This window comes from Schistocerca gregaria, chromosome 3 (assembly GCF_023897955.1).
Source record: "Schistocerca gregaria isolate iqSchGreg1 chromosome 3, iqSchGreg1.2, whole genome shotgun sequence".
In the NCBI taxonomy this organism is placed as follows: Eukaryota; Metazoa; Arthropoda; class Insecta; order Orthoptera; family Acrididae; genus Schistocerca; species Schistocerca gregaria.
Window position 1 is genome coordinate 222126705 of NC_064922.1, and position 144179 is coordinate 222270883.

Here is a 144179-nt window from a genome sequence, read left to right on the forward strand (position 1 = left end):
GACTAACAATGAATGGAGTGTCCTCAAATCCACTTCATGGAGTTCGTCTACGTTTGTGGTAAGTGTCCTGAGTCTGGAAAGTGGAACAGGTGAAGAGCTGTCTGCTGTGCTGTCATACTACGCCAGCATATGTCGCAGCAGGAACCTGACACTATCTGCTGTCCTTAGACTAGGCAATGCTCGTCACTGTACAGAATTTTGTTGAGCCCAATCTACATAGGTAGGAATGATCATCAAAATAAAATACGAGAAATCAGAGCTCGAACCGAAAGGTTTAGGTGTTCGTTTTTCCCGCGCGCTGTTAGGGAGTGGAATGGTTGAGAGATAGCATAATTGTGATACGATGAACCCTCTGCCAAGCACTTAAATGTGAATTGCAGAGTAGTCATGTAGATATAGATGTAGAACATCACATCCTTGAAGGCGTGACCGACGTAATTGCTTCCTCTTGACTGTAAGGTACCATGCAGACTGGAAAGCAGTGGCAAGGTAAGGAGCGCACAGCGATCGCCAGACGTTATGCAAGTCGACGTGGGGAAGCTTCCCTCAACCACATTCGGTGACCTGTTCACTTTCGTGGACATCAAGAGCGTTGGCAATATATCAGTACGGATAAAGTTCAGAGAAAAGAAAGGCGGAAGTACAAGAAGGGCGGCGGAACATCCGAAGGGCAAATAGGGGCGGAGACAGTGGGGTTAATTTACTCCAGCAACAGGCTGGTAAAGAACTTGGGGCAACAGTGCCACAGCTCCAGTTGAGACCTGACAAGAAATGCTATCCCTCTCTCAGGAACATGATACAGGCTTAAACTGACCCCACACCGCAGAATGGTGAGGGTGTCCTACCTCATCTTCAACAGAAAGCTATGGCAGATGTATGGACCCAGTGCCGTTAGGATGCCGCGGACCATGCATAGCGAAATGGGGATTGTCCGTCCCGTGCGTGGGATAAACATTTACATACGAGGATCACTCCAAAAGAAATGTACACTTTTTTTTAAATCCATTTTTGATTCTACATGTTTGAAAGTTTTACAGTGTGTAGATACATCCTTTAGGAACAACATTTTCATTTCTCCACATAATTTCCATCCCTCTCAACTGCCTTACGCCATCTTGGGACCAGCACCTGTATACCCGCACGGTAAAGTTCTGGACCAAGCTGTTGGAGCCACTGTTTGGCAGCGTGCACAAGAGAGTCATCATCTTCAAACCTTGCTCCACGAAGAGAGCCGTTCAGTTTCCCAAAGAGTTTATAGTGACATGGAGCCAGGCCAAGGCTGTAAGGCGGGTTTTCAGAGTTGTCCATCCCAGTTCTGTAATCGCTTCCACAATTTTTTGAATGACATGTGGCCGTGCATTGTTGTGCAACAGCAAAACATCCTGTTTTTGCCGATGTGGTAGAACACGACTCAGTCGAGCTTGAAGTTTCCTCAGTGTCGTCAAGTATGCATCAGAATTTATGGTGGTTCTACTTGAGATGATGTCCACAAGCAAGAGTCCTTCGGAATGGAAAAACACCGTAGCCATAACTTTTCCGGCAGAAGGTGTGGTTTTCATTTTTTTTTCTTCGGTGAATTTGCATGATGCCACTCCATTGACTGCCTCTCTGGTGAAAAATGATGGAGCCCTCTTTCATCACCTGTCACAATTCTTCCAAGAAATTCGTCTCCCCCATTCTCGTACGGCACCAAAAGTTCGCTGCATACAGTTTTTATTGTTTCCTTGTGAGACACTGTCACCTGGCACAAAACTTTTTTAACGCCAACACTTTCAGTATTCTGCAAACACTTCCTTCCCCTATCACAAGGTAACGTGACAATTCGTCCACTGCAGTCACCAATTAGTTAACTCTCGGCACATTGTCCGGAGTGTGTGCAGTACGAGGCCTGTCGCTGCGAGGACAATCCTCAATATTGCCATGCCCGCTTTCATCACGTAACCTGCTTGCCCACCGACTAAGTGTACTGCGATCGACAGCAGCATCTCCATACACCTTTTTTAAACTTCTTGTGGATGTTTCCCACTGTCTCGTTTTCACAGCACAGGAATTCTATGACAGCACGTTGCTTCTGAGGAACGTCAAGTGTAGCAGCCATCTTGAAGACTTGCTGTGACGGCGCCACCCACAGGAACAGGTTGAACTAAGTTTGAAAACAAGCGGGGAGGATTTATCTACACCCTGTACAGCTTTCAGGCATGTAGAATGAAAACGCTATTTTTACAAAAATAGTGTGAATTTCTTTTGGAGTGACCCTTGTATTTTGTCCGTGTCAGAAGATCGAGGACATGTATACGTTCATCTACTAGCCCAGAACGTAACTGATTCAGAGTCGCCGGCAGCTCAAGCATATCATGCACCGCAGATCGATCATGAAATTGACTTATAAGCATCGGATACTATCAGCTATATGCTACGGCGCAGCACTCTCCGCCGGAACCTACGTACCTATAGCCTTAGCACTTGATTTGCCGACGTTGAGGCAGTCTCGTAATTTAGAGGTTGTGTCTTTGATTAGTAATTGCAACGCCTTGGGTCCCGGTTAAGATTCAAGCCACTGCTTAAATTTCGATTAATAAACAGAACTGGCGGCCGAGGACTTCCAGCGTAAGAAATCAAATGGCGGAAGAATCAGCAGTGTTTAACGGTATGAGGATGCAGAAGGCTGTGGAAAGCACTGCATTAGGCACACATAACGTCTATCCACAGGACATGTGGCCTGTAATTGAAAAAGAATCATGACTATATTTTCCTTAGAGATTCCGGAATAGTCTCCCATTCGGATGTACTGGAGCGGACTGCCAAAGGAGAGGTGACAATGTGAAAAAGATTCAATAATCAACGAAAGGATAAAACTCTAAGAGTCAGGGCGTGGAATGTCAGAAGCTTGAACATGGTAAAGAAGCTAGAAAATCGGGCAAGGAAAATACAAAGGCTTAGTCTAGATATAGTTTGGATTAGTGAAGTGAAATGGAAAGAAGACAACGACTTCTGGTCAAATGACTTTAGGATAATACCCACAGCAGCAGAGAAAGGTATAAAACGAGTAAGATTCGTTACGAGTAGCATGGTAGGGCAAAGAGTGTGTTACCGTGAACAGTTACATTTTTTTTTTCTTATCGGAACACTGTCAACGATGCTTCGTATATACATGGCGACGTCACAAGCTGAAGGAGATAGATAAAGTGAATGAGGATACTGAAAGGGTAATACAACAAATTAAGGGGGATGAAAATCTAATAGTGATGAGGGACTGGAATGCAGTTGTACGGGAACGAGTGGAAGAGAAGGTTACAGGAGAATATGGGCTTGAGACAAGATATCGGAGACGAGAGAGACTAATTGAGTTCTGTAATAAATGTCGGTTGGTAATAGCGAATACTCTGCCCAAGAATCACTAGAGGAGGAGGTACACTTCGAAACAACGGGGTGACATAGGAAGATTTCCGTTACATTAAATCATGGTCAGACAGAGATTCATAAATCATACACTGGATTGTAAGGGGTACCAAGGAGCTGATACAGATTGAAATCACAGTGTAGTAGTGGTGAAGAGTAAGTTGAAGTTTCATAGATCAGTCAGGAAGAATTAATACGATGACAAGTGGGACATAGAAGTACTAACGAATGATTATGTACGCTTGAAGTTTTCTAAGGCTATAAATACACCAATAAGAAATAGATCAGTAGCCAGTACAGTTGAAGAGCAATGGACGTCTCTAAAAAGAGCAATCACAAAAGCTGGAAAGAAAAACATAGGTACAAAGAAGATAACTATGAAGAAACCATGGGTAAAAGAAATAATACTTCAGCTGATCGACGAATGAAGGAAGTACAACACTGACATACAGGAATACAAAAATACAATTCGCTTCCGAATGAAATAAATAGAATGTGGCTGTGAAAAATGTGAAGTCGAAAAAGAAATGATTATCAGAAGGACTGACTCAGCATGGAGGAAAGTCAAGACAACCTTCGGAGAAATTTAAGGAAAGGTGGTAACAGTTTGAGTGCAACGGAAATTATACTGCTAAATCTAGAGGAGAGTGTGGATAGGTAGAAGAAGCAGACTGAAGTTCTCTGTGATGGAGAAGAGGTGTCTCATGTGACAAAAGAAAAAAAAAAAAAAACAGGAGTTGATTTATAAGATACAGGTAACCCAGTATTAGAATCAGAATATAATAGAGATTTGGAAGTCCTAATGTCAAATAAGACGGATGGGATAGATAACATTGCATTAGAATATCTCAGATCTTTGGAGAAAGTGGCCACAAAACGACGACTATTCACGCTGGTGTGTAGAATGTACGAGTCTAGAGACATTTCCTTTCGGAAATATATCATCCACACAATTTTGAAGGCTGCAAGATCTGACAATTGTACAATCCAAAATACCGACAAGAATAATTCAGAGAAGAATGGAAAGGGAAACTGAGGATGTGTTAGACGATGATCAGTTTGTCTCTATGGAAGGTAAAGGAATCAAAGAGGCAATTCTCAAGATGGGACTGATAATGGAAGCAAGACTAAAGAAAAGTCACCACTCGTTAATGGGATTTATCGACCTGGAAAAAGCATTTGGTAATTTAAAAAGGTGCAAGGTGTTCGATATTAAGAGAAAAATATGGGTAACCCATCGGGAGAGGAGAAAATAGTAAGAGTGAGCGACCAAGAACAAAGTACTCTGATTGAAAAGTGTGTAAGACAGGGATTCACTCTTACAATCCTACTGTTCAATCTATACATTTGAAGAAGCAATGGAGGAAATAAAAGGAAAGTTCAGGAGTGGAATTAAAATTGAATGTGACAGAATATAAATAATGCGATTCGCTTACGACCTTGCTATCCTCGATCCCGCGTCCGGCCATCCTGATTTGGTTTTCCGTGATTTCCCTAAATCGCTTCAGGCAAATGCCGGGATGGTTCCTTAGAAAAGGCACGGCCGATTTCTTTCCCCATCCTTTCCTAATCCGAGCTTGTGCTCCATTTGTAATGACCTCGTTGTCGACGGGACGTTAAACGGTAATCTCCTCCTCCTCCTTGCTATCCTGAGTGAAAGTGATGAAGAATTACGTGATATTCTGAATAGAATTAACTGTCTAATGAGAACAGAAAATGGACTGAGAGTGAATCTACGAAAGACGAATGTAATGAAGCAGAAATGAGAAGAGCGATAAACGCAACACCTTGACTGATAGTCACGAGGTAGATAAAGTTAAGGAATTCTACTGGCTAGACAGCGAAACAACCCTTTGTGGACATAGGAAGGAGGTCTTCAAAAGCAGAGTACCACTGGCTGCTAGTATCAAACATGGGGCCTTAATATGAGAAAGAAACTTATGAACATGTACGTTTCGAATAGAGCATTGTATGATAGTGATATGTGGACTGTACACAATCAGGAACAGAAGAAAAACGAAGCATTTGAGTTGTGATGCTACAGACGAAAGTTGAAAATGAATTGATAAGATAAGGAATGAATAGGTTCTGCGTGGAATCGGAGAGGAAATGAATATGTGGAGAAAGGGGAGCTGTAGAAGGCAAAAACTCTAGAGGAAGACAGAGATTGGAATACAGGGAACGTAAATTGCTAGTTGATACTCTGGGATGATCTCAGCACCGTTTCAAACAATGAGGACCAGGTCGTCGGCGTAACGAATACAGTCGAATGCATGGCAACAGAGAGATATCCCAGGCTGGCCTTGACGGAAGTCACAAAACAACGTTTTCATGGCGAAAATATACAGCCATGCAGAGAGGGGGCAGCCTTGATGCACCGGACGACGAATCAAGATGGGTGGAATTTACGGCCATTGTATAGTACGGGGACGTCGCTGCGCAAAGGAGACGCATTCACCGTCGATGGTAGTATCAGGAAATTCCATAATGAAGATCATCGCTTCCATTTAGTCTTGGTCGACCTGATCGAACGCATGGCTTAAGTCAAGAGCGGGTGATAGTTCAGGGAAATGACGACCCTGAGCAAAAGCGATTGTGTCTGGATAGCGAAAGACAGCAACGGCAATGTTATTGGCCCCTTCAGAAACTATTCGATCGGAAAAGACAAGTACTGGGCGTCCGTTTAAACCGTGCAGCCAACAACCGATTAAACATCATGTTATCACTGTTAAGCAATGTGAAGCGCTATAACCGTAAATCCGTGATTAATTTCAAGGTTTGCGAATGGCAATAGAACGCCGTCTGGGATGTGCACAAATCCACAGTAGGCGACGTACGGACCCGACAAATTTGCACCCACACCAGCGCCAGTAGCGAATGATGTGTTCGATAAAACACCTGTGGGAGTGTGTCAGGGCCTGGCCTGCACAATGGTCCTCGTCCTCCGTGACGTCAGTAGGCAGGCCCATAGCTACATCACCGACAACCAAGCCACAGGAGTGTCAGGAGGCCGGCTGATGGTGGTGTGGAAAGTAAAGCGCAATTTAATGTTGTATGGAGGGCAGATCATGTATCGCGTTGGGTATCTAAGCGCCACCCATCATGAGTTGTACGAACATTAATCCAAATCCTCCGTCTTCAAGCACTTCGACGGACGCTCATGCGCTAACTCGTCGTGTGTGAACATGATGACTATAGCGTCTGGGAGGTGAGGTTGAGGAAAGCGAGTGTTCTGCGACTTGACAAGATTCAGCGTCGACAGACGCTCTTGCCAAAAAGGCATCACAGGATGTTCCCGGACAATGGTGAAGTAGATATCATGGATAAGTCACAGCGACCTCGCTTAACCAATCGAGCCCTTGAGGAGTTTACGCTTTGCGTATAGAACTCACCATGACGGGGCAGACTGAAATAGGCTGTCGATACAGGCTGTCCACGTGGTATCGATGAGCTGTCGCCCCTACACTACAGGCAGCTCGAAAAATATATGTTACTGGGCGTAACTTATAATTTGCTACGTCGCGTTAAGGACAAGAATGTTGTGTTGCATTCAACAGGTCGCTAAACGCGTCTGCTTCTCACACTCACCCAAACGAAACGACGTATTGAACAACTCTGGACAGAGCATGCGACTGATGAGCATGTGCAGACATGTCACAGCAACCGATTGGTGCATCGAAATGACATTTCCAGTATTCTATGTGTTCGGCAGTACGCCTGTTCATTAACAAGGCGAATGCCCCGTCAGTCTAATGAATATTTTTTGGATCAATTTTATTTTGCCCATTCGATAGACACTGTGCAGCATAGTTTTCGAAACCCCTTAACTATCTCCCATCGAGAAGCATAGGTTCGATATTCGGCTCAGAGGTGCCTATTAACACTACTCTGTAATGGTGCAAATACGTGCAGGCCGGTGATGTGACCCTCTGCTTCGAACTGCAAGGTGTCGACCTATGCGGAAGAAACGCCTGAGCTCAGAAGATCATGTGAGGTATAAGGTGGCTTACTTACTATACATTGGCACCACATTTCACCATAACTCGGTTCAAAGTCACCATGGACGTCTCACAAGGTTGGAAGGTCCTTGCACCCCGTTATACATATCACTCCTTTTGACGCCTCTGCGGCTGAGGTCAGAATCGTCCCTCACAGAGTTGAAATCTCTCTGGTTCCTTTCGTGTGGCCGAGCAGAACATTTCAGACACACAGCCGCTCAGAATCGACATAGAAATGCGTCAGATGATGGCGAAAACGTCGTTAACGAGACTTTTCACCGATGATTCCTAGAAAGCACTTCGATGAGCAGCAGGACGGCGCTGTCAACCACACTTGACTCTACTGACGATTCAACTCTTCCCTAAGGAGAAGGGCAGACACATACTGCGTATATCATTGAGAAGATAAAATCGCTTTAGTTTTAGGATTTTTAAGCAAGGCTGGATTCACAGGTTTTTAGCTGCATTATCAGTTGCCATAAAATCGAGTCATATACTGATCAAAAACTATGGGAGCTGGATCATCCCATTCTCTTTTCTCACCAGAACATGACTTTGTTTTGTTGAACCTGCTGATGTAGCTAAAAGGCCGCGAAGTCAGTAGTATTTATGAATAAATTAAGTACAGCTGAAGCGGAAAGCAAAACGAGGATAATGGATTGTAGTTCAATTAAGTAGGGTGATGCTGAGGCAATTACATTAGGAAATGAGACGCTTAAAGTAGCAAAGGATATTTGCTACTTGAGGGGGGGGGGGGGGGGGAATAACTTAAGATGGTCGAAGTAAAGAGGATATAAAATGTAGACTGGCAATGGCAAGCTAAGCGTTTCTGAAGAAGAGAAATTTGTTAAAATTGAGTATAGCTTTAAGTGTCAGGAAGTCGTTTCCAAAAGTATTTGTATGGATTGTAGCCGTGTATGGAAGTGAAACATGGACGATAAATAGCCTGGACAAGAAGAGAATATAAGCTTTCGAAATGTCGTGCTACAGATGAATGTTGAAGATCAGATGGGCAATGCACATAACTAATGAGGAGGTATTAAATAGAATTGGGGAGAAGAAGAGTTTGTGGCACAACTTGAGAAGAAGAAGGGACCGGTTGGTAGGACATGTTCTGAGGCATCAAGGGATCACATACACTCCTGGAAATTGAAATAAAAACACCGTGAATTCATTGTCCCAGGAAGAGGAAACTCTATTGACACATTCCTGGGGTCAGATACATCACATGATCACACTGACAGAACCACAGGCACATAGTCAAAGGCAACTGAGCATGCAGAATGTACAGTGTAAACCCACCTTTCGCAGTAATGCAGGCTGCTATTCTCCCATGGAGACGATCGTAGAGATGCTGGATGTAGTCCTGTGGAACGGCTTGCCATGCCATTTCCACCTGGCGCTTCAGTTGGACCAGCGTTCGTGCTGGACGTGCAAACCGCTTGAGACGACGCTTCATCCAGTCCCAAACATGCTCAATGGGGGACAGATCCGGAGATCTTGCTGGCCAGGGTAGTTGACTTACACCTTCTAGAGCACGTTGGGTGGCACGGGATACATGCGGACGTGCATTGTCCTGTTGGAACAGCAAGTTCCCTTGCCGGTCTAGGAATGGTAGAACGAGGGGTTCGATGACGGTTTGGATGTACCGTGCACTATTCAGTGTCCCCTCGACGATCACCAGAGGTGTACGGAGAGTGTAGGAGATCGCTCCACACACCATGATGCCGGGTGTTGGCCCTGTGTGCCTCGGTCGTATGCAGTCCTGATTGTTGCGCTCACCTGCACGGCGCCAAACACGCATACGACCATCATTGGCACCAAGGCAGAAGCGACTCTCATCGCTGAAGACGACACGTCTCCATTCGTCCCTCCATTCACGCCTGTCGCGACACCACTGGAGGGGGGCTGCACGATGTTGGGCGTGAACGGAAGACGGCCTAACGTTGTACGGGACCGTAGCCCAGCTCCATGGAGACGGTTGCGGATGCTCCTCGCCGATACCCCAGAAGCAACAGTGTCCCTAATTTGCTGGGAAGTGGCGGTGCGGTCCCCTACGGCACTGCGTAGGATCCTACGGTCTTGGCGTGCATCTGTGCGTCGCTGCGGTCCGGTCCCAGGTCGACGGGCACGTGCACCTTCCGCCGACCACTGGCGACAACATCGATGTACTGTGGAGACCTCACGCCCCACGTGTTGAGCAATTCGGCGGTACGTCCACCCGGCCTCCCGCATGCACACTTACGTCCTCGCTCAAAGTCTGTCAACTGCACATACGGTTCACGTCCACGCTGTCGCGGCATGCTACCAGTGTTAAAGACTGCGATGGAGCTCCGTATGCCACGGCAATCTGGCTGACACTGACGGCGGCGGTGCACAAATGCTGCGCAGCTAGCGCCATGCGACGGCCAACACCGCGGTTCCTGGTGTGTCCGCTGTGCCGTGCGTGTAATCATTGCTTGTACGGCCCTCTCGCGCTGTCCGGAGCAAGTATGGTGGGTCTGACACACCGGTATCAATGTGTTCTTTTTTCCATTTCCAGGAGTGTATTTATCACTGGAGGGCAGCGTGGAGGGTAGAAATCGTAGAGAGAGACAAAGAGATGAATACACTAAGCAGATTCAGAAGGATATAGGTTGCAGTAATTACTGGGAGATGAAGAAGCTTGCACAGGGTAGAGTTGCATGGATAGCTGCATCAGACAAGTCTCGGTACTGAAGACCACAACAACAACTATCCCTAAGGCTGCCGCAGGCCACCAATCTCACACCTTTTCAGTGCAAGGCGACTTCAGTCTTTCTCTCATGTACAGCGTAGAATCACAAGGTACCCATCAAAACCATTCAATTAAATTTCAACGCGATTTCAGCCCTTCTGTTTCGCACCCTCTTACGACTTGCCCTCGGCGGGGGGGGGGGGGGGGGGGGGGGGGCGGGGGGGGCGGTAGCGGGCTTGTAATATTGATAAATGCGTGAACGAAACGGCAAAAGTTCACTGTAAGACCATCCACTTTGGCAACACCCTTGGTGTCACGTAGTCACCTTTCTTTAGCGCCTTACTAGAGCAGAGAAAATAAGTGACGAGTGTGCTTGGCAGGCAAACAGGCGTGCGAACTACGCTACTGCTCTTGGGCCGGCTGGCAAGCCTATGGAACCCTGGACGGCGAGGGGGGGGGGGGGGGGGCGGTTGTCGAAGGGGTTTCCTCTGCATATGAGTCTAGGAGATTGTCACGTTATTTATCCATTCAATTACATTTTTAAAGGGTTCACTAAAGGCGGGCGGGTGGTACCGAGGCTGTTGCCGAACTCCGTGGTGGGGTGAAAGGGGTCATGAGGGTACCTTAGTCATTTTATTCATGCATGTTTCAGTGTCGCTCCCTTCCATGATCACGCTACAGGAAGGCGTGAAATAGGAGGGCCGAAATAAGAATCTCTGGTGCTCGAATCGCGTACATATTTTGTTGAATGTTTTCGAACGGCCCCTAGTTATCCCGCGCTATATACAAAAGCAAATATTGCGGTAGCATTGCACTCCAAACGGGTGCGGTCACGTTTAATGAGATTGCTGGCTCACGATGTCCTTCTAGAACAGTTGAACTGCCCGGTAGCTGTCAGTGGTGCCTACGTTTATGAAGAACGTCGTCCTGTTGGTCACTGCACTACTAACTGCAGCGAAATGCGCGGGACCAACGTCACAACGAAAGCAGTGTTGTCATTAACGCCCTGCTTTTCGACTCCTTGTCCCCATTTAAGTTATGAGTGGTTTCGCCTTCGAAATGTTTTCATCCGCCACCCATAAGAGCACCACGTGATTTTAACGGTGAACTTTCCGGTTCTGACCCCCATCGCTGAGGCGTCAAAAGAAGACGTTAAATGTGGGTAAGAGTGATTGCGAAGACCTTCCAGTCTTGTGCCACATCGACGGTGGCGTTCAGCAGTGCTGTGAAATGTGGTGCCAACGAGACATCATCACCCCAACCTTGTACCTCACATGATTCGGAACTATGACATTTTTTTTCGCATGTGTCGAGATCTTGCTGTATGAAGCGTCGCCGCCCCTCAGGGTGACGTTAGAGGACAACAAGCTTTGCACTTTTACAGAGGAATGTTGTAGTCACCTTTGAGCCAACTTTCAAACTAAAGGGGATTTAGAACGTAAAATAATTTTATTCACATTTTCGAATATTTATCTCATTATAAATTTTGTAATTTTCCAAATATATGTATATATATCGCTTATAAACTCACATGGGAAGTATTTTATGTTATTTTTTTTAATTTAAACTACACCGGTTGAAAATATTAAAATTTTTACGTGCTTTACTTCAAGATCTAAAAGAATAGGCAATTTTTTATTTAGAAGAGGAATGGGCACCCGGTTAAGGAACTTGAAACAAAGTTTGAGAAACAAGAAACTTTCAGATGGTAAAACCATAAGAGGCAGGCTGACAGACAAAATGATTGATGAACTACAGCAGTGTTATGGGATAGCCATTAGAAATAATACGGAGGATTTGTTGAAAATGAAGCAGGACGTATGGGCTACCTACTTCCAGACTGTCAACTGATGGAAAGCCAGTACATCACCTTTGCCCTCCTGGACCTGATTCATGATGCTATTACCGAAATGCCCAGTACTCAAATTGTGCCCGAACTCTTACGGGAATTGGCAAAAAGCACCGAGTAATTAGTATAATGGGCAGGGTCACTATGAATATAGTGCGGGACAATAAGTGGGGAATGTGGGTCTTACGAGAGGCGTGCCAGAGATAAGTCCCTGCAGTCGCACTATCCTCTTTGTCCTCTGTGGCTCAGATGGATAAAGCGTCTGCCATGTAAGCAGTAGATCCCGGGATCGAGTTTCGGTCGCGGCACACATTTTCAACGGCCCTCGTTGACCTATATCAACGCCTGTATACAGCTAGGGGTTTTCATATCATTGTAGTTGTTATGTTTGCCTACAGTGTTCTTGTGTATTCCTTGAGTGTATAACGACTATGTAGATACTTCTTGTGGGACAGTCTAAGCAGTAGGTGTAAGTGGACGATGGGATTCACCAGTGTAGGATAGGCCGACGTGTTCTGGGTGTATTGGTGAGTGTAGGGAGAACGCAGTTCGATCTTGTACGCTGTTTGCTGCAAGACATCTCAATAGACGTCGACCATTTCGGCAGTTGGTGTTGTTGTTGTTGTTGTGGTCTTCAGTCCTGAGACTGGATTGATGCATCTCTCCATGCTACTCTATCCTGTGCAAGTTTCTGCATCTCCCAGAACCTACTACACCCTACATCTTCTCAATCTGCTTAGTGTATTCATCTCTTGGTCTCCCTCTACGATTTTTACCCTCCAGGCTACCCTTAGGTACTAAATTGGTGATCACTTGATGCTTCAGAATATGTCCTACAAACCGATCGCTTCTTCTAGTCAAGTTGTGCCACAAACTCATTTTCTTCCCAATTCTATTCAATACCTCCTCATTAGTTACATGATTTACCCATCTAATCTTCAGCATTCATCTGTAGCACCACATTTCGAAAGCTTCTATTCTCATCTTGTCTAAACTATTTATCGTCCATATTTCACTTCCATACATGGCTACTCTCCATACAAATACTTTCAGAAACGGCTTCCTGACACTTAAATCTATACTCGATGTTAACAAATTTCTCTTCTTGAGAAACGCTTTCCTTGCCATTGCCAGTCTACATTTTATTTCCACTCTACTTCGACCATCATCAGTTATTTTGCTCCCCAAATAGCAAAACTCCTTTACCACTTTAAGTGTCTCATTTTCTAATCTAATTCCCTCAGCAAAACCAGACTTAATTCGACTACATTCCATTATCCTAGTTTTTCTTTTGTTCATGTTCATCTTATATCATCCTTTCAAGACACTCTGCATTCTGTTCAACTGCCCTTCCAAGTCCTTTGCTGTCTCTGACAGAATTACAAGTCATCGGCGAACCTCAAAGTTTTTATTTCTTCTCCATAAGTTTTAATTCCTGCTCCGAATTTTTCTTTTGTTTCCTCACCTATCAATCCATTCCGTGAAAATTGCACATCAATACACTTTTCATTTCCGCAATATTACCGGTGGAAGTTTTAGATAATTCACGCAGTATTAATTGTTCTAGTTATTCATCACAATATTTTTTAAATTCGTAATTACTTTTGATTCGTCCTGAGCGTCTTCAGACGTCATTAGTTTGTTAGTCTAATATGTAAGAACGGTACGGTCACAAAAATTATCCAAATATACGTCTTCGTATGAATGTAAATGTTAAGTGCATGATGCACTGTTTTTATATATATGATGACTATAAGAAGAAACCCATTAATCTCGCTTAGTCTGGAATTTTATATCTGTACAACAAAGCTTACTTTGTGTCCACTACTGTGATCATACATCTTTTACATGTATCGAATCCATATCATTAATAAAGAACATATTCAGATCTTAGTATGATTTTTATGAATCGAAATGAATTACAGAGTACATCTAAAAGAATTGTTGTGGTCTGTAATCCTTTTGGATCAATTGGAGATTTAGCTATGAGTGCGTCGCAGCTCGTGAGCTGAAACTCTAACACGAAATAGTTTTCAACAATTGAGACACTCCACTATAAAGAAAGTCCGATCCTTTAATTCGTGGTTCGATCGAACGCTATGAAACATAGCTGAAGCATTGATTTTTCACGATTTTCGGAACTGCTTATTAACGTACATTTTACCAATTAAGACAATTCGTCAAAGAAGGGAAACGTATGGAATAAAATTTGTAGGCGAAATTCAGTGTTTGACTACAGTAACTAATTTAAATGAACGTATGTTACAGTAATTATGTAGATATGAAGACACTTGTACGGGTTATACCTGTGTAGAGCTCCATGAAACCACTAAAACAAATGGCTCTGAGCACTATGGGACTTAACTTCTGAGGTCATCAGTCCCCTAGAACTTAGAACTACTTAAACCCAACTAACCTAAGGGCATGACACACATCCATGCCCGAGGCAGGATTCGAACCTGCAACCGTAACGACGAAATCTTTCTTCGGAAATTCTTTTTTTCCATTTTTTTTACCTTATTCCTTTTCTTTAATGGATCGGCATATTGATTGTTATTTTACTTGGCAGTGTCAGTGAAAGGGGGTGAAAAAATGCTTATCATACAACAAACCTTCCCCGCTCCTCAGGGATGGAATTTGTGCACCCAGTCCGCCTGCTTGTAGTGGATTCTAATACGAAAGAGCACGAATGATTTCTAAATATTTGAGAATCGTGTAGCTGAAACGGTCTACAAACAATCCAGGCAGGCATGAGTATTGGCGCTCGTGTAATTCTAGGCTCATATTTTCTGCTGTGGCCGGCTCGCTTTCCCAAATCCCGGAGGCGGCGTGCTAAAACACGCGGGCGAGTTAACAACAAGACTGCAATAACGAATGAAATTGGAGTAATGTTTAGATTAGTTAATGGAAAGGAAGCGATGTTGGGCGTATGTAGAGCCTACGTTTGGGTGGATGTATGAGGAACCAAACTCCTATCGTCACAAAATCGAATCCAGTGGCGTATCCAATGTCCGACAGCAATGAATTCGTGGCCGGCTGCTGTGGTCGAGCGGTTCTAGGTGCTACAGTCTGGAGCCGCGCGACCGCTCCGGTCGCAGGTTCGAATCCTACCTCGGGCATGGATGTGTGTGATGTCCTTAGGTTAGTTAGGTTCAAGTAGTTCTAAGTTCTAGGGGACTGATGACCTCAGAAGTTAAGTTCCATAGCGCTCAGAGCCATTTGAACCATTTTTCAATGAATTCCTGGCGTCTCTTGGTATAGTTACAGAAACGTAAGACGTTAAATGGAAATATTAAAACCTACTCTTTTGTCTTGGGTCTAGTCAGAGAATTGCTTTGTGCAATACTTTGCACGGGTCAGCCACTATTACCCCGAAGTTAGTCATTGTCAGTGCATGTCTGTACTATTGGTGCACAAAAAATATTAATCCATGGAATCGTAGCAGGGGCCAAAACAAAATGTTGGAACCCTTCTCCTTTTCATCAATGTGCTGCGCGAATTGTCTTGGCCTCTCTAGAGATGTGCTACGGTACTAAGGTGCGGTAATTTCAGTGTATAATATGACACCTAAAGTGTGAAGAAACTTTATTATTTCTGCTAGGTCAGAACCCAAAGCTGCTCGAGTGATCATTTTCGTAATTTTGTATTAGAAACGGAAACAAAAAAGGAACTGTGTTTGTGGTGCAACATAGAATTAATTTCATTTTCTTTTATTCGTTATTCACCTTTAATTGTGAAACAGTTGTATTAGGAAATGTGCATAATGTACAAATGTACAGTTACAGCTTCTTCGCGTTGCTACAACACCATTTTGTAAACGTCTCTATGCAGCGCCTGTCTATAGCATTACAGACGACTATTGTTTCCGCTAACAGACTTTTGCGCTTCGCAATTCAAACCTGTCAAAAGCGCTACCAGGTTTCAAGGATTTTCTTAAGTTGACTACACTGTAGGAGTGTCTGCGTAGTAAGAAGCACTCGTAAATCTATTAAAACTTCATGCATGATGCGGCATTTTTTCACGCATCTCATGGTTTATGACATATCTCTTGAACTATGTGCCGCATCATGAGGTATCTAAGTAGGCACATTCAATGGCACATAGGAAGACCATATTTGAACGTCATACATGATTTGGTAGTTTTCATACATCGCCCAGTTTATGACGCGCACTAAGGTATGTAAGTTTCTTAACCCAACAGCGGGTGTTACCTGACAGTAAGTGATATATGTGCCAAATTTAGTTCAAATCCACCTAGTGGTTTAGGGAGAGATGCGGAAAACACATTCGTACACATACTAATCAGCCAGAACAATATGACCACGAACCTACTATGGATGTGATCCTGTCCAGGCGATTGCAGCCTCACATGGTGAGGCGTAAATGCTAGTCAAACAAACGAAAAATGCTTGTTGCATCAGTCCTTGTGTAGAATGGGGAAAGCGCGCGATCTATCAGAGTTTGGCCTAAGGGGAATATTGATGCCGCGGTGAGTTAGCGCGAGCATTTGGGAAACTGCGCGACCTGTAGGGGGTCCGATGAGTGCTGTGGTGAATGGCTTCTACAAGTGACTAAACCGAACTTAAGCTTCTGGGCATCATAGGGTCCCTTATTATGGAAGTCGGACAAAAAGATTCCAGTGTGTATCAATTCCTAATGGACCGAACTACCGAGGTCATCGGTCACTAAACTTAGTCACTAGTTGAATTAACGCTAAGAAAAACACACATACACACGTGCCCGAGAGAGGACTCCAAACTCCGGCGGGAGAGGCCGCGCAATCCATGACATGGCGCCTCTACCCGCTCGGCCACTCCGCGCGGCCCAGACGTTGGACGTTGTCGGCTGGGCAGACAGGTAAAACTGGACAAGAGGCGAACTGTGACGGAACTAAGATCGGGCTTTACTGCAGGGGAGAGTGCAAGTATGCCCGAACACTTCTACCGATCGATGGGTCTCCGCAGTCGACGATCTAAGCAAGTGCCAATTAATACCACAACGTCAGCAACTATTACTAAAATGGACACGCGACCATCGGTACTGGACGTTACGCAGTGACAGAGCATTGCATGGTCTGATGAATCCCGATAAATTCACATCATGTCGGTGGGAGGGCGTGAACCCGTCCTCTTCCGGAGGAACTGCTCCGTGACTCCTGTATTGCGGGATAAAGACAAGCTATCGGCTGCTCGATTATGCTCCAGGGAACATTTACGAGGGAATTCATACGTCCAGCGGAACTCGTGCAAGGTACAGACAAAGTTTCTAATGAGTAAAGTCATTTATAATGGAATGCCACCACACTAAAACATGTTTGAAATCGCCCTTAAGTAATTTGGTAGTCGTGATTTTGTAGATAAGGTTATTTACTCCAAATGCCTCGAGCAAAGTCACAAAACACAAATTAAGCTGCAGTGTAGTAAGGTAACCAAAGGGTTATGTAAGAAAAAATATAAACAATAACTTGTATTATCGGCTTTTGAGGCACAATAGTGTGTGTTCAGGAGCATCTGTCTGTGAGGTGGGTGAATATTTGTTATTACTTGGAACATCCAACTGTGAGGCGGCGTGACTCTGGAATGGAAGCAAACTTTTTGGGTAAATCAAATCCACGAATCACGTGACCTTCGCTGCACTACAAATACCAAATGAGACTTTCTCGAGCCTGCTGGAAACGTCGGACAATTTTTTGGCGCCTCTAGTTTAACAAACGTAAACCGTATTCGCCTTTCAGACGGATGTTCCACCTAAGTGTTAAATAATACAAAAGAGGTTTGTATTTTCCTTTAAACATCTTTTTCTCCATTGTTAAGAATCCAATATAGTTGATCATTTAATATTTTCAGAGTGGGGTCCCATTTGAAGTAGGAGCACGCTGTCACTTACACTGTGGCACCAAGCGCTCGCTATCCCATAGCGCGGCTTCGCCAGAACGTGGCGCGTCACAAGTAATGGCCTCCCTCATTTGGATGCCCTGACCGTGGGCGCGCAGGCAGGTGTGTGGGTGGGCGCCAGGCGCCCGTCACGTTACTTGCACACCACCCACGCAGCCCCGCGTTATAACGTAGCCAGCGGCTGTTTCAGCACCTGGCCCCGCACACAGGTCGGTAATTATGTTCCGCCGGGAGAAATGCAGCGGCCAGCCGCTGCAGCAGACTGCGCGGCCTCTGTAGGGCCCGTGTTCCAGGCCTACTCTTGTTTGCACGCTGGACGCTGTGAGCCGTCTGCTAATGGCTACGGCAAAGAAACAGCACTGCGCTATTCACGGTTTCTGTGCCACACGGCCTTTTGAACTGCTGTGTGACGTGACGTCACGTGGCGGCAGGCCTCACTCCGGGCCGGCTGTTCTTTGTGTCACAAATAAAACAAGTGGAGCAGCACCTGAAATGTTATTCGTATCCTGAAACCTGGGTAGTGTACATGCCCTTATCCAAATAAAGGAACTCCCAAATGCAAAGTGCAGCGGATTTTGTTCACCATGAAGATATAGGTCGTGTTACTCCGATTTGTACTCAAATTCGGTTAGCCATGACGATATAGTCAATTGGTCAATACTTACAGTAAAAACCGACTTGTGTGTGTATGTGTGTTGTATGTATGTACACAGATAAGCTAGACCATTATGACCACCTACCTAACAGTATGTTCACCTTTGGCACGGATAAGAACGTCGTATGGAATCAATGAAGCCTTGGTCGGTACTTGGAGGGTGCCGGCACAGCATCTGCACTCGCAGGTCTCAAAATTCTCGTAGATTCCGGGGAGTGGAAGATGAGCTCTGGTCCTACGTCCAGTCACATACCAGTTGTGTTCGATCGGCTTCAGTTCTGGCGTGTTGCGGGTGGGGAGGGGCAGCACATCAATTGGTATTCGCCACTGTGTATCTCGAACCACTCACCTTATGACATGGCACAATATCTTGTTGAAAACTGCCACTGCCGTCAACCAGCGTTTGATACTCCTAGGCCGTCATGGCACTTAACACGAGTTCCGCTGGGCCTATGAATTCCCACGTAATTGACCACTAGAACATAATGGAGCAGCCGCTAGCTTGTCTTTGGCCCGCGATACAGGAGTCATGGAGCAGTTCCTCTGGAAGATGGCGGATTCACTCCCTCCCATCATCAGACCATGCAATGTTCTGCCACTGCGTCAACGTCCAGTACCGATGGTGGCGTGTCCATTTCAATAGTAGTTGCCGACGTCGTGGAATTAACGTTCGCACTTGCTTGGGTCGTCGACTGCGGAAGCCTATCCATCTGTTCGAGTGTTCGGACAAATTTGTACTCTCCCCCGCATTAATGTCTGATCTTAGTTCCGCCACAGTTCACCTCATCTTTAGTTTTACCTGTCTGCCGAGCCTACGTACTTTACACACTGTCAATTTCCATTTCGTTTATTATGGCTCATTCACTTTACCACTGTTTCTTGGCTGTTTGCTAGTTTGTGAAGATAAGGAACCATGAGGGTTGCCCAGGAAGTGATGGACGGATTTTCCTTCAACAATTCTTTATTGAACATAATGAGAATGAAACACACGAAACAACGTTGCTTTAACCTCAAACCCTACTCTTCCACCTAATCTCCGTCCCGTTCCATGACCTTCCTCCAGCGCGAAACAGGAGCGTGAATGCCCTGTCATTGTCCTGGTGGCGGAACCAGTGCTTCACTGTGTGAATCATATCCTCATCGTCCTCAAAAAGTCTTCCACAAATGGCATCCTTTAATGGCCCCAAGAAGTGGAAGTCCGATTGGGCTAGGTCAGGTGTGTATGGTGTGACAGCCGTGTATGGTCCCCACGACCGCTGCAGATCCTGGAGGTCCACCGAATAGCCTTCCGATGACCTCACCCTCCGTGCTCAGCGAGCAATTGTACTTCTGTAGACAGCAGATACTCTATAGAATTTTCACAAGCGCTTGTGAATATTCCCCACAGTTTCTTTCTCTGCAGCGAGAAATTCAGTGACGTTGGTTGTAACGTACCTCACCTACAGACGCCATCTTGAAACAAACCTGCAGCTACACTATCTTGGCGCGCTCGCTCAGGAGACTTCAAATAAAGCGTACCTAATATATGACGTCTTCGCGGATTGTCAGCCGAGTAGCATCGTCGTCTCGTAGCACCATTTCGATGGAATACGTCTCCATCATCCTCACGCGAAGTGTCGGAATATCCATCGAAACGGTGCTACGAGAAGGTGATGATACTCGGCTGACAACGCGTTAAACTTCTTATATGAATTTAGCCGAGAAAGCCTGCACTCGCATAAAAGTATACCTAATGTTTCGAATTGGTAACATTGTTTTCGGCGGAGAAAAAAATGTTGCATTGCTTTCTAGAAGACCCTCGTATTTTCTTTACAACTCTTATCACTAAATACATTCAGTAAGTCCAGACATATACAGGGTGAGTCACCTAACATTACCGCTGGATATATTTCGTAAACCACATCAAATACTGACGAATCGATTCCACAGACCGAACGTGAGGAGAGGGGTTAGTGTAATTGGTTAATAAATAACCATAATAATAAATAACCATAAAAAATGCACGGAAGTATGTTCTTTAACACAAACCTACGTTTTTTAAAATGGAACCACGTTAGTTTTGTTAGCACATCTGAACATATAAACAAATACGTAATCAGTACCGTTTGTTGCATTGTAAAATGTTAGTTACATCCGGAGATATTGTAACCTAAAGTTGAAGCTTGAGTACCACTCCTCCGCTGTTCGATCGTGTGTATCGGAGAGCACCGAATTACGTAGGGATCCAAAGGGAACGGTGATGGACCTTAGGTACAGAAGAGACTGGAACAGCACATTACGTCCACATGCTAACACCTTTTTATTGGTCTTTTCCACTGACGCACGTGTACATTACCATGGGGGGGGGGGGGGGTTAGGTACACACGGGGTTTCCGTTTTCAATTACGGAGTGGAATAGAGTGTATCCCGGCATGTCAGGCCGATAGATGTTCAATGTCGTGGCCATCATTTGTTGCACACAATTGCAATCTCAGGCGTAATGAATGTCGGACACGCCGAAGTACATCTGGTGTAATTTAGCCGCAGGCTGCCACAATACGTTGTTTCATATCCTCTTGGGTTGTAGGCACATCACGGTACACATTCTCCTTCAACGTACCCCACAGAAAGAAGACCAGAGGTGTAAGATCAGGAGAACGGGCTGGCCAATTTATGCGTCCTCCACGTCCTATGAAACGCCCGTCGAACATCCTCTCAAGGGTCAGCCTAGTGTTAATTGTGGAATGTGCAATTGCACCATCATGCTGATACCACATACGTCGACGCGTTTCCAGTGGGACATTTTCTAGCAACGTTGGCAGATCATTCTGTAGAAACGCGATGTATGTTGCAGCTGTTTGGGCCCCAGCAATGAAGTGAGGACCAATGAAGTGGTCGCCAATGTTTCCGCACCATACATTTACAGTCCACGGTCGCTGTCGCTCTACCTGTCTGGGCCAGCGAGGATTTTCCACGGACCACTAATGCATGTTCCGTAGATTCACTGTCCCGTGGTTTGTGAACCCCGCTTCATTGGTAAATAGGTAGAACTGCAACGCATTCGCTGTTAATGCGCAATGACAGAATTGCACTCGATGATTAAAGTCATCACCATGTAATTGCTGATGTAGCGACACATGAAACGGGTGAAAGCGGTGACGATGCAGTATGCGCATGCCACTACCTTGACTCCGTCCACCGGCTCTCGTAATGTCCCGTGTACTCATGTGTGGGTTCATGGCAACAGCAGCTAACACTCCAACAGCACCCGCTTCTCCTCTGACGGGCCTGTTACGGACCCGTTTGCGTGCTACGACCATACTTGTTGCATACAGTTGGCAGTTGATGTTTTGCAATGTGCGGCACGTTGGATGCTCTCTGTCCGGGTACCGTTCTGCATACATACTGCAGGCTTCAGCTGCATTTCGTCGACACTCGCCATAGATGAGTATCATCTCCGCCTTTTCAGAGTTCGAATACACCATGGTCACAGTTCCTACAACACTAATCACAGACGTCTGGTAACACGGTGTACTACAGTTTGTCTGCGTGCGGAGACGAATGCAGAACAACAATAGCAGCAAGCGTTACATTGCGGACACTGCGACAGCTAGAACAAATCACAACAGTGCACTACAGCCACACTCGTAAACACTGTCGTCATCGTAAACATGCTGCTCTCCTACCGTGGCCCGTGTTTGTTACATCATGCAACTGAAATCGGAGGTTTCAAGCATCAACTCTAGGTTACAATATCTCCGGATGTAATTAACATTTAACAATGCAACAAACGGCACTGATTCCGTATTTGTTTATATGTTCAGATGTGCTAACAAGACTAACGTGGTTCCATAAAAAAACGTAGGTTTGTGTTAAGAAACATATTTCCGTGCGTTTTTGTATGGTGTGTATTAATCAGTTACACTAGCCCCTCTCCTCACGTTTAGTCTGTGGAATCGGTTCTTCAGCATTTGATGTGGTTTACGAAATATATCCAGCGGTAACGTTAGGTGACTCACCCTGTATAGGTCCCTAACTTAGACGGTTTGTTTAGAATACATTGGCTACAGAAAAACCTTAACAAGTGTACAACAGAAGCAGATGAATTGTGCAAATTCTGAAGGACATGTTTTCAGAAGATTCTGACACCAAAAGTGACATCACTGATTCCTACAGGGTGACAATTATTAAACCATATTTAAAATAAAACTAAATCAGTTACAAACTACGACGTGCACACACTTTATTCAACACGTAAACATCACAAAAGATTTTAATATTTAGGTTATGACGTGTTCGATATACCTGCCATCATTGGCGATGATGTGGCGCAGAAGAATAGCGATATTCTGCCTGACCCCTCTGAAGTATCGGAACATCGATGCTGTCGATTATCTTATGAATGGTTGTTTTCAGCTCAGCAATGGTTTTGGTATTTTTAAAGAAAATCTTGACTTTAATATAGCCTCACAAAAGAGTCGCACGTGTTCAGATCCGAAGCATATGGCGGCCAATCAAGATATAATCCCAGTGGCTTAAGGCTCACCAGTCAATAAACAGGGAAATTCGATTGGCAAAAGAAAAACAAATGACGAAAGAAGCACCTAAAACATGCAGGTATAAATAACTAAAATGTGTCATTTACAAACGAAAAAAGATCGAGAGCTTTAATAAAGACTACTCGGTGACAATAAAATTTAGTTATAACGCAATACTTCCTGGAGGGCTAATACAAGAGCTGCCCATATGCGCTTTTCCAAAGGGAGGATCGGGAGAACTGCTTTCCTGCTCCCCGCCTCACCCCTTCCTCAATGACAGCGTTGCGCTTAGCGAGGGAAACTGCCACAATCACAACGCCACGGGACCAGGCGCAGACGTGAGGTGCGTTACCATTGCGTTGCGTCGCAGTTTGGTGGTCACACCTGAACCTGTCAGGTTAGAAAAACGCTCGCTGGCTTGGGCCGCGCCTCATCCCAAATGCCATTCTCAATCGACAACTAACCTGTCTGTGCCGAGAGTGCCTAAATCATAACATACTTAATCGACACACGTCTGTCTACGCTCTATCAAATTCTATTTCAGATCATCATCTAGTTCCGCGTTTCTTTTTATAATATTGCTTTCATCTTAAACGTAAACCCATTCTATACACTCTTCTCACCTTTCGGTTTTCCCTTCCTTGCTCCGAAATGGCATACTACCTTAGTCCTAAACATTCGTAGAGCTTTCACCTTTCCTCGAAAGTCTTTTTAATTTTCTGTAAATGGCATCTATCTATTACATTGTTTTTTATTTTCAACGTTCTTGCATTTGACCTCTAGCCATTTCTGTTTAGCCGATTTGTGCTTTTTGTAAATCTCATCTTTTAGACTATGTGTTTCCTTTTGCGCGCCTTATCAACAGTACTTATATTTTCTCCATTCGTCATTTTATGTCTCGTGTGTTATCCAAGGATTTCTGACAGGCCATGTCTTTCTGCCTACTTGTTCTCCTAGTACCACCAATATTTCACCTTTCAAAACTACCTACTCGTTTTTACTGTATTCCTATTCCCCCTTTCTCTAAACCCTTGCCTAATGCGCCCTCTGGAATTCTCTACCACCTCTAGTTCTCGGTTTTTAACCAGCTACCATATCCTATATTTTCTATTTTGCTGTAACCAGCATCAAAACCGATGTAGGGAATAGTGAACATACGGTATTCGTAGCGAGATTGAATAGTATAACCCCCAAATCCTCAAAAAATAAGCGAAAAAATACCTATTCAGAAAAGAAGATAAACATCCACTTGACGCCTTCCTGAGAGACAATCTCCACTCATTCCCCATTAATAATATAAGTGTAGACCAGATGTGGCTTATAAATTTAAAGAAATAGTATAGGCAGTAATTGAGAGGTTTATATTAAATAAACTAACAAACGACGGAGCTGATCCTCCTTGGTACACAAAACGGGTTAGAACACTGTTGCAGAAACGACGAAACGAACATGCCAAATTTAAACAGACGCAAAACCCCCAAGATTGGCGATCATTTACAGAAGCTCGAAATTTAGAGTGGAGTTCAATGCGAGACGCCTGTAACAGTTTCCTCAACGAAACTTTGTCTCGAAACCTGGCAGAAAAATCCAAACAGATTCTGATCGTATGTGAACTATGTTAGCGGCAAGAAACAATCAATGCCTTCTCTGCGCGATAACAATGGAGATACAATCGAAGACAGTGCTGCTGAAGCAGATTTACCGAACACAGCCTTCCGAAATGCCTTCACAAAAGAAGCCGAAGTAAATATTCCAGAATTCGAATCTAGAACAGCTGCCAAAATGAGAAACGTAGAAGTAAATATCCTTGGAGTAGTGAAGCAACTCAAATCACTTAATAAAGCCAAGCCTTCTGGTCCAGACGGTATACCAGTTAGGTTCCTTTCGGAGTATGCTGATGCATTACCTCCATACTTAACAATCATATACAACCGTTCGCTCGACGAAAGATCCGTATCCAATGACCGGAAAGTTGCACAGGTTACACAAATATTCAATAAAGGTAGTAGGAGTCATCCACTAAGATACAGGCCCATATCGTTAACGTCGAAATACAGCAAGATTTTGAAACAGATATTGTGTTCGAATATTATGAATTACCCCAAAGGAAACGGTATATTGACACGCAGTCAGCATGGGTTTAGGAAACATCGTTCCTGTGAAACACAACTAGCTCTTTATTCACGTAAAGTGCTGAGTGCTATTGACAAGGGATTTCAGATCGATTCCGTATTCCTGGATTTCCCGAAGGCTTTTGACACTGTACCACACAAGCGGCTCGTAGTAAAATTGCGTGCTTATGGAATATCGTCTCAGTTATGTGACTGGATTTGCGATTTCCTGTCAGAGAGGTCACAGATCGTAGTAATTGAAGGAAAGTTATCGAGTAAAACAGAAGTGATTTCTGGAGTTCCCCAAGGTAGTGTTATAGGCCCTTTGCTGTTCCTTATCTATATAAACTATTTGGGAGACAATCCGAGCAGCTTTCTTCGGTTGTTTGCAGATGACGCTGTCGTTTATCGACTAATACAGTCATCAGAAGATCAAAACAAACTGCAAAACGATTTTAAAAAACTATCTGAATGGTGAAAAAAGTGGCAATTGACTCTAAATAACGAAAAGTGTGAGGTCATACACATGAGTGATAAAAAGGAACTCGTTAAACTTCGGTTACACGATAAATCAGTCTAATCTAAATGCCGTAAATTCAATTAATACTTGGGTATTACAATTACGAACGACTTAAATAGGAAAGAACACATGGAAAATGTTGTGGGGAAGGCTAACCAAAGCCAGCGTTTTATTGGTAGGACACATAGAAAATGTAACAGACCTATTAAGGAGACTGCCTACACTACGCTTGTCCGTCCTCTTTTAGAATACTGCTGCGCAGTGTTGGATCCTTACCAGGTAGGACTGGCGGGGTCATCGAAAAAGTCCAAAGACAGGCAGCACGTTTTGTATTATCGTGAAATATGGGAGAGAGTGTCACAGAAATGATACAGGATTTGGCGGGAAATAACTAAAAGAAAGGCGTTTTTCGTTGCGACGGAATCTTCTCACGAGATTCCAATCACCAATTTTCTCCTCCGAATACTAAAATACTTTGTTGACACCGACCTACATAGGGCGGAGCACTCACCACGATAAAATAAGGGAAATCAGAGTTCGTACGGAAAGATATATGTATTCATTCCTTCCTCGCGCTATACGAGAGGAGAATTGTGAAGGTGATTGGATGAACCCTCTGCGAGGCACTTAAATGTGGTTTGCGGAGTATTCATTTAGATGTAGATGTATCTACCCTTGGAAATGCCCCACACTCTAAAATATGGTTCCAAAAAGTTAGGCATATCATCATGTAATGTATCTTAAACGTTACAGCATCTCTAGGTCACTTCCAAGTGTGCAGCTTTCTTACACCTCTCTTACCAAGCGCTAGAGATGGTTAACCGAGCAACAGTCGAACTATCCTACACGGTAGTCCTTAAGGAAGGGCTCGTGTCTATTCTTGTCGCAGTCAGCCTTGTGTACGATGTGTCCCTTTTGCGAATGGTTCACCCTTTCATAAAGTCGAAGGATGGTGATAAGCTGTGCGCGTTTGCCCTCTATACATGCTAAGGAACGATCTCCACTTAAAATTTGCAGTAACATTAGACACACACAATAGCCACCCCATACATTGTTATTTGTAACGAATATACTGAGAATTCGTCCCGTATAACAATGAAAGGTTAATCAAAATAAATTATCCAGTTTTGTAACATTTGACAGTGATTTTAGTTGTTGTAACACTTTCAGCTTCCGTTAGGATATCCCCAGTACGACAGCTACAGGAACTCTACTCGAAGTGACACCCCGTACGTTTGGAATATAAAGTAATTTGGGAAAATGCCACTGTGTGGTGGATTTAGAAATGTCAAACGTAGAGGAGGAAAACCGAGAATTGATAGAGAAGACTGAAGGAGCCGGGGCTACATAGTATATCTACTTCGTACATCTCACGCTACGCGAAGGACGTAGATGCTAGGGAAGTCGGGGGAGAAAATCCAGGCAGCCATTTCAGAATGGAGAGAAAAACCAAGAACACGTAAAACAATTTGTATAGATAATACTTTCATTTGTCTTAAGACAAGTCAGGCATAAATGAATGAAAATGTCAAAGAGTACATGCAAGTGGTCTGTATAATTATCTGAAATATCGAACCCCAATAGAGATAAAATCGAAATAAATTCATAATATTAGTGATGGGTAACCTTCAGCCATGCAATGAATGGGGGATGAAATTGAAACCAAACAATTGCCGAAATAAGTTCTTAAAATTACGCAACCGTTCAGAAAAGCTCAGTCAGATATAGTGATCAAATGATTCAGACGCAAGGCCCTGGCCCCGAAAAGTTTGCGATTCTGAGTTTCATTTATTACTCTTAAGAGATATAGTTTCTCTCAAACGTGTTACACTAATTACGCAAAGAAGAATACAGTTACTGCAAATGGAAACATTACGCACCGTGCGTTTTATGAAGAAATGGGAAGATGCAAAGATCGCAGATCAACCGATACCGTTATCGCTTTTATGGTACGTGCATAAACATTTTGGAACGAAATGTTAAATTGTGTTTCGAATCGTCCATAGGACACCTATAACCACTTTCCAAATTTTTATTCAACCTGCTTCGACAGATTCAGTTGAGGCTTACTTGGAGAATAAAACACACTCCTGGAAATCGAAATAAGAACACCGTGAATTCATTGTCCCAGGAAGGGGAAACTTTATTGACACATTCCTGGGGTCAGATACATCACATGATCACACTGACAGAACAACAGGCACATAGACACAGGCAACAGAGCATGCACAATGTCGGCAATAGTACAGTGTATACCCACCTTTCACAACAATGCAGGCTGCGATTCTCCCATGGAGACGATCGTACAGATGCTGGATGTAGTTCTGTGGAACGGCTTGCCATGCCATTTCCACCTGGCGCCTCAGTTGGACAAGCGTTCATGCTGGACGTGAAGACCGCGTGAGACGACGCTTCATCCAGTCCCAAACATGCTCAATGGGGGACAGATCCGGAGATCTTTCTCGTCAGGGTAGTTGACTTACTCCTTCTAGAGCACGTTGGGTGGCACGGGATACATGCGGACGTGCATTGTCCTGTTGGAACAGCAAGTTCCCTTGCCGGTCTAGGAATGGTAGAACGATGGGTTCGATGACGGTTTGGATGTACCGTGCACTATTCAGTGTCTCCTCGACGATCACCAGAGGTGTACGGCCACTGTAGAAGATCGCTCCCCACACCATGATGCCGGGTGTAGGCCCTGTGTGCCTCGGTCGTATGCAGTCCTGATTGTGGCGCTCACCTGCATGGCGCCAAACACGCATACGACCATCATTGGCACCAAGGCAGAAGCGACTCTCATCGCTGAAGACGACACGTCTGCATTCGTCCCTCCATTCACGCCTGTCGCGACACCACTGGAGGAGGGCTGCACGGTGTTGGGGCGTGAGCGGAAGAAGGCCTAACGGTGTGCGGGACAGTAGCCCAGCTTCATGGAGACGGTTGCGAATGGTCCTCGCCGATACCCCAGGAGCAACAGTGTCCCTAATTTGTTGGGAAGTGGCGGTGCGTTCCCCTACGGCACTGCGTAGGATCCTACGGTCTTGGCGTGCATCCGTGCGTCGCTGCGGTCCGGTCCCAGGTCGACGGGCACGTGCAGCTTCCGCCGACTACTGGCGACAACATCGATGTACTGTGGAGACCTCACGCCCCACGTGTTGAGCAATTCGGCGGTACGTCCACCCGGCCTCCCGCATGCCCACTATACGCCCTCGCTCAAAGTCCGTCAACTGCACAAACGGCTCACGTCCACGCTGTCGCGGCATGCTACCAGTGTTAAAGACTGCGATGCAGCTCCGTATGCCACGGCAAACTGGCTGACACTGACGGCGGCGGTGCACAAATGCTGCGCAGCTAGCGCCATTCGACGGCCAACACCGCGGTTCCTGGTGTGTCCGCTGTTCCGTGCGTGTGATCATTGCTTGTATAGACCTCTCGCAGTGTCCGGAGCAAGTATGGTGGGTCTGACACACCGGTGTCAATGTGCTCTTTTTTCCATATCCAGGAGTGTATTTTTTCGGTGGCAAAGGAGGTGGAGTGGAAGTGTCTAACAATGCTTTTATGTTTCGCCCTTTCGGCAAGCTATCTGGCTCCCAATACACTCCCTTATCGGAAAAGGAAAGCAGTTGGTTTCAAGTTACACAGGGAATTGGATATCAGCACAGGTTTTTATGGTTCTCAAAAATATACGGTGCTACTTCGTTGTCGGGTTAGGTAATAATGCTCACTCTGTGGGAGTCAATTCTTCAGAATTTCTGTGGTTGCATACCAGTGACGAAACGTGGTATATGTTTTGAGGAAGGTCTCGATATTTTATTGATAATCCTTACTGATCGCTGCCTGTGTCATAAATGGCAGCGCTGTGATAAAGTGGAACTTGTCGGTATTACAACGATTTTAGGGGCTGCCCTTGTTCAGTCGGTAGCTCGGCTAACTTAAACGCAAGAGGAACAGGTTCTAACACGGTTCCAGGTATACTTGGATGGACCCACAGGCCACACGTGTCCAAGGCACGTGTCCGAGGTAGGCTGTGTCTAAAATGAGTACCGGGAACGATCATGCGAACAAAGCGGCACACTGACCCCGTGTCCACCGCACAAAGGCCTATGTAAAATGCTCTGGCCGTTAAGGGCTGTCGTGCCAGTGGGTTTGGGATATAAGGGTAAGTACCTTCAATGAATACTCTCAACTTATGTAATCGTAACATTATTTGATTCTTTCAGTATTGAATAACTAGTCTGCTTTTCAACTTTTAATTCAGTAACAAAATGGCTGTTTCATCTTCAATTATCTAGTATTTTATGATGTTCAAATGTATGTGAAATCTTATGGGACTTAGCTACTAAGGTCATCAGTCCCTAAGCTTACACACTACTTAACCTAAATTATCCTAAGGACGAACAGTCACACCCATGCCCGAGGGAGGACTCACCTCCGCCGGGACCTGCGGCACAGTCCATGACTGCAGCGACTTAGAGCGCTCGGCCAATCCCGCGCGGCAGTTTTTTACACTTTAAACAACTTACATGTACTGTCATTGCAAGACACAATGAAATTATGAGCACATACCTATAAGAAACTACCAAATTAATACAAATTAAATTGAAAAAATCTTCATAAATAATAATTTTTAGTTTACTGTATAAAGAACTGTCCAAGGAGTTTGTTGCAAACAGAATCTACAAAATTACTCCCTTTATGCACCGAATATTGTCAATAATGAAAATATTATTATTAACAACAACACTAACGAAGTCTTGACCTTCAATATAAAACATCTTCCTTCTTACTGCATTTTCGCTTACCGAGTTTGCTTGAAACTTTCCTAATATAAATATTTTCAGTCATTCCTATATAAACATGCTAGATTTCCCACACATTCAATGTGTCTTTGGCCGTTCTTGACCGATAAAAATTTTTAAGCTGTATAAGTGTAGAAATGATTGCTGAGAGGTACAAGAATAATGATTATATTTAAAATCATCTGTAAAATTTTAACTTGTCTTTATCAAATTCCGTCCCATAGAACTGCAGAATACGATCAGCATCAGTTTGACTGATAGGAAAAACTTCATGTTTTGAGGTTAGGTCCAAAACCTGCGTTACAAAACCTGCGACTTAGCAAATCCACAGCCACATCAATTACTTCGACAAATTTTTGTCTGTACATTTTCCGCGGCTTTCCATCTGGAAAGAAATGGAACCCAGTGTAGTGGCAATAAGGTATGCAAACGAACGACTGATGTGGATGGATCTGACAGTGTCTACCAAGAAAATTAGGATTGTGTCAGTATATTCGCATTGTGAAGGGTCAGATCAAGATAAGATAGACAGTTTCTATGACGCACTCAGTGATGTAGTTGTTAAAGGACAAGGACAGTGTTCTGCTCATGGGTGATTTTAATGCCAGGATTGGAAATCGAACAGAGGTTATGGGTAAATTTGGATAGGGTATGGATGCCAACAGGAACGGGATACAACTCTGGGATTTCTGTGCCAGTATGGGCTTAGAAATCACAAACTCCTTTTTTAAACATAATAACATTCACCGGTATACTTAGGAAGGCAGGGGAACCAGATCTGTCATTGACTGTATAATAACAGATCAGGAATTCAGGAAAGTTGTGAGGGACACATGTGTATTCGGGGCATTCTTTGATGACCCTGAACACTATTTACTCTGCAGTGAAATTGGTATTGTGAGGCAGAAACTGCAGGAGGTCAGGTCCATACGTAGGAGGATAACAGTGGAGCAACTTCAGGATAAGTAAGTCAGCCACAAGTACATAACAGTGGTCTCAGGAAGGTACCAGTTAGTTGAATGTAGTCAATTACAGCCATTGGAAAAGAATGGACAAGGCACAGGGACACAGTACTAGAAGTGGCTAAAGAATGTCTTGGAACAGTGGTGTGTAAAGGCAGGATGAAGCAAACAGCTAGGTCGAATGACACAATCAAGGCAACCTGTAAAAAGAAAAAAAAGACGTATCAAAAATGGCTACATACTAGAACTCAGGTAGACTGATAAAGTTATGTTGAAGAAAGAAACAAAACCGAACAGATAATTGCAGCATCCAAGAAGAAATCTTGGTAAGACTTTGGAAACAGGTTGGAGACTTTGGGTCAAGCTGCTGGAAAACCATTCTGGAGTATAATTAGCAGTCTTCGAAAGTGAGGTAAGAAGGAAATAACAAGAATTTTGGACAGGTCAAGAAAACTGAAGGTGAATCTTGTTGATGCCTTGGGCAGATGGAGGAAATATTTTGAAGAGTTGCTCAGTGTAGGTGAAAATACTATCAGTAATGTTTCAGATTTAGTTGTACAATGGGATAGGAATGAGGATGGAAATTGAATCACATTTGAGGAAGTGGACAAAATGGTCAATAGATTGCGGTGATATAAAGCGGCTGGGGTAGACGAAATTAAGTCGGAACTCATCAAATACAGTGGAATGTCAGGTCTTAAATGGCTACACAGGATAATTGAAATGGCGTGGGAGGCGGGAAAAGTTCCATCAGACTGGACGAAAGCAGTAATCATACCAACCTTATAACATAGAAACAGAAAAGATTGTAACAACTATAGAGTTATCTCTTTAATCAGCGTTGTGGGTAAAATTTTCTCAGGTATTGTTGAAAGGAAAGTGCGCGTATTAGTTGAGGACAAATTGGATGAAAATCAGTGTGGGTTTCGGCCTCTTAGAGGTTGTCATGACCAGATCTTTAGCTTACGGCAAATAATGGAGAAGTGTTACGAGTGGAACAGGGAATTGTATCTTTGCTTTATAGATCTAGAAAAGGCATATGACCGTGTTCCTAGGAGCAAGTTACTGTCTGTTATACGAGGTGGAATAGGAGGCAAACTTCTGAAAGCAATTAAAGGTCTTTACATAGATAGTCAGGCAGCAGTTAGACTGACGGTAAATTGAGTTCATGGTCCAGAGTAGTTTCAGGGGTAAGATAAGGCTGCAACCTGTCTCCACTGTTGTTCATATTATTTATAGATCATATGTTGAAAACAGTAGACTGGCTGGGTGAGATTAAGATATGTGAACACAAAATAAGCAGTCTCGCACATGCAGATGACTTACTTGTGATGGCAGATTCGATTGAAAGTTTGCGAAGTAATAATTCAGAGCCGGCCGAAGTGGCCGTGCGGTTCTAGGCGCTACAGTCTGGAACCGAGCGACCACTACGGTCGCAGTTTCGAATCTTGCCTCGGGCATGGATGTGTATGATGTCCTTAGGTTAGTTAGGTTTAATTAGTTCTAAGTACTAGGCGACTAATGACCTCAGAAGTTAAGTCGCATAGTGCTCAGAGCCATTTGAACCATTAATATTCCTGAGCTAGACCAGAAATGTAAGGACTATGGTATGAAGATTAGGATCTCTAAAACGAAATTAATGTCAGTGGGAAAGAGATGTAAATAGATTAAGTGCCAAACAGGAGGAACGACGTTAGAACAGGTTAACGTTTGAAGTACTTTTGATGCATATTCTCACAGGATGGCAACAGAGCGAAAGAACTGCAAGCGAGGTGTAGCAAAGCTAATTCAGTGAGCGCTCAGCTACGGTCTACTCTCTTCTGGAAGAATGAAATCAGTACCAAGACTAAGTTATCTGTGCACCGTTCAATCTTTACACCAACTTTGTTGTATGGGAGCGAAGGCTGGATGGATTCAGGTTACCTTATCAATAAGGTTGAGGTTACGGATATGAAAGTAGCTAGGATCATTGCAGGTTCTAGTAGATGGGAACAATGGCAGGAGGGTGCCCACAATGAGGAAGTCAAAGAAAAACTGGGAATGAACTCTACAGATGTAGCAGTCAGAGCGAACAGGCTTAGATGGTGGGGTAATGTTACACGCATGGGAGATGCATGGTTACCCAAAAAACTCATGGGTTCAGCAGTAGAGGGTAGGAGGAGTGGGGGTAGACCAAGGAGAAGGTACCTGGTTTCGGTTAAGAATGATTTTGAAGTAATAGGCTTAACATCTGAAGAGGCGTCAATGGTAGCACTGAACAGGGGATCATGGAGGAATTTTATAAGGGGGACTATGCTCCAGACTGAACGCTGAAAGGCATAATCAGTCTTAAATGATGATGATGATTATTATTTTCGGCGGCATGAGAATCACTGCCTCCGATATAGCGTAATGACATGTTCCTTTCCCTAGACAAAACTAATTCCTTAATGTTCCGTTCCTCCGTTTTCCTCGTGTTTCATTCCGCGGCTAAAACATTGTGTACTTTTGGGAAGATAAAGTTGCAAAGTCTCCAGCAAAGTTTTGATTTCTTGTTTTGAAAATAATTACTGCTGAAAAGAAGAGAGACGTTTTTCAGTCCTACCAAAAAATGAAGTTAACATTCCCAGGAGAATAAGAATAAGTTCATGTAGTTTGGAAAAATATCGTCTAGCTTTCCCACCGACGTCACTTATTACTTGTGATGGTAAACATGGCTCTGAGCACTATGGGACTTAACTTCTGAGGTCATCAGTTCCCTAGAACTTAGAACTACTTAAAGCTAACTAACATAAGGACATCACACAGATCCATGCCCGAGGCAGGATTCGATCCTTTGACCGTAGCGGTCGCATGATTCCTGACCGAAGCGCCTAGAACTGTTCCGCTCTTTCTTCTGACAGATATTCAGTAAGTGTCAAGATAAGTCATAATTACTTTTCAACGATTTTAGTGATAATGCACTCAAACACTACCAAGTGGAACATAATGGTCGCAAAGTCAGCCTGGGAATGGGCTTTCCACCACCCTCTTGATTGACTTCTTGTGGCGATTGTAACGCTGCTAGCCTCTTAGGCGAAAAACATTCTAATCATATAAATTCACTATTAATTACTAGAAAGTCTTGCACATAATTAACATCTTGCACTACATCTTTCACTACAAAATTCAAATTACGAAGCACACAGTTAACAAATATAGCTCTCGCCTCCAACTGAGTAATGCTACTTCGTAATGTTAATGAATGTCGTGTCGTCATAACACTGACCACGACATTATTTTACGTCAAGAGATCATGGTCGACTTCAATGTCCTACAACCTGCTGAAATTACTTTCTAGAATCCCACAGCAACAGTTTCCAACACTTTGCGAAAAAATCTGAAATATATTTATATTTACTCCTTCGCTTATACTCCTAAGTGTCCCCTACAATGAGAGAAAAATATTATGTCGTCTTAATATAGTTCACAATATATTACTGTAAAACACTGCATTGTATAGAGATAATTTTATTCAATATATGGTGAGAAACTCACGTTAGCAGCTAAGAGTTCAACTAAGGAGCATCTTCTCCTCTGAGTATCAGCGATTGGCGTATACTTGATGCTTCAAAGGTGTGACCCGGAATTTCTATTTTTTTTAAAATTGGAGAGACTATTTTCTTGAAAACCGTCTTGCATATCTTTTTATATCTTCTAAATAATGAGTTATGAGATGACACATTGGCTCTTTGTTTCGTAGTTACTACAGAAATCGTGAACTATACATATTTTGTGAACCCTGAAGCGTTTAGTTGCCTTTTGTCACAGTCAAAATCCATTTCGAAAAGATGTATCCATTCTGCGGAAGTAGCACTTACCGATGGAAGCACTGTACTGGAATCAAAACGATTTTTTCACACACTACAGAATTCTTTGGTCAAATCTTTGTAGCAATCAATCCGAGGAAATGTCTATTTTCCATCCTTCTTGGTACTATCTGTCTGTCTATTTTTTGACACTCATTGATAATGTAATACAGAAACTGGCAGAAGACGCTTTGTTGGTTTCCTTATTTTTTGACGGAACATGCTTTTCACCACCTTCACTGTCAGCAACGTCAACATGTGAATGTGATGAGTGTAATGAATGTCCATAGCGAACAGTTAACTTACAGTTGGCATTCGAAAATACCTAAAGAAGCAGCACTCAATTTTACGTTGCAAATCTCCAAACACATCAGTCAATCGAGCCATGGTAGAAAACTGCCAAAGTTCTTGCCCGTCGAATAGCTTTTACTCCACACATCCTGTCAGTAGAATGTCTTCTTTATAGTCTATTAACTATTACCATGATAGCACCTCTTCTTTCTGAAAATAAGAATTTCCAAATGTGTAATCCAAGGGCTGCTCTCAGGCAGGTTTGTACTCTCCGAGAGTACTCTAGGAATTGTTTACACTACTGGCGGCTTTCCTCGTGAGTACCTTCCGTAAGTATTTGAAAGTCATGTCAAATCAGATGTCGAAGGGTCCACATAAAGCAGGGCAAGAGTGTGAGAACTAGGAGATCTCCCTCGATTCCAGTTTTGTGTCGTAGTTCTGTGCGTGAAGGAAGAGGTGGCGCTGGAAGAGCATCGAGCTGCAACTGCACTTTTAATAAAGTTAGTGGCAAAGACGAAACGTGAATGACTGGTTTCGTGTTTGATAGGAGAGCGTATTAGGTAGAGGGATGATTTTAGAGCATGGAAAATCTTGCTGTAAAGCTTGTGTTGGAGCATCCACAACAAAATCGATATTTTATGAGAATGATAGCGAAGGAGATGGAAGAAATACTATTTGTAAATGGATCTAAAATCTTGATGCTATCGTGCACAAATGAATTAATGATAAATTGAGCCTAGTTGTGACACCAATATATATAGAGCCAGCTACATTCATTTTATTTAATACCTGATGAAATAATGAGTACGATGAATTAACATTAAACCAGTTTCATCTTGCCAATCACAGACGTTCAAAAGCTGAATAGGACGGATGTACGATAAATGAAGGATTTCAGGACATCTACATTTATACTCCGCAAGCCTCCCAACGGTGTGTGGCGGAGGGTTATTGGAACGTTTTTACTCGTATTCACTTAAGGAGTCTCTTGCAAATTTCTATAGGTCTGTTCTTCGACACCCAATATAAAAATACGCACAATAAAATTATAAAAGCAGCTCTATTATGTGAAGTTAAAAGCCCATGTTCTGAGTTCCAAAACGATTACTTTCAAATGTAACTCCAATTGTCCCTCTGCATCAGTTAATCTAGGTTATAAAGCTGCTTTGTCTCATTCCTCGAGTTACAGATATCCCGGTATATGTTTTTTCTGTGAAGATGTTAACAACTGTAACCATTTCAGCCAACAAAATCCATAAAGCTGGCCTCTCCTCGTACAAACTAACTAAATGCATAACTTCTTCCTGAGCCCATTTCCCAGAAGTTTTCTCCGTTACCTTTTTCGGCAACATATCGTTGACATTTACTCACAGAGGCTATCCATCGGGCTGGATGTCTCATCTGTACCGCCGCAACAATTGCGGTACTTGTTTATAGCATGGCACTTTGCTGTGGCGCTGTGTGTAGTGCGCTATTATGTTGTTTATATTTTCGTATAAATATGGGATCAATTGCCTTCAGAGACTTATTTTTATTTTAGTTTGTTAGTAACATGATAAGTTTATATGTTATTTGCTGCAAAGCATTGTTCGAATATGGAACTTTCGAAATGGGGTGACTGTTTGTTGATTTAGGAGGTAAAATGGGCATTTCTTCGTTCAGAAACGTGCCACGGCCATTAATCATGACTCAAAATAAGTAGTTTCGTGGGTAGGCTGATGTAATGTTCGATTGAGTACGTCAAAATATATTACCAGGCTGTGACGTTGTATAAATCTTGGGTGCAATATGTCCTCTCGCCACAGGGACGCAATATGGACTCTCCCCACACCCGCTTCGGAATACTCCCAGCTTTCCCAACAAAGCGAGTGTAGAGTTTTTCTTCTGAGTACCACGGCGAGCAGTTCTCTACAGATGGCAGCAGCTGTGTACGTGACACAAGAGGTCTGAACTCGCAGAACCTGGCTATGTGACAGCTTCCAGTGCTCTCGCTCGGACACTGCCGGCGAGCTGACTCTCGGCGTTGTTTACGCGGCTTTTTCTTTCTTTTTTATCCATCAGTCTTGTGCCTGGTTCGATGTAGCCTTCCGCCAATTCCTCTCCTGTGCCAGTCTCTTTATCCCAGAGTAGCATTTGCAATCAACATCTTCAATTATCTGTTGGATGTATTCCAAACCCTGTTTCCCTCTACCACTCCCTCTCTTTTGATGTTTTAAGTTATTTTCCGATCCTCAACCTTCTCCTTGTCACTGTTTACCATATGTCCTTTCCTCGCCTACTCTGTGGAATATCTCCTCATTGCACATCTTACCCTCCACCTAATTTTCAACATTCGTCTGTAGCACCACATCTCAAATGTTTCGATTCCCATCTGTTTTCCCACAGTCCATGCTCACTGCCATACAATATTGTGATCCAAACATACATTCTCAGTTCTTCACTGAAATCTTACATGATTGTAACCTACATAGGAAGAAGAAAAATCAACCTACAATCGACTTTTCATTTATTCGTTATTGGTGCTCAGTATCAGCAAACTGTAATTTTAGAGTAGCTGTTGACGAATTGAGTGGCTATAGTGCAGTGTATCACTAGTAAGGAAACGTGAAAAAAAGCTGAAAAGGTGCTGTGCAATTCACAACACACTTCCGTAGTTATTGCGGGGTCTGCCTGTGACCTGAAGAGAGGCAGGAAATTAAGGGGGAAGTGCGTTTCCTGGTTGCATTTGGACAGACACATTTGAAACATTAGTTTCATCTTTTTTTTCCATCCTTGAGTTTTAATTGGTTATTATTTTTTGCTAGTGGCAATTGAGAAACTTTTTATTTTCCTTTTACTCCCACTGTAAATCTTGTGGGTCAGGCGTACCTACAAGATTATTTGTGGGTGCTCGAGCAGCGGAGCATCTACGTTGTTGGCGTGCGTGCAAAGCCGTAGTCTGATAGAATTTGTGGTGCATCTGCAAGGAGTGGATAACAGAGACTTCGAGTGCCGGCAAAACGGTTCCTGCCACATCTCACTCTTGCTGACTCTTAATCTTCCACCAGAAAGAGGTGTTCATTACACGATGATGTATCAGTTCGCAGGCGATAGGTGCCAAATTCTACTTTCGATTTTTTTTATAATGGCTTAACGTCGAAGTTAATTCTTAGGTCCGTACACTAAGTATGAACGACTCGGAACTGTCTACCAAATGATGCGCCTTCTGAATTAGAGTTTTCGCCTGGAAGTACAGTACGTTTGCGAATTTAGGATTATATTATTCACTTTTGGCCCAAGTGGATAAGTTTCTGTTTATGCTCTGAATACCCTGTATAATATCATTGCGGTTCGTAACATGCGGTGTGACTCCTCTAGCTCAGTTGTCTCCTGTTCTACATTCTATTAGCAGAAGAGCCTGTGCCTTTCAGAATATCATGGCTGTCGGATCTCACATCAGATCTTCGTCAATGCGTTTTTGATTCTGGCCTGCACACTGGTATTCTGATCGGTTGTAACCACTAAAACTTTTTTCCGTCCGCGCCTCCCCATTCCTGCTATCCAACCAAAGTAGTGTTGTTTTAGTGATATTCTTGACAGATTCTACGAGCAGGATGTAATTAAATTATATACTACCTGAACGCAGCATTATTCGAGTAGTAAATAGATCATCCTGATGAATGTCACTTCTTAAATAAACTGAAACATTGGTTTAAAAACTATATGCAATTTGCTGTCACATATTCGGAAATATTTTATTGCAGATGACAACGATCCTCGAAACCAAGATTTACACAAATGGTTGAACTTTTAACTACGCGCTGTGTCGAGAGTTATATGAAATAGGCTGTTGGTATGAATCAAGAAAAGATAGTAACCCCCCAATACTTCTCGAGACAATTTGTATCATCCTGTACAGTAATATGTTTAATCATTAGAGAAACGTTTCCTGTACCAGATGAGGTGTGATTCTATAGTTATCTTGAAGGAAGCAGGCGAACGTTAGCATTCCTTAGTTACGACTAATTAGGTTGACTCTCTCTCAGCAGGTAACTTCCCGCTTGTAGCCATTCAATCTGTAACTCAGAGACCGCGGAGGCAGAAGGTAATTATCCGTTTCTGGAACGACAAACTTGTACAGAGAACGACGAGGAACTGCTCGAAGCTCTATCCCACAGCAGTCCAAGCCCCTTAATCTGGAATTAATTAATGTGGTCGCTAACACGTTGGAGTACTAACTGATTTTCTCTGTCACACGACAGGAATTTCTCCATGAATTCATCTTAAGAAGCAATTTCTTCTACAGTTGTGGTTATATCTAGCTAATCTGCAAAATTACGTTATCATGTAAAACACATTGAGTCATGTGTAATACATAAGAGTCTAAACGTGAAGCATAATTTTAGAAAATGGCATATTAACATTACCTTTATGTGGCTAGAAGTGGAAACCTGATATGCTCCAAAGAGAAATTGTCGATCACGATAGTTTTTGTGGTCTACGTGTTATGATGTGGGGAGGCATTATGTTGCATGGGTGTAGTGACCACCAAAAGTGTGAACACTTAACGCTCACTATTCACGCTTTTGAGACTATGTACTCCTTCGCCATGCGCATGTTTTTAGTCAATGTATGGCCACATCCGACAGTGCAGTTGAAGAACGAGAGGGTACTTGGCGAATGAACTAGCCGGCGTTTCCCCCGACTGCGATCCCATCCAGTACGTATAGGATGCGTTGGGGGAATGTATTGCTGCGTGAGCACGTGGCACAACACGCATTTCCGTCAGTGATGATCACGCACTCTTCCAGCAATAATATCCCGCCTTTTGCATTGTCCAGATATATAAATAAATTGGCTTCATTGTACAGCACATCGGAAAAAAGTGCGTGAGAGGGTGGCTAATATGTGCATGTGATGATACCCTTCCTTCGAAAAGTTCTCTCCTTCATACTTACTCTGTTTTACCACAGATGACACGTCGCTGATCTCATTTGTACTATGATTGCTGTATTCGTGGGGTGCCTGTTTGCTTCCACTGTCTTGAGTGGAATTCTTAGGTCTTAATTAATGTTCACAACCCTGCAAGTTTCTATAGCTGTTCTCCCCATCACAGAAAACAGCACGCATGTCAAAAATCCTTTATCTTGAGGCTGTGATAAACTCTTAACGAGGAACTGATATTTTATAAACAATGAAGTTTCCAATCAGTTTGTCTGTACGGGATGCCAGACTGGGGCTAAGCCTTGTCGCCGTAATAGCCTTTCTTCCAGGAGTGTTGGTTATGCAAGGTTCGCAGGACAACTTCTGTGAAGTTTGGAAGTAAAGCTGTAAGGTACTGGCAGAAGTAAAGCTGTGAGGACGGGGCTTGAGTTGTGCTTGGGTAGCTCAGCGTGTTCGGTCTCAGGGCCGATTTTCCTCTGTAATAAAAAAACTGGATAAAGAAATCAATGATCAACTTAAACGGATGTCATGTGACGTCGCCCCCCCCCCTCCCAAAAAAAGGTGGTAGAGCACCTGCCCACGGTAGCCATAGGGCAGGAGCTCGAGTCTCGGTCCGGCACTTAGTTTAATATCAGCACACACTCCACTGCAGAATGATGAATCTCATTGTGAAACCTGAGTTTCCTTATAGAGACTCACAACTGACACCTAGCACGACAGACATGTCTGTCCTCCCTCACATCGTACCATCTAAATATTGCAGCTGGTACATTTGGCCCACCGCCGGCCGCAGTGGTCGTGCGGTTATAGGCGCTGCAGTCCAGAACTGCGGGACTGCTACGGTTGCAGGTTCGAATCCTGCCTCGGGCATGGATGTGTGTGATGTCCTTAGGTTAGTTAGGTTTAAGTAGTTCTAAGTTCTAGGGGACTGGTGACCTCAGAAGTTAAGTCCCAAAGTGCTCAGAGCCATTTTTACTATTTTTGAGCACTTCGCCCACTATCCAAATTATGCGCGATCCCAAAATCACCGACGTCTTCCGCCTGCTTTTTCGTTTAGCAATTGTTTATTATTCTGGTGGTTATTAATACACTACTAGCCATTAAAATTGCTACACCAAGAAGAAACACAGATGATAAACAGGTACTCATTGGACAAGTATATTATACTAGAACTGACATGTGATTACATTTTAACGCAATTTGGGTGCATAGATCCTGAGAAATCAGTACGCAAAACAACCACATCTGGCCATAGTAAAGACCTTGATACGCCTGGGCATTGAGTCAAACAGAGCCTGGATGGCGTGTACAGTGACCACTGGTATAGATATGTTAGACATTTCAGGATTTAAGCTAGGCTCCTACTTCTGCGGAGTAGATATGGAGGGAGGAGGAGTTGCCACATTTATTAAAAACTGCCATAAATTCAAGAACATTGGCATTAATAAATTCTGTTTAGATCAGCATCTATAAGCATGTGCAACAGATCCTATATAATACTAACTATCTACCAAGCTCCTGCCGGAAATTATAATCTCTTCATAAATCATCCAGAAGCTCTTTTGGGTTATTTAACGGTAAGAAACAAAGAAATTTTGATTGCTGGTGACTTTAATACATCTTTTCTAATTCAATCTTCCAGTAAACATTTATTGCAGTTAGTAATGTTGTCTTTCAATCTGACTCACACTGTAAACTTTCCAACTAGGATCACTAAATCCTCAAGAACAGCCATTGATAACATTTTTATAGACAAATCAAACGGACAAAATCATATCATAAAACCCGTAATAAATGGACTATCAGATCCTGACATGCAGCTCCTTGTTTTACATGTAAATTCTAAGCAGATTATCAACACCGCTAAATCTGAATATGGGAGAGTATTCAATCAACCAAAAATTGAGTGTTTTAGAAAACTGCTCAAAGATATGAACTGGAAAGATGTTTATAGTGCTCATGACATGAATGAAAAATATAAGACATTCATGAACAATATCAGTACCATGTTTGAAAACTGTTTTCCTCTAAAAGTTACTCAAATTAAACAGAAGTCTATGATAAAACCATGGATCACACAAGGAATAAAGATTTCCTGTAAGACAAAAAGGAAAATGTGTCTGTCGACCAAGAGTAGCTCCAATGCTGATGATTTAGCTAAATACAAGGAATACTGTAAAATATTAAAAAAGTAATTCAGGCATCTAAACAAATACACTATGGGAAGAAGATAGCATTGTCAGGGAACAAAATAAAAACAATATGGGATATAGTGAAAGAGGAGACTGGTAAAACCACAAAGGAAAAGGAGCAAATAGCACTAAGGGTAGATGACACATTAGTAACCGATGGGCATAGTGTGGCAAATATACTTAACAAGTACTTTATATCCATTACTGATAGAATGGGATTGTCAGGATCAGTAAATAATGTCCTTGAATATCTGAAATTAGCCTTTACAAATACCTTTAGGAAACTGAATATGTCACTCACATCACCAAAAGAAGTAACTTCCATAATAAAATCTTTAAAAACAAAGCATTCTAGTGGTTACAATGAAATATCAAGAAAGTTAATTAAGGCATGTTCTTGTGAGTTTAGTACAATTCTAAGTTACTTATGTAACCAGTCAATTATAACTGGGACATTTCCTGACTGGCTGAAATATGCAGATGTTAAGCCTCTATTCAACAAAGGGGATAAAGAGATGCCATCAAACTACAGACCGATTTCACTTTTGCCAGCATTCTCAAAAATTTTAGAAAAAGTAATCTACGGGCAGCTTCTCAACCATCTGACCACAAATAACATATTATCAAGAACACAGTTTGGATTTCTGAAGGGTTCTGATATCGAAAAGGCTATTTACACCTACAGTGAAAATGTATTAATTCATTAAATATCAAGTTACAAACAGGAGGTATTTTCTGTGATTTGTCAAAGGCATTCGATTGTGTAAACCACAACATCCTTTAAAATAAATTAGAATTCTATGATGTCACAGGCAATGCTGCAAAATGGTTCAAGTCATACCTCGTTGACAGGAAAAGAAGGGTGTCAGTGCAAGGGACTAATTAATTAAGTCATCAGTCAACATCAGAATGGGAAGGAATTACATGTGGTGTTCCACAAGGATCCATCTTAGGGCCATTGATTTTTCTTGTGTACATTAATGATCTCTCATCAGTTACACTGCCAGAAGCAGAGTTCGTTTTGTTTTCAGATGACGCAAGTATTCCAATAAATAGTATGTCGAGTGTAGTTCTAGAAAGATCTGCTAATGATATTTTCATGGATATTAATAAATGGTTTAAAGCCAACTCACTGACATTAAACTTCGAAAAGACTCACTATATGCAATTCAGAACCTGTAAAAGCTTTCCACCCAGCATATGCATAAATTATGAAGAAGAGCAGATAGAAGAGGTTGACAGTCTTAAATTCCTATGATTACAACTTGATAATAAATTCAGTTGGGAGGAGCACACCACAGAACTGCACAAACGCCATAACAAATCTGTATTTGCAATTCGGGTGTTAGCAGACATAGGCGACATAAAAGTGAAAAAGCTTGCATACTTTGCCTACTTTCATTCCATAATGTCATATGGTATAATATTTTGTGGTAATTCTTCAAGTCAATCAAAAGTTTTCAGAGTCCAAATCGTGTAATAAATATTATTTTTGGAGTAAACTCACGGACGTCTTGTAAAAACCTCTTCAAAGAACTGGGTATACTAACTACAGTCTCTCAGTATATTTACTCCTTAATGAAATTTGTCCTAACTAATATATCTCTTTTTCCAAAAAACAGCTCAGTTCATACATACAATACCAGGAACAAAAATGAACTGCACAAGGACTTAAAAGGACTTACTTTAGTTCGAAAAGGGGCCCACTACTCAGGAACACTCATCTTCAATAATTTGCCAGCAAAGATAAAAAAATTAGTTACAAATACAGATCACTTTAAAAGGAGCCTGAAAGATTTACTAGTAGCCAACTCCTTCTACCCCATTGACGAATTTTTTAATAGAAAAAAATGATGTGTTGTATATACACTATTAGTATTGTTATTACACCTTACAAAATAAAAAAATAAAAAATAAAAAAAGGTGACATGTTCCACATCCACAAGGACCTCCTCAACACGGATCTATGGAACGGAAACTAATCTAATCTAATCTAATCTAGGTACAGCTGCCCATGCAGCTTCAAAACGACACCACAGTTCATCAAGACTAGTAACTGGCGTATTGTGACGAGCCAGCTGCTCAGCCACCATTGACCAGACGTTTACAGTTGATGAGAGATCTGGAGAATGTGCTGGCCAGGGCAACAGTCGAATGTTTTCTGTGTCCAGAAAGGCCTGTAACAGCATCTTTCCTTTCTTCCTCTATCCAACATATGTAGAAGTTTCTCCATCTCGCCGCATAGACGTACTTAGACTTCCTAGGTTTTCTGGGCTTAATAGTGGTGCTCTGCGTACTAGAGTCATTAGTGTGCAATTGGTTTATAATTAAGCTTCTGAAACTATGCTCTCTCTAATTATATATAATTAGATGTGCATGCATGGATTTATCTCTTGCAACCTGATTATCACCGCTCTTTTAGATGCAATGTCTAACATTTCGGTATTTTAATGCAGATCATCTTATTTCTCATATTGTTTGCATTGTCTAGTCATAGGAAGTGAAATATGTATTGGCTTTAGGTTCAAAATCATACTCTTTTAATGACAATTTACTATCTTGTTACACTGTGTTGTAATTAATCATACTCTGTAAGTGATATGTTTACAAATGTGCCTGACTTCAGTACCTATAATTAGTAAATATGTAACAAGTACAGTCAAAACTCAATCTGTAGATCACAGAGTGAATTAAACCACATTACGTCGCAACGTTAGCTTAGTGAAACAGAGCGTAGAAACTAATTAAGATCGGATAGTACCAGTACATATTATTATCCTGGTTCAGTGCTACAGGTGTGTCTGCACGATTAAATATACCTGATATGAGATAGTGGTAGTTGTATAGATTTGGGTTTCAGCATAAACACACATTGGTCCCTGAATATCTTATTCAAGGGCTGTTGGCATAGTTCCAAATTATGCACACATGATTAAGAAAGTTAAAAAAAGTTGAACTTGAAAATATCTCAGAATAATAAATACAATCAGTAAAAGAAATAGATTGTGTTATCATTTCTCAATTATTTACTCTGGCTTCCATTCCAATAATATCCTCCATATAATTTATTTCAATTACATAACGTGTTTAGAGATAGAGGTTAGTTCAGGCTAGATAAAAGTCACTCTCAAGTAAATAATCTCATGTCTTTGTGTCATGCTGTAACCCTGCCGCTCTTTGGTAATATAGACAGTATATAATTGATGGAAAGCTATGCAGTAAACATGAACTTTTATCTGATAATGACTGTACGCTTAAGGAACGTAGGTGATGCTAAATTTAACTCTCGTATGAGTAACCCAGTCGAGGAGTGCACTTTCATAGAATATTGAAAATGAGAAACACCAGTAAGAAATAAACTACGATAAATTAGTCCTTTATTGTGATACCTTAGTTTCTCCTTGACTATTTGCGGGAATGCAGCCGGGTGACGTCGTCGACATCCGCCCAAATTTCGAGAGGAGCACACCATGTAGTTTGCAAGGCATTACAGGTGTAAACACTGGTAACATCAAACAAACAAAAGATGCAGAATTTAAAAGAAAAAAAGTATAATCTCTGTATATAAGGTTAGTTAATTCTCAGCCACAGTTGTGGCATGTCATATGCTGGTCAGGCAATCAGGACTATGGATGACAGGTGTACTGACCATAAACAGCACACATGCTTACAACGGCCAAGCATAACATTGTCTTGGCGCGGGTCACACTATGGAATATATTAACATGGTGATTCTGGCATTGGCATCCACTTCTAGCCACTGGGATAGTGTTATGACTAAAGAAGGTTCTGCATGGAATCCTGTTGACTCCCTTGTAAAAAATCAGAGGGACAATGTTAATGCTATCTCATCTGTTGATTATTAATTTCGCTGTCAATAACTTCATATGATGCAGTTACACATTGAAAATGGCAGACTGTGTTCCTGTCGAAATAGTGGCAGTTGTCGACGACATCGTTTGGATGCATTCTCGTAGTTATTAGTTCTTTTTTGTTACTATTTTTCATCAAAGTATAAATTTACATATTAGGTTGTTACATTTCGGTTATTTACTATCATTTCAGTGATATGAAGAATACACTTAAATTCACAGCATCAACAAATTACAAAAAAGAAATTGTGTATCACTGACATTTCAACGATCAGCAATTGAAGACAGCATACCCTGGCAGCAAGAGGATTATCTTATGACTGTTGTTAGCTGCATACTATGTTTTTATACGAGTAAGCTTTCAAAGTGGGTAGGCCCACAGTGATCCTTTTCAAATGGCTGTATGCACTATGCAACTTAACTTCTGAGGTCATCAGTCGCCTAGAACTTAGAACTAATTAAACCTAACTAACCTAAGGACTTTACATACATCCATGCCCGAGGCAGGATTCTGATTTCTAGGGGTTGATGGCCTGAGATGTTCAGTCCCATAGTGCTCAGAGACATTTGAACCATTTATTAGTTAGAAAATTTTCTTATTGCGAGGCATTTAATGTTATGTACGATTTAAACCTACAAAATTCTGCAAAGGACAACTAATGCTGCTAATCTCCGGGCCATGATTCATCGTGTTAATGTTTGTACGGCAATACTAATGAAAAAATTGCTAGAAATCTAGGTTAACATGATTCTTCAAGAATAGTGTGACGTTCAGATCGTCTCCAGACTGACGCATTGTTAAACTTACAGAAATAAAAATTTGCCTTTTTGATCATTTGCATGTATTTTCATGCACAGTGTCATTATGCCACAGCATAAAGGTGTTACCTTTTCAGTTACCGAGAAACTGTGAAAATTAAATAGAAACTTATCACTGCAAAGTTAGTCACATTTACAATGTGTTTTTATCAGTCGTGTGCAGAAAAGCAAACAACAACAGCGTAAACAGATTTTGTTCAAGGCATCAAATATGAACTGAATACTGTAAATGCGTAAATGTAACGAAAATATTTGAGGAAGCCTTCTACTCATATGAAAACTGATTTCTGTGGAACTACACCAAACTTTTTCTTCGTGTTAACTGTTTTACATACTGTGAGTGTAAGAGCAACAGTGTAACGAATGAGGAAGCCAGACTCTTCTACAGTAATGTCATGGTAAATGTAGTTATTATACATGTGTTAATGTTACGACATAATGCACACAAACAGAATAAAATCACACATTCTTTCTGTCTTACTCGCTTCCGTAAGCAGTACAATATTAATTTTGGTGCCTATGTGATGATTGAAACAAGGAGTTACAAATAAAGATAATATTTTAACGAAGCAGAAATGAAATTATACGTTGATAAATAAACCCAAAACATTTCAGACATGCACAGATGAGAGATGATGTTCCTACCACAAATGTGTTATAGTACTGCTGCAGTGATGATACGAATGCTTTAAGTGGAGATACACTCAACTCCAGCTATGGGCAGAGCTGTACTCTTTTATCACGTAACATTGAGTGCTGGAACTAATGTATAATAAAAATGATGTAGACTAGAAGAACGGTAACAGGAACTGGACACATCGAGCATTTTCCTCGTAGTAGTTTCCAGCTGGATGAACCACGCATTCAGGTATGCTGTGCACATTCATTACAGGGGACAGTCTCTTAGAGATGGTTCCAAACTCCCTTGCGTATTCTGCGCTAGTTCATTCATATGGTGCACCAACACCTGAGTCTTACATTTTGCATGCATCGTGAAAGTCACAATGACCTGCTACTCCACAGCTCACTCCTCTGGAGCGTCGTTTGTTTCACAGTACGAGTAAAACTCGGAGAGAGCGCCAGATTGACACAAAATACATGTTAAGTACTGCGAGACGAGTCCATCAGTCCGCTGGTAGCAGCGTCACTGTTTCTTCAGTTTGCTGGGCCTGCAGATGAGTGCCAGCAGTCGGCGCGTCAGCTTGTAGAGGACAAACATGACCGCCGCCGCTGCCGCGACGACGAAGCCGATGACGTCGAGCAGCAGCAGCTGCCACCAGTGGAGGTCGAGGGCCGCGGGCTGCAGGTGCGGGGCGCCTCTGTGGCGGATCACGTACTCCACCCACCACAGCGCGTTGTCCAGTGACGTCGACTGGTGCTCCCGGTAGATGGCGGAAAAGCGCTTCATGTTCTCGCGGTAGCTGCAACAGGAAATGGAAATTGTACACAGGCAAGTTCTCCAGACATATGCACACCAATCCACACGTGTTGAATAGATGTATGTATGTATGGATGAATGTTCCACATGCCCTCCTAGACCACTGGACCTATAACAGCCGAGCATGGTGTATGCAACACTTACTATGTGGAAACAATTGCTACCTATGAAAGCTGGCACAACAACAAAATCAACGAGAAAAATACCTGAAACAAGGAGTGATTAAAATTTCACTGACCACGCTAGATGCCGCTGCTGCTGGTTATTTCAGATAATGCCAGAGTGTACAAGCGTCACTCATCGCGGCAGGGCAGCATACTTCATTTCCCTGCAGTCTCAACTTTTATGGTGTAATAATAACCATAGTACTCAGTATCTATAATTTCTTGACGAAGCTTGTTTGGCACTTGAGATAATTTTGGCCTTAGTAGCCTTCATACCTAGCTCCAAGAGTCTCTCCTCAGAGCAGTACGAGTAGCTGCATTATGCACATGACATAAACAATGGTGTGAGGAACCTTTTCTTGGGAAAGATCAACAGTATTGTGGAGTATCAGTATGACTGATATACAGAGAGGCTGCTAACATTCTTTCATCAATATTATACACTACTGGCCATTAAAATTGCTACACCATGAAGATTATTTGCTACGGACGCGAAATTGAACCGACAGGAAGAAGATGCTGTGATATGCTAATGATTAGCATTTCAGAGCATTCACACAAGGTTGGCGCCAGTGGTGACACCTACAACGTGCGGACATGAGGAAAGTTTCCAGCCGATTTGTCATACACAGACAGAAGTTGTCCGGCGTTGCCTGGTGCAACGTTGTTGTGATGCCTCGTGTAAGGAGGAGGAATTCGTTCCATCACGGTTCCGTCGGATTGTAGCCTATCGTGATTGCGGTCTATCGTATCCCGACATTGCTGCTCTTGTTGGTAGAGATCGAATGACTGTCAGCAGAATATGGAATCATTGGGTTCAGGAGGGTAATACGGAACACCGTGCTGGATCCCTACGGCCTGTATCACTAGCAGTTGAGATGACAGGCATCTTATCCGCATGCCTGTAACGGATCGTGCAGACACGTCTCGATCCCTGAGTCAACAGATGGGGACGTTTGCAAGACAACAACCATCTGCACGAACAGTTGAACGACTTTTGGAGCAACATGGACTATCAGTTCGAAGAGCACGGCTGAGGTTACCCTTGACGCTGCATCACAGACAGGAGCGTCTGCAGTGGTATACTCAACGACGAACCTTGGTGCACGGATGGCAAAACGTCATTTTTTGGATGAATCCAGTTTCTGTTTACAGCATCATGATGGTCACATCCGTGTTTAGCGACATCGCGGTGATCTCACATTGGAAGCATGTATTCGTCAAGGCCATATTGGCGTGTCCCCAGGCGTGAAGGCGTGGGGTGCCATTGGTTACACGTCTCGGTCACCTCTTGTTCACATTGACGGCACTTCGAACAGTGGACGTTACATTTCAGATGTGTTACCACCCGTGGCCCTACCCTTCATTCGATCCCTGCCAAACACTACATTTTAGCAGGATAATGCACGACCGCATGTTGCAGGTCCTGTACGGACCTTTCTGGATACAGAAAATGTTCAACTGCTGCCCTTGCCAGCATATTCTCCAGGTTTCTCACCAATTGACAACATCTGGTCAATGGTGGCCGAGCAACTGGCTCGTCACAATACGCCAGTCACTACTCTTGATGAACTGTGGTATCGTGTTGAAGCAGCAAGGGCAGCTCTACCTGTACACGACATCCAAGCTCTGTTTGACTCAATGCCCAGGCGTATCAAGGCCGTAATTACGGCCAGAGGTGGTTGTTCTGGTGACTGATTTCGCAGGATCTATGCACCCAAATTGCGTTAAAATCTAATCACGTGTCAGTCATAGTATAATATATTTGTCCAATGAATACCAGTACATCAAGTGGATTTCTTCTTGGTGTAGCAATTTTAATGGCCAGTAGTGTACATATGACACTGAATGTATCTACAACGTAATATTATGAGACATATGACGTTGTAAATAATGCGAAACGTAAAAAATTGTCCAATCATGCGCAATTGGTACGTTTAAAGTTTTTACCTGTTTGCAACAAATTTCGCAGTCAGTATCCCCATATGCCCAAGTATATAACTATGAAGTTCTGTGATTATAGGACAAAACGTCTCGGAGCTATGACGGGCAAATTTTCAACTGTGTGAAAACAAAACTACAGTTCGTAATTCGCTACAGAGAAAGGTGAAATATGTGTACAAATACGTGGGAAATGTATGAATTACAAAGCCAGTGGTAGAAAACTCCTCAACCAAACTTGGTACGCATACTATTTCTTATCTGTAAAAAATATCGTTGGGCTTAAAGCCAGCATACCACCTCTCTGGGTGATAACGTAGAGAGAAATGGTGGAAGGAAGAGATGGATAGAGAGAGAGTGAAAAAAGACATAGATGTGAACAAGAAGAACAAGAAGAGTGAGGGGGAGGCGGAAATGGACAGATGAAGCGAAGATGAGGAGGTATACGAAAAGAAGGGTAGGAGGATGTGGACAGAGGATTGAAATAGGAGGATATGAAGAGAGATGGGGAGAATGAGATGGAAGGAGTAAGCGAAGAAGAGATGGACATAGAGTGATGCTAGGACTAAATGGATAAAGGGAGAAAGAGATGGAGAGAGATGTGGTTGAGGAGGTAAAGAGAGTGAGGATGAGGCAGAAGAGACAGGAGGAGATGGGAAAGAAGGAGACAGAAGGAGCAGATTAACCGAAGGAGAATGGCCAGGCAGAGGGGATATGAGCAGATGGTCATAGAGAGGGTTAGCGGCAGATGAACAGAAAGAGGCTGAAGAGTCGTTGGACAGAGGGCAGAAGGAGTGGCAGGAGTAGATAAAGAGAGGGTGGTGGAAAAGGTGTACAGAGGAAATGTGTAACGAACGAACAGATTTTGAAGTAATACATAAATTTTGTCAAAATGCAAAAACACAATGAAGCACAAAATAAAATAGTCTTGATGTTTGAATTTTACCACTTTATAACGATGGTAGACAAGAAACAATGTAATAATAATGCAACACTACTTGGGGAATACATACAATAATACAGCTTGATCGAGAACACTAGCACCTAAAATATACTGAAGCAAAATCCGACATTCAAAAGTACATCGAACAACAATTAAGAAGAAGGCAAATATCAGGAACATAATATACCAGTCCAAGTTGTACTCCACTGTTTTCAATAAATGAGAACCACAACAAAACAACTAGAAATATGCCTGAAAGAAGGAGAAGTTAAAATTCCACTGAACTCTCTAGATGTCGCTGCTGCGTGTCATTTCACATAATGCCAGAATGTAGAAATACCACTCGTCGCTGTACGGCAACATACTTCGTTTCTACGTAGTGTGAACATGTATGGTGTAATGATGTCCGTAGTTTTGACGAGGCCTGTACGGCTCTTGCGATAATTCTGGCCTCAGTAGCCATCATGTATAGCTTCAAGATTCCTTCCTTATAGCAGTAGGGCTAGCTGCATTATGCACATGACGTTACCAGTGGTGTGAGGCAATAATAGCATATGGTACCTTTTTCGTGGTAAAGATTACTAGGATTGTGGATGACTGATATGTAGGAAGGCTGCGCGTCAAAATACTAACTTTCTTTCGTCAACATTTTAATAACTGTGCATTAAACTTGTTAAACATTATGGAATAGGTGGCTGTGAATAGCAATCTACCACCAGGTTATTTTGATAGTGATAATGACATGTGAAGCTAAAAATAAAAACTAAACGAGAAGGCAGATAAACTCTTCGCATGTCTACAGAACTCTGCCTAGACTAGGCTCCCAAGCGAAGTACTGGCACTGCCTTACAAATGTGTGTCTGACGCTGCTATAGATCATTTTTTTTCAAATTCAGTAAAGTATTATTTACATCGGGGGTGGGAGACATAGTTGACAAATGTCTGGTGCCGTTTGTCAAATCTTAATTTTTTACAGGAATATTGAGTCTAGAACACTCTAGGAATCCGCAACATGTAATGAGTTAGATGGGTCACAAGATAAAATTTGTAAATATATCTGTAACTTGTAACTTGTTTAAAAGCAGTGAATAATGTTTGTAACTTGCAGTTATCAATTCCTTCTGCAATATATACAAGTCACATCCCCAAAAAATGAACCAATCTGTTATTTACGTAACATGAGTTCGCGTCAACCGTTTATTACAGTCTTAAGACAACGGATCTAGAACCTACTTGCTGCTGTCTGCGTAGGAGACATCTTCAGAAGACGTATGGCTTTCAAAATTAACTGAACTCTAGGCATTTAACTCAGTGCAGGGGAAGCAACTAGGCGCCTCACATGTTACGCATTTCCTGAACAAATGGGATTACTGACAAGTAAGTTGTGGTAACACCAAAGAGTTTGATAATATGATTTATTAATTCAATTAAACATATTAATTTTATGCCGAACTATGTAATGAGCAGGATAATGCACGACCATATGTTGCCGGTCCCGTGCGTACAAAACGACACAAATTATGTAGCAGATTGCATTTAGTCAGGAATAAAATTGTTGCGATGTATGTTTAGAATGCTCTTTGATTATGTATTTTTTTTTTTTTTTTTGTAATTCGGAAGCATTTTATGTGAAGCTACTTCTGTATGGCTATTTTTGGATCTGATGATAGTCGTTGCTAATCGAAATTCGTAACCTAATTGATAAACATTTGTGGTTCGTAACTGTCATAATCTAACAGATAAACATTAATGGTTGCTAACTGAGCTTACAATGAAATAAATAAGTCCTGGGTCACTGGAGAAATTATGGTGACTATTTTCTTTCAAATCGGTCATTTAGAAGAAGAATACACAGCTGGTCATTAATATTGCACATCCAGGAGGGATAGATAATTACGATGTAAGAGGGAACTGGACAGGACAGCTATCGAAAAGATTCTGAAGATGAGAATCTTAGGGTAACAAGTGGTGCAGCATTATGTTGTTGAAATATGATGTATCGGAGACTTGGAAGATTGTGTACCGAAATGTAAAGGCTGCTGTCCACATTGGTGCCTATCGAAATCTGAGTTGACAATGTTGGATACCCCTGACACCTAACATCACGTACTGCACGTGTTTGACGACAACTAATGTACTCTGACAACATCCATTCTGCCCGGAAGCTCGACAGGCAGTTGCAGGGACTGGTCAAAAAATAGGGAAACATAAAGACAAATGAACGCTCGAACATAAAATCAGACGCTAGCTTAGCCTGCGGGTTTGTCGCACCTGTGCAGTCTCCTCAATACGTTACTAGGGTCAGTCGGGGTCACAGAAGTATTCTGAAAGTGGTGTGTGTAACATGGGCAACTTGTTAGTGCTCTTATGGTTGGTGCTACCAAGCTTAAGTGTTTGGCTTCTCAAGTGCCACAGCCTCGGAAGTTTATACACCACGAGGGGAACGGCGAAAACATCGTCCAGAAAGCCACAACGTGGACGAAAGTTCGTTTTGAGTGAGCATCGCAGATGGTCGGTAAAGAGGAGGGAGGAAACTAAGATAGCTGTAAAGGTCAGTGCAGAGCTGAAGGTGTCACTAGTGAGCTATGTCAGTACCAAAATAACACGAATGGAGCTCAATAAGCAGGGAACTGTACGGCGAGCAGGAATTGTAAGACCACTATTAGTAACAAAAATGCCTGTAAAAGGAAAACTTGGTGCTGAAGTTATAAAACCGAGACTGTGGAGCAGTAGACGAATGTCATTTAGTTGGGTGAGTCTTGCGTGCAGGCATCCGTGGCCTCCATGATTACTCTGCAAGGTCACATTACAGCCCAGGACTGAGTGAAGATTTCGGCTGATCAGGTGCATCCTGTGTTCCTCAGTCATGATGGTGCGTTCCAAAACGACAGGGTTTCGTAAACACAACTCGCATAGTCCTAGACCGGTTTTGTAAGCATGAGGACGAGTTGTAGGATCATGCCTTGGCTACACATTCACTAGATCTCAATATTATTGAGACTTTGTGGTCCTCTTGGAAGAGAAGATTGAGGAATCGCTGTACACCTCCATAGCTGTTACCTGAACTTACAACTATTTTACAGGAAGTGTTGTATACGATTCCTTGGGTTTACAAGGAATCGGTATTTGATCTGTATTTAACTATCCCAAGCCGCCTTGAATGTGTTTCCAAAGTCAACAGTTTTCCTACACCTTATCATGCACGGTAATGTGTTGCGATTTTTTATGTTTCCATATTTTTATCCACACCCCGTACGGCCATCATGCTTCAACGCGCAAAACCTTTATTCATATGTGTTCAATGTTGTGTGCGCGCCTTCTTGTGCTGACGCGTAAGGAAAGCCGATACTACACTCCTGGAAATGGAAAAAAGAACACATTGACACCGGTGTGTCAGACCCACCATACTTGCTCCGGACACTGCGAGAGGGCTGTACAAGCAATGATCACACGCACGGGACAGCGGACACACCAGGAACCGCGGTGTTGGCCGTCGAATGGCGCTAGCAGCGCAGCATTTGTGCACCGCCGCCGTCAGTGTCAGCCAGTTTGCCGTGGCATACGGATCTCCATCGCAGTCTTTAACACTGGTAGCATGCCGCGACAGCGTGGACGTGAACCGTATGTGCAGTTGACGGACTTTGAGCGAGGGCGTATAGTGGGCATGCGGATGCCGGGTGAACGTACCGCCGAATTGCTCAACACGTGGGGCGTGAGGTCTCCACAGTACATCGATGTTGTCGCCAGTGGTCGGCGGAAGGTGCACGTGCCCGTCGACCTGAGACCGGACCGCAGCGACGCACGGATGCACGCCAAGACCGTAGGATCCTACGCAGTGCCGTAGGGGACCGCACCGCCACTTCCCAGCAATTAGGGACACTGTTGCTCCTGGGGTATCGGCGAGGACCATTCGCAACCGTCTCCATGAAGCTGGGCTACGGTCCCGCACACCGTTAGGCCGTCTTCCGCTCACGCCCCAACATCGTGCAGCCCGCCTCCAGTGGTGTCGCGACAGGCGTGAATGGAGGGAGGAATGGAGACGTGTCGTCTTCAGCGATGAGAGTCGCTTCTGCCTTGGTGCCAATGATGGTCGTATGCGTGTTTGGCGCCGTGCAGATGAGCGCCACAATCAGAACTGCATACGACCGAGGCACACAGGGCCAACACCCGGCATCATGGTGTCGGGAGCGATCTCCTACACTGGCCGTACACCTCTGGTGATCGTCGAGGGGACACTGAATAGTGCACGGTACATCCAAACCGTCATCGAACCCATCGTTCTACCATTCCTAGACTGGCAAGGGAACTTGCTGTTCCAATAGGACAATGCACGTCCGCATGTATCCCGTGCCACCCAACGTGCTCTAGGAGTAAGTCAACTACCCTGGCCAGCAAGATCTCCGGATCTGTCCCCCATTGAGCATGTTTGGGACTGGATGAAGCGTCGTCTCACGCGGTCTGCACGTCCAGCACGAACGCTGGTCCAACTGAGGCGCCAGGTGGAAATGGCATTGCAAGCCGTTCCACTGGACTACATCCAGCATCTCTACGATTGTCTGCATGGGAGAATAGCAGCCTGCATTGCTGCGAAAGGTGGATATGCACTGTACTAGTGCTGACAACGTGCATGCTCTGTTGCCTGTGTCTATGTGCCTGTGGTTCTGTCAGTGTGATCATGTGATGTATCTGACCCCAGGAATGTGTCAATAAAGTTTCCCCTTCCTGGGACAATGAATTCACGGTGTTCTTATTTCAATTTCCAGGAGTGTATTTGTTCTGACCAACGTGTGAGAGACCTCATCACAATGTCCATGTTTGTACTTAAGTTCTAGTAAAAGAGCCAATTTCCCAATTCAGATTGCGTAACGTGAGCGTGTGTTTCTGCACGATCGATCGCACGTCTTTCCTCTCAGGTGCTACGCGCGTTGGGTTGCTGAGATCCTGCGTAGTGTGAATGAGCAAAACTAAGGACATGTTGATGTCTGTGGTATCTGTGAATGACACCTTTCGATGACTGCAATTTTTAGCTGCTGTCTGTTACGGTTAAAAATCACATTTTATTAACTCACGACTTCTGTCCCTCTGCATTCCATCATCGGTAAAACGCGATTGCGGTAATCTATTAGCTTAGTTGTTTACACCGTCGTTAGTCACAAATAATAACTACTGCATATCGTTTAATACGGCCTAATTAACAATGGTTTCACATTTACGTGACAGTAATAGGGTCATGAACAATGCGAGCAGCAATATCGCAAATTTATGAAACACACTGCTAATGACGATCCTGTCATTATCAAATACCATCATGTACCACTACGCTTTTCTTGATCCTACGCGACGTTCTTCTCACAATCATATCCGAGTACTGACTGAGATATGTATTACGTATGATAAACATGTCCCAATGTGCGATATGACCACGTCTTCAATCTAAATGCGACAAATTCCACAGATGGCAACCCCTTTGTCTCGCCTTTCATAAGGCCAATAAACGTCTTTTTCTGTTGAACACTACTATAAAGATTATTGGCCACATATGAATACGTGTCAGTGGAATTGGCCTGGCCAATCATTACTTCATATGGATCACAGAAATTCATCCAATAAACGAAGCTACCTGTATCCATTTAAAATAACTAGTAACTCAGAATCAGTGAAATAGGCTTCCGCAAACTCATAATGAAATCGGCACATGTGGGCTTAGGACACATCTCACATGTACATAGCCACATAGATAGACTTCATGAACTGTAATGTGACCTTCGTTATCTGTATGGCAACAATGTTCTTTTCATGATTGTGTTCCATTTGAAATTTTTCTTGACGATACACTTCCTTATGACATAACACCCGTTCCATTTCGTTCTCACACGACTTTCGTAGTGTTAACTCAAATTCTATATTGTCTTGTTGAAAATTGCATTATTATAAAATTGAAAAACCTGGTGATTGCTTGAACGTATAGTGTGGGTGATTCTAGTCAGCTTTGTCCCTAAGATGAGACACTGTTAGAGGCCACAATAGTTAAGAATATAGCATTGTCATCAATTTGGGGATATAGCCTCCTCATGCAACTACTTGCTTTGGACATAGCGCCAAATGGCTGTGTACATCATGCAAACTAATAGTGTATTTGCGTTCTGCTTCCACAACATACCGTACACCAGAATTAGCCCCAAACTACTTTTTCAACTAATCCGACGTATTCTTCAGACAGTCATCGAACCTCGCCATTCGCAGCCATTGGCAGATCAATAGTTCGATGTTGACTTTCGTTTCCTGGAGCATAGCGACCCAAGACAATCAAGGCGCTGTGTAACAAAAGGCAGGATTTAGGGTATATGACATGCATACACTCCAACAGTTCTCAAAAACATCAGCAAGTAACCGCTCTTCTCTGTCAAGTTAAAGATCGGAATACTCCCCAAAATTAAGATGTTGAACTCCATGCATGCTTATACTCTGCACGCAATATGCATTGCCTGTAAGATTACTGGTGAATGCAGCTATGTCAGATAGTCTGGTTTCCTCGAGTTTTTCCAAGCAGTCCTGTCACCTGTATGGGAAAACCCACTTCCTCGTACGACCTGAAACTTGGCGTCCTGATGCAGTGTTTCAGCAAGTTTATGGAGTGGTGTTTGCGTAAAACGAAGCGAGTCTAGGAAGTGGAGGGTAATTCTTGGGGTCACTCGTTTAGAGAATTAAATATATTTTTCTACACTTTCAGGCAGGACATCAACCTCATCATCCCCCACAACAAATTCAGCCAAGAGTTCAACAAGAAAGTGAGATACATACCCACTGAAATTGTGAAAGGAAACGAATATGTGTCGTGGTATGCCATACTTCAGGTTACATGCGTTGTGAGCAGGACCACAGAACTTTCAAATATTAAAGTCAACCGCACTATTATACAGATCATCAGTCTCCCGCTACTTGTACTTCAGAACATTGCTGCTGTGAAGCTTATCAACCTCCCATGAAAATTTTTCGAGCTCAGTGAACAGCCAAACCACTGGATTATCTGCGACAAATGCTTTGTGATGATTAAGGCTAGAATCATACGTACAGACAATCTGGTACACATGCACACATGGTACATAATTTTCTGTAAACTACGTGAGGCTATAGCGTCGCCATCACAAGGTGTCGCAGGAGCAAGGAGGCACCAATGTCAGTAAACACTACAAAGGAGACCGAATCCAATGGTCATAAACTTTCAGAACCTGTTTCCCTCTGTCGGCATGACAATGCCTACCAGTTTCTTCGTTCAACAATTCACAAGATGGTTTGCTAATATCTCGCTTTAGACCGGTTAATTCAGAATAATGAAGACGTCTCTAAATTTCGTTTGTAGCATTACTGTTATCTGATTTGCACTCCTTCAGAGCAAAAACATGAGCGGTTATCTGAGTACTCTGAGCCTAAAATTTAGGAATGTCCAGGACCTTAATGGAGAACTCGATACCATCAAAGTTAAGGAACTTCAAGAACGTCAATATCTCTGCCTTGTCAAGTAATACGCTGCGGTTCTTTCTTGTAATTCCTCTCGCAATCGAGAATTGACCATATAAAACAAAACTCATCTTTTTACATTTTGAACACTAATACATGCCAGCTTACAGACTATCTCCTCAGGAATTGGGATATAGCTCGACCAAACATTTATCGAACCAAAGACATGTGTCTGGATGTCGAGATGTAGTATTTAGCCTAGTGCTTTACCTGAGCTTCTATCTTCTGTCTACGAAACCTTGGCCTCTGTAGCACTCTAGGTGAATTCATGACACCACTTAATGATTGAGGTACTCCGAATACCTTGCCATTTTCCCCAAAATATACGCAATACCAGTCTTTTCAACGTCAGAGTTCTCTTTGGGCGGGATGCATGAGATAACAACGTAGCACAGTGCTACACTTTATGGAAGAGTACCGCAGTTTTATAGAGCTCTGTTTGCAGAACAGAGAGGTGCGCTTTAAGAACACTACTTGAATATCTGTGGCCTTCTACTGGATTCTGTATGTGAGGAAATGGGATGCTCCTCAAATGCATCCTCAGTCACCTCATAGTTTAACTGCACCATTGAGTTATTGATCCGGAGTCTTTCACTAGTAAGATATAAAAAAAAGCTGCTGCTAGCCATAAGATCAATGTTACTACTACTGCTACACGATGATGACTGAATCTTTCCAGTCGACAAAGCTAGCTGCGAGGAAGAGCAAGGAGGTACGTCACGGTGAGCTCACTTTGCATTGCACATTGGTTTGGACAAGAAGAAGGAAATGCTGTTTCAGGCCCAAAACAACACCCAGGATGTAGGGATGGCTACCATGTGAAAATATCCTAAAAGTATTGTGTTAACACATCGATTTCATAGGTACATTCTTCAAAATTCGGTTTAACTACGAAATCTGAACTCATACTGTGAAATAAAGCATGCACTTACATGGCAAGTCCTGCTCTGACAGCCTCATACGTTTGCTGTCACTGCCACTGATGCTCTTTGATGTCCATGTACGTTTCATTACGAAGCTTCCACAGATATCGGTGACAAGCATACAAGAAAATGTAACCACAGACTGATGGTTAAAACACACACACATACACACGGCTGCAACCACAGATTAGACCAACTAATAATGAGTGTGGATGGGGTAGGAGTTACACATGTTCTATCTGTGCCCGCTAATTTGGCGGGATCCTGTAGGAATGCTTATAAAGGGGAAAAAGCGAGGCCTGAATTTGGTAAGGAACCAATAGGATTGCTTCTACTTGGGGAGAAACAAGGTCTGCAGGTTCAGACAAGTCATGATTTTTCATTTGACAGTTGATGTCACATGTCTGAAGCCCACACATGCTCTTGACATTCAGATATCTACAGAACCATATATAAGCATTCATGCCTTGTCTTATACATGCACACGTGGTTCTTCATGACACTCACACGAAAGGCCTGAAGATTTCACGACTGGAACGTCCAAACTGGTTGCCTAATAATACAATATGAATCTAATGACCGTTGATATGATATTATTATATTATGTCATTTATTTTTGATATCGTTCATGACTGTCGTCATACAGAACAGAGGCGGGAAGACAGGAAACATGTTGCTAAGCAGCCAGTGTTTATAGGAACGTCTTTGACCCATATGTCAAAAAGCAGATGTCTCATATCAAAACAAGCTGCGACTATTGCAAATTGCCAGGGACGTTTTGGATGGGGCTACATTGTTCACAGTATCAGGTGTCGCAGTGCAGTTTCGGAATGTCCTCTAAGTTTCTCCTAACAATATCTGGTGGCACAGGAAAATTTTCCAACAGGATACAACATCTGTTCTTTAAATAAAGAAAAAGAAACACCCGATGTCCTTCCACACTGGCAGCTCAGACTGATCATTTCTCTCCAATTCCCAAATGTGTAAGGGGGAAGGGAATGGAGGGTGAAGAATGATGACAGGAGGGGGAGGGGGGGCGTGTGGAGGGGAAATCCCAAAACATTGTCTGCTGATCTCATCAGTGTGATGCTGCTACATCTTTTGACATCATATTGAATAATGGGAACACTGAACGCTGTATTCATATCCAACTGGTGCCCTTATTAATCCAGGTGCACATGCTGTTCACAACCCTCACACTCCATTGTGTTATTTGCTTTAAATGTAGTTCTGATTTCATTGGTATAGTCCATTTACTGGTGTGCTATACGTTTTCATGATTACAAAGTGTTCGTGTCATTCGTACACCCAGCAAAAGGAGCTGTTGTGTACATAGTTCCGCGTAGTCAGCGCGTACACAACATTCCCACTAGAGCGCGCCCCACTAAGCACAACAGCTCAGGCACAGCACTCGTCCGTCTCTGCAATACGAGATGGCGCTGTCATAGACACGGACCATATTCTGCTTCCGCCGATCAGCGTATTAATATGTAATGCAGCCAACGAGATTGCTGCTAATGCAGAACCTTTTCTCCTCTCGGATCACACTCGCACAGTGATACATGAACGCACGAGGTATTATAAAGGGTGTACAGACCTCCGATTAGTCATTCTGGATTACTCTGTACCAGTCTGTATGAGTCTGCATTTTCCTGCACTATCCTGTACCAGTCTGCGTTTGTCTGTACCAGTCTATAGTCAAGTGTCAGTCTGCGCCTAATACGATTACCATATTCCTGTACATAGCCATGAAGAAAAATGTATAGACACTTTTGTCAAGTATCAGAGATATATGTGAGAATAAGATTAACGTACCAGTACCAAAGGAACTTCAGATTGTAAATGGCATCCAGAACCAAGTTAAGTAATTTTTATTCTTGTTATTATTTTCATACATGTGTGTGGAAATTAATCAAGTTCTGTTTAAAGTCGGTCACCGTCAATCTGCTACTCTAAGTGTGCAAGTGGCATTTCTATTGTCTGACCTAACGGCAGAAGATAAACACGCCACGATAAGACCACGAGACATATTGTTGACATTCGCCTACTTCGTTAGAGCGACAAGTCAAGCAATGTGATGGTGTGTGTACAGAAGATCTTACAGTACACACACCACAGGAGCCAATAATTTATATCAGAAAAGAGAAAGTTCCGTCATGGAATGTTCTTTGTGGCTTACCTTGGATTTTCCAAAACTGTCCTCACTGCTTCTAAGGTAGACTCTTTGGTAATAAGCTTAAAATCCAGTTTCACTCCAATTCCTGCACTGACCATTTTGGCCACATTGTACCCCTGGTCACCAAAAAAAGGTATTCCGATGAGAGGTACGCCGTAATATGATGCCTCATTGAAGCTCTGAAGTCCTCCCTGAGTGATAAAAAGTCGAATTCTTGGGTGAGCTGGAACAGAAGAGTGACCGAACATGTTCTTGGTGTAGCATACACATAAACATAGCTTAAGATTGCTACAATGTACAAATAACGTGCGTAATAATCAGTGTAGATCTGGAAGTAGTAACCACAATACAGAGTATTTTAAATGTATGGCAGTTTTGATACGTATGTCATTGATATGATTGAATCCATTAACCTTGACATGGTTAACGAGTAAGAACTGCTTGCTTTTACCAGACAGAACTGTAGAGTTGTGCACATTATTACGAGTAGGATGAACACGGGGATACACAAACGTAACAGCATTTCTGACTATTATGCCCACATTCAAGATATCCTTCCCAGATGAGGACGAAACGTTGTCTTTCAGAATGATATTCTTCTGACCAGTGCACAGTAACATTAAAAGCTTATGTTCTGCAAAGATGAACAACGTGTGACGGTACGTCACATAAATATTGACATTTTTATTGGTTGTAAACCGTAGTTAACGTATTTTACAAATATAATTTGTACAAATGATACAGTTGATGTTATTGAAACAACTGATATGCAGCAATAATTAAAGAGTAACATCTTTATTTAGAAGATGTCTATGAAAATAGAAAAGGATCGAAAAGAGACGCGACCGTACGACCGAGGAGGAAGGAGGTACTTTCATACACACACTGGTTTGTTTCACGTTACGGAAGGCGGCCATTGAGAGGCTACACATATTTACGTTATTCTGTATTCTGCTAAAATAAACTAATTATTGTTATCAAAAAAAGAATGTCTTTGTAATAGTTGACACCTCAAATGCTCGCAGTGGCTAACTATTTTTAATAAGCATTTTTTCGGTAATTTGTGCTTCAAGAAGCTCATCTTCCGATGCAGCTTCTGGTCGACCATTACGCGCCGAAGTATTAATTTATTTTTCAGTGTTAACAGTAACTGTAAATGCGAGTGATTTCGTTGTAAGAACATTTTTGTATTGCAACAGATAACTAATTTACGTTAAAGCTCTTTTTTTTTAAAAAAAAAAAAACATTATACAGATTCCATGAGTTCAGTAAGTTTTATCTTGGCCGCTCCACGACAACAATCGAAATTCTCGCGCGCCTGGTTTTGCAACCAATAAATAGAAACTCACAAAATTACATTCAATTCAGTTGACGGCAACTATATTTTAGTCATCACGTTCAAAATCTAAAGTTGGTACATGAATAACAGCGGCCCTTCAAGAACCCGTTTCATCTTTACTTATGCTCGTAAGTAAAAGTGATAAGAAAAGACAATATCCTTGAGAGAAAGAACCATGCTCAAAAAAAAAAAAAAAATCACGTGATGAATTGAATTAGGAGGGAAGTGACCGACTACATGGCCATTCGAGATGGCGCAAAAACCTAGACTGGTACAAGATGAACAGCAAATTGGACATAGGAACTGGTAAGCGGTCGTTTCTAAAGAAAGTATTACCACTACGAGTGAAATGGGTAGGAGAAAACACGAGTTCCAGCATCTAAATCGGCGCTCAGGTACTTAATTCTAAAGTCATCTCAGTTTCGGTCAAATGCTTCTACGTAATGCACCATGTCGCCCGATAATGTATCCATTCATGCTCAAAGAAATGGATTTAATCGACTGTCTCCCTGCAACATATTGCAAGCTTGCGAAACCAGTTAAAATAGCAACCAAACAAATGATCATTCTTCAGTGAGGCAATCCATACCAAGTTGTTGTTGTTGTTGTCGTTGTTGTCTTCAGTCCTGAGACTGGTTTGATGCAGCTCTCCAAGCTACTCTATCCTGTGCAAGCTTCTTCATCTCCCCGTACTTACTGCAGGAACATGCTTCTGAATCTGCTTAGTGAATTCTTCTCTTGGTCTTCCTCTAGGATTTTTACCCTCCACGATTCCCTCCTGTCCTAAATTGGTGATCCCTTGGTGCCTCAGAACATGTCCCACCAACCGATCCCTTCTTCTAGTCAAACTGTGCCACAAACTTCTCTTCCTCCAATTCTATTCAATATCTCCTCATAGTTATGTGATCTACCCCTCTTATCTTCAGCATTCTTCTGTAGCACCACATTTCGAAAGCTTCTGTTCTCCTCATTAGCTATGTGATCTACCCATCATATCTTCAGCATTCTTCTGTAACACCACATTTCGAAAGCTTCTATTCTCTTCTTGTCTAAACTACTTATCGTCCATGTTTCACTTCCACACATTGTTAAACTCCATACAAATACTTTCAGATACGACTTCCTGACACTTAAATCTATACTCGATGTTAACAAATTTCTCTTCCTTAGAAACGCTTTCCTTGCAATTGCCAGTCTACATTTTATATCCTCTCTACTTCGACCATCATCAGTTATTTTGCTCCCAAAGTAGCAAAACTCCTTTACTACTTTAAGTGTCTCATTTCCTAATCTAATTCCCTCAGCATCACCCGACTTCATTCGACTACATTCCATTATCCTCGTTTTGCTTTTATTGATGTTCATCTTATATCCTCCTCTCAAGACACTATCCATTCCGTTCAACTGCTCTTCCAAGTCCTTTGCTGTCTCTGACAGAATTACAATGTCATCGGCGAACCTCAAAGTTTTTATTTCGTATCCATGGACTTTAATACCTACTCAGAATTTTTCTTTTGTTTCCTTTACTGCTTGCTCAATATACAGATTATATAACATTGGGGAGAGGCTACAACCCTGTCTCACTCACTTCCCAACCACTGCTTCCCTTTCATGTCCCTCGACTCTTATAACTGCCATCTTGTTTCTGTACTAATTGTAAATAGCCTTTCGCTCCCTTTATTTTACCCCTGCCACCTTTAGAATGTGAAAGAGAGTATTCCAGTCAACACTGTCAAAAACTTTCACTAAGTCTACAAATGCTAGAAACGAACGTTTGCCTTTCCTTGGTTTTTCTTCTAAGATAAGTCGTAGGGTCAGTATCGCCTCAGGTGTTCCATTATTTCTACGGCATCCAAACTCATCTTCCCCGAGGTGGGCTTCTACAAGTTTTTCCATTCCTTTGTAAAGAATTCGGGTTAGTAGTTTGCAGCGGTGACTTATTAAACAGATAGTTCGGTAATTTTCACATCTTTTAACACATCCTTTTTTTGTGATTGGAATTATTACATTGTTCAAATGGCTCTGAGCACTACGGGACTTAACATCTATGGTCATTAGTCCCCTAGAACGTAGAAACTTAAGGACATCACAGAAAACCCAGTCATCACGAGGCAGAGAAAATGATTATGTTCTTCTTGAAGTCTGAGTGGACTTCGTCTGTCTCATACATCTTCCTCACCAAATGGCAGAGTTTTGTCAGGACTGGCTCTCCTAAGGCAGTCAGTAGTTCTAATGGAATGTTGTCTACTCCCAGGGCCTTGTTTCGGCTCAAGTCTTTCAGTGCTGTGTAAAACTCTTCACGCAGTATCGGAGCTCTTATTTCATCTTCATCTACATCGTCTTCCATTTCCATAACGTTGTCCTGAAGTACATCGCCCTTGTATAGACCCTCTATATACTCCTTCCACCTTTCTGCTTTCCCTTCTTTGCTTAGAACTGGGTTTCCATCTGAGCTCTTGATATTCATATAAGTGGTTCTCTTTTCTCCAAAGGTCCTGTAGGCAGTATCTATCTTACCCCTAGTGAGATAAGCCTCTACATCCTTACATTTGTCCTCTAGCCATCTCTGGTTAGCCATTTTGCACTTCCTTGCCGTAGTTTAAGGACATTGAAGTCGCTGACGTGGAATCAAACAGAAGGACTGACATAGGGTGTAAATTTTAATTTGAGAAACCAGAATAACTAAAGAAAGCTTCACACGAAAATATGTTAGAACACAAAGTTAAATGTTTCCGAGAGGGACATCTGCTGGTGCTAAACTGGTGGCCACCATCCCACCCCCTTGTGTAAAATTTCATATGGGAGCCCCCAGTTTTTATTGCATAATCAGATTGTACATAGTAAACTACGTATAATCTGTCTTGAGCACTTGTTTTGATTCTTGGTAGTTGGCGCTGTATTTCAATAAAATCCATGTTCTCATTTCTGCGTGTAAAATGGTTACGGACAAATAAAAAATGCTTATTTATATCGTAACTATTGATTCACTTAAACTACAACTCTCTCTCTCTCTCTCTCTCTCTCTCTCTCTCTCTCTCTCCATACAGTAGGGTTTCAGAGAGAGGATTTGGAGTTTCACCAATGGTCACACGGATATTAATATTTATATTAAAAAATTAGGTTCTTGAATCAGTTAGCTGTTTAATTAATGAGTTCACTCGTTAGTAAGTAGGATATTTGGTTGGGTACTTAGCTCGTCAGATGATTTGTTTGATAATTAAAAGCCTCATGACCACGAAACAAGCAAAACTTAAACGAATTTGCGGCAAAAATTAATATCTGGGTCAACATTCGTAAAACTCTAATTCCTCTCTCTCAGACCCCACTCTATGGGATGAGAGATAGACTTTTAGATTTAGTGAATCAAAATTTACGAAGTAAATAAGTATTTTTTATCTATCTACGTCATTTTCCACGAAAAAATGAGAACATGGATTTTCTTGAATTACAGTACCAACTACCATGAATGAAAAGAAATGTGTAATACAAAATGTACGTAGTTTTTTTGTATAGTTCGATTCCGCAATAAAAAATGGGGTCCCATTTTACATTTTAAAGTAGCCTCCCAGCCCACCCCCAGAGGCCTAAGGTGCCGCGCTAATCTTAGCACCAGCAGATGTCCCCCTCGAAAATAATTGACTTTTGATTCCACACATTTTTTCGTGTGAACCTTAATTTTGGAGTTATTCTTGTTTGTCAAATTAAAATTTACACCCTGTATAATGCCAATGAGTCATACGGAATTATTATAGTTACGTATATAAATGAGTAAGTTTGCACGGAACCCTCAGAGGAGTCATCATATCCGCACCTGTCCGGCTTTTTATTTTAAATCTGGCCGCTCGAGAAAGATTTTAATTGAGAGGTGTCGATGGAGATGCCAATACGGGAAATAGGACTGAAGCCACAGTATTATGTTTAACTGTAACGGCCACGTTAAGCTAATCGGCGCGGTAACATGCAGAAGCGGGCCACAATGTGCAGCGATAGTGTTAATCGCACAAGGTGCGGTGGAGTGAATCCGTGACGTTTGGAAAGGAGGAGAGAGGAACTGTCAGAACCGAAGGACCTCGCCATTTTGTTGGCCATTCACAATTTTGGCTTCATTGTGATGCATGCCAGATGGTATAACTTCGTCGATAATGCCCTTGAACCGTGAATAATGTGGGCTCTCTCATTTTTCTTCTTCATTGTGCTCTAATTTTAGACAAATGTCGCTCTGATCGAAGTGAAATATATTACATCACGAGAGCCTTGTTGCAATGTTACCAAAATAATACTCTAGTATTTCTCTGCGTGCTGATTAAAATTGCATCCTTTTACGAGCTTATTTTCTATGCAGAAAAGGGCTTTTGCTGAAAATGAAGAGTGGTGTCAGTAGAGGTTTGTAATTGGTTATGTCAGTTCAGACGAACCGAACATGATATCATCTGCTTCCTCTTCTCGAGATGTCAATGGAACAAATAATGCGCTCACTTTACATAGGGTCACATAAAGTTCTTGTGAAAAGTTAGTCTAGGCTTGGTCAGAATGAGATGAGTTATACACTTGTCTCAACTGATTTTAATATTATCTGTCGTATTAAAATTGTTATTTCTTACTTAGCTGTAATGTAAAAAAGCACTATATGTGTGAAACCTTGGCCCCATGTAAGAGAAGAACTTATGGACCTAATGAGATCAGGTTAAATAAATAAATAAAATAAATGACAGGAAAGCACCCAACATATAACGTGCTGTGGGACGAATGTGGTTGGAAGCTGAGGCAACGGTATTACTCCCACTGTGCTGGGGCCTCTTTCGATTGGAGCTGCACTATTGTACCATTGTGTATAGCAAATTCTGAAATATATGGCTATGTCCTGAACAAAACTGATCCTGAACAAAACTGACACCTGCAGACCCGTACTATTATAGTTGGTCCGGGCACTATGTATTCCATCCCGAGAAATATGTTGCTGATGAATGCCTTTCAAAATTCCTATGTATTTATTAACCTAGAAATTTATATTTTGAAGATAAGCTAAATCAACATACTAACTTCTTCAGGGATTCAGTACGTTCAGATAAATGTTCAGCGTCAGGGACACACAATAGAGAAAATAAAAACTTCAGTTAGTCTTCAGCTACCGTCAGGTAGAATGCATCATTCGGCACAGACTTGGGTACAATATTCTCTGTTACAAACCATCTATACAGTATCAAGAAAAGCACTTATCAACTTCTCCAGCGATGAACTAAATACATTATGTGATCAAAAATATCAGTACACCTGGTTCTAAATTATTTACCTGTTCGTGGCGCCCTCTATCGGTAATGCTGGAATTCAATATGGTGTTGTCCTTCATGACAGCTTCCATTCTCACAGCGATATGTTCCATCAGGTGCTGATAGGTTTCTTGGGGAATGGCAGCCCATTCTTCACCTAATGCTGCACTCAGGAGAGGTATCGATGTAAGTCGGTAAGGCCTGGCATGAAGTCTGCTTTCCGAAACGTCCCAAAAGTGTTCCGCTGGATTCAGGTCAGGACTCTGTGCACGCCAGTCCTTTACAGGGATTATTTTGTCGTGTAACCACTCCGACACAGGCCGTGCGTTATGAACAGGTGCTCGATCGTGTTCAAATATGCAATCGCCATCACCGAATTGCTCTTCAACAGTGGGAAGCAAGAAGGTGCTTAAAACACCGATGTAGGCCTGTGTTGTGATAGCACAACAGGGGTGCAAGCCCCCTCAACGAAAAACACGACCACACCATAATACCACCGCCTTTAAACTTGACTGTTGTCATTACACACACTGGCAGATGACGTTCACCGGTCGTTCGGCATATTCACACACTGCCATCGGATCACCCCATTGTCTACCGTGATTCGACACTCCACACAACGTTTTTCCACTGTTCAACCGTCCGATGTTTACTCCAAGCGAGTTGTCGTTTGACATTTACCGGCGTGATTTGTGGTTTACCAGCAGCCGCTCGTATGAGCAACCACTCGACCATGAAATCCACGTTTTCTCACCTCCCGCCTGTCATAGTAGTTGCAGTGGATCCTGATGCAGTTTGGAATTCCTCAGTGATGGCCTGGAAAGATGTCTGCCTATTACACATTACGAACGTCTTGAACTGTCGGCGGTCTCTGTCAGTCAACAGACGAGGTCGGGCTGAACGCTTTTGTGCTGCACGTGGTCATTCTCGTTTCCACTTCACTGTCACATGGGTAACAGTGGATCTAGGGATGATTAGGAGTGTGGAAATCTTACGTACAGACGCATGACCCAAGTGACAACCAATCACTTGACCACGATCGAAGTTCTTGAGTTACCCGGAGCGCCCCATTCTCCTCTCTCACGATGTCTGATGACTACTGAGGTCTGTGATATAGGCTACCTGTCAGTAGGTGGCACCACAATGCACCTAATATGAAGAACGTATGTTTCCGGGGTGTCCGGATACTTTTGATCACATAGAGTATTATTTACATTTTTGTCCGAGTGCCAGACAATGCGACATGTATTGACATCAGTCGATTCAAGGAACTGGATGTGCATGCTTCTCTACCACTAAAGAATCTGCAGCCGTGAACCATCTTCCCCCTAGAACCAGCTGATCTACGGTTCAGTTTTTAGCAGTAAGTGTGACATACATATATACTCTGCATAGTTTCAAAATAATATTCTGATAACGATAGATTCCTGAATCGATCATGAAAAAAGTTATAACAACTGTGCTGTAACCAGAAAACTAAGTATTGTCCCTAGGATTTACAGAAATTGATTTATCGCGTACCTTACATTACGTATGACTGTAACAACCCACGATAAAAAGTTATTCTAGAATGACAGAAAGAGTATACCAGTTAGGACAGAGTAGTATCACTGATGGAATACCTTTCTTCGTACCTCAACTTTCTACAGACTTCGTAACATTTGTGACCGATTCTGGGAAACCTCACATATGACGTGAGAACACAACTATGGAAGAACTGAAACATTCATTTCCAAAATAACATCGTATTCCATGTCGGAACCTTCAAGATGACATAACACATCAATCATAAGAATGCGAAATGCTCATGGGTGTTATCCCGATCATGTCCACAGAATGAAAGTTTTAACCTCTGCGTAGCGCGTAGATCATCCCTCTGACCAGGCAGATCTATATCACCTACTGCCTGGTAATTCCCATTGAGCCAGACATCAGACCAAACTCAGAATTTTCCTATGCTAAAGCGTCACAAACTACCTGACAGCTGTAAATTTACGTCCACATTGAATGCTAATTTCAAGAGACGCACATTCATCCCCATATTCTAAGATGTGAAGACACCGAGCTACAGCTATCGTAATACACTACTGACTACACAGGTCCACAACAGGTGGCTGATACCCGATAAAGAACCATCTCCATTCATTTCATGTATGGTTATTTTTGTACAGTATTAGTTTCTTGTGGGATTAGTTATCTGTTTCCAATGATGCAACCCTGAAATCTTACTCCACAGATATATTATTACCAATTATAAACCCCGTCAGCATAGTAATACGAAAATTTCTTTTTTTAGAGTGATAAAATAAAATACAACAGGTGTCTCGAAAATTCGCTATTATCATTAGAAATGTATATGTATTTGTCAATAGTTGGGCAGCCAGAGATCAAAAAAATACAATACATATAAATCGTTGCCACGGGAGCGTTTCAGCAAAACTTTTGATTGCCTTACTTTTTTCTGTTAGTTTCCTTTCCCCTACATTTCTTGTATCTAAGGCAGGTCCGTTAGATAGAGGAATTGGACGAGTGAGGGTGTGACAGTTGGATAGACCCGCTCACTATCACGTTCTCAGTGAGGTTTTGTTCTAATTGTAAGAAAGTTCAAGCCTGAACTAATAAAAGTACCACATCCAGTCTGTGGTCATCTCTGTTAAATGAAAACACAGAAAACGCTTTATAAACCTGCAAATGAGAAGATGGCGCACAGTGAACCTCTCCCTTTCGCGCCACTGGCCCCTCATCTCACTTCGACTACATCTTCACCACAGCGTTCGTACTCTACATTGACTCGATATAACAGCCTATAATGGCGGATGGATTGGTATCTAGGATAAATTTCGGCTCTCGGCAAATGGATTCCAAGTTTAAACTCATATTACATTTATTATTCTGTTTATCGCCAAGTTGGCGATAAACAGAATCAGCGAGTTTCTTTTCGCATATGAATACTGCGTGTAGCGAGTGGCGCCCACAGTACACTAGCTCATGACTTTACTATGCTCCTATTGATTTTGACATGTGAGCATGTGACGGGGAAAGGAAATTTCCTTAACTGTTGAGTACCGGAATGATACCTTTTATTCAATTCTGCATTATTTCCCTTTCATATAAATTCCCTTAAAATTATCGTGGGGAGTACTCATCAACTGTAACTAACTCGATCTGGGTAGGGAGAGCAGGTATTGATAGAAAAGGTGCAAAATCATTCACTCGACTCGTGGTGGACAGTCGGTTGCCTCCTTCCATAGGTACAAAAATTAGCACATCAAACTGAAAGTATCCTCATCTTGACTTACCCCATCCACACACAAGTATTTCACCATTGGAAGCAATCAAAGCCGTCGTTAGTATCATTTCCTGCACCTCAGTCCCTGCTGGGTTAACCAAAAGACAATTTTTACATTTCCCACTAGCCATATGCTTACCTAGACTGAATAAACTTCACACGATGAGAAGCTGATCAAATTTAACAAGCGCACATTTCATATCTCAACCACTCAATAGGAAGGGTATAGCACTATGTGATGTTCTTATGCATTAATAAGTTCACACGCTGAAATTTTTTTTTATTTTAATTAGTTCCGACATACGCTCTTGCGTATTACAAACACACTAAAGAACAATTTGGTTCATCAACAGCCCTGCCATGCTTCGTGGGTTGAGGAGACAATGACCATACAGCTTACTAACCATTAATAACTTTGTTGAGCAGCTTTATATTTTCACAGGAAAGCATTTCAGATTAATAAGTACAAACGCGATACCTTTCATGGTAGTGGATTAAGCACGAGATGGATTTTCACTGTGGGTTCCACTTGGGGACAAACCGTTCCTTACTTTCCGAACAGCCCTTGTAGATATCTCAACTTTCAATCACTACCTGCAGAAGAACAGCCTAATTCAATATTCTACTTAATTATTTCAGACCTCTCATTACGAAGAAATTTACGGCACCTACTCTAACTGTAACCATATAGTTCCACAGGAATCATATTGTGGTACTCTCTGCCTTTTTCACATCTTTGCCCGATCTTCTCTATTATCCTAGAAAGACAGAAACTCACGTTGGGAACTTCCTGGGATTCCTCACGAAGATTCTACGAAAAATGACTATTTACAAGGAGACGACTCTTACCATGCCATCCTTCAGTCATGCAAACTGATCAGGAATTAGCTAATGAATGAACCAAATTAGAACACTAAAGGAAATGTGAAGGAAGCTCGTCAGTAAACAATGTGAAGGGAGATCGTCAGTAATTAAGGTAAAATAATTCCTGCCATAAGTCACTGGTACTTATGTTTCGAAGCATATAAGAAACGAATGAAATAACTTCATGAGTTTCGGATCGTGTAAGTGTTGATCAAAGTGGAACGTTCCTGGAATTCTTGGGTTGGGAGTCAAACACAGCAAGCCCGGAGAACCTGTACATGTACCTTTCGGGATCTGATAGAGGTCGAATTGTTGGCATGAGAGGCATTGGAGTATCACGTCGAGAGTTTGCGTAGACAGACTGCCGTAATGCAGTGACTGTGAACTGAGCGCTGAGATGATGGGCAAGAGTTAGGTAAACATAGTAGTCATGTTTTCTTACACATACACAACTCCACGACAACATCTTGAAATTTTTCGACTGGCTATAACGAGTATAGAGATGATAACAGTTAAAATCCGGCGTACGTAACACGCTGAATATCACCACGGAGCGTCGGAAACGTATTACTAGAAGCAGGTTGCGATACCGAATTGCCATGCGTCACTTGCCTTGACGCAGTAGCACAGACAATGGAAACATGCGTGTTGTAGAGCAAGAATCGTCTCTCACAGCGAGTGGTATTCTATGGTGTTAAGTGATTACTATCGCTTGTGTCTGACGCAGCCACATTAACACCAGCTGACGTGTAGACGTCCGTGTGGATGATAATATTAAGCAACGGTCCTCCAGACACATAAAAATGGTGTGGAGGTGTTTTGGATATAGCAAAAGGAGTAGCCTGATAATTGCTGGAAGGAGGTTGGGTAACCGCCTGTTTGTAGCAGTCATGGTACCCTTCATGGCATATTTCATCAAAGTAACGTCTGGCTTTAGGAATGGTAAAGGCACGAGAAAGAATAGAAGAGTGTGTTCGTATCCCTGTGAGCTACACATTATACAGATATTGATGATGCACTTCGTTTCCGAAAGGAATGAAAGTTTAATACCTATAAGGTGATGAACGTCTCTACTAAAGTTGATAATTATACGACTGGTGCTTCATAATGAACCACTTCTCACTTCTGTTAGTGTACTATGATCGATTTCATTTCTCCTCCTAATTACACTGGATGTGGTCGCGGACACCAAACCCAGTTCGATTGCCATCTGGACCATTCGTGCTCATTTATATGCTTATTTATAGCTGCAATAACAAATTAAGAAAGATTTAAATTTGAATGACTTACCCAATACCTCTTCTTGTGGGAGCCACTTTGAAATCATTACGTTGCTTGGTTTTCCTGGCAGAGTATCATCTTCAAATTTCCAAAGGACCCTCTGAGGCAGTTCCGAAAAAGCCGCCATCAAGGCTTCACGTGTGACTTCAGGAAGGGTGTTGCTCTTTACGTTGGAACCGAGACTGAAGTATATGAATCCATGTTTCGCTCCATCCAGGAAAGATTGTATATCCTGTAAAACCAGTCACACCATTACTCCTCAATTTAGTCATTATACAATCGCAAAGGAATGAAGTTCGTGTAGGTACGTACCTTCGGTAGCGGGTTTTGTGCTCCTTTGATATGAAGTCCTGTCATCTGTATCACATTAGGTTGCATAGGCAGCGGATAGCCAGAACAGAAATGACTGTTTGCGAGTAAAAGGCTAAGGTTGTATTGCATTATGCCTGTGCTAGGACAATCATTTCCGAAATGAGCTCTCATTACTTCGTCTTGAGATGCTACTAATGATACGGTTATTATTCTAATGTCATCCAGTACATGATACGCATTGGTAACTCTTTCCCAAAATGTCATGTGATCCGTGTAGCTATCCCCAATATCCGGGAAGTATGCGGGATTAATAGGATTGCCCATCATTTGATGGAGCTGTGGGTATAGCTCTGCTGACCAGAAGCCTACCACTGGTGGGTGTCCCAGTTTATGAACAAGGCCGAAGTAACACATGTATATGAACATTTCCATTATCACCAGATCAAATTCCCGTTGAAACCTACAACAGAATAAAAAAATCAAAGTGCCAATGCTATTATTATAAAGTTTTATCAGTAATAAACATGGTATTCCGAAAAGTAATGTGTACCTTAAGTACCAGAAATCAGAGGTCAACACAAACGCAGTTGGTCAGATCAATATGAAACACCATTTGTGTAAACTCCATTTACGAAAAAGTTTCTAATCTTCAAAAGATGAAAGTTAAGCCTCTATTCCAGGCGGCACATGGAATTAGTGGCCAAGGAAAGTCAATTACAGTATCATCAACTACTGATGTAATCTTTATTACATTTCCCTTCATTGAGTTTTATGCACCTTGGTCTGGTATGCCGATGCCTCACAGGTGACCTTTGGAATCGGCGAAAGACAGACAAGACCAACCAAGTCATACTCGCAGAAACTTCAGTACATCGTTTTAGAGAACATCGATCACTCAGCACTTTTTATGACATTGAAATTTTAAAGTTTGTGGTAGTTTCATTGATGGGCGTATGTAACAAGGGAAATGAGGATGGTGATATCGTGAGAGGAAAATACCTGCCGAAGCATAACGTTGAGAGAACAGGAAATCTAAACCGTGTCCCCGAGGTTTCTAATTTTACAAAAAAACTGAAATTGGTACACCTCCCTAACATCGCTAGGGGCCCCGCGAGCACGCAGAAGTGCCGCAACACAACGTGGCATGAATTCGACTAATGTCTGAATAAGTTCTGGAGAGAACTGACACCATGAATCCTGCAGGGTTATCCATAAATCCCTAAGAGTACGAGGGAGATCTCTACCGAACAGCACGCTGCAAGACATCGCACATATGCTCAATAATGTCCATTTCTGGTGGCCAGTGGAAGTGTTTAAAGAAAGTGTTCCTGGAGCCGCTTTGTAGCAATTCTGGGCGTGTGGGATGTCGCATTGTCCTGCTGGAATTGGACAAGTTCGTCGGAATGAACGATAGACATGACTGGATTAAGGTGATCAGACAGGAGTCTTACGTACGTCTTACCTGTCAGAAGCGTATGCAGACGTATCAAGGGTCCTATATCACTTCAACTGCACACGCCCCACTCCATTACAGGGCCTCCACCACCTTGAACAGTACCTTGCCGACATGGAGGGGCCATGCATTGATGAGGTTGACTCTGTAGCCGTACGCATACATCCGCTCGCTATAATTTGTAACAGTCTCGTCTGACCAGTCAACATGTTTCCAAAAGTCCAATGTCGGTGTCGCCAAGCCCAGGTGAGGTGTAAAGATTTGTGTCGTGCAGTTATCAAGGATACACAAGTGGGCCTTCGACTCCGAAAGCCCATATCGCTGATGTTTCGTTGAATGGTTCGTACCCTGACGCTTGTTGACTGCACAGCACTGAAATCTGCCACAATCTGCGGAAGGATTGCACTTCTGTCAAGTTGAAGGACTCTCTTCAGTCGTCGTGGCTACCGTTCTTGCAGCATCTGTTTCCGGCCGCAGCAACGTCGGAGATTTGGTGTTTTACCGGATTCCTGATATTCACGGTACATTCGTGAAATGGTCGCATGAGGATATCTCACTTCATCATTACCTCGGAGATGCTGTGTCCCATCGCTCGTGCGCCGAGTTTAGCATCACGTTCGAACTCACACAAATCCTGATAATCTGCCGTTGTAGCAGCAGTAACCGATCTAACAACTGCGCCAGACACTTGTTGTCTCATACAGGCGCTGCCGATTGCAGCGCCGTATTCTGCCTCTTTACATTTCTCCGTATTTGAATACACAGGCTCAGATCAGTTTCTTTGCCACTGCAGTGTATATTACGTGTATTTCATAGCTCTATGTACGGTATTACTACACACATCAAGATTACGTCTGTAACTGAGCTGCGAACGCATATACATGATGTGCCGGGAACCCTGGTTCAGTTCCGAGCGCTACCAAGGATTTCTTCTGGAAGGAAAACATGAACGGGGTGCACTCAGCCTCGTGATGCCGATTGAGGGTCTCTGTTTTGGATCATCAGTCTTCTGACAGGTTTGCTACACCCCAGCACCACTTTACCACGTGAACCACTCTCTTCATCTCATAATCACATTTGCATCAAAGTCTTCAATTATTAGTTTTATATAATCCAATTGCTGTCTTCCTCCACAGATTTTACCCTCTTCAGCTCCCAATAGTACCCTGAAGTTTTTCTCTGTTGTCTTAAGGCATATCCCATCATCCGGTCCCTTCTTCTTGTCAGCGTTCTTCATATGTTCATTCTCTTTCCATTCTGGAGAAACTCCTCCTATTTATCACTCTACTTAATTTTCTGCATACTTCACAGCACCACATCTCAAACGCTTTGATCCTCTTCATTACTGGTTTTCCCATCCGTGATTCACTTTCGACATTTCTGTACTCCACATGTGCGTACTCTGAAATTTCTTCCCCAAGTGAAGGCCGATTTTTGATACTAGTAAACTTCTTTTGGTCAGGAATGCTATCATCGACTATGCAGGTTTTTTTTTATGTCGTTGTGACTTACGCCATGTGTTGTTCTTCTCACAAGGTAGCAGTGTCCCTTAACTTCGTCGGCTTCGTGTTCCTCATTTTTGATGTTAAGTTTGAAACTGAACTCTGTTCTGCAGTTCCACATACCTCACGTCTTTTTCTGACTTAACCCTCAAGCTATATTCAGTATTCATTATACTGTCCAATCCGTTCAACACGTCTTGTCATTCCTCTTCACATCCACTGGGATTAGCAATGTCACCAACGAATTTATCATTGACAACTTTTGAATCCTTTCCGAACCTGTCATTTATTACCGTTCCTGCGTTTTCGATGCACAGATTAAACAGAAGAAGAAGGCTGCATCCCTGTCCAACACAGTTCTTCATCCGAGTACTTCTCTCTTGGTTATCCATTTTTATTGTTCCCTCTTGTTTGTTATACGTACTGTATATTAGCCATTTTCCCAATACATCTTCTAAGAAGAGAAATATCTGCAGCATTTAACATTTTTGAATGCTTATCCTAAGTCAGCAAGTCTTGTGGATGCGTCTTAATTTTTCTTACGCAATGTTATCATAACCATGTACAGCGTCATACTTGCCTATCTATTGCCACTAATTATTGCTGCCAATAATTTCGATGTATGACCTGTCAAGCTGATTCTACGACAGGCTTCGCACTCTTTACCCTCACTCTCTTTGCGACCGTAAATGATATTTACCCGTAAGTCGGACGGTATATTTCCAGTCACAAAGAATGTACAAATCAACTTGAACAGTCGCTTAGCTTCCTCTTCCTCGAGTAATTTTAAAAATACAGAAGGGATGTTCTTTTTAATTTTTGCTGGAGCTCAAGTCTTCCAAGCAGTAATAGTGGACTTTCTTTGCTTCAAAATGACCGAAAGACCTTATGACAAAAAATGATACTAATTCTTCTTTGAAATTTTTGGACTTTTTTCAAAATCAGAGTTCTCATTAGATACTAAAATATTTTAATATAAAGAAATTTGGGCAAGTCTCTTAAGTAAAAACAATAGACTTAATGTTATCACCTCATAAGTACAAATGGCAGTTATAAGAGTCGAGGGACATGAAAGGGAAGCAGTGGTTGGGAAGGGAGTGAGACAGGGTTGTAGCCTATCCCCGATGTTATTCAATCTGTTTCCAGTAAAGGAAACAAAAGAAAAAATCGGAGTAGGTATTAAAATCCAGGGAGAAGAAATAAAAACTTTGAGGTTTGCCGATGACATTGTAATTCTGTCAGAGACAGCAAAGAACTTGGAAGAGCAGTTGAACGGAATGGATAGTGTCTTGAAAGGAGGATATAAGATGAACATCAACAAAAGCAAAACGAGGATAATGGAATGTAGTCGAATTAAGTCGGGTGATGCTGAGGGTATTAGATTAGGAAATGAGACACTTAAAGTAGTAAAGGAGTTTTGCTATTTGGGGAGCAAAATAACTGATGATGGTCGAAGTAGAGAGGATATAAAATGTAGACTGGCAATGGCAAGGAAAGCGTTTCTCAAAAAGAGAAATTTGTAAACATCGAGTATAGATTTAAGTGTCAGGAAGACATTTCTGAAAGTAATTCTATGGAGTGTAGTCATGTATGGAAGTGAAACATGGACGATAAATAGTTTGGACAAGAAGAGTATAGAATCTTTCGGAATATGGTGTTACAGAGGAATGCTGAAGGTTAGATGGGTAGCTCAGGTAACAAATGAGGAGGTTTTGAATAGGATTGGGGAGAAGAGAAGTTTGTGGCACAACTTGACTAGAAGAAGGGATCGGCTGGTAGGACATGTTTTGAGGCATCAAGGGATCACAAATTTAGCATTGGAGGGCAGCGTGGAGGGTAAAAATCGTAGAGGGAGACCAAGAGATGAATACACTAAGCAGATTCAGAAGGATGTAGGTTGCAGTGGGTACTGGGAGATGAAGAGGCTTGCAGAGGTTACAGTAGCATGGAGAGCTGCATCAAACCAGTCTCAGGACTGAAAACACAACAACAACAAGTATAAACTTTCAAGTAAAACGATTTGTACGAATGCTTTGTATTTACGACTGTTTCTGAGATTATGGTCTTCTTCCATAACATGTTGTACACCATCATATGTACTCCCATTTCGGTCATCATTGCAAAATATGCGAACTGGACAATAATCCAAGCGTAACTGTGGTTCTTTGTTTCAGAAAAGTATTTAGCGTCTCCCCATATCCATTCACAGAAATTTTTCTACGACTTGGCAAGATTCGAAACTGCCATTTTTGACATAACTAAATCGATGAATATGAATACATGTCGCGCCACAAAAACTAAATTTATATAAGTACACAAAACTTTTTGGTGGTCAAAAGATTGAAAATTTATTACTTAGCTACCTGAATGGAAAGCATATTTCAGCAGTACATGCGAAATAAGTCCTTCATGTTATTAAAACGAACATGGTTGCCACTGGAATAGTGAAAGTCCGGTTGTTCAGCCGATCTGTTGTTTACGTTTTCTGCACAATATTTAGACAGTCAACGCAGCCTCCTTCTTCAGGCACTGCGAGATTTGTTATCGTGTTTGCTCGCTGCCTCATCCAGCCAGACAGTGAGCTATTATTGGGTTCACGGCGCTATTTATAGCCGAGTTCGATTGCCGTCGTCCACTGCGCTCTCTGATGCTCTTTCGTTTTTCGGAGCACGCACCGATACTGCAGGAAACGCCAATTCCCTCTCTGTATTCTAACTCTCTTGGATGAGATCTTCGGCGACATTTTAATAAATTATGTTTCGTACCCTAGTTTTATTTCCATTGAAATCTCCATCCACGTTTATTAGATTTTCTGATGTCTTTATTTCGATAGACTCCTCAGTTAGGCTATCCAAAAAAGTTGTTGTTTGCACCACGATACTGGTCTCGTCGTGCTTCATTTCATCACTATATTGGAGACAGTGCTCGGAGACAGCTGGCTTGCTTTGTTGTTATATTCGTGTGTGCCGCTGGTATTCTTGGCCTCTCTCCTCCAGCCGGCCGACGTGGCCGAGCTGTTCTCAGCGCTTCAGTCTGGAACCGCACGACCGCGACGGTCGCAGCGTCGAATCCTGCCTCGGGTATGGATGTGAGTGATGTCCTTAGTTAGGTTTTCGCAGACTCAGATCGTCTTTAACGTTACAAGTAATACTTCTTGCCGTAGTAGGAAGATATACTGGATGTCACGTTTCGGTACCAGTCTACCGATATTTTCAGAGTGTTGGGCCAACATAAGGCAGACATGAGACTGTGGCTACTCTTTCTCGGTCTCAGTCTCAACCTATTTCTCAAATGTTCTTGATTTTAAATGCATCCCCTGTTCATTTTGATTCTCTGAGTACCCATTGCGTCATAAAACGGTCGTACGTGTCATAATTATAGGGCGAGAACTTCCTTGTCTGAAAGTGTTCGGTCTCTATGGACCAGAGCCCTTAGCACCGATTTTCTTTGTGTCTGATGTTGATGGCTCGAGGGGTGAAGATAAAAATTACTGTGTGTTAATGTTCATTATAATCTGTGACCTTGGGATTCATCCCGTCAGCTCCTGACTAACACATCGAGGAATGATATAGGGTTATCTGTTTCAGATTTCACCGTGAATCGATGCAAAGAATTGAAATGTTGAAGTAAGTCTTGAAACCATTCCACCCGACGTCGCCACATCATAATGGTGTCGTGAAATACCGATGGAAACAAAAGGTCTCAACTGCACTCATTCTAGTGTCTCCGCTTCAAAACGTTCCACCCAAAAGATTCGCCACGACAGGCGATAACCCACCATAGGTTTGTTCTTAATATTTTCCGTCAAACCAAAAAAATTCTGTGAAGAAATCGTCGAACTTTCTGCGATGTGTTTCGAGGAATCAGAAAGTGTAATTCTCCTAAAGATTGGATTACTTTCGCACCCTGGAGCCGCAATTAACTGAGGCGGAGTTGCGAATGGGACGTTCGTACTTCCCCATATACTCACTGAGAATGGGTTTCAGGTATATTGACGTCTACATATAGGTGCGTCAATGTTATTAACTACAAGTCTTACTGGAATTGTATCCTTGCGTCATCGTCATCTGTGTGTATCAAACATAAAGCCTAGTCCATGGTAAATATACGACAGTGAATGTGGCAAATCGAGCGTAGCGTTGATCAAATTGGCTGATAAAATCAACTTCCAGCACCCTAGGACAGCACTGTCCAGTTTGTCACTTTACTATGCAACATGCCATCTTGGAAAGCAGAATTCGTAGCTCTGTGACTGTGTGTTGTGCTGTGATGACTTTCAGAAGTTCCCTATCTTGGAGAACACATCACCCCCCCCCCCCCCCTCCCATCCTCTTCTAGCGCGAAAATAGAATTTTCCTTTTACTAATGATGAGCTTGGGATTAAGTATAGACGTCCACGCCTACAGTGCAGCATCGCTGTGTTCTTCCGTTCGCATTATAATACGTAACTCCTTTGTGTAAAACTGAAATCAATATCAGTAAACTATCATGTGTTTCCTAGTCCACAGACAGATGAGAACTACTGTCATGATTGCAATGCCGTCAAGCAGCTCTTGTGAGAGTCGGTAATGGATGGCTGGCACTTAGGTAGCTGCCATGCTTATGATGTTTTGAGGACTGGCGACGGAAGTTGTGCACCTAGGTGCTCCCAAACCGACTCCTTTCTGCGGCACAGTGAGGGCTGAACGAGGGAGAGTTCATTATTGTGGAACTGTTCTGTAAAAGTTCGCATCAACCTTCAGTGCAGAAAAGTACCTAAACCACTACCGTTCCAAGGAATCGGAATAATTCCCGTGAATAGAGTGACTAACAAGTAAACGCAAGACATAGTGACTATTAAAATTATTTTCAATTGTATTATTTCTCAACGCAGTTTAGTGGATTCGGAAACAATTATTGTTAGAAATTCTAGAGATTTGGTATATACCCAGATTCTAGGAGCGAGCTAGTTCCTCTTTCCGTCCCCTCCACTTGACAAATCTAGGAGCAAGCTAGTTCCTCTTTCCGTCCTCTCCACTTGACAAAAAATGGCTCCGAGCACTATGGGACTTAACATCTGAGGTGATCAGTCCCCTAGAATTACTTAAACGTAATTAACCTAAGGGCATCACACACATCAATGCCCGAGGCAGGATTCGAACCTGCGACCGTAGAGGTCGCGCGGTTCCAGACTGTAGCGCCTAGAACCACTCGGCCACCCCGGCTGGCCTTCCACTTAACAGACACCAAGAGTCTGCCTGGAGTAAATCTTTATGTGTTACTGCAGTCACTTTAGTCCTAGTAATCTTTGCGATCATTCTTCCTTGTCCAGTTCTTCATCTAGAATTCGTGTATGCAGATTAGCCAGTGTACTACGAGGGCTGTTCAATAAAGAATGATCATATTCTTTTCTGTGGTCATAATTTCTCGCGCTAATATTTAATCATATGATATTTTGTTGGCTTGATGTGCAACGAACACGCCGTAGTAGTTTAAATGTTAGGACTCCTGGTTCCTTCCTATGAGAGGCAGGCAAGTTTCAGCATCGCCTACTGCTCCAGTGGAGGAGGTAACAAAGCTTCAGCTGAGGTCTATACAATGTTGCAGAAGACCTATGGAAAGTCTGTTCTTCCCTACAGCACAGCTCTAAGGTGGTTTAAAATGTTCAAAGAGGAGAGACAATCAATTTAGGGGACCCAGTGGTCCAGTTGCTGCTCTTATGGAAGAAAACCTCAACACTGCTGCTGTCACTGTGAGAGAGGATCGAAGAATTACCTTAAGATTACTTTCTGATATGCTGAATATTTCATTGGATGCCACCCACAATTTCGTGCCAGGAAACTTACACATGATAAGTGTTTGTGCACGATGGGTACAACGACTGTTGATTCCCTAGCAAAAGGACATTCGCGTGCAGGTCTGCATGCAGTTACATTTGATGTGATAGGAAGATCCGGAGTTTCATTCAAATGCAATTACTGCTGATGAAACTTGGCTACACCATTTTGATCCTGAGAGCAAATAGCAAAGCTCAGTGTGGAAATCTCCTTCATCACCAACCCCCAAAAGAGCAAAAGTGCTTGCTTCTGCGGGGAAAGTTACGGCCACCTCATTCTTTGATATTCATGGAATGATTTATAACCATGTTGTACCTGGACACACATCGATATCTGGACAATATTACAGGGATGTCCTGAAAACATTGAAAGTCCATATTAGGTAAAAGGGGCCACATTTCCGTAAAGCAGGCTGGATGCTGCACCGCGATAATATGCGGCAGCATATTGCCAGTGTTGTAACTATCTTGCAAAAATCAACGTGAAGTGCATCCCTCACCCTCCCTATAGTCTGGATTTAGTCCCATGTGACTTTTTTCTGTTCCCTAACATGTAGAAACGGCCTTGTGGGAGGCATTGTCAATCATGAGAAGCAGTGGTGAAGGCTACGGAGAGGAATTTGATGGACCATTCAAAAAATGATTTCTAACATGTATTTGAAGACTGGCAGAAACGCTGGGACAAGGGCACCGCATTCGTGGGAGACTACTATGAAAACGGCCATCAGAACTATGAGGATGAAAAAGATATGTTGTCAAAAAAATTATTATGATTCTTTGTTGATCAGCCCTCGTACAACGTCGACAATGTGGAGATGATCGTAGTACAGACTCCGCTTCGGTTTGTGAATTTTCATCTCCCACCCTTTCACCGACTGTTGTTTTGGCCTAGCATCCTCTTTTTTCCATGTCGCAATCAGTCTTTGTAGCACGGTCTTTCATAGAAAAGGTGCAGTTTTTGCATGACTTGAAATAGTTTGACCAAACATTCTTGATATAATTATTAGTCTAGTTGGATCGGATTGCATCTATCATTAAGGGATGAGTCCCCAAGTTTCGAGTCATAGGTACTACAAAACGTCCTGTGCTGGCACCCACTGAATATGGTGAACGTAGCTGGAAGGATAATGGGTAGGTACAACATGCCCATACATGCCTGAATGGGAATGGTGCCAGCACTTGCATGCCTGTACATCGTGTGGGAAGCAGGACGACAGCGATCATCAGTCATCGAGGAAAAGTGATTAAGACAGAGATTTTTTCCAATTACCCGTGTGTTTGTGAATGCAAGTGACAAACAGTGACATGGCATGGCTGAGTTGCAACGGATAGCGTTTAGCAGCCAGGTGGAACGTACACGCAATTGTAACCATTTTAAAATATTCTAAGTTTGCTGGAGAGGCAAAAGACATAGGAATAGGACATGGAAGATTACGAACGTAGTAGAGATGAAATACAGACGCGAAAGGTAAGCTAAGACTCTTACAAAACCAGGCTATAGTTACAACTAATCGTAAGACATGAAACGGAAAGAGTAGTTGTGAACGCTAACACTAGTCACTGTATATACTAAAAACATGTTGAAAGAAAAGAAAATAATTTTCACTGAGAGAATATTAGAGGTTTGAGGCCTCCCGATGATACTGTGTTTCTGTCAGAACCGCAGTTGAAGGGAATGCGCTTATAAGATGAACATTAACAAAAATAAAACTAGTGTAATCAGTCAATGGTGATGTACTAAATACAGTAAACGGGTTTTGTTGTTTAGACATCAAAATAATTGATCTTGGATAGAACATACAGGGTATTACATTCACAATGACAGTAACCGAAATTTTTTACAATCAGTCAGCAATATATGTATCAGTAAATCGTTCCTAAAACTAAGAATAGTTGTCAGGATTGTAGCCTTGCGCGGATGCGAAACGTGGACGTTAAACACTTCAAAAAGAAATGGAGCATTTGAAATGTTGTGCTTCGAAGGATTGATGACGATTAGGTAGGTATGCCAGAAATCGAATGAGGAGGAAAAAAGTAATTCATGTCACAACTTGACTATAGGAAGGAGTCAGTTGACGCGAAGCATGCTGAGGTATTAAAGGGACCTCCCGTCTGATAATGAGAGCAAGTGTTGAGAGGGAGGCAAAGGCTTCACTACAGGAAGCAAGTTCAAATGAAGTAGGTTTCTACAGTTGTGTGGACGTGGAGAGCCTATTAGAGCATGAATTAGGGCTAGAGCTGCTTCAAACTAAAGACTAATACCAAAATGAGACTATACATATAAGATGACAACTGGAGAAGGAAAGATGTTGGAAAGGGTTTGGCACATATGAAGATAATGTTCTCATTTCAAGAATGCTCGTGTTAGGAGCAATTCACTGACATTTAGGTAAAAAGTGTCGTGCCGTTACTGATACAGCACGATTGTCTGTGAAAGTTAATTGAGTAGTAAATAAGAAAACCGAAGAAGGCCATTACGTTAATAAAATGGACGAGTGTTAAATTTTCTATCTTTTGTGGCAAGTGCGCTGCAAAGAATGTACAAAAGATGTAAACATTTTGTGTCAGCATGGGGTTAGAGTAACTGTCTTTCACTCTTGTTGCCTCTACAACAGAGTTTGCGGCTAATGTGGGATGGTACAAGTTAAACAGAGCAGAATACTGTTACAGAGCGAGAAGAAGTGGAAAACAGCAGAAAGCCAGAAACAGAGTACTGCAGAAAGTGCCCCAATGTGACTGGGGAAACTATAAGCCTTTAAAGGAAACAGATTGGTTTCTCAGTCTATACTACTACTGTGAAACTAACAGCACCTTTTTTGAACCACATTGGAAAATAATTTTCAGAGCTCTAATGATACCCCAGAGGAAGAGACAACTTTTCACGATTGCAAGTGTTATGTGCGGAGACAGTCAATCCGAAGACTGTAAAAAATCATCACATTTTTGGAATCCGTAAACATTCAACGATCGCGTTTTAACGATGAGTAAATGTGACATGCATTATGTTACGTTCATACTATCAGCAGTAGAGTATTACTGTTAAAATAATTATATTACTTACTGAAGCTCTTTTATGCTTGGAGTTTTGAGCTGTGCGTCACAATCCGTCTTACCAAGTTTTATCATCATTTCCATCATTTCATTTCTAGACATTTGAGACATCTGGTAGAAGTTTATGTCTTTCTTCCATTTGTCGTACATAAATGACATATCTATCTGAGTTACGTTTGGTGGAGGATCCTGCAACACAAAAACCGTACATAACCTTCTTTAAAGGAAGGCATTAAGACGAGATTGTTATTTCGAAGACAACTGCTAAAATAACGTACTTCATACTGATGCTATTTAAAGCCACATACCGCTCATCTAGATTACAGCAACTGCTATATGAGGTAACACCACTTTTTCTGTCTCATCTATTGGTGTTCACAGAAAGTATTTTGTTATTTCCTTGTCGCCATTGTGAATGGTTTGCATACACAATAAAAATTAGTTTAAGTTATGGTTAAAACATACAGAGAAGATTTAAAGATGCAAATGGGTTTCGTAGTTCCCTAACAGCAGTAAGGGTTACTCACAACCTCTGCGTCAATTATCTTACAAAACATACACACATTTCATATTCCTTGAACCACTTGATTCTTATAAAGCTCAGCAATGGTCTCCTTTCGACAATACCGATTCTGTGAATAAAATGACCACAACGCAATGGTACGGTAGTGCTAGATTCAGAGTCACTGTACATTGTGGTGAATACCATGAACTATAGCATGGCAATGTCTTCCTATAAGTCTTCAAACCAACATCAACTGAGGGCAGTACTTCAGCGTTGATTACGAAAAATCAGTCTCCTTGTGGACATTAATGTCGGTTGAACGAAATAACTAAAAATGAGCTGAAATACTGTGACTTGAGATATACGATTTAAGTCATGAAGCCGTAACCTGAGAAGGAATGTGAAATTGCCAGTGTAGAGGCAGAATGTGCAACTAAACCAGAAGCTACGGAAGTTTATCGTCAGGAACAATAGTGACTCTGATAAGAAAACGAAATAAAGTGAAAAACGGACCGATTCTTATATGCTTAGAAACATAAGGAATGAAATAAATATCACGGACAACATTGGGCAAGATATTGAATATTCGACAAGACTTCTACCACCGCGCGAATTACGTTCCAAAAAAGCAGCTCGAAACGCAAAGGCACCACGTGAATGTAGGAAAGTGAAACGGTATATAAAATCTTACACAACGTCGGAATATCAAGTGATTCACCCTAAGTACATCCATACGGTATTAGGAGCTCCACTACAATTCATGGAAGAAGTTCCAAGATACGGTATTGAATGAAGTCGGTGTCATGTTGTATTATATCTGACGTGTTCCTCTTACATTGCCGGCCAGAGTGGCCAAGCGGTTCTAGGCGCTACAGTCTGGAACCGAACGACCGCTACGGTCGCAGTTTCGAATCCTGACTCGGGCATGGATGTGTGTGATGTCCTTAGGTTACTTAGGTTTAATTAGTCCTATGTTCTAGGCGACTGATGACCTCAGAAATTAAGTCGCATAGTGCTCAGAGCCATTTTGAACCACTTACATTTGTATGGTGAGTTAACGGTACGGTGAACAATGATGGGAAGTAAAAGCGTAAGTCTCACTTATGATAACATTCTATGCGCTGATTAAATTATTTGTTTAAGAGTTGGGGCAATCCATTAGCAATCCACTAGTAACATAAAAAGCCTATTGAGAATTATAGCATGCGACACGGATTCAAATATGCACGAGCACTAAGTGAAATTTTATTATGTAGACACAGAGGTGGGCATGCTTCGTTTAAAATATATTAATATTTTATTAGTACAGGTTGTGGAATAAAGCAAGATATGTATCAGCTTGATATGCAGAATAGTAAAATCGCTTCAACAGATTTATGAAGAATTCATGTTATGTATATTTTGCGGTACATTGGAATTCCGTTGAGGGATGTATTTCTTTATTGCAGAGGGGTAAGCTGGCCGCTGAAATTCATCCAAAGTAAGCTTATGAAGTCGGTGTTCTTTCGTGTTCAATTGTTAAGAAGTAAGTCACAGAAAGACAAAGTTTCAGAAAAGGAACAGTAAGTACTTTTGACGACGATCTTCATGAAGTATATCTCAAAACTGTACGCAATCATTAGCAGTACATGGCAAACTAACTTCGTTATAGGCGGTCGAGTATAAAGAATGGATGCCCGAAGGAGTCTCAAACATTTGAGTGTCACGTATCTAAATAACTACAACGTTCCTAAAATGTACAAGATGAAAGAAACAGACAAATGCCTAGGCAACTGCAGGGAGATTGGAGTGAGAGACACTGATTGGAGCCCATAAACTTGCTGCATGTGAGATAAAATTGTATTTACACTAAGACTTCGTAACAGTGGATAATTAACATCACCGATATATGTAGGATACAATGAATACATTTATTCCGGCATGTGTTTCATTTCAGTAGCCAGCTGCGTATCTAATGAAACAAGCCCCTTTCGCTTATTCTTTGGCCATTCAGTTGAGTCACCATTCTTATTCTAAAACGTATAGGAGGGAAGGGGGATCCTCAATTTCACAGAGTAGGCGTCCATTGTCTTCTTAATTTGGAGATGGATTTCTTTTCTTAAAGTTATTTTGATGAAAATAACAGTACCAGTGAATACCACCCACCCGAAACTTCCACACTGATAACATGAAAAGACAGATCAGGAAGGCTTGACGTACATGTAAACAAGTTTGTTGACATTCTCAACCAGGAGACATGCAATCTTCTAGAAATTTTAATTACAAGGGTTGCCCAGAAACTAATTCCTAGCATTTTTTCCTTCAACAATATTTTATTCAACATGATGATAATTACACACAAGAAAGAATGGTGTTTTATCTACACACCCTATTTTTCCACGTAATCTCAGTCCTGTTCTATGGCCTTCCTCCAGCATGAAGGGCATTTATGCCCTGTAAGTGTCAATACTTGTCTTGCTGGTGGAGCCAGTGCTTCACTGTGTGAATCACCTCCTCGTCGTCGTCAAAATGTCTTCCACGAATGAGTATGTCCTCGCGAATGACAACAGCTCGCTGCAACATGTCAAGTGCGACAGCCGTGGATGGTCTCGACAACCGCTGCAAATTGTGGAGCTGCGCGGAACAACCTTCTGATGACCTCACCCGCCGTGCCGCGCTACTAAACTGTACTTCTGCCTACAGCAGATGCTCCCTAGACTTTCCACAAGCGCTTGTGAGAAATTCAATGACGGCACGTTGGTTGTAACGTACATCACCTCTAGACGCCCTTTTGAAACTGCCCTGCAGCTATTCTAGCTGTCGAAAGTGACGGAAAATTTGCTTGCTCACTCAGAAGCTCAACATGTACGATTTTGATTACATGAGTTTTCAGTCCCTAACACAAATCAAAGAAGTAAATGTTAACGACTGACGACTTAACTGCTAGGTCGGCTAGGCTGTCTTAAATCTCTGCCACGCTCTGTTCTTCAACTAATGGTCAGTGAAAGGAAGATCTAGCTACCTTCATAGGATTAGTGGTGATGATGGTGACCTGGTGTCCCTTTTCAGCAAGAGCTCGCATGATGATGAGGAAGGGCAGCTGGTGGCTGATGGAGGGCGTCGGGTTGATGCCCAGGATTCTCGCACATGAGCACACGTGGACCAGCAGTGGTAGCAGCAATAGCCTGAGCTTCATGGTGGAGCACTGCAAGTGACAAGAAAGGCACAGCGTCAGTTGCGAGAAACTGATACAGTAGTAAGTACATTTCATGTAAGACAGAGACAACATGGCTAGACATTAGACCTATTCCTTAAGTGATACCACTGATACCACAAGCAATACATCTACTGTGCCAATGACACACTTTGATGTTCAAGCGTCTGCTGAAGGTCATCAGGTGTTTATCAGGCACAGGCGTGATGTAATAATTTATTTTTAAGAAATGATGTCATCAAGATGGCAGTGGATGACAAATTTACAAAATGCAAATTAATGATGTGAGGGACATTTAAAAAGGCTAGAAGGCATTGGCGAGATAATTTATAACAATTGCATCATCGCTCTGGTAGAAAAATTAAAAACTATAAGATGGCACTAGTGGGATATATATATTTTTTAATTTTTAGCAACTATCGAAAATGAAACATCCAATCACATCACGTAAGATCTCTCTCTCTCGCTCTCTCTCTCTCTCTCTCTCTCTCTCTCTCTCTCTCTCTCACACACACACACACACACACACACACACACACACACACACACACACACAAACACAGGTGGAAAAGGGGGGGGGGGGGGAGGAGAGGGAGGGTCACACACAGACTTTCACGCTTTTTGAACTGTGTTCACAGTCTGAATGTCCGGAAGCTGATAATGATCTGCCACTGGTGATTTTGCAGCTCTCGAAGTGAAATCCAGACCTTTAGGTTCCAGGTTCGAGTTCCAGTCGGGGCACTCTTTTCTACTGTCCCCGTTGACACTTATCAATGCCTGTAAGCAGCTAAAGGTCGGGATTTCATTGTAACTTCAAGTATTCATAGTGTTCTCTCTAGCAATATTTTTAATGTCAAAAATAGGTAAACACCTGAAATTCTGCTTCATCACTATATCTTATACATACGTCTCTCTCTCTCTCTCTCTCTCTGTCTGTTTTACACATCACTATAAATGTTTACGACAAATATCTGTCATTACACAATTCCTGTCACATATATCTGAATTATTTACTAAATATGTCTAAGTAGCTTTGATTCTGCTTCGTGCTGCAAATTTTCGCACAATAAATCAGTTTAATGTTTTTCTTTTTAATTTCCATGCATACACTGAGATTAGTTAACTTTATATTGTAGTACAAATCATTTGACACCTTATGCAGTAAGAGAGTTGAATCATAGGAATTTGATATACACAGGTATTAATCTTCAACACAGGTTGGAATGCCATGTATTCACACTGTCTAAAAAACTGGAAATTATCGAGACTTCATTCACACAAACAGATTAAAAAATACAAAATTAATAAAAAACTGAACAAGGGGAAACTTCAGTCAGGCAACCCGTTTTAGAGAAGTGAATTGGACTGCAATTTCTATCACACAAATTGTTCGAATGGAATAGGTGGGAGTTCCATTCCCACAGGCCACTTAAATGTCGGTAGAGCTCGGAATTTCATTCACATATACAGTTTACAAGAAATTACACAATGGATCGGAATACCTTTCACACAGATTGTTTAAAAAACCAAATAGTTCAGAATGACACTCACACACGCAATTAAGAAACGGAACGGATCGAAATTTCTAACACACAGACCATGTGAAGAAACAGAACTTGTCGACATTTGAATTTTATTCACAAAAACCATTTGGAAAAATGGAGCAGTTGGTAATTTCATTCAGACAGACTATTTAAAAAAAATGGGAGAGTTCGAAATTTCATCCACTCTGTTTAAATAGATGGACTGGTTCGAAATGTCATTCACATATACGGCTTCAAAACAACTCAGACAGTTTATAAATACCGAACGAATCAGTTACTTTCACACACAAAACGATTAAAAGAATACAATTGGTCGTAATTTCATTCATACAGGCTGTTTTAAAAATGGAACAGATCGGAATTTCAATCCAGCTGACCGTTTAAAAGTAATGGAATGTCCGTGGACAATATCTGCAGTAACGGTAGCTCTTCCCCTCCCCCCTTTCCCGCCGCTTACATCACAGGGGTAATACTACTATTAACATTTAGCAGGTCTGATGGAATTGCACAAAACCGTAGAACATATTAAGTAAATAAACTGTTGCACATTTTACAATACTTTCAAATTTGGAAAGGCTGTAGCTTCAAATCCTTTTCATCATAAAAGTTAAAATTCAAACGTATTAGAAAACATGATATTAATAGATTTCCCTGATACTCATTTTGCCAGTTTTCTACTAGAAACGAGGGCAAAAAATGAACTCTGTTGCGCAATATCGAAAACATTTCATATCCATGCATTCGCGAAAAAGCCTTTGAAATTAGGAAACAGTAGTACAACATATACACGTAATGTACAAATGTACGGTATCCAAATTATACTATAAAAACAAAAATTCTTTCTAAATTGAATTTAACACAGAACTTAGTTAAAGACAATACTTCTAGTTACATGTCCAGGAGCTACAACGCGATTTGGTAAACTTCTCTAAGGTAGAACCTCTTCAGAGTCCTGTAGAGTTTTCGCCTAGAGCCGTTTGTGCTTCGCAGTTGAAAGCTGTAAAAAGCGCTACGAAGTCTTAAGGATTTCCTTAAGCTGATTCTACTGTAGGAGTACCCTAGTAATAAAGAACACATGCATTAAAAATTCATGCATCCCAGTGTTTATGAAATCATACTTCTGGAACTATGTGTCTTACAATGGTTTATTTGTGTATCTACATTTTGCAGCATATGGGAATACTGTCTGCGAAACATGTTGCGAGTGCCATAAATAGCAAAAATAAACGAATTTAAACTTCACGCACGATGCCACAGTTTTTCGCGCATCTAAGTGTTTGTGACGTATATATCTTGATCTATGTGTCATACAGTGCTATAATTGCGTCGGTACATTCAGCGGCATATGTGGATACTGTCTGCGAAATGTGTTGCGAAGAGATCTAGCAGCAAACAAGTAATAAATTTCAAAGTTATGTACAATGCGGCAGTTTTCAACGCATCTTAGTGTTTATAATCCGTAATATCTCCTGTCATATATGGTCCATTGACACTATTTTGCTGGTACATTTAGTGGTATACGTGAATATTGTGTGCAAAATTTATAGTGAATACAGTATGCAAAAACTAAACTAAAACGTCATAATCCATTTGTCGGTTTTACTGTATCAACAGCGAAAAAGTAATAAGCCCTAAATTCTCTTTCTTTCAGAGAAAAAGTTTGGAAAATGTTTGAAATTTTGTATAAAGTTTGAAGGAAATCACTAAGTGCTCCCGGTCTCAAATAATGGAGGACTTAAGTCTGGAAATTTAAGAGTTGTGAGCTACCCTGCTCTTTTACCCTCACTCCAGACTGTATCCATGAACATCGCTTTTGTCGTTATACGACACATTGTTCAGAATATGTATAACGAGTCATAAACACAGAGACGCGTGAGACTCTGCGGCACCATTTACAATGATTTCTACCTCTACATGGTTACTCTGCAATTCACACTTAAGTGCCTGGCAAAGGGTTCATCTAACCATTTTCATACTATTTCCCTACCATTCTACTCTCGAATGGCGCGTGGGAAAAGGGAACACCTAAATCCTTCCGTTTGAGATCTGATTTCTCTTACTTGATTATGATGAACATTTCTCCCTACGTAGGTGGGTGTCAACAAAATATTTTCGAATTCGGAAGAGAATGTTGGTGATTTAAATTCCGTAAATAGTTCTCGCCGCAAAGAAAACCAGCCCTGTTTCAGTGACGGCCACCCCAATTCGTGTATCATATCAGTGACACTCTCACCCCTATTGCGCGATAACACGCTTAATTTATTACTTCCGCTGAATGTACCTAGGAAAGTATATCACTGTAAGACTCACAGTATAGGAGATATGACGTCATAAAGACTGAGATGCTTGAAAACGTCAAGTCTCATGCTAGACGTTTTAAATTATTAATCCTCTACTAGCATATCTAATCATAACATATTTCACTGATAGTATACACACTTATCAAGGGATGTACCTGAAAATTTGTATCACTGGACAGCACATAGATGAGGAGATACGGCATTATAAATATTGAACTGCATGAAACTGAAACTGAATGCGAAATTTGCTAGAGACAATGTGAAATGGGAGTAGAACGTAGGTAAAGAGTTCATCCTAAGCCCCTGGAACCATTTCGATGAAATGTGGTACGCATACTACTTACGATGATGATAAGAACCACCAGCCTTCTATAGCGGTGAGCGTGTCAGATAACGAGGGGAAAGGAGCAGATCGACACATAGAGGATGAAGAGTAGATGGAATGTACGAGGGGAGAAGAGATGGACCGAGAAAGAAAAGGAGAAGACGGAGAGAGAAATAGGGGAAAGAATAGGCAGAGTGTGAGTGGAGGTGGATATGGAGAGAGAGGAGTAGAAAATTTGCAGAGAAAGAGAGAAAGACAGATGGACAGAGAGATTGGAGAGGAGGAGTTGGGCAGAGAGATGGGGTGAGGGAGAAAGGGGCAGGAGGATACAGAGAGAGAATGCAGGGGTGGAGGAGATGGACACAGATAGTGTATAGAAATGATGGACAGTGGGTATGAAGAAGGCTATGGGCAGAGAAAGGGAGAACGAGGGGATGGACTAATAGAAAACGGGAATAAATGTATTCTCGGACAATGCCGGATACTCAGCTAGTACATATCAAAGTTACCATCTGTTTGGAATAGCTACAAGGTTGGTACACATGTGTTTCAGTACATGCAACTCTCAACGATTGCATTTAAATAGAAAACGTGGCAAGGGGATAGGGTCCAGAATACCATATGTAGTTGGCCTGAACATCGTATTCAGGTAGACTAGCGTGGTATAAGGATTACACAACGTTACGGTAGGTTACAGTATAGGATGTAACTTCCACTATCCTTGCATGCAATCTACCCTGATTATTGGTCTTTGGAAGGTGCTGAAATGGCTTTATCAGATGAAAGACAAGTAAGAGCTGTGATTGAATAGGAACACAGAAACATCGGCGCATCATTTAGCACTTATATTAGGGTTCTAATTATACTGATAAATCGAGTGTTCAGTATATAATTCGGTCAAAGGTCCAAACAGTTTGCACTGTGATCCAATGTAAGTAGGCATTAGTGTAAAACATGATAAGCACTTCATACATCGTGAAATAACTAGCACAATAAGAATGGTATGCGTAAACCTGTGGGTGTCAAAAATTATACAATTGCTGCTCACAAATTGACGTAGTGTATATTCATTGGTTGCATAGATCAAACTACGAGATCATAGATGATGGAGGAAGGCTAATAGAGCATAGGTGGCAGAGCATGGGACCTGGATATTGAACTACAAGAACTTAGATGATGTATTAGTGGGCCAGAGTAGTATAACCATTGTAATATCTTTTGGGAACGGCGACAAAGCTATCAGATCGTGATAGCGGCTCTGAGGAACAGAGATCGAACTACGAGAAAACGATTGTGGCTATGGGCTACATACTAGTTGACTTTTTCATTTTTATGGTGGTATAATACTGGTCCGTAATTGGGAGAGAAAAAGATATACAACTCTTATACATACTCAACATTTGCTTCTGAGCAGAGCGTGTGTGTCACTTCATGGGGATGGTGCAGCGCTACGTTTATGAACTGTGGGCCAGAGACGTCACAGCCTTGTGTTAGCCAAGTGGATACAATGTGAATCTGAACTAGTGGAATTACTGACGCCAGCTATATTAGATGCAGAACCTGCCACAACATGTGTTTCACATTACACCGATGACTAGGAGAAGGACTGTAATCTGTCATTACAGTACGAACAGAATTAATACGTTGCTGAATTATTTGTAGAAATCTCTGAGAACTTTCAATATTAATATTACCGATTGAAATATATTTAAACCCTCAAAAGCTGCTATTAAACAATACTTTATTATAAAGCATGTATTTTCGACACAGCTTAATCATTCGGCAGACTTTACTATTCGAAATGATGTACATCACGTGTCCTTATTATAGTTCACCCAATATATGTATTTAACAGCATCCAACACTTTCACCTATTAAATTCCTAATTTCATTATACTACCGGATTTCAGAATTAAGGTAACATCAATGGTGAGACATACGGGGTGTCATTTCAGGATTATCAGTGTAATTTCAGGTGATAACATGTGGTACAATGTTTCCCTTTGATTACGCACATAGTTTCCAAAATATAGCGCACACTAAACCAAATGCCGAAAAACGTTAATGCGATTCATAAATAAAATATCTCATACCAAGCGGTAACGATAGATTAGCGGATTCAGATCCAACTTAATTAAATTCTAAATTAACGTATTTTAACCAATAATTTTCTAACTTTGTGCAGATTAGCTTCTGAGCTCTATTATTGTATACCCCTGAAAAGTTCGTTGATTACTGCTTAACATTAACGTTTGTGACACTAAATGTGTTTTCTTTTCTGTTGGACATTACTTCAGAACTGCAAGTAATACGATTTTATTGCGTACGGGAAGGCGCTACGCATCAGTGATCCTCTTATGCATGCTATTACCTATTCTTCTGTCATTTCAACACGCACATGGCCCTTCACATGTTTTAGGCAGTGAACTAACAGTGAAATATATTTTCCTAGTCTTAGCTATAAAGAATATAGTGTACTTACAGAATGAAGACATTCGAAACCACCTGAATAAACGTCGTTATATCAGGATAATTACTTAAAACAATAAATGCATCAGCCTTGGGCTCAAGGCTGATGATACAATTCGTAGTACTATCGAAAGACCACTATCATTTGTAGCACCCTTACTATCGGAAGACCACTATCATTTGTAGCACCCTAATCTTATTGTGCGTCTCTTATCAAAGGATATGATGCAATATGTAGAGCTATCGAAAGGATTTATCATGTGTGACACCACAATCTTTACGTCTATCTCTTATCAAAGAGCGACTTACAGATGTTCTCTTTCTCTGACGCATCGTCGCGTAATACATTGAAATTACTCAGTGTTCTCTTCTAACCAAATTCCAACGCAACTGTCAGTCTCTAATTGAATGGAGACATCAGGATGGAGATATTCCTGTGAGCAGATGGTAAATGGAGAAATGAGTTCATGATAAATGTTAATGTAGCTGGTGTATCATTATAAACCGTGAATTTTTATCTGTTTTGTTAGGAAACTAAATCTGTAAGAAAACTAATTTGCACTTCAACTACAATAACAAGTTCTGAATTTCTCAAATTCGTCAATAATCAGTGTCGATTGTCTCTTTGTTTGTCGCATTGTACGGTTTTCCTGTCTACTGTTTTTGCTTTTAACACTACACCACGTTGCACGTCCTATTAGCAATTTTCACTGAATTTTCAGGTATATTATTGCTTCATGGCATTCTTCATCCATCTTATTAACTCTGTCGTCCAACTGTTCAGATACGTCTGGTGTCACGTGATCGTATTTTCCATCGGACACAAATTTCTTCAGAGGTTTCTAAAGGAAGGAAAATTCGGGTTTAAAGTCCTGTAGACATTGAGGTCACTGGAGTGCAAACTCGAAACCTTTCCAATATGGAGAAAGAATTCGACAATGCCCTTTCACAGTAACCTTCACGGTATTTCTCTGGAGGTTTCCGTGGAACACCTAAACCGTTAACGGCCGGATGAGGATCTAACCTGTCGGCTTCACAGATGTGACCCCTCGCTAGCTGTTAACTTTGATGCACATACTGTGGTAAGTATACTAATTCCCAACCAAAACGTAATACGGATATACTACAATATAAGTGTGTCGTTAGAAACTTGTATAAAACATTGCCCTTCGTCGTCTGCAGAAGACACAGCTGGGCTCTAAGAAACTTTCACATTATGATCTTCATGGACGCATTAGTTTGTTGAAATTACAAGTCGCGAGCTGTGACGTCACGCAATGCAATACTGCTCACTCCACTGCACAACACTGAATTCACAGGACTGTTTCTTTAGCGTAGCATATTAGCTTTTATGGTTAAATTGGTAACGCGTTTACTCAGATGCAATTCACATATTATTAGCGACATTTATTACGGAGACATCAATTCTGTAATTACTCAAACTGATTACTGAGGATCACAATACAGACACCATCGAAGTGAAAGATAGGACAATAGCTCATTCCAGGACAGCTGTGGTTCACAACATTCAACTTAGTACTTTCCTCTGAAAAGTACAAACACGTGAACAACGTCATATGCAGTATTTTACTGGGTGACTATAAAATCATTACGCTCGAATAAAATTAGTCTAAGCGTGCAGTATTGTTTCTGGAAGCGCGCAGGCGTAGACCGGCAACTCATGTAACACCAACGAAAGTGGCGTAATGTAGAAATCATTGTTTGAAATATGAATTAGCGTTCAATTTGTAGGGTATAAACGTGTCTTTGATTGTAAAAATCATTCCTTCCTCTTAAAGAAAAAAGACTTTGCATCAAAACCACTTTTAAGTTCTACAGGTTTAAAATCTATGATCTTAACTGTGACTAAGTTGTATTTCATGTCATTTTTAAATTTTAAATAACGTCTTTGCCACTTCTCTAGGGCAAAATTGCTTTACACTATATTACAAATTTCCAAATGAACGAAATTTTTAACTCTAATGGATGGGTATTAATTAAGATGTTCTGTGTTCTCCCACCATGACTGACATATACTAGATAATGGCTATCTGGGCCAAAAACTGTCTTCGCTTAAAAAAAAATGCAACTGCAGTTGGAATCCTGTTCAAAACTTACTGGATCAGCACTCACTTCGGGTTTCATTTGTAGTACACTATCCATCTTCCTTGTATGTCATACATCTATTTTTATTTGGTTTTTATCTTAACATACACCCCGTATTTCTTACTTTTGACCTGTTAATATTAATGTTTACGTATTATTCAAGTTATGGCCAAGGCACATGTCAGTGCACTAATATGTTGCATAGCCCTGAGACCCCGGTGGGCGATCTGGTTCGAGCGTTAATTTATCTCAGGAAATGAATATAACTGCTATGGTGTATAATCTGTGTGCCACGGTAACATAATATATTTTTTCCGAGGTATAAAATAAACAATTCTCGTAACGCGCAGTGTAGTGAGTAATACTAATTGTGGAGACTCTAACACATTTTGTATACTTTGGTCATTCTGGTGCAGTTTATACACATTCTGTGGCGAAGTCATACCCCTTATATCAGTAACATCATCACGTGCAAGCCCGAACGACCTTCCACCACCCTTTACCCTGCTCAGCCCTCATCAGCACCCTTCTCCTGAAGCCAGTCACTTCCGACGGAATGATCCCCCACCATTGACACATGCAACAAGGTTATGGGTGAAATACTTTGAAGCAAAAGGCGCTACACTTAAGCTGAAATTGCCAGGATGGCACGGAAATTGTCGCTCACAGAAACGAAAAAAGAAGGTGCAAAATGTAGTGACCAACAGTGGAAATCGTTCTGTGAGAGAAATTGCGGCAGTCCTCCTAATGTCCAGTCGTAATGTGCACATAATTTTACGGGATGATATAAAGTGGCAATCCTACAAACTGCGGGCTACGCAACAATTAAATGAAAGCAATTATGAAAACAAAATGAATATGTCTGTTGGGCAATTGACTAAAATTTGTGACAGTGGTGACACCTTAGAAAAAAGGAACGCCATGAATGAATGACGAGGCACATTTGTGTCTCGGGGGTTACGTCACTAAATCATCATGAACTCAGTCTTCATTTATTAAAGAGTCATAATGTCGCATTGCGGTGCCCTGTTTGTACAGTGAGCATAATGCACAATCAACCATATACTTTTTTTAAGATGAGGATGGGCGAGCATCCACAGTCATATCTCAGTCGTACGCTGCAATGGCTTAAATATTCTCGCACCTGACCTTCAACAGCTGCAAATGAGTACTGACTTCAGCTTCATGGTGCTGATCCCACTGCGCTCAGATTTTAATGGCCGCAGTGCGAAAAGCTTAAGGCAAACAGGTCTCCCTCTTATCTGTCTGTGATTACTTCATTTGGGCGTGCCCGAAATCTACACACCATAGCAAGGCTGAAAGAGAGCTTTAGTGCAGAATTCAGGAACATTCCTATACTGATGATGTTTGAACGTGTAGTAAGCGATTTATATTTGTTTGAGTCTCATTTTCAACAGCTAAGCACTGCAATGAACGGCAATGCGCACGGGTTTCATTGTTGTGTCTGAAAATGTTTTACAGTACGATCCTAGGACTCTTTCCCTATATCCACGGCGGCCCAGTTCTCTGCCACGCCACGTATCATGGAAAATACTTCACCAGAAATACTTATATCGCGGTTTTTGTTTTTAATTTCTAGTTTTTGTGTAACAATTATTTCTAAATGAACTACGTTAGTTAGTAGAGTGCTTTAAATAAATAGTTTAAACAAAGATTAAAATATACAGCCGCGTTTTGCGTGTGGAACAAACCTGACGAAAGTGCCCCAAAAATGGCAAGGGTACACATTCGGAAGGGAAGATTACGGCAATAACCTTTTATGACGGTCAGGTAGTTTTCTCGTTCACAAGCTGCCTCACAGCATCCCCACTGAATGCAGACAGGTACTGTAATACCGCAAGGAATTTGCGAGCCACCATCAAATGAAAATAACCCGAACTAGCGTTGTACAACATAAATAAAATAAAATTATTTCAGAGAAATATGTCTACTTTACAGCTCTCGTATATATATTTGCATATAAAACGGACTAAAGAAATAACAATCAAATTAATGATTTTTGTCAGTGTCGTTTTACGATTTTTTATAAGAGGAAATATATCTCACGAAGTTTGAGATCAGGCTAGGATCTCTACGTCAAGTTCTGCTAAAGAAATCCTCTTAGCATCTGCACCAGTTGATGTTATGTAACTAGATAATGATAGTGAAGGTGCTCCTCTATTGTCTCTTTATACATGTCTACGGTATCGTTTGATACAGGGAGGCTGGTTGGGGTACCTACGTACTCTTATCAATTGAAATAAATCAGTGTCCCAATTTTCTATATTGAAACAAAATTTAAAATTTTAAGTTTCTACAAAAGCAAAATGCGATTTATTCAAATTAATGATGACCCAAATTCAATCAGCATCTCTTCCAAAGTTGTCAAATGTCATATTCTCGTACAAGGTGTGCTGAAGGAGAAAATTTCCCAGGATCGCACTGAACTTGACATTACAAAGCGTCGCAAAATATCTTTAACTGCTGACAGTACCGAACATAAAATATAGTAGAGCAACGACAGAAAATTGATTAGCGTGAAAAAAAGCGGTTAAAAAGGAACAAATCCATTTATTCAATAAGGAAGAGGGAATCTCGTAGAACTAAACTGCAAGAATTTTGCTCTCAGAATCTGGAAGCAGCTAAAGCACTGCATTATGATCAGCACCAGGACGTCAGCGCTTGGAGGAGCAACATTCAGATCTTGTCAACACCATCCTAGACATAGCTATGTTCGGTGCTCCTGTCAAAAACGGAGACGTTTCTAATGAAGCTCACACCTGCTTCACTTTTTTATCTTATCTGCACACGAAGACCCTAGAACTCGGATAAAAAATATCAGGAAATGGCGGAGACCGTCACCATAAAGGTGAGCCTTCCGCAAGCCGAACATCATGTTGCACACCCAGACCTGCAATTTGGTGTCTCTTCAGTCTGGAGACGGTGGCTTCAGTCTTCGCTTCAGATACAGTTATTTATTTATCTCAGGCTGATAGAACGAGTGTTTGGGTTGGACGAAAAGCAGCAAACAAACTGGCTCCATTGTTCACCAAGTTCTTCGACCGTATCACGATTTTGTGATTGCTTCTTAAAATAAATTAATTTCAACTGTGTACGCTATGTGTGAAAATAAATCTAATTGAATGAGGCGCCCTGAAGCTGCTAGTTACAAATCGTTCAAATGGCTCTGAGCACTATGGGACTTAATATCGAAGCTCATCAGTCCCCTAGAACTTAGAACTACTTAAACCTAACTAATCTAAGGACATCACACACATTCATGACCGAGGCAGGCTTGGAACCTGCGACCGTAGTGGTCACGCGGTTCCAGACTAAAGGGCCTAAAAGTGCTCGGGCACAGCTAAAATGACTATCAAATTCGTCTCTGCTAATATCGAATTCATACTCATATTTTAATTTGTATTTGTAAGTCATCAAGTGAGAAAATCACGACTGCTGCAGGCCATTGAGAAGTGCGCTGCATACTGTGGTTCACAAGCGTGTCACACCTCCACCTTATCAGATCCTCCAAGTGAACGAAGAATGATTGTGCCGGAGGCTAGAAAACAGAATGAGAAGTGATTCGCACTGCTCCTGCAATCTCTCACAGTATATCCCAAACGTATGGGCAGTTACCAAGTGCCGTACAATTATTATTACACACCTCTTTTGACGAAAGATCGAACTATCCATCACATACGCTGCAAGACTTAGTGCATAAAGACTTGAGGCGTATACTTTGTTTCGTGCGGGAAGCTGCAGAAACATAGATCGCTGTAGGCATCCCCGCAAGTACTTGTGGTCAGTGTTCGACTGCGCCGTGGGCAATAGACTGGAGAGGCTGCACGAGGTGAATGTACAGTAGACACGTCTAATGACTGTCTTGCCTACAGCGATGACACATGTATGTCATGTGCTCAGTTATTACAATAGAGCAAGTACACGAATACCCTTGAGGTGAGTAAAAAATTAGGGAAGGTGTTGTCACTGTCTATTTTGCATTTGTTTACTCGCGAAAATTATTTGCAAAAAACACCATATGTAGACAGCCATTTCGCAATGAACAAGATAGTTAATTATATTAAACTCGTCATAGAGCACCTTACACGTAGTTATTATAGTCACAGAAAAGCTGGCTGGCCGGGGTGGCCGTGAGTTCTAGACGCTACGGTCTGGAACCTCGCGAACGCTACACTCGCAGATTCGAATCCTGCCTTGGGCATGGATGTGTGTGATGTCCTTACGTTAGTTAAGTTTAAGAAGTTCTAAGTTCTAGGGGACTGATGACTACAGATGTCAAGTCCCATAGTGCTCAGAGCCATTTGAAATTTTTTTTTCAACAGAAAAGCAATGTAGCACTTGGAAGATGTGTTTTAGTTCTTTTTAATGGTAGGAAGTAAAATCATGAACGTATAAAATAGGAATGATTATTTGAAAATTCAAGGGTAAGCCTCACTTGAGGGGGAGGGAGGAGTTTCCCACCACATCTCGCCAAGATCAAAATTAAGAAGGAGAAACCCCAGGTAATTAAGGAGCGTCCTAAGCTCGACGTTTCCAGGATTCGCTGTGGTACGTCCGCCCCGAATCGAATCTGCTTCGATGATATAAGAACGGAACCAGGTCAGCATTAATGTGGATTTAAGGCGAATTTCCACGTCCGACTAGGTGAATGCAGGGGTGGAACCCACGTTCTGCCTCTGTGATGTGGCCAAAACCGGAAATTATCATGTAGACCTCATGAAGGTGCAGAATAAAGGCAATGAAACAGATGAAAGGCAGATAGAGGCCTAGGAAGGCAAGGCCTCAAGAACGCGTGAATGAACACATGACGCTAAGGAATCAAACAACGTTATGAGATGTTTTCCATGTACCAGGCCGTGTTTCCTTCAGTGATAGACAATTTCCTATACGTAACAGATGAGGATCGACCATTCCATTTGCCTCAAGTCAGCGTTCTTCTGTTACACTAGCGCCTTCTCAGACAGTTTTCTATTCCATTTCATCCACAATAATTGCTCAGTTTAGGTTCTTGCATTTTCTAAGCTCCGCTACATAATAGAATTTCTTACGTAATCCATAATACTGTGGCGAGAACAGGTCTGGTAGATGAGACAGACTTACGTCAGCACAGTTTTGTGCTATGTCACTTCCCGCCAGCAACTACTGTCATTGTGAACTCATTTCTGATGTGAAGAAGTGAGGGATTTCACATCCGTCATGTTGCAAAGTAATGCGAAAGAAACTGGTTAACTTCTTATGGTCGGGGTTCTCAGTCATGTAGAAATTTTTTAGGCTATTAGGGATGAGTGAATAAATTATTTATTTCACGACTGCAGTTTCTATCTTTGGGGCATTTTCATGTGGTAATGAAAAATCTGCTCAAGAAAAATCTTTTGCTGTACCGCTTGAAAATTCCCAAAAGGCCGAAATGGCAGTTGTGAAGTAAATAATCAGTATAGTCAACAGCGAATATGATGTCCCTCAAAAATCGGTTATTCATGATATGGTCTGTGTCTGAATATTCGAACAGATAAGGCACCCATTCTTTCTCATATTGCTACGAAGTCTTTCGCGACGCAGTCCTTGGATACAAAGTTCTCGGTTAATTTACCACATCAGATTCCTATAGAAGCTTTTGCTTTCATTCATGCATCAATAGCTTGGGATACTATTTGAATCTGATGCGGCAAGTTTAAGAAGAACTTTTCAATATCCTCATATCTTTTGCTCGTGAAAATTTACCATAATCTTTTTTCAAATAGGCATATAGCATCAGTTACTACACACAGCTTCAATCGATCACCGAGAAACATACAGATATGCGCTTTGTAGATATTTTAATTACTGGCTTTAAAAGTTGTTTCTTGTATTCTGTTATCATCTCTCACCTCCTGACATCTTGAACGAATTGAGGCTCAGTGAATCTTTAAGCTTGTGGCTTGTGTGTTGTAGTGAATCATGGACTGTGGGAAAGACGAAAAAGAAGAAATACGAAGAATCTGAGATGTGGAGCAAGAAAAGGATGATGAAAATTTAAATTATGTTTACTGGCAAAATAAGGAGTAAGGAGGCTCTTCACGAATCGGTGAAGACACGAACATATTGAAAATACTGACAACAAGAAGGAAAATCATCTTTCACATTCTGTCACCTTGAAAGAATTAATGCTCGGTTAACTTCTACCACTCTAACATTGTGGCGACTATGGCACTGCTGTACTGGCATCATATATTCATAGATAAGTGACTACGGGTGAGCTTCGGGCTGTTAGCTATTTAGATAGCATGGTGAACCATTTAATTTATGGAGCAGGCAGCAACAGCATCCAGAGCCACAGAGATCTTATCACCCTTTTCTTTAGTTATCAGCCGTATAACTGGTTTATTGCGTCCTCTTCGAATTACCCCACAGTGCTACATCTGGGAGTAGTACTTGCTACCTAAGTCCTCAACTATTTGTTGCACGTATTCCGATCTGCCTTCCTATGCAGCTTACATCATCTAACACTCCCTCTAATAGTGTGGGAGTAATTTCCTGGCGTCTTAACAAGTATTATGTCAACCCTTCTCCTCTTCTTGTTAATGTTTTCTGAATTTAGTGTCTTCGCCGATGCTGCGAAGAACCTCCTGATTTTGTCAGATGAAACTGGTTCAAAACAGTTTTTTGCTTCCAACCGCTGATAATGGAATATAATCCTGAATCAGCATACTTTTCTAGGAATGAAGTCAGATCAAACAAACAGGCGTTAGATGTGAAATGATAACAGCCACACCTTGTAATATGGGGACAAGTCTTTCTACATCCACGCGTCGTTGGTGTAGGGATTATTATAGTCCGATTTTAATGTTGTACCAAAATAAGCGTCCTACGGCACATTAGGTCAGATAATAATTTTCTTTTTAATGCCTGTTGGTATTTGCGGCTACTAAATGGCACTTTTGGTGTAATGTTCACCTGCCCGCAACTGCTAACTCAGGCGTCTCAGCCTGTTGCTACCGCAGAAAGACATGCGTGAGCAACACATAGCGGCTTTCCTTCCATGTTTCCTATTTTAAAATTTTTTGACTGAAGCTTCATCGCTTGATGTTCATTTTATACATGACATGCCAGTTTGAATGTTTTAGAAAACTTGGAAATTTGTGGTACTCGCCGGCCGCTGGTGGCCGATCGGTTCTAGGCGTTTCAGTCTGGAACCGCGCGACCGCTACGGTCGCAGTTTCTAATCCTGCCTCGAACATGGATGTGTGTGATGTCCTTAGGTTAGTTAGGTTTAAGCAGTTCTAAGTTCTAGGGGACTGACGACCTCAGAAGTTAAGTTCCATAGTGCTCAGAACCATTTGAACCATTCTTTTTTTTTTGTGGTACGCTACTTTGGGACGAAACTGCTGAGGTCATCGATCCCGAGGCTTACAGATTACTTAATCTAACTGAAACTAACTTATGCTAAGGGCTATCCTGCGGGGTTTGGAGTGTTTTACTTCTGATGAACGCACTCTTAGTAGTTGCCGAAACCTAGGTCGAAAGGCTTCATTTTTGAGACCGAGGGTTGTTATCGCCTTAATTTTACTTCTTGAAATACCTTAAATAAACGTGTGTAAGTATCACACTCTTCTCAGTCTCAGTTTTTCGACACCTTTTGCGTGATCATAGTTACAGAAACATTTTATGCTCGGTACCCATTCGCTAACTTTTGAAAGTAAAATATATCACTCCTTTTAAACAGTAAGGTACTGATCAACGATGCACCTTATTTAGCCATACGGTCCTGGAAGAACGGCCATACTCACATAACATGTCTGCAGTTACACAAAAGCAGTGTCCCTATATGGGATCACCAGTACGACAGGCAGCTAGGACTGATCAGGATCATTGTAATACCTGGCTGCTTAGTTACACTGTAGTCCCTCAGCATCTTTCCATTACAGCGGACAACGACGTATTTCTTATGATATAAAACAGAAGGTGCCCGGGAGACCTGAACGTGGATGTTTGTGAAAATTACTCTACACAGAACTCACGATGTATTTGTACTTCCCGCCAGCGGGAAGCGAAGGAAGATAACCACATAATTATCGTGTTATATAGCCGACCATACACAGGGTGTCCTAGGACGAATGTTCAGTATTCAGGTATGTGACGAGGCAGATCATTCGATGTCTTGTAACCATGGGCTCAAATGTGCATATATCAAGAGCTAGGAGCAGTTCTTCGGCCTCGATACTAAGCACTAAATTTCTTTTACTGCAAGATCCTTGACTCCCATATTTTGGGAGGAGATAGTATGAACCAAAACAATAAAAAAGACTAGAAAACATGGAGTCTAAAATGAATACATTAACAAAAAAATGGTTCAAATGGCTCTGAACACTATGGGACTTAACATCTATGGTCATCAGTCCCCTAGAACTTAGAACTACTTAAACCTAACTAACCGAAGCACATCACACAACACCCAGCCATCACGAGGCAGAGAAAATCCCTGACCCCGCCGGGAATCGAACCCAGGAACCCGGGCGTGGGAAAAGAGAACGCTATCGCACGACCACGAGATGCGGGCAAATACCTTAACAGCTATGAATACTTGTTCAATAAAAAGATGTGCTTCACAGTGGCAACGATGATCAAGTCTACACATTTTCTTCTTGTTTTGGAGATCACTACTTCTCAAAATATGGAAACAAAGAGCTACACTAGAAGAGATTTGTTTCAGAGTATCGAAGATGACAATGTGCTCATAACTCTTAATTAATTTTAAAGCCCCTGTTTGCTTGACATTTTGCTTCCAATGATCGTTTCGGCCATATCCCTGAATACTGACCGTTCCTCCCTTTGTAATGCATGGAATGAACAAGTTTAGTAAAACATATTGAGATTGAAGTATGTTCCATTGTTCACGAAAAGCAAGCTCTTAAATACACAGTTTCTATAGATGCACTTACCATGTGGTTGTTGAATATCCAGGGCTTCAGATCCACGGTTTCAGTTTTTGATTGAAGCTGTTTTTTACTTCATAAATAACGCATATAATCTTGATTTCTATGGTATAGTCAACTTGCACTATCCTTACAAGGATACATGACAATGACCAACTCGGCCTCATATTTTCATGACGAAATATGCCAGTAGCAAGATATCATCTCCAGAAATCCCAGGAGAATTTTTGTACCCTAATCCTAATCTTACGCTAAGATAAGATCCAATGATGACAGCACAGCTCTGTCTTTCAATACAATTATTTTAAGCAAACTCTTCATGTGAAGTTTTCTTCTGTTACTATACGCTCCAGATGTCCCGGGGACTGACGATGTCACGAACATATAACACAAAATTATCATGAGCTGGCTTATCTGCTGTCTATGATTTTCGGAACTCTTCTTTCGTGTGTTCCTTTTCCATACCAGTCATTTGCCAATAGAGTCTCTGTATGAGGTCCTATCTAGTATTCTGTTCTGTGTGTTGCCAGACTGGGCAAGATCTTCCGTCATTTTGTCCGCGTATATTCTCTGTTCACGTGGAATATTACACGTTGATCAGCCAGGACATTACCGCCACTAACCCGCTATCGATATAAACCAGTCCAGGAGCAGGGAGTATCAGTAAGCCTGCTGTCAGTGTGTTGACTGGAGAAGTCGCACTATCTATATGAGTTTGACGAAGGGCAGATGGTGACGGCCCTGAGGCTCGGGACGATAATTTCGGGAAATGTTATACTTTTTGGGTTGTCAAGGAGTTCTGTAGTAGCGCCTTCAACACAATCACGGTGAAACCACGTCCAGACGTAATGGGGTTGGGCGGCTAGCCAACATTATAATTGTCGGACGTCTTAGGGTGGGTAGGCGGCCAACTGTGGCAGAACTAGGATCACACTTTAATGAGGGGCAGGGTACACGTGTGTCTGAACGCGCAGTGCGGCGAACATTCCTAACGAGGCCTCCACAGCCGCAGAAGGAGCATGTGCCAATGTTAACACCATGGAATCGGTAACTACGATTGCCACGCGGGATTAGCCGAGCGGTCTCGGGCGCTGCAGTCATGGACTGTGTGGCTGGTCCCAGCGGAGGTTCGAGTCCTCCCTCGGGCATGGGTGTGCGTGTTAAGTAGTGTGTAAGCTTAGGGACTGATGCCTTTATTCCCATAAGATTTCACAAACATTTGAATATTTGGTAACTACGATTGAAATGGGCATGTGACTATCACGTCTGAAGTTAGCACAGTGGAAGATCGCTGCAACGTCTGATGACTCCCGATACCTGCTTAATCATACCAATGGAATGGCTGGAATCCGTCACCTTCCAGGGTAACAGCTCCTAGACACTCGTACTACGAGTCTGAGACAGGCTGGCGACGGCTACATTATGCCCTGGGAAACATTCACGTGGGCGACCACAGGTCCAAAGGAACTCGTTCGACACGCCATGACGGCCAAGGAGTATCGTACTGTGGTTGCAGATCATGACGATCATGTTTCCCGAAGGCAACAGGATTTTTCAACAAGTTAGCTCACCAAATCTGAAACCGATAGAACACATCTAGGATGTGATTGAACGTGGCATCAGAGCTCATCGATCCCCTGCCCGGAATTTACAGGAATTAGCTGATTTGTGTGTGCAGATGTGTCAGTTCCCTCCAGCGACCTATCAAGGCATTACTGCTTCCATGCCACAACGCGTCGCCGCTGTTATCCGTGGCAAAAGTTGACGTATCGGCTGTTAGGTAGAGGGTCATATTGTTCTGGCTTCCAGGTGTGCTTCAACAGTGACAGATTTTTAAAGCAAACAAAATAACACTCATCAGTGATAACTTATACTGCATTTGTATATCGCTACATGAAACTGTTCAAAACAGCACCAGCTACAGGATGGAAACTGCACACTTCGACGCTGTGAACTTAGCATTATCGCTTGTTGCTCCGTTGAGGCAATGAACACGAACCTCTTAGACATTCCAGAGCATGATACTTAGTGTACGGGCGTTAGGCGGATGCATTGGGAGGGGGGATTGACACAATCAGTGAGAGAGAATGTTCAGAAGCTGTAGATTCAAAAGAACATAACAACGCGCAAACAGAATATTTTCAAGGCTGACTGTTGCACATGTGCGTATTTCTCCTACATATACGAGGTAAAGTTGTTGATGTTTCCCTGATAGTCACAGTTACCTACACATTATTCCATACGGTAGAAGAATATAGCTCATCTTATTCGACACGCGCGAGCCGCGGTGGCCGAGCGGTTCTAGCCACTTAAGTCCGGAACTGCGCGACTGCTAGAGTCGCAGGTTGGTATCCTGCTTCGAGCATGGATGTGTGTGATGTCCTTAGTATAGTATTAGGCTTAAGCAGTTCTTAGTTCTAGCGGACTGTTGAAGTCAGAAGTCCCATAGTACTCAGAGCCATTTGAACCATTTCAACACGAAACGCTCCAAAACCGCCCACACAACTGCTGCCTACAGCTGAGGCTGTATCTTTTATTATGGTAAGCTGTGACGTTATTCTCATGGCATCAAGCAAGCCCCATCTTAGTGTTTCATTAGTCAAATTCATATCTACACTTTCCAATTATGGCTAAGACCAATTTTTTACGTGTTTTAGTGAATCAAAATAGTATATTATGACCCTCGCAAACTGCCCGTTCTGTTTCATGCGAATCATAATTTTTATAAAAACCAGATTGAAAAGGGATGGAAGGTCAGAGAGAGTACGAAAGAATTTCTAGAAAAATAACAAAATGAAAATGAAATGGAATGTGTTTGTGATGTGTTTCAAACGAGTACGCTCGATCTGAGGATTGCTAAACTGTCGCTGGTATTTCACTGGGCATAGTATTATGAGAGCTATCGAAGTGTCTTCATCGATCTTTCAATTATGTGTATACTAGGGAATGTTCACATTACTAATTTCGTAGAGATTTTTTCAAACGTTTTCAGCACAAATTTTCTTTCGTCATTCACTGAATACTGAGCACCCCAAAGCTCCATATTATAAAAATGCATATATATATATATATATATATATATATATATATATATATATATATATATGTGTGTGTGTGTGTGTGTGTGTGTGTGTGTGTGTGTGTGTGTGTGTGTGTGTGTGTGTGTGTCTGTGTGTCTGTGTCTGTGTATGTTCCACAATAAATACTAAAACAATGGAACGATTTCAGCTAAGCTTAGTACACATATCCGTCACTGTCAATGGACAATCGCTGTAGGAAACACGTACCTATAGCAGTTTTTGGGGATATGACTTAATAAACGCTGAGGTATGAGTAAAACTCGCAGATTGTGAATGACGTTGAAATTTATTATTTCTTTTCTTCTAACTCTATTCGAAACATGTTACGCTGACAGTATCCACATATGCAGCTGAATGTAACTAGAAAATCACACCATTCTAGGACACACTCGTCAGTAGACCTGGCATCGTACGCAATGAGATGCATGGAAAAATGGAGCATCATACTTGCAGTTTCGATACATTTATCTTTTAATAATAAGGCGTTCCTACAGTCAAATCAAATGGCTCTGAGCACTATGGGACTTAACATCTGAGGTCATCAGTCCCCTAGAACTTAGAACTACTTAAACCTAACTAGCCTAAGGACATCACACACATCCATGCCCGAGGCAGAATTCGAACCTGCGACCGTAGAAGTAGCGCGGTTCCGCCTACAGCGCCTAGAACCGCATGGCCACCGCGGCCGGCCTACAGTCAAATCAACTAAGGGAAACCCTAACGCCTGGCAGCACTTTTGACAGCCTTCAACTGCTAAACACAAACGGCTCTAGACGAAAACTACAGCCATCTATTAATCGAACACAATATTATTGCAGCTGGGCTCGAGGGCGCTTCGGTCGGTTTATCTTGAGTTTTTAACGAGATGGTTCACAAGGCCACACTGAACGACTTCATAGTCTGTAAATCGTGTACAGTGCAATGCGTTTTCCTCAATGACCTGTAATAGTCCAGAATGGGATTTTCTCTCTGCAGCGGAGTGTGCGCTAATATGAAACTTCCTGGCAGATTAAAACTGTGTGCCGGGCCGAGACTCGAACTCGCCTTTCGCAGGCTACTGCTCTACCAACTGAGCTACCCAAGCACGACTCACGCCCCGTCCTCACAGCTTTAGTCCTGCCAGTACCTCGTCTCCTTCCTTCGAAAGGTCCAGAGCTCGAGTCTCGGCCCGGCACACAGTTTTAATCTGCCAGGAAGTTTCACATTTATTAGTGATTACTATAACGTCACCGCATGTGGGGGCTGAGTGAAGTAATATCGTGGTCGGGTAGTGTAGCGCTATGAAGAGACGTTTACAAAATCGCGTCGTAGGCATGCGAAGTAACTGCACCCACAGTAAAAAAACTTTCTGGGATCAAGTTTGTTTCTTAATTTAGATACTGTACCTTTGTATTTGTACATTACGCAAATTTCTGTGTATGACTGTTTCATAATTTCAAATGTGTTTTAACGAATACATGCAAAGGGATTTCTTTTGATAGTTTCCTACAAACACAGTTGATTTCTTGTTTCCGTTTCTGAAAGACATTGCTAAAATAAATACCCAGGCGAAGCTATTACATAACTAACTAAGCAATTTCTCTGATTACTACTGGCAAAGAGTACATACTGATAAGTAATTTATTGTCACTTGAAAGGTTATCAGATGTGCCACTGATGTAATACATAGCTTGCTCTACCATGTGTAGAGTAAATACAGCACAAAAAATCGTCACTGCCATGAATCCGTCACGGTACAGAACTACTCGTTAACATATTTGAGGGAGCACACGTAACAGGCGTAGCTTACAATATTTGTGAAAGTATTCCACTGATCAACTCGGCACTCGATGTACTGCATACCTTGTGGTATCGATAGCTACGCTACCACGGAGTAGGTGAAAGTTCGTAGGTTGCCGCTACGACACCGACACCGACGACAGCGCCCTCTAGCCGGCGCTGTGCAGCTCTACGAGCGACACTCCAGATTCAACCCATTTGATTCCGAGTAGACGAAAAAGCAACATAGTTTCTATATCATAGTGGGCGAGCCGCTACAGATTTTGCCTTTGTAACTTGATGTACAGCTTCGCACCTAAGTGGTCATCCCGGCCAAAGTTACGAAAGCCTAATGTAATCCAAAATTTCCTATAGTAAATGTGATTTAGATTTAAACGCAGTGCCGAAGTATTTCACCTTTTTCTACTCCTACTCACTTCCTACCCTTCAGTTTACAGGAGCAGACCCACGCGCCGCCTTCCAGGAGGGATACGAAACGCCTCTTAGACAACATGTAAGATTCTGTGTTCAAAATAAATTGTCTAATAAAATAATGGGCGAATGAAATTATTATCCAAAAGCAATAAAGAAAAATACGTTCTATCATTTATCGAAATCTTCTGGTGTGTGTAGGCTGAAGCTGATCACTCGTAAAGGTAAGACTTGTTATATCCAATAGTTAAGTTCCACGGTATCACCTCGAATACCGAATTCGCGTGAATCTTGAGTCGTTTTATATAGAAAATGATGGTTAAGTTGTCCTTTACTCACTTTTTAAGTTCAAACGAGCAGTGTTTCTTAGTATTTTTATCAAAAATAAGTATTACAGTTTTTATGAAATATATTTTAATGCAAAATTTATGCATTTAAAAATGAAGCACTGAAACGAAATAATTAGTATAGTCAATATTTCATATCCAATGAACTCCCGGCTTGCTCTTGACACAACCCTTTAGTGCCCCAGGATTTCGCGAACAATGCAACCGCACTGCATTCTACAATCTGCTGCAGAATTTCCTGCGCGAAGAAGCGTACATGGGTCCTTGGCAGCCTTAAATCCATAGCTGCTTTTTCTACAACAGAAATGAACGTACGAAAGGGCATTTGTTTCCAAAACAAGCCGGCCTCATCAAAGTGGAAACCTGGTTTGAGGTACCGTCTTTTCCTGTCAGAATTTTTTAAGCCTCTCTTTAAATATCTCGGCTCCAACTTCGTGTCTCGCAGCTGCTTCTTCTGGTATTTTCATATTATGAAACCCAAGATGACGCTTGAAGGGATAAAACCACTATGAACAGGTCGAGAAAAGAGCTTGATCGTCCTCTTCGTTCGTTAAATCTGCATGCTAGCTCTTGGCTTAAGCTTGAATCGCAGAGAGAAGCATGTACCGTTGGCTGTGGTGCTTAGTCCAGTGGCTTTGCATATTTGTCCATTCTGTCCATCGCCTCCCTGTCATATTTTGACACCTTAGTCACGCTTAAACCAGTTGAACAGTGAGCAGTTTTTGAAATTATTCCGCATTTCCACGTAGTGTTCTCACAGTGCATTCACTAAGTCCCACTGCTCGCTGAATGTCAACTAAATACTCTCACGTTCCTCATAGAGATGCGAAGTCTTCTCTTTGTTTCTAGTGGATACGACGTTCCAGCAGTCTTCGTTTCGTCGGCAGGCCCAATTTTATTTCCTCCTAACCGACTTTTTAAAAACAGAACCTCTCATGTGCAATTACAGTCACTTACTATCCTGAACTGACGATTAACGGATCGACAAAGACGATAGAAGATGTACATTGGGATGCTCTATTGCTGCTTCCTTGTACTGTTAACAGATGGCAGCACTGGACTGCAAACTAAAATCACACATAAGCGAAAACGTAGATAAAAAATCCGCGAATAGCGGACTGTGCCTGTACTGTATTTCAGAATGCGTACTGAGTGATTTACTGCGTCTTAAAGATTGATATGAGTAACGTAGCAAATTGCACGGTCACAAAATGTAAGAGATAATAAAGATGGCAGCCACATTGTATGGGAAAGTTTGCGTGACTTACCAGTCAGCCGGCGCCGCAAGCCGACGAGTCCCAGAATACCGCTGGCCTTTGGCTGCAAAACGAATGGCTCGCTCGCAGTAGGCGCGTCTGCGCCGTCTGCTTGTGACGCAACGAGTGATTCAAGGGCGACGTCATTAGCCCGACCACAGCCCTGACTCAGCAGATCTGTAGCGCACCACGGTCAGAGCAGGAAGCTGATATTCCAGTGTACTGACACCACCTCACTCTCTGCCGAGGAATGATTGGAGGAAGATAAACGTAAGTAACTCGACAAAGTCAAGGACATGAGAGTCTTAGGAGTATTTGGTCCGACAGGTGACGAAGATGGAAGACTTCCTTCTTGTTAGAGAGACCTAATTCAGTCCACAAGTGATGTGATTTAGGCATATCACAAGAAATTTAGGCATAATACAAGAGCGCTGGAAGGAAATCTCGACCGTGTTGCTGTTGACAAGGAATCAATAGCACAACGACTATGACAGCTCATTGACAGCTTGGAAGTCAAATGAAAATAGTTTTGATTACTCGTATATCGTGAGATGTAGTACTCACAGATAAAACAGTATTTTTGTGTACTGGAAACTCAAAAGTGTAGACGTGGTGGAAAAGTATAGAACACAGATTTAATAGGTACGGCGATGAAATGTTCAGTAGATTATCTACAACTTGTACAGGGACAACTCCAAAAGTATGCAACCAGCAGAAATCTAAAACTTTATGGTGGATTAAAACTGTGTGTTGTAACTAGACTCGAAGTCTCCGCAATATCCTTTTATCCAGGAGTGCTAATTTTGCAAGATTTGCAGGAAAACTTAAGTGACGTTTGTGTGGTAAGAGACGAGGTACTGACGAAGGTGAGGCTGTGAGGAAACTGAATCGTGGTTGGGTAGCGCACTCGGTAGAGTACCTGCCCGCGAAAGGCAAAGGTCCCTATTTCGAGTCTCGGTCTGGCAAGTAGTTTTAATCGCCCAGGTACTTTCATATCAGCTCACACACCGCTACAGAGTCCAAAATTTATTCTAGTAGAAATTTGGCGAAATGTAAATTCGGTAAATAAAGTGGAAACGTGACTGTAGTTTTAAAGAGACCGGAGTTAGGTGGAAGACTCGATATGGCAAACAGCAGTTGAGAATTGCAACATACGACCGATGTTATTCAATTTGTCCACTACGTTAGGAATAATGAGAGCCAAAGAGAAATTTGGAAAAGTTCAGCGAGAAGACATTGAAATTTGGCAATTGGCTGATATCGTTGCAACTCTGTCAGAGACGGCATAGAACAGAGTCGTCAATTAAATGCAACGCATAGTGTATTGAAATGAGGTTATAAGATAGCTATCGAGAACAGTAAAACAAGAGTAACGAAATGTAGTCGAATGAAATTACGTGATAATGAAGTAACTGTTAAATGGAGTGCTATGAGTAACTGATGAGATTTGTTGACTGGACAAGCAAATGACTGACGATAACCGAAGTTGGGAGGATATAAGATGCAAGAAGTAACGGGAAAATCTCAGGAAACGATATATATGTTAACATCGATTATAAATAAGTATTATAGAGTCTTTCGGATCGTATTTGTCTGGAGTGTAACCTTTTACCGATGTTGACTGTAAATGCTAAAAAGCTCAAATCGGAAGAGAATAAAACTTCTCAAATGTTGTGATGCAGAGTAACGCTGAAGACTTTTTTATTTGTTTCAGGCAAAGCTCGTTTTTTCCAGATTCAATTTTGCCAGATAATGATACAAATATCATGATAGTCTGATTTTATTACTGTACGAAATAATTAGGCTGCAATGTTATTAAAAATAGAAAACATTATTGTACGAAAACGTTAGGGTATAATGGATATCAGTTTCACTGCAACATCACAACAAAAGCCGCTAACATTTGACACAAAATCTTACTATACATGAATAAATGGTGAAACACAAAAAAAGATACTCAAATTTTGCATTGTACAAAATTCTTGTCAGTGATTTATGTAATCGTGTATGTTTCCCATTATTGCTCTACTACTCACCTGCAATCAGTAAGTGAAATCAAATTAAGATGAAATATTTTCAACAACAAATTTAATACATTATGAAACAGAAGCTATGGGCAACTAATTCAAACTTCGAATTTCACAACAGGAATTAACGCGAAACCGATTCATGCTGGAAAGAAGTTAGTTTCTATTTTGGACACCACATGCAAGTCTGGCACTGTACTGCACTTCGTCAGCTTCTCCAGTGTGCATATTGAACAAATTGTGTAAGCGGCAATTAATAACATTGACATTATGCATTTCCGACTTGTCTGACCTTTCCTACTCACGCCTCGTTCCTAATAAATTATATATAGATACATTTCTAGAGGTCGTCCGGCGCTCGTGGTCGTGCTGTAACAGTCTCGCTTCTCGTGAACGGGGTCCTGGGTTCGATTCCCAGCGGGGTCGGGCATTTTCTCTGCCTCGAGATGACTGGGTGATGTGTCTCCTTCATCATTGGCTCGCAAGTCGCCGAAGTGGCGTCAACTAAAAAGAACTTCCAATACGATGGTCGAATTCCCCCGCATGTGGCCTCCTAGCCAACAATGCAATATGATCATTTCATTGATTTTCATACGTGTTTCTTGCATTCACAGCTCCAGATCGGCGTATAGTGAACAAAATTGTAACTAAGTTTTTTGCAGCGCAGACCGATTCTGCATTAACACCTTAGAATGTCTAACAAGTTTCGCCATACGACAACTACAGCCCACACTGCAACTCTGTAAGTAGCTACAATTTAATTATAACCTCCAGACACGATTAGCTGGAGGATGCTGATGTTCGTGTCTTAGGAAAGTCGAATATTTAAACATGGGACGTCTTGGGAGCGTCAGAGGCAACGCAATACACCGTATTACAAATATCTGTGACGTATGAATTTTTAATCATAAATAATTTGTAAAACTTCATTGTGTATTCTAAATTGTGTAAATAATACTCAGTTTTAAAAGATAACTTTGGCATAAAATTTAGAAGTACAAAATTTTGTCAACACAAAAATTTTGAAGTGTAGCAGTTTTAGTAAACGAAGAAACGGAACTTTCATTATGACAACCTATAATTTATTGTAACAACGTCTAAGGACTGTGTATGGCAACATCACTCATGTAAACCACTGGGATAGTGCTCAAAAATTAAATGCTAACATATGTCTTCTATAGTTCAAAATGTCTAATACAGTAACTTACATTAAGTTTTTAACAACCAGGTACCGTACAGTTAAGACCAAGACTTGCGATGCTTGACCTTCATTGTACTGTAACTGGCTGTTAAGGAACATAATGTAAGTAATTGTGACCCACCATTTTCGAAACAACTCTGTTTCTGGGATATTCACGTGTCGTCTTGTCTATCGCGTACCATGATTAGCTTCATTCGAAATTAACCACCGCGGTGCATCAAATTCAGCGTATGTCACGGATTGCGACAGATATAAACTGATGAGAAACAGGCAGCGGGTAATAGTTAATTACCTTTTCAAAAGAGGAAGCTCCGACTTTAACATCTGTGGATGATGCGTGTTTTTCCACCGGCGATTTGCTTTATTCAGGTAAAGCATCGTCAGTGGTTCTAAACATTCATGGTCGTGTCTGTTTGTTCTATATCGTGTCTCCCTACCACTTTCGCGCAACGATGCTCTGAGTTTGTTTTTTAGCGAATTGACTAGTTTGAACCTGGGACCTGTTGCTGGTAAGGAGACGCCAGACCACACATGACATGTAGAATTCAGAAGAGTTCAGTGAGACTAGCGATGATATAACAAATGCAGCTCCACCGCACTCCCTATAAAAGAATCTTAATACTAACTAAATTTAGTGGAAGGGGTTCAAGGCTTTCCTATTTTTAGTTAATGGTAAGATAAGTCGAAAAAGGAGTTTTGTTTACCACTGGAAATTTTATTCTACTCACAAAACATTGTTTATAAATTGCACTATTGATAAAAAGGAAGTGTTTTAATACAGTATGGTGAAAACCAACAGCGTTCAACAAAAATGTGAACGAATATTCCCCGAATGGGTTTCCAAGTTCTACAATAGATCGAAGGATGACCTATGCCATATCACATCTATAATCTAGGTTTAAATTAAGTTTCACAAAAGGGAAAAACTATCAAAATGGTCTACAGTGACCCTCAATTATCTTTAATTAGTTATCTAACTTGTCGTAAATTAAAGTGGCTGATGTGGCTTCTCAATAAATATACACTCCTGGAAATGGAAAAAAGAACACATTGACACCGGTGTGTCAGACCCACCATACTTGCTCCGGACACTGCGAGAGGGCTGTACAAGCAATGATCACACGCACGGCACAGCGGACACACCAGGAACCGCGGTGTTGGCCGTCGAATGGCGCTAGCTGCGCAGCATTTGTGCACCGCCGCCGTCAGTGTCAGCCAGTTTGCCGTGGCATACGGAGCTCCATCGCAGTCTTTAACACTGGTAGCATGCCGCGACACCGTGGACTTGAACCGTATGTGCAGTTGACGGACTTTGAGCGTGGGCGTATAGTGGGCATGCGGGAGGCCGGGTGGACGTACGCCGAATTGCTCAACACGTGGGGCGTGAGGTCTCCACAGTACATCGATGTTGTCGCCAGTGGTCGGCGGAAGGTGCACGCGCCCGTCGACCTGGGACCGGATCGCAGCGACGCACGAATGCACGCCAAGACCGTAGGATCCTACACAGTGCCGTAGGGGACCGCACCGCCACTTCCCAGCAAATTAGGGACACTGTTGCTCCTGGGGTATCGGCGAGGACCATTCGCAACCGTCTCCATGAAGCTGGGCTACGGTCCCGCACACCGTTAGGCCGTCTTCCGCTCACGCCCCAACATCTTGCAGCCCGCCTCCAATGGTGTCGCGACAGGCGTGAATGGAGGGACGAATGGAGACGTGTCGTCTTCAGCGATGAGAGTCGCTTCTGCCTTGGTGCCAATGATGGTCGTATGCGTGTTTGGAGCCGTGCAGGTGAGCGCCACAATCAGGACTGCATACGACCGAGGCACACAGGGCCAACACCCTTCATCATGCTGTGGGGAGCGATCTCCTACACTGGCCGTACACCTCTGGTGATCGTCGAGGGGACACTGAATAGTGCACGGTACATCCAAACCGTCATCGAACCCATCGTTCTACCATTCCTAGACCGGCAAGGGAACTTGCTGTTCCAACAGGACAATGCACGTCCGCATGTATCCCGTGCCACCCAACGTGCTCTAGAAGGTGTAAGTCAACTACCCTGGCCAGCAAGATCTCCGGATCTGTCCCCCAATTGAGCATGTTTGGGACTGGATGAAGCGTCGTCTAACGCGGTCTGCACGTCCAGCACGAACGCTGGTCCAACTGAGGCGCCAGGTGGAAATGGCATGTCAAGCCGTTCCACAGGACTACATCCAGCATCTCTACGATCGTCTCCATGGGAGAATAGCAGCCTGCATTGCTGCGAAAGGTGGATATACACTGTACTAGTGCCGACATTGTGCATGCTCTGTTGCCTGTGTCTATGTGCCTGTGGTTCTGTCAGTGTGATCATGTGATGTATCTGACCCCAGGAATGTGTCAATAAAGTTTCCCCTTCCTGGGACAATGAATTCACGGTGTTCTTATTTCAATTTCCAGGAGTGTATAATACAGAAATCATCGCGTTTTAGATTTTTACTTGAAGTGGCAAATGTGAACACCATGAGCTTTAATTTACGATCGACACTAGTATTACGCAAAAAGGGGGAGTAACAGATGAGACCTGCATTTCTGACTGAAGTTTAATGCTCTGTTATGCGGCATCGCGTGCGTTCATTACCTAGTCGGTGTTCGTCAGGGGGGCGGCGGATGGCGCAGCTCCGTCCAGCTCGCCCTCTCGGAAACAACTCACTTCACCTCTCCTTACTGCAATGTACCGAAGTTGGTTTAAAAAAAACTATCTGGCTGTGTTTTCGTCTGACCAATCAGGGTCTCAATGTTAACCTTAAGCTCCGCCTACAAAAATTCTGTCCATCCAATGAGAAACGTTATAGTTTTCGTGGTGGGGCAATGTTTTTAAGGTTTGCAACGTAACAGAGACGCGAAAAAGTCTCACGCTAAAAACTGCTGCTCGTGTGGTCCTTTTAGCGTTATCGTAAAATCTATAGTGTTCTTCTGGAGGGCTCTATCTTTTAACATGGGCTCGGGGGTGGTCCTAATGCTACAGAGACGCGAAAAAGTCTCACGCTAAAACTTGCGGGTGGTAGTGGCCCTTTTTGTGTTATCATGAGATCTATACTGTCTTTCTGGAAGGCTCTAGCTTTTCACATGGGCTGGGGGGTGGTCCTTGACGTAACAGAGACGCGATAAAGTCTCGCGCTAAAACTTGTGAGTGGTGTGGCCCTAGTGGTTAGCTGGCGACTTGGGTGTCCAGTCCGTCCCTTATCGAATGGCCTTCTAGCTCAACACGGTTCTGCTCTCGGCTTCTGTCCTCGTTTCTCCCCTCGGAACTGCGTCTGTCTCACGGTGGGAAGGTATCACATACATTTAGGCATTCTTGTGTTAGTCTGTGGTATTCCATTTGCTCACTCGTTACTCGTATTACTTTGGTTAATTTAGTGTCACGATTTATTCGGAGCTATGTGACATACTACTGGATTAGCTTATCATGTCAGGGTTTTCATGGAAGATATTGGATTTGCCTGACACCTTACATGGTCTGTAATTATGATATTTAGATTTTTACTTGCTTTAAGAGAGAAAAACACTTCGTGAATAATATGTTCGTCTTTACTTAAGGTGATTTCGACTTCGTGTCCGGCTTACATCGGGAAATGCAGTCTGCTAGCACATCATTGATGTTTTTCGTCTGTAGACACTGATAGTTGTAGTCTAATGTTTAGGTGGTCTGCTGCACTGTGCATTCTATGTGCTTTACACAGCACACCTTCCGCCCACCACTGTTTCTATATGATTCACGAAAATGATGGCTAACACGACAAAATTATTTTAAATTCAATCAAAAATACTATGTACAAGGAAAAAGTTTTACCATGGGTTCACCTATCTCACGAACTTTAGCACAAATATAAATCATACAAAAGTTAATATTTAAGGACATAATAACAAAGAAAACTACAACATCATCTGCTGATACAGATACATAGATGATATAATATGCATGGTGGATGAACATAAATATAGAATACAGCAAACTACGCAAAGACATAAATACTGTACACAAAAACATAAAGCTCACAACAGAAGAAGAACAAAAAATCTCATTCAGCTTTCTAGACATGGACATAATAAAACACAAAAACAAGTGATACTATCTTAAAAGTAGCCTCAAAGCACCTACAGAATCACAAAGAGGCTGCAATCAGATACATGTTAAACAGACTGAACAGGATCCCTGTGAACACTTCTGATTACCGTGAAGATTTAGCTACTACAGGGTGTTACAAAAAGGTACGGCCAAACTTTCAGGTAACCTTCCTGACACACAAAGAGAGAAAATATGTTATGTAGACATGTGTCCGGAAACGCTTACTTTCCATGTTAGAGCTCATTTTATTACTTCTCTTTAAATCACATTAATCATGGAATGGAAACACACAGCAACAGAACGTACCAGCGTGATTTCAAACACTTTGTTACAGGAAATGTTCAAAAGGTCCTCCGTTAGCGAGGATACATGCATCCACCCTCCTCCGCGTGGAATCCCTGATGCGCTGATGCAGCCATGGAGATTGGCGTATTGTAACACAGCCGTCCACAATATGAGCACGAAGAGTCTCTAGATTTGGTACCGGGTTTGCGTAGGCTAGAGCTTTAAAATGCCCCCATAAATGAAAGGTAAGAAGGTTGAGGTCAGGAGAGCGCGGAAGCCATGGAATTGGTCCGCCTCTACCAATCTATTGGTAACCGAATCTGTTGTTTTGAAGCGTACGAACACTTCGACTGAATTGTGCAGGAGCTCCATCTTCATGAACGACATGTTGTGCCGTTCTTGTAAAGGCAGATGTTCTAGCAGCACAGGTAGAGTAACCCGAATGAAATCATGATAACGTGCTCCACTGAGCGTAGGTGGAAGAACATAAGGCCCAATGAAGACCACCAACAATGCCTGCCGAAACGTTCACAGAAAATCTGTGTTGATGACGTGATTGCACAATTGTGTGCGGATTCTCGTCAGCCCACATATGTTGACTGTGTAAATTTACAATTTGATCGCGTTGGAATGAAGCCTCATCCGTAAAGAGAACATTTCCACTGAAATGAGGATTGACACATAGGTGGATGAAACATTCGCGAAAGTGTACGCGTGGACGCCAATAAGCTGCTGATAGTGCCTGCAGACGCTGTACATGGTACGGAAACAACTGGTTCTCCTGTAGCACTATGGGACTCAACTGCTGTGGTCATTAGTCCCCTAGAACTTAGAACTACTTAAACCTTACTAACCTAAGGACATCACACACATCCGTGCCCGAGGCAGGATTCGAATCTGCGACCGTAGCAGTCGCACGGTTCCGGACTGCGCGCCTAGAACCGCGAGACCTACGCGGCCTGCTCTCCCGTAGCACTCTCCATACAGTGACGTGGTGAACGTTACCTTGTACAGCAGCAACTTCTATGAGGCTGACATTAGAGTTATCGTCAACTACACGAAGAAATGCCTCGACCATTGCAGGTGTCCTCGTCGTTCTAGGTCTTCCCCAGTGGCGAGTCATTGGCAGGAATGTTCCGTGCTCCCTAAGACGCCGATCAATTGCTTCGAACGTCTTCCTGTCGGGACACCTTCGTTCTGGAAATCTGTCTCGATACTAACGTACCGAGCCATGGCTATTGCTCCGTGCTAATCCATACATCAAATGGGCATCTGCCAACTCTGCATTTGTAAACATTGCACTGACTCCAAAACCACGTTGGTGACGCTACGTACTGATGTGGTTGATGCTAGTACTGTAGAGCAATGAGTCGCATGTCAACACAAGCACCGAAGTCAACATTACCTTCCTTCAATTGGGCCAACTGGCGGTGAATCGAGGAAGTACAGTACATACTGACGAAACTGATATGCGCTGTAACATGGAAATTTTGCGTTTCCGGACACATGTCCACCTAACGTATTTTCTTTATTTGTGTGTGAGGAATGTTTCCTGAAAGTTTGGCCGTACCTTTTTGTAACACCCTGTGTAAAACAAACCATCACACCCAACCTACCGTACTACATACAAGGGCATACAACGATCTATCACAACAAATTCAAACATAAAATATGTACCGAGGCATAAACTTTGCTTACAAAACAAACAACTCAATCCAAAAGTGAGCCGCGCGGAGTAGCCGTGTGATCTTAGGCGCTTTGTCACGGTTGGCACGGTTGCCCCGCCGGAGGTTCGAGTCCTCTCTCAGGCATGGGTGTGTGTGTGTTGTCCTTAGTGTAAGTTACATTAAGTAATGTGTAAGCATAAGGACTATGACCTCAGCAGTTTGCTCAAATAAGATTTTACTAAAAATTTCCAATTTCCAAAAGTGAGATGTGGTGGTTCTAATATTATCAATATGATATTCCACTGGCCCCACCAACTACTAAAGGTTGCCAATTTCAAGTCGATCGTGTGTTGCGAGGTAAGGTCTTTGATCGAGTTGTGTGTATGCGTTTAGTTGGCTGAGGAACACGTGGCTGGCAAGTTGTGGCTTTTGGTGAACTCCGACTGTCCGGCGTTGCTCTCGACAAACGGCTTAACTTTAACCCTTCAGTGGGCAAAATTATTGAGCCGTTTTTTTAATGAATGGGGAGCAGATAGTAGTTAACAGATAGGTATATTTATCGTACAGTTTATCAAATTTGCTCCAACTGTGAAAGTGAAATCACACAACAACGTGGGAAGTATTTTTCCCACTGCCCTTCCTTGGAGTTAAATGACAAAAACAACTTTTTCAATATATGTCATATTTATTTGATAAATGTACTTCTCTTGTTACAATGATTGTTCACTATTAATTGCCATGGAATTTTCTGAAACATGGGCTTATGCGAAGTGGTATTTGATAACATGTACAAACACAGCGAGTGCTATTTTCCGCCGCTTCGGTACTTCAAAGACGGCACGTCCAGTAGTTCCGCTTAAAATGGGTTGATGCTTCCCTGCAGCCACATGAGGAAAATCTTCAGGTACCTTACCCCTTTTTGCTAGAAAGACAGGTTTTTGTCCATGCCTTTTTTGGGATGAGAAATCAGCGATCAATTGTCTGGCTAGATGGATCCTGTATGTGAGCTGATCATGCTGTCCAGTTTCTCTTTTACTTATTTTCTACAGGATAAAACTGTTCACTGCAGCAAAGTCCACCAGGAAATAAAATATTCTGTGCCACCCTTTCACAGAACATCTGCCAATAGCATACCCTTCTCGTAATTGATCAAACTTATCGACACGACCCTTTTTCATTTTTTAAATTTTTATTATTCTGCTACAACTTCAGAACAAGAAAACTCTGTACTAGTACTATCCTTGTTTTTCCTTTTCACTGTGACTGTTTCTCATGGGTCATGAATTGAGGACAGGAAGGTGACTGCACGGTTATACATCCGTTTTACTGTAGAAATGGCTCCTTTTGTTTCAAACTGGAATTCTCCTAGTTCCAATTTTACGTTTTCCTTCATAAATTTGGGTAAATCAAAAGCATTTACCTTATACTATAGCTTTGAGGATAACATCACAAATTGTCACGCAAACAGCACTGAAAGGCTCCTGTACAGAGCAACACTCAGCTATACAATGCCTCTGCGCGAAGGTACAGCAAAAACGGAGGTAACTTCCGATTGGCAGTAGAACCCTATACTGTTCAAAAGGTAGTAGCACCGTACATAGGTAGGAACTGTGAATCCCACGGGACTAGGAGCGAGTTCATTGTAATGGGAAGCATGATTCCCACGCTTCACTAAAGGGTTAAATCGGTCGGCGGCAAGCCTGCGCGGTTCGCTTAGGGATTGGTAGGGACGGGACGCGCGAAGACAAGTGGAACGTCGTGTGAAACCTGATCGGCAAGTTCCCAGCTTACTCTGCAAATTTAAGCTTTACGGCACCTCGACGTCCGCCCATATCGGTTGGAGGCAATAACGTCCAGGCTGGAATCCTGAAAGCCACGGCTCTTTCACACCTGAGTATACTTAAGTGTTGTTTCCTTATTCTGAGCACTTGATATTGTAATGCAATGACTGTGTTACATGCACTTGGACCTGTTATAATAGAGCGCAGATGAGTGTGTGAGCGCGTTACCATTGGTCAGTGTTACTAATTGCAATCTGCGCAAAGTGGTCGAGGGGTTGAAGGCGTGATGTCACTAATTGCGCCGGCCGCGGTGGTCTCGCGGTTCTAGGCGCGCAGTCCAGTACCGCGCGACTGCTATGGACGCAGGTTCGAATCCTGCCTCGGGCATGGATGTGTGTGATGTCCTTAGGTTAGTTAGGTTTAAGTAGTTCTAAGTTCTAGGGGACTGATGACCACAGTAGTTAAGTCCCATAGTGCTCAGAGCCATTTGAACCATTTGAGCCACTAATTGCGCGGCCCCTCCCGCCGGAGGCTCGAGGCCTTCTCGGGCAGGGGTGTGTGTTGTTCTTAGCATAAGTTAGTTTATGGTAGTTTAAGTAGCGTGTGAGTCTAGGGACCGAAGACCTCAACAGTTCGCTTCCTTAGGAATTCACACACATTGAAACAATTTAACTAATTGCAATTTGTGTTCTATGCCTCTTGTCATACAAGAGCATTCCTTGGAATAGGTTCCGTGAAGGGAATAAATTGTAACGTGATCTGCATGGGAGGCAAGATGGTACAGATGTATGTTTGTGTTGTTTTTTTTTGCATTAACAGTCTCTGATATGATCAATTGTAAATACTAGTAACTTTACAAAGTGTTAAATTTAGGCTGTATTAGTACCCCATTTGCCATTACTTTATACTTTTTACTCCCTGTCTATTCTTGTGTGAAGCGTTATTTGCGAAGATTATTATTGTTCCCTTTTCATATGTGTTGGCAGGGTAACTTTTCCTGCAAAAGACGCTTTCCTATTGCCTGGGCCCAGAGGAAATACGTGTTTGTTGGCGCTGCGGCAATTACGTCGTGGTGGCACAAGTTAAGTAATGTTGATCGTTTCACGCGTGCCACGGCGGTTGTCGCCGTTTAAGCGGGAAACAGTGGTTGAATCTACTTGGCGAGTTTTAAGAGCTGAGGAGGTTAAGGCGGGTTTACCAATCCTGAGGTTCTTCCCCTTTATACCTCGGCAACTATTCGTTTAAAGCCGGCACTCCTTTTACTACTTCTCAGTGCCTTAGGCTCAAGGCCTGTTTCTTATCAATATACACTGCTGAACCTTACCTTGATCCACGATCATTAGCTACTACACCTGCTGTGAAATTTGGCTGCTCGTTCGTTGTTGGCTGTGATAGCCGCCTGCTGTAGCTTCCAGTTTACTTTCAATTTTGTGCAATTGTACAGGTATTGAAGGTTGTGCCAAAGTTTCTGAGGTGTATACTAGTTGTAAGTACATTTAAATTGTATGTAAATCACACTTATTTTGGATTTCGGGGCACTGCATATTTCTTAAATGTTGTGGCAATGTTTCTGGTGGTGTGTACCAGCTGGAAGTACACTTCAGTAGCATCATCTTCCAACTAAACGTGAATTTTTGGCAACTGTATGTTTATTAAGGGTTGCTGTTAATGTTTGTTGGGTGTATGCATGGGTATTTATGTTCAAATTTTATGCATGCACAGTTGGTCTGTTCGAGGGACTGTGTATTCTGTTGCTTAAGGAATTTTCTCATTACAGGTTATGCATTGCTAAACGGCTTTCCAACACTGAGGAGCAGTTTCGTGTTTTGCTATCATTCCCATATTAGGATGAGTATCCCCCAGTTGTTTAACGGTTACATAAGCTTGCAATTGTTACTACATTTAACAGTTGTTACACTAATTTATTTGGTTTATAAAAGTCTTTGTTGAATCTGCTAGCAGCCACGCCCAGTTGATGTGACTTTTCTTGCTTTGGGAACCCAGTACTTCCAATTTTCATGTCCTGTTCTTAATGGCACAGTTGTTAAAATTTTTTTTTTCATGATTTGAGCCTGTTGAAGTTTTGGTGAAAACCCTGATTTTTAACAAGATTTAAGTTCTAATGTTAATGTTGTTATTATTTAATAAAGCCTTTCATATTAAACAACAAATGACTAAGTATGTGGGTCCACCTTTCGTGTGTTTCCCTGAGGTAGCCGAGATCTAGGTATATCAAAAAGCACATCCCAAACCTGAAATCGAAACCAGACAGATACCAACAACCTGGTATCTATCAGCTCGATCTAGGTATATCAAAAAGCACATCCCAAACCTGAAATCGAAACCAGACAGATACCAACAACCTGGTATCTAGCAGCTCAGTTGCCAGAGATCAGAAAAGATGTACATCGGAATGACTAGCAAGATATTCGACACAAGATATAAAGAACACGTCAGAGCATTTTAATATTGTACAAGCTATTTAATATTTGCAGATCATCTAAAACAAGAACACCGTAGACCAAGCAATACTTAAGAAAATATGAAAACCGTAACAGTTAGTAAAGACGGACATCTCCTTCGTTCTGTTTCCGCATACACAAAGCATTCATACAAAATAAACAGTTGCTCAGTGGCCAAATAAATGTTGGAAAACAGAATCTATGTAAAATAACTGATGAAAGTGCAAGAAAAAGGGAAGAAACATTTCCACCATTCACCCTCTCCCACTCTTCCACCCAACCTACCACCATTTATTTCTTGCTCCCCTCCGTCTCCTGGGTCGCTGACTGGGCTGAGATCTTGTATGCTCGACACTATATTGACCTCAGCGTGGGGCTGACGAGAGGGAGGTACTGTCTTCTGGAGAGCCTCCCACTGGTTGATGCAGACTTCAGCGAACCCTTCTTAATGTCTGTAGTATCGCTTCACGTTGCCGACTTCGGTGTGGCACCGAGATCTATGGACGATACCACAACATGTCTATTGAATATACGAAGACTCTATACTGAAAAAACTTATGTAGGACATGATGTATTTCAAACAGTTCATTTGTAGGTGTTTCATTCATAAGTGTTGGTACGGTAAATGAGCCAGTATATTAGCCTGGGGAATTTCTAACAAATTTAACTACTGAATTAATTATTGTCCTGGTGTATGGAGCACCACTCCAGAGACCTAACACTTAAAGCTGCGAAGCATCAACGTTTCACCTGTGAATATCTTCCCCGCGCTGGAGAAGAAATGTTGATGAACCGTTTTATGGGCCCTGATGCACCACAAGCAGTCACCCGGCAGTTTCGACAGAAATAAGAACCAGCCGTGAAAGATTACTCCATGTGTACTAGGCAGGGAAACTGATTACCATCTCTACTACCTTGGATCTACACTACAACTGCTATGGGGACTACATAACACATCGCGACTCAGTCTCCATGAGAGGATAGGCAGTCTAAATTAAACCTTATTTTTTCTGTTAAACTTACAATCTTCGCACAATGGTTTTGTCAACTTTGACGAAAGTAGTATTAACCTCTGAAGACCATACAATACCGCTCTGACTGTGGTGTGATTCGATTGTGTTCTTTTCTGACAGTGGTGCGATTCGTTCCGATGACGTGTGCGAATATGGCAGTTGTTCGGCCTGATCACAGACAGCTTTTTGCGGCAACAGTTTATTTTCTTTTTATTTTCTTAATTTTATATGTGGGCCCTCACTCCTTAGCTGCTAAAAATTTGTTAACCGAAACGCTTATTACAGATTCCAACACAGGTTGTTTCTTCCGTGTGGCATGTAACCAGCTGTAAGCATAGTGATTATTGTTCTGTTAGTGCACAAGGATGCGATATTAGCTAATTGGTAAATAATGAAAGTTTCTCTGAAAATGAAAGTAAAACACGCTGATCATGGAGTGATGTGCCTTATATTGGGTAACCGTACATCTCTCGTGGAACATCTCTCAATGCTCTTCGTTTCTGGAACGAGATGCTGAAACTAATAAGGACTGTGTCGTCAACATTTTGGTAACTATTTCATCTTGATGAGTAATAACTCGCGTGCTCATCACGCTACTCTCGTACACACATTCTTTCAGCATTCTAGGATTACTATAACAGAGTGACTTGCATCTTTCTGAACATAAGCCCAACCGAACATCTGCGGCGTATACTGAAACGAGCTGTTTTTGAATGTAGCAAAGATCACATACAGCTGCGAAACTAATGCCGTCGAAGAGTAGAAAATTCATAATCATGGCTGGCTTGTTGAAGTCTTCGACAGTATGCGACGACAAATTGAAGCATCCTAGCAAGTGGACGTTCCGCCATGTACTGACGTTACTTACAAGTGCTGTGAATACCTCCAACGGAAACAGACAAATTTGTCATTACACACATTTAGGTTTTTTCTTATCTAAACACAACGCAAATGGATATATACGCTTACCTCAGAGCCGGTTTTTGTTAACTTTGCATTGAATAACGAAATGAATGGACGATGTAGATCTTTTTTGATGTTTGTTTACTCAAGTTGTAAGTTTACTACTAAGCAAATTTAATACAATTCCGTGAAAGCGGTATCCAGTCCTCTGCTGATGTGGACTAAGTCCGAAGAGTGGTTTTATGATGCTCTCTATAGTAGCAAGTCTCTTCATCTATTGACATATACCGCAAGCTACATACGTCTGAACATCCTTACTGTACTCAAGCCTAGGTTTCCCTCTATAATTTTTGTCTCCCACAATTATTTCCATCGCAGTACTCACAATTCCTCGCTGCATCAGGTGATATACTATCAACACATGATTTCCTTTGGTTATGTTGTGCCATTGAATTTCTCCCCAGTTCGATTCAATAACTAATCAGTAGTTAATCTACATATCCAATATAGACCGCATCTCGTGGTCGTGCGGTAGCGTTCTCGCTTCCCATGCCCGGGTTCCCGGGTTCGATTCCCGGCGAGGTCAGGGATTTTCTATGCCTCGTGATAGCTGGGTGTTGTGTGATGTTCTTAGGTTAGTTAGGTTTAAGTAGTGCTAAGTTCTAGGGGACTGATGACCATAGATGTTAAGCGCATAGTGCTCAGAGCCATTTGAACCATTTAGCCATCTAATCTTCAACATTCTTTTACAGCAGAACTTCTAAAAATCTTGTATTCTGTTCTTGTCTCAATTGCCTATTGTTCACGTTTTACTTCCACACAAGGCTAAACTCCAGACAAATATCTTCAGATACCCTGACACCTACATTTATATGAACATATTCCCCTTACTCAGGAATGCTTACCTTGTTGTTGCCGGAATTATTTTAAATCTAGCGTACTTCAGCCACCATGTCAGAATTCTTATTCTACCAACCGCAGAATTACCTGACTAAATTCGACTATATTCCACTGACACTGTTTTACTTTTATTGTCGTTCTTCTTATAAACTCTTTTCAAGGCATTATCCATTCCGTTCAACTGCTCTTCCTAGTCCTTAGCCGTCAGTGACAAAATTAGAATGCCATCGGCTAATTGCGGAATATTTCTTTCTTCTCTTTGGACCTCAGTTACCTTTACAGCTTTCTCAATTTACGGATTGAATAACATCAGCGACAGGCTGCAATCCTGTCTCACTCCCTTTCATGTCCTTCGATTATTACAATAGCAGTGTGTGTTCTGTAACACTCGTAATTATCCTTCATTTCGTGTACTTTATCACTGTTCCCTTCCGAATTTCGAGAAGTATTGTCTAGTTCACATTCTCGAGAGCCTTCCATAAAGGTACAAATGCTGTAAACGTATATTTGTCTTTCTTTAACCTACCTTCTAAGATACGTCGTACGATCAATGTCGGCTCTCGTCTTCTTACATCTGTTCGTAACCCAGTCTTGTATTCCCAGGGCTGGCCACTACCACTTAATCCATTCTTCTAACCAACAGGGTGATGTTAACGATAGTGATTCGAAGACCAAGAGAAAGTAAAATATAATACTCATCCGTAGGAAAGAAACGTCCCTCATCATGCACCGAAAGACGACTAACTTTACATACGAAACACCTTACGTCTGACTAGCATTTTTGTATGACACCGTAATAACATTTGTTATATTCCCTTGTAATGCCGCTTCCGAGATACATCGCCTTGCTACTTTGTATGTTATTCCCTTTCACTATCTCTGCTTCAACATAAGGAACGTTATCGCTGGAGGTTCCTGTAGTGGCGGGACTATCTCATCCAGACTCGAAGCAGCACGTTATAAAGTGCTAAGTCAGTCTGCTATCGGCTCTTGCTAATGGAGATACCCTTGGCTCACTTTGCTGCGTCATGCGGCCACGGTGCAAACTCATGTCCTTGGGTTCTCTTTATCTTTGCAGACATATTTCGGCCGCCTTTGTCTACCGTCAAAAAACATATGAGATCCGGCTGTGACTGGAAAACGTATCGGACCTGACGGAGACATTGCTGCTGGTGTCGTTTCGCATATTTATAAACGGAGAGTGAGTTAGAAAGAAAGGTACATGCTTTAAGGGGCGACAGTATTAGTGATTCTGAACAAAAACCTTCATATGGACATAGATCCTATTCCGAATTTTTTCTTAGATACGAAACATTTATGTATTTCGCTACCTATTTTATGTTTTATTCAAATGCTGCTATTGTTTACAACTTACCACAGTAGTTTAGAGGACGCTGAGGTGAACAATTTGATAAAGGGCTCTTGTGGTCTACCAAGTAGGAAAACTACCTTAAACTGGTCTACAAAAGCTTCCTAAGCCACAACGCACGCGCATCGCATGAGAATTTAATACTCTCGCGCTCTCTTATCGCAAACTGATAGTCCTAGGTTAGAAAATATAAACATAGCTCACTTGTTGAAGGAAATTTAATGTAATTTGAACTGGTTTTACGACACGGTTTCGCTGGAGGGTGCGGTTTTTCAGTATCTCAAGAAAGGCTAACAAAAATGATCTTAAATGTACGGTGTTTCGGCATAGGGCATAAGTCCATAAGAAATTCTTTGTTCGGAATCATTAACACCAACACCGCTCAATGCTTTTACCATTCCTCCTGACTCATCCTTCGTTTGAAAACAGCTTTAGTTATGAAGAAAGACTTTATCACCCCATAACACGAGGTTTTATTTGGAAAGTATACCTGCAGATGCGTAACTCAGTTACGTATATCTCAGTACCAATGTAGCCACCTGGTAAGAATACTAGTTCAAATGTTCTGAAAAACACGTCAGCTAGGATGTGCTGACTCCTCAGCGCCTTCAGGAAATGAAAGCACGTACTTCTTTTCTGTTGTAGTTTTATAGCTTTTCTCTGTGGTAGTGACAAAAGCTGCCGTGGTATATGTCACCGATATACTATTTGTGTTTCGAATAGTTATGATGATTCAAATGGCTCTAAGCACTATGCGACTTAACAACTGAGGTCATCAGTCCTCTAGACTTAGAACTACTTAAACCTAACTAAGCCAAGGACATCACACACATCCATGCCCGAGGCAGGATTCGAATATGCGATCGGAGCAACTGTGAATAGTTATGACATACTAATAAAAAATACTCGGTCGTGGCAGAGGGGATATTTTAAGCCTATCTTGTATATCCTATTTCCTAGTACCTCTCGTGTGTGCCTTCTTTCTTTCATCAAAGAACAACGAACTTATTTCCCACTTCACAGTTCCATTACCGCCTAGAAAAATTCTCACCAGGAAAAGCAGTACCCAGATACAGAAAATAATATTGTGCTTCAGTTTAACAGATGACCTAATGGCTAACTGAACAATCCTTCAAATTTAGCTTGATTGCATGAAATATTTGATTTCTCAGACATTAGATGAAGGGATTATTGCAACAAATCGTAGTTTATAAGGTAATGAGGAGTGGCTACGGCTGTTCTATAATTCAAAATTGCTTTCAATTCAAGCAGCTAATCCAGTTTGAGGATCTAACAGCTAACTGTAGGATTTTCAACTGGCGTCTCAAACGATACATTCCTCTGTGTATCGACTTAGTTACAAAGCTATAAAACTGGCGCGTACCTTTCGCGACACAAGCACTTTGAACACAGCGAAACCTTCGACTCCCGGAAAACTATTCTTAATCCAGCTAAATACCCCCCCTCCTATTTTCCTCCCCCCTCCCTCACCACAATCAAGCCTGGAAGAACAAAGCAGATGGACAGATTTTTGTTTGTGGTTGACGTACCAATTTGTGAATTAACACTGTTACAAATCATTCAGAAAATGTAAAGAGCGTGTAAGCTACCTCCCACTTCAGAAAACTAATGTCACTACTTATGTTGATGACCCCAGCCGATCATACATTCTCATACATTGTTTTACGCAAGGCCTTCGTATGAAAGAGACACAATTGGGCAAGAGATCTGCAGGTAGATTGGAATTCATCTCCTGCTCATTGCCTGACACACACAAAATGAAGCACCAAGAAGGGAAACATGACGGCCTGAGAGAGAATGTGTTATTATTTCACTGATTACAAAAATGTAGTCAAATTTACAAGAAACTTGGCAGAATGAGCCCACTGATTAGTAAGATGTTGCATCCCCTCTGGTATGGACACCTGCACTGATTCTGTTGTCGGAATTGGCGTGGGGGGGGGGGGGGGTGGAGGGGGGGAGGGGTTGGAGGCATCACGAAGCCGTTACTTAAATAAACCTGCTCCTTGATACCCTGGACTGCCACACCGAGACACAGTTCACGTACGAGCTTGTCCCACACGTTTTCTATCGGAGACAGATCTGAGTGTCTTTCTAACCATGGGAGTACCTCAATATCACACAGAAAGCGTATTTGAACAACGGGTCTGTGCAAACTCGGCCATGTTCTTACCCCGCCCTCGGTTGATTTTGTGGTCACACTTGGTTGCGATTGTGCTAGGTAACATAATTTCATGCAGTGCTTGTCGCAGTTCAGCGTGAAGCAAAATTTGTGTATTTCTTTTCATGATGCATTAGCATCTGGAAGATTTAACTGTTTGGGAGCTAACAGTGATGACTGTTTGGTTTATTCGGACGCGTGTACCATTATTACATTTTGTGGTGTTTGCCAGTACCACAGATTGTTCTGTAATGGATATTATCTAGCGTAGTCGACTTTGCCTTTCTGGTACTGCGACCAAAGTTCTTTTCTTATAAAATTGTACGTAGTGGTCGTGATCTACAATTGTTTTTCCTGTTCTGGCGCCGCAACAAGTTACCAGTATGGAGGTGATGTTGTCTGTGTGGGGCAATCAGTCCGTTAACGACAATTTTGTTCGCTTGGGATTTTCCTAATTAACCTTTATAACGTAGTTGAGAGGAACAAGAACCGCATTGGTTTCTTTACGGCCAGTGTTGGAATCAGGAAACGATCTTTGAGAGTCAAATTCTTCTGACACCGTCAGAATAAGAGAAAGCGTTGGTAAGCAGATAATGAAATGAAAAATTACAAAACATTTTAAAACTTTCTGTAAAAGTTTTTAAGGCTTTCAAAATTTTCTATAACCTCTATCGCATTTAACATTAAATCTCGAGGTAAATTGTATAATATAGAGCCATGCTATCTTGACAGCAACTGAAACAAAGTGTCTGCACAACGTGGCATTTTTTTCCTTCCGTTGATGGGTCCATGTGATTATTTTCGTGACAGTCAATAACTGCAAACAGGGACTTAGTGTACATGAGGTCGATAGCAAAACATAAATTGTTCATACGCTATTGTCACAAGGGTAACTTGCTCAGCGTTACTGTTTGGACAAGTTACCCAGTGTGACGATGTTGCATATATATTTTATGTTTTACTATTGACTTTAAGTACAGCTTATATGGCAGATCTCTGCTTGTAGTTACTGTCTATAATGGAAATAATTACATGAACGCTTCAATGAATAAGGAGAAATAACGAAGCTGTACTGCCTTCTTGTTTCAGTTGCTGTCATAGATAGCGTAGCTGTACGTAGCTTATTTTACCTGAATATTGAAAACAATAATTTTATTAACGATGCAACGATTTCGTAGACTGCGAGTACATTTACAATGCCAGATGTCGTCTACCGAAACTGCTCATCACCTTGTAAAAAACCAAATTAATGTTATATACAATTGAGACAATACGTAGAAATTGTGAAAGTTTTAAAATATTTTATAGAAAGGTTTATAAATTTTCATAATTTTACATTTGACATTTTTAACAGGCGTCGTGATAAGCCAAAGTAGCATAATGGTATGAACTCTTTGAAAAGATATATTTACCATTATCCACATTTTTATGCAAGGTGTCTGACCAACAGATCAACACTGATATTAGTAAAGTACGTCAGATGAATCTCACTGTAGTTAGTTGCGTAAAACCAAGGCTACCTACACTGAAGCTATGTAAACTCTTTACGGATGGTTGTACGTTGAGGGCCAAATGCAAATTGTAATGAAAACTTAGGCAGTATAACGTATAGTTTGTATTGTAATTGACATTTGTAGCTTCCCTACCCTTCTCTGTTACTCGCGTATGCTAGAAGAAGTTCAGCCCCTGGAATTTACGTAGTTCATTTGAGTGAAGGCAGTAGATGGAATGAATAACAGAGGGTTTGGTGTTGAGTTTGTTATTTATTAAATGCAAGATGACTACATATTCAGTAAGCATCACCACGCGTGTATATTGTAAACGCAATGAGTATGATTATGTTCTTCGTTTTGTATGCATTACAGAAATGACTGAAACAACTGACTTTTGCTTGTTGTCTTACATACTGCTCCACTGCATGGAAAGAACACGTGATGGAAACAGAGCCTCTGTAAACGGTGGAGTGAAATCAAGTCACCTTTGAACGGGTTTTTGGGTACTATTTCTTCTCACAGTCTCTATGGAAGTGCAAAAGGTAATGCTAGTGTTTGCTGGATTAATTTGACGGACAACTTGCCAAGAAACCGTGACTCAGCATGACCGTTGCTCATAAATTACGGGAGAACTGGGATTTCAGAGATTAAGTGACTCACATCGATCTTTGAAAATTAGTATCACTTATCTTATCACGTGTGGACCAGGTTTTAACTCTTCCAACATCACCAGTAGAGTTGTAGAGGAGCGGTACCGTACCTCTTTATGTTAAACCATCTCTGAAGTTAATTTTAGTGTTCAGACGTCCAGGTTACTGTCGGTACATGTTCATCATAAATGTTTGTTGAACATTCTTCTTTAAGTAGCACTGCACAGCCTTTATAAAAGAGAGTTTCAACGACTACAATATTTTTCCATCTACATTCAAGACTAAAATCATTTTCTGTCAATGTTAAAAAAATTTTATTTCGTCTACCGTATCTACAGTTTTAAAATACGTTAAAGGTGCTAAACAGTCACTTAATATGAGTGAGGTGACATGTAACATACACCATACAAAATTTCTAAGTCTGTCAGTCAATAGCTCTAATGCTATCACCAACTGCTAGTAATATAAACATAAATGCTATAACAAACTGCAGAGTAATATAAAAATAAAGAGCTTATATCACCTTTGCATTAAAGTGTTGTTTGTATTCATTGGATCTAACTACCCCGACACGTTAAAGCTCCGCTTGCGTGACGGAAAAGGACACCGGCACTGAATAGATCACGGCGGTTTAACGACGGTTCTAGGTGTGCTGGCCAGGCTGGATGTGATTTTTAGGCGTTTTCCCACATTCGACTTGTAGAATAACTGGCTTGACCGAAGTCCGGCCTAAGTTACACGATTTGTAAACATTCAGTAAACTCTCGTGGATTTCCAAATGAACGATACTACACGTAGTCATTTGGTGTACACACATTTCATCTTGTGGGGCTAAAGGGGTGGTGACTTGATGGGTAAAAGCCTCTATTAAATGTTTGATTTGCCTTTCTGTTAATTCAGACACGACTGTACTCTGGAGGTTACCTTTCTTGCAGATAATTGCCGGGCTGTGGTATCATCAATTCTCTTCTCTCGCTGCCTTCCTCGGTTAAGAAACATAATAAGGGGGCTGCGCGAAATAATTAATTAACAAATAAGATTCATGTGAGCCCAAAGGATAAGGTGAGGAATGTATCCGGTAATCGACAAAGCTAGCCTTTTTTACAACATATTCTGACACGATGTAAAAATTCGTTTTATATATCAATAATAAAAATGGCGAGGATTCTGGTACAAAGCATTTAACGTAATCCAGGAGGTTTCCCTCTTACAGCAAAATTATTGATTGTACACATGAAACTAAGAAAATGTAAACATCACCTAAATTCGTTGCGCTAATGGCGTGTACATAGTAACTTACTGATCTCCTAGATACGAGGCGGTTATTGGTGGAATGTTGCTTTACTGGAAGAGCAGCAAATCTCTATCGAAACTGGATTCCAGTGTGAAATTCAGTTACGAACATCTCATCCCCCGCAAACTCCTTGAGAAGAGCCAAGTGACGTTGAATGAAATTTATTGTGGCGAGGAATCAAAATTCCTTTCTCGTAAGCACAAAGTAAATTGAAATGCAAAAGGAACAAGCAGACATGAACATTAAAAGTAGTACAGACACACTAAACAGTAATATACTGATTGCTTCACACGCGCACACAATTAATTCCTATCCTAAATTTGAATGAGATGTGTAATGTCTTACAGTTTTATAAGGCCATCGCTAGTCTGGTAGACTGCAGTCATTTTAATCAACGTACTCGCCGTTTTCATGACATTCTCTTGGGATATTAAAAGGTATCACTAGCACGTTCCTCAACTGAAATTCCAAAAGAACGATCAACACGTTCTGTGCTTTAGTCACCCTAAGTGACCATTCTTACGTTAAATTAAATGCAAAATATTTCGCGATATACCTATTTTTACTAAAATTGTGATGCTCAAGGTCAATTCATAACACACAGTTATGTTCCTTCCTGATGATCCTTCATTCACCAGAGGTTCATAGAGAAACATGACATAGAAGGGAAAGTGATTATAATCAGTAATTACGTAACTGAGACAGCAAGGTTATAAATCGGAATGAGTGGTTCTGTCTCATCACCCCTTCCTCATTGTGAAAAAATTGACTATGTCCTGTCAATGGAAGGACAGAGTCAAAAGCACACACACACACACACACACACATATATATATATATATATATATATATATATATATATATATATATATATATATATATATACAAAGGTGGATATGTTATACCGGGTGATCAAAAAGTCAGTATAAATTTGAAAACTTAATAAACCACGGAATAATGTAGACATATAGGTGAAAATTGATAGACTTGCTTGGAATAACATGGGTTTTTATTAGAACCAAAGAAAAAAACAAAGTTTACCAAATGTTCGACAGATGGCGCTGGACAGCAAAACGTCAGTGACTGGACAATACAATCGTGTACAAAAGGAGCTGTAATGAGAGAGAGAATCAGATGCGCCAGCAGTCGCAGCATGTTGACGTTACCTGAAAAGGCGCTTTTAGGGAAGCTGTATTATCAGAATGGGGAATGTGCTATTTCAGCGTTACGATCCTATCGCCATAGGAAGGGGATTCGAATGGGTAAAGGTCCGTTGACAAATGAAGCTGTGGCGAGAATGATTTCGAATTTCGAAGCCATGGGTTGTTTAGACGATAGACCTCGTAGTGGCCGACCGAGCACAAGGCGTAATGCTGCTAAGACAGTTCAGGAAGAAATGGACACTCTAGCAGGTTCGTCTATGTACGGGGAAGTTAGCGCTCGTGCAATCGGACGTCGCACCGGCATTCCATACACTACTGTTTGGTTGGCACTCAGGCGTATCTTCCGATGCTATCCGTACAGAATCCATCGGCGTCATGAAGTGTTACCTGGCGATTTAGTGAGGCAAAGGGCATTTGCGGTGTGGGCGTTTCAAAAGATGGCGGAAGATGACGATTGGTTAAGTAACGTGTTGTGGACCGACGAAGCTCATTTCACACTCCGAGTGTCTGTCAACGCCCACAACTGCAGAATTTGGGGTACCGAAAATCCTAGAACTGTTGTGGAAACTTCATGGCACGACGAGAAAGTCACGGTATGGCTTGGATTTACCACAGCTACCTTTATCGGGCCTCTTTTCTTCGAGGAAATGCATGATTCTGGTTTTGTAACTGCTACTATGACGGGTGAGAGGTACGCCGGTACGTTACAGAATCGCAACATCCCCAGCCTGGCTGATAAACACCTGCTGGAACGTACGATGTGTATGCAAGATGGCGTTCCACCCCATATTGCTAGACGCCTGACAGATCTCTTGCGCACGTCGTTTGGTGATAATCGTGTGATCAGCCGCCACTTTCGTCATGCTTGGGCTCCCAGGTCCCCAGACCTCAGTCTGTGAGATTATTGGCTTTGGGGTTACCTGAAGTCGCAAGTGTGTCGTGATCGACCGACATCTCTAGGGATGCTGAAGGACAACATCCCAGGCCAGCCGGTGTGGCCGTGCGATTCTAGGCGCATCAGTGTGGAGCCGCTTGACCGCTACGGTCGCAGGTTCGAATCCTGCCTCGGGCATGGATGTGTGTGATGTCCTTAGGTTAGTTAGATTTACGCCTTTCCTAAGTTCTAGGGGACTTATGACTACAGATGTTAAGTCCTATAGTGCTCAGAGCCATTTGAACCACAACATCCGACGCCAATACCTCGCCGTAACTCCGGACATGCTTTACAGTGTTGTTCACAACATTATTCCTGGACTACAGCTATTGTTGTTGAATGATGGTTCACGGATTAAGCATTTCCTGTAAAGAACATCATCTTTGCTTTGTCTTAATGTATTATGCTAATTCTTTCTATTCTTACCAAATGAAGCGCCATCTGTTGCACATTTTTTGAACCTTTGCATTTTTTTGTTTTGTTCTAATAAAACTCCATGTCATTCCAAGCATGTGTGTCAATTTGTACCTCGCTATCTACATTATTCCCTGATCTATTCAGTTTTCAAATTTATACTGACTTTTTGATCACCTGGTATATAAACTATCCCCCATGACCAGGAGGAGGCCTTAATTCCGGGTCAGCTTCTTTCTTTTTAATGTAAAAATTAGTTGTCATTATAATTATTATTAATTTCCAATTGACCCAATTTAGTGCATTATAGATTCAAAATTTACCTGACTTTTATAATAGTTCATTAACATACATCTATTAACACAATCATAAACGAAATTCAATTATGCCGCGCTGTGAAGCCACGTCATCAAAGGCGCCATTGCACTTTCCGTGCGGCTTCCCCCGTCGGAGGTTCGACTCCTCCTTTGGGCATAGGTGTATGTGTTTCCTTAGCGTAAGTTAGTTAAGTTAGATTAAGTAGTGTGTAAGCCTAGGGACCGATGACCTCAGCAGTTCGGTATCCAAAGACCTTACCAAAAATTATATCCCCACAAAGGGCAATACATTCCTTAAACTAACTGTGGGTACATACGAAACATGAAATATCAAACTGTACAAAGAACTTAAAAGTGTTAAGTACAAATTTTTTACAAACAGAACAATTGTTCAGTTAAGCCATCACATTTCACAAGACACATTCGCAGAAAATAAACGATAAACATTTGCTCAGTCCAACATCATCTCATTGTAACTATCACACCTGACCCTTGAAACTCACGTCGCAATTTAAACGTGTTATTCTAGAGTTGAGTATTCTTCTAAGGAAGGACAGTCATTCTTATAACAGTCGCTGTCCACAAAAAATTTAGTGCAACGGCATTTCTAAAACTAAAACAACACAATACTCATCACTAAACATAACTGATGGAGACCCACCTTGCAAAATGGTTGAAATGCCTCGGAGCACTATGGGACGTAACAGCTGAGATCATCAGTCCCCTAGAACTTAGAACTACTTAAACCTAACTAACCTAAGGACATCACACACTTCAATGCTCGAGGCAGGATTGGAACCTACGATCGTAGCAGTCGCTCGGTTCCAGACTGAAGGCTCCAGAACCGCTCGGTCACACCGGCTGCCTCTCACCTTGCAATTGTGTACTTCTAACACTCTGCTACCACCTCACATTATTTTTTGGAAATATGATGTACATACAAGTTCCTTTGTACCAAGCAATTACCTTTGTGCCTACTTCTTACTGATGACGGATCCTTCAGCATTCAAATTTTAATACATGACTACGTGGCATGCCAGGTTTTAGAAGTACATTTCAAAGTGATTTCTGAGCATAGGAGAAGAATTTCACACCACGAATGAACAATATCCTCTATAGCTCACACTAAAGTGGCATTCACATGCACTATCTACATATGAACCCCATCACATTGCATGGATAGAACTCACGAATAATGTTACGATTGAGGTGGTGCACTGCTGGCGCCAGTCTCCATCGAATGTCATCCCGATCGTTGTGAGTCGATTTTCGATTCCTGCTTGCAATGATCTCTATACTACATGGATGTTGAACTTCAGCTGTCTGATCTGGCCAGCCATAGATGCTCATATCTCGTTTCTTGCCAAACTACAACATGACAGCTTAGATGTGTCACTAGAACACGAAAAGAAAATACTTTTAGATTCCGCCTCACATGAGCCTATTATGTCACATGTTGACGTAAAGTTCAAGACAAGAAATAAGTCTCCAATTCTTCGTCTCGTACCGCCCCATGCAAATTTGTTTGCCAAACTACAACATGGCGGACGATGCAGAGCACACGAATCTGCAGACACGCTGCTATTGTATACTCAGAGACCAAACATCTACATCCAGATTGTATAGAGACCATTACCCCCTTGTCTTCTTCGCATCTTTGGCGGATGGCTTTTTAAGTGCGGCGCGGGCGCTCTGCTGGGGTTTTGGCGTCCAGGTATCAGCTGTGCGAGCGACAGTGACGTGTGGCGGTGTCGAGTTGCCGAGTCAGTACGACGGAGGAGCGTAGGCAGCTGCTGCGGCGTGTTTCGCCGTTGAATGCAGATTCGTTGCCGATGGTGATTGGAATTCCCTGAAGATTTGAAGGACAGGTTTCCTTCGCGTCTGTTACATGTTACTCAAAGTGAACGAAACGGAGTCGTCGAGTTCTTCCTTGGTGGGTTCTGTTCACGTTAATTGAATACCCAAGTGCACTGAAAACTATACTGGTTGTTTCAGTTATTGCCACTGAGCTTGGCCTGGCTACCTGATATGTTGGTGGTATGTAAGGGATAGACATGAAGCCGTGCTTCGTGCGTAGCTAGAGGTGATGCCAAATAGTACGTAAGTCTGTGCCTGACGTTCAAGAGCGGGCCGAAAAAATTTCCCTATTTTCTGTTCCTATTTTATTATATTATTTCTTTGTTCTACAGATTTGGCTAATCAAATTTTAAAAGACGTCACTGGGCAAAGTGGTCACCTAGGTTCATTGGTGCCGTGTATACTACTGACCATTAAAATTGCTACACAACGAAGATGACGTGCTACAGACCCGAAATTTAACCGACAGGAAGAAGATTCTGTGATTAGCTTTTCAGAGCATTCATACAAGGTTGGCGCCGGTGGCGACACCTACAACGTGCTGACATGAGGAAAGTTTCCAACCGATTTTTCATACATAAACAGCAGTTGACTGGCGTTGCCTGGTGAGACGTTGTTGTGAAGCCTCGTGTAAGGAGCAGAAATGGGTACCATCACGTTTCCGACTTTGATTGTAGCCTATCGCGACTGCGGTTCATCGTTTCGCGACATTGCTGCTCGCGTTGGTCGAGAACCAACGACTGTTAGCAGAATATGGAATCGCTGGGTTCAGGAGGGTAAGACGGAACGCCGTGCTGGATACCAACGACCTAGTATCAATAGCAGTCCAGATGACAGGCATCTTATTCGCATGGCTGTAAAGGATCGTGCAGCCACGTCTCGATCCCTGAGTCAACAGATGGGGACAACAACCATCCGCACGAAGAGTTCGAAGTCGTTTTCAACAGTGTGGACTATCAGTTCGGAGACCATGGCTGCGGTTACCCTTGACGCTGCATCACAGACAGGACCGCCTGCGATGGTGTACTCGACGACGAACCTGGGTGCACGAATGGCAAAACGTAATTTTTTCGGATGAATCCGGGTTCTGTTTCCGGCATCATGATGATCGCATCCGTGTTTGGCGACATCGCGGTGAACGGAAATCGGAAGCGTGTATTCGTCATCGCCATACTGGCGTATCACCCAGCGTGATGGTATTGGGTGTCATTGGTTACACGCCTCGGTCACCTCTTTTTCGCATCGACGCCACTTTGAACAGTGGACGTTACATTTCAGATGTGTTACGACC

General features: G+C 42.0%; 1 protein-coding gene across 1 annotated transcript; it reads right to left on the reverse strand.

Moving 5' to 3' along the window:
- Positions 1 to 47798: 47798 nt before the first annotated feature.
- LOC126355141 (UDP-glucosyltransferase 2-like) lies at positions 47799 to 114996 on the reverse strand. Its single transcript, XM_050005328.1, has 7 exons — positions 114881 to 114996; positions 90127 to 90309; positions 86631 to 86809; positions 74800 to 75259; positions 74497 to 74719; positions 62451 to 62670; positions 47799 to 48765 (listed from the first exon to the last, which is right to left on the reverse strand). Exons 2-7 carry the CDS (start codon positions 90298 to 90300, stop codon positions 48489 to 48491), a joined length of 1533 nt encoding a protein of 510 aa, XP_049861285.1. The 5' UTR covers positions 90301 to 90309; positions 114881 to 114996; the 3' UTR covers positions 47799 to 48488.
- Between the last annotated feature and the right edge of the window lie 29183 nt (positions 114997 to 144179).

Excerpts from the sequence above, each read along its gene's own strand:
- LOC126355141 (XM_050005328.1), bottom strand. The coding sequence starts at position 90,300 with ATGAAGCTCAGGCTATTGCTGCTACCACTGCTGGTCCACGTGTGCTCA. Across the intron at positions 86,810-90,126 it reads TCACCACTAATCCTATGAAG|GATCCTCCACCAAACGTAAC; the intron begins GTAGCTAGATCT and ends TTTGTGTTGCAG. Across the intron at positions 74,720-74,799 it reads CACAAAACCCGCTACCGAAG|GATATACAATCTTTCCTGGA; the intron begins GTACGTACCTAC and ends CTGGTTTTACAG.